Source organism: Rhinolophus ferrumequinum, chromosome 7 (genome assembly GCF_004115265.2).
Source record: "Rhinolophus ferrumequinum isolate MPI-CBG mRhiFer1 chromosome 7, mRhiFer1_v1.p, whole genome shotgun sequence".
Taxonomy (NCBI): Eukaryota; Metazoa; Chordata; class Mammalia; order Chiroptera; family Rhinolophidae; genus Rhinolophus; species Rhinolophus ferrumequinum.
Window position 1 is genome coordinate 25,540,409 of NC_046290.1, and position 144,179 is coordinate 25,684,587.

General features: G+C 41.2%; 1 protein-coding gene across 1 annotated transcript; it reads left to right on the top strand.

Moving 5' to 3' along the window:
- Window positions 1-18,073: 18,073 nt before the first annotated feature.
- Window positions 18,074-87,268, top strand: LOC117025133 (uncharacterized). The gene is made up of 6 exons (XM_033110906.1): window positions 18,074-18,136; window positions 19,855-20,008; window positions 22,506-22,604; window positions 76,127-76,233; window positions 86,543-86,661; window positions 86,860-87,268. The coding sequence occupies exons 1-6, from the start codon at window positions 18,074-18,076 to the stop codon at window positions 87,266-87,268; spliced, it is 951 nt and encodes a 316-aa protein (XP_032966797.1).
- Window positions 87,269-144,179: the final 56,911 nt, after the last annotated feature.

A 144,179-nucleotide genomic window follows, 5' to 3' on the forward strand; every position in this document is an offset into this window, starting at 1 on the left:
AAATACAAGCACAATTTATTATTTCCTATTTGCATTGAGGCAGCAGAGATACAAATGTGATGACGCACAGCCTGAGTTCGGGTACCTGGAGGCCCTGGGAAGGCATTTTCTGCACCTGCTGAGGCTGAGGGAAGCAGACCCTTTTCACTGGTTCCTATTTAACTCCCAGACCCTGGATGGGAGAAAGAAGCAGAGTAGCGCCTCTGACTTGGTTATCCAGTACATTCCCCCAAAGAAGGCCAATTGTTTTAAAGACATCAGGCTATATTTCCAGTTTTGCACAGAGGCAGTGCAGCATACAGGTTTATGCTAAGCATTGTGCTCAGTGCACAGACTGGAATCCTGGCCTCACCACTTGCTGTCTGTGTGATTCTGGGCAAATTATTTGACCTCTCTGTGCCTCAGTTTTCTCATCTGTAAGATGTGGATGATAATCATAGTACCTACTTTCTAGGACTCTTCTGAGGACTAAATGAGTTACAATACACGTGAAATTAAGAAGAGTGCCTGGCATGTAGCAAGTACTACCAGTGTATATTTGTAAAATCAGTTAATCAATATTAGTGGGGGCAGATCCAGGATGAGACAATAAATCATGACCAGAGAGTGAAAATTATCTGCCGTGCCAATACATATTGTTTAAAAATTGTAATTAAAGCTAGTACTTCTATTGCCTGATTCCATTCTCCCAACAACCTACAAAGTGGGTATTATTTCATGTTTTACAGAGGAAACAGGCCCAGAGGCTAACATTCTCAGTGCTGTATAGCTCCACACTAGGTGATGGAACCAGTTCTCAAATTCATGTCTGTCCCACTGCCAAGCCCAATCCTTTTTTATCAAGTGATACTTTCTCTTATAGGGGTGTTTCGGTTGGAGGCAACCTAGTACCTCCGTGACTTACTGGTCGGGACGTGGTTCATAAGCGTCTTAAATCACACAGTTCATGTCATCCCACCTACATGCGGTGTTTCCCTGAAAAGAAGACCTAGCCAGACAATCGATTATCTCTAATGTGTCTTTTGGAGCAAAAAATAATATAAGATCCGGTATTATATTGTATTGTATTATATTATATTATATTATATTATATTATATTATATTATATTATGTTACATTATGTTATATTACGTTACATTATGTTATATTACATTATATTATATTACATTATATTATACATTACATTACATTACATTATATTATATTATATATTATATATTACTTTTTGCTCCAAAAGACATATTAGAGCTGATTGTCTGGCTAGGTCTTATTTTCGGGGAAACACGGTATTTAGAACTAATTAGTACTTTTATTGGAAAAGTTACACTTGCACATGATACTTTTTTTCTTTCACACGCTACAATGAAAAGCAAGCCTCTTTCCTACTTTACCTTTTCCACCCTCACCATTTTCATTCCCCAAAGTCTTGGGCAACATTTCAAAAACAAATGCATAGATCATTTTATTAATAATTATTTTGTTGTTTATTGTGCATTAACTCTACCTTTATCTCTCGAGAGGAAGTCTCTTTCAGCAATGATCGATGTATTTATAAACATTTTTAAAAATATACAAATGAGATCATGCTTTCATAGTGATACAGACTTCATTGCTTATATCCCCAATGTACAGATGAGGAAAGAAAGGCACAGGTGTGACTCAGCCGCTCACCACAAAATTCTCCTGGATGGCTGCCTGGGCTTCTGTCAGATCCACTTGGTTAAATTTCTATTCAGTATCATTCCTGAGGTCTTACTGTAAAGAACATGTTCTTTGGGTTGCCCGCTTATCTCTAAGTTGAAGAAAATGTGTTTTTTCTGTTTGTTTTTTCAACCTTCAGCTTCCATGACCTTTAAAAAAAAAAAAAAAAAAAAAAAGTAAGCACAAGCTGAGCTCATCTAAAAGCAGCCTGTTTGTAACATGATATGGGACCTGGATGGCAACCAGCTAAACCTTGGTGTAAGGTTCTCCAAACACGTTTCAACAATTTTTCCAAGTAGCAATTGGTTTATTTCCATTGAAACACTTGAAGATGCTGAAGTAACAGCATATTCCCTGAACTATTGAATGAGCAGTGGGAAAATGGTAGTTACGTATGTCAGAAGGCGAAACAGACAGTTAATGGTTTTTTCTTCTTTTATTTTGAAGCTTAAGCTCCTTCTAACATTCCTTGTAGGTAGCCTAATGCCTTTTTCAGGGTAGAATCGGATAATACCACATTCTCGTAGTCCACAGTATTTTTTTTAAGATTGATCATTGATGGACCAGATAAACTTTAACATCTTTTTCTGCTTTAAAATTTATGATTCTCTATTAAAAGAAAGGCATTTGCTCCCTAAACCTGAAAACCCTGGTGAATTATGTAAACCAACTCTTTAAAGTGTTTCTGAATTGTTTTTGTTTGTTTCAAAGAATTTACTGCACATATGTAATATATATATATCGTATTAGGTTGGTGCAAAAGTAATTGCGGTTTAAAAGGTTAAAATTAATTGCAAAAACCTCAATTACTTTTGCACCAACCTGATATCATACATTGTTTTACCAAAGCCATAACTACCTTTGACATTGTAGACATAATCAGTGATCTTTCTGTATGAGAATATCATTAAAAAGCACAGATGAAATGATGGTCCCCTCCAAACCTAAATGGTAGAATTATGTGATTTAAATTGTGGAGTTAGGACTAATCTCTTAGGCTTTGGAAATTGCTCTCTCTCATCCTCTCTAGCCTCCCTTTTCTCTTTTATCTAAGGAGGGAGAGTGAGGTAGGTAAATATGACTGAATTTATGAGAGTCGAAGGAAATGCAGTATAACTTTTAAAGTCCTACTTTAATGCCTATGACTAATGAAACATTAATTATAGTGTTACATAAATCTTGAGGAGATTTCCAAGCAGTCTGTTTTTCTTTTTATTCTAGTAACTTACTATCCAGGAGTTCCACCCTATTAAGAATAGCTTCTTCTCATTCGCTGTCCTCAACAGTCCAATCCAAATGTGACATTTTCACCCTCCAAAAGGGGCTTTCAGGTTCCCTCCCCACCCTTCCACATGTCTCTGTTCTTCTCCCAGCCCCAACCAATACCTTTCCTCTTCTTGGAGCATCTGAAACTGCTTCCCACCACTTAGCTGCCTGGAATTGCTCTCTTGTTCCAGAGCTGTAGTGTGACCACAGAGGTCTCTCCCACCACCCCCAAGCTGGCCCGGAGTCACTGTCATTGTGACCACTTTTATGGTTTTTCTTGCTGCCTTGTCCAAAATCCCCATCTCCACCAATGTCTTCACCAGCACGGCCATACTTGCCTTCCTTTGCCAATCATTACAAAAGCCACGCCCTCCGAGTCACCACCAAATTCTCCGTAAGGGCTTCTGCTGCTATCTCTAGAATATGTCAACTGGGGTCATTTGGACCCCTGCTCTGGTTCATTTGGCCATGTCTGGAGACATTTTTTGTTGTCACAACTGGGGAGAGGAGCACTCTATTGGTATCTAGGGGGCAGAGGCCCAGGGTGCTGCGAAACATCCTGTGATGCACAGGACGGCGCCTCACAACAGAGACATCAGTGGAGCCCAGGTTGAAACACCCTGCTCTAGGAGACAGTGCAGGCCCTTTTTGTTTTCTTGTACCTTTGACAGACAGACAAAAACAAGACTAAACAAAATCTGTCCTCCAGGCACATCCCTGAAAGCTGCTGTTCTCTTCCTCACTTCTCAGCTCAGGATTGGAGACATCAAGCAGGGTCTGTGAGAACCAGCCTTTCCATCCTCCACATGGGTCCTTCTTCTCCCACCTGGGCAGGGGCGGGAACAGAGGGGCTCCCTCTGGGCAGGAGAACCCATTCTGATCAGTGGTTTTCAACCCTCTCTGTACATGTCATTTCAATTTTTTTTTAAATATTTAGAATACAGACACTCAGAATTCAAATTAAATTGGTCTGGGATGGGGTCAGGATGATGTTTGTTAAAATCTCCCCAGATAATACCAATGTGCAGCCAGCGTTAATAACCCCCTGGATTGGCAGCCTGCTCGATGGAGGGAGAGCTCCCCAAAGAGCTGTAGGAAAGTACTCTTCTGGGAGCCATTAGCATTATCAGGCATCCAAACTTCCAGGAGGAGGGAAGTCTTTTAATAGTCAGGTCAGCCTGGGTCGTCAGGGCAAATTCAGATTATTTGAGGGTCTTTGTTCAGAGTCTTTCTAAATCTCAAACTGGGGCTTACATTAATTTTAAATATTTATCAAAACCAGGAAATGAGGGCAAATCAAAGATTAAAAGCTATCTTCATAATTAAGCACTGTCTGCTAGCTATTTATTTGTCTTGGGGAAAAATGTTTCTTTCCTCTCATAGAAAGATAAAATAATCCTAAACTAAAGCTTTGCAATGAAGTATGGTTTGTGAAAAATAATGGGATAGTATCATAAATCACAAACATTGTCTCTGTGAAATATGACCACTCTAATTCTGTACATTTCCTTCCTATTTCAATACAATGGAGTCTTTACAAGACAAATTAATTTAGCATTAACCTTGGAATCATTACTCTGCTTTCACTGATGAAACTGATAAAATAAAAATACTTCTCAATGATCAGGAACCTCATTAAATAATCTGTAACATAAATGAATCATATCTAACTTTGGATTTTTTTCTTCTTCTTCTTCAGCCACACACTCAGCATTCTATAGAAGAATAAACATTGGACCCCAAGTTGGGAAGCCTGGAGTTGAGTTCACGCCGTGGTATCACTTTAGCAAGTCACTTAACTTCTCCAGATGGTTTCCTTGTCAGGAATGTGCTGGTGTCACCAGGTGACACATAAAATTCTTTTCAAGTTTGAATTAGCAAGAAGGCAGATTACCAGTTTGACAACCCTAAATAACAATGAAGTGCCTGGTTTATTGCCTTGGCATACAGTGTGGAAACATGGCCTATACCAATCAACAAAAGCGTACCGAGTACTCTCTCTACAAAAAAAAAATGTGGGGCATTGCCATGGAGAATTCAGAGAAATAGTAATTACATCTCATGGTTTTACTATCAATGCAGTTATAATTTAGTAGGAGACATGTAATTACATCAGATAAAAACATTGAGAAGTACCAATTGGTATTTCATTAAATCAGCAAACATTTATCGGAAACCTAATGCGTGAGTTACATCACAGATAACAATGCTAATATGTTTTAGGGAGAAGTTGTGACTTTCCTTCCTTCGTATAAACTACAGCAACACACTACATGAACACTTCAGTTGGTGGCATGGTGTTATCTACTGTCTTGAGTATCTTTCAAGCATCTAACTTAATGCTGTGGAAGTAACGTGTATTTATCTTATTCTTGGGTAATTGTATAAATTCTCTCCCAATCATCTGCTCCTCTGGCTGAGATGATCAACCTGAGGTGTTCCCTTGAATGTTTCTAAGTTGAGAGCTGGCGGGCATCAATAATTTGGTAGCTAATTTAATTAAATACACATTCATTGAGTATTTAAAAGGATGTGTGCATCTCCAGCATTGTGTAAAATGCCAGCGATACAGAAGGTAATTATTATTTATAACTTGCCTATATAGTCCATAGTCAAGCAGGGAAAAATACATGGAAATAATTGAATTGTGGTGCACAGCGATAAACGTACAAAGGGTCTGTTCACTGTTCAGAGGGAGCTCATGTATTCAGTCATTTAACAGATAAATATTTAGTAGTTAGTGCCTATTTCCTCCAGTCACTATCCAAGTCTTTTGTATACACTGGGGGGGGAAATACCAGACATGGTCTCTAACCTCCAATGGTGCCCACAGATTAACAGAAGAATAGACAATAAACAAGTGAACCCATGAATAGCAAAAACAGTATGTAATTTCCAGAAGTACTAAGTTCTATAGAAGAAACAAACAGGGCGCAGTGATAATGGAAGAGGTGGACCTACACCCTCAAAGTGGACTAGAAAGCTTTCTCAGACATCTCAGCTGAGGCCTGAAAAACAGAAGAGCCCATCACACAAAGAGCGGAGGCGAGAGTCCCCAAATCAGAGGCCACAGCGTGGGCTAAGGCTCAGAGACAGAAATGAACATGGTGTGTCAGAAGACCGAAACGGGCGCTGTGTTAAAGAGGAGATTGGTGGAGATGGGGCTGGAGGCAGACCACGCATGGCTGTGTGGACCACAGTGAAGAATTTTATTTAAAGCCCAATGAAAAGCCACCAGAAGATATTAAATTAGGGATGGCAATAAGCCATTTCGTTTTGAGAAAATGACTCTGGATGCTAAACAGAGACTATATTGGAGTAGAACATTTGTGGTTATGGGGAGACCATGTAAAAGGTTGAGGTACCTGGACTGGGCTGGTGGTAGTGGGCACACAAAACAAGTATGGTTGGATTTGAGGTTTATTTTGGAGGAAGAAACAATAGGATTGTGACAGATGTGGGGGTGTGAGGGAAAGAGAAGACCCCCGTGTAGGTGTCAAGGAGGCCACTGCACACACAAGCCTGAATCTTGGGGAAGAGTACAGGGCTGGGGACAGAAACGAACAAGCCTCTGACATCTGTATGCTGTCAAAGGAGAGCAACAGATTTCTAATCCCTCATGGAATTAGAAAGACAGGGACTCCTCCCTGTCTTGAGTAATTCCAACATTCCCAGGAGCTAAACAATGTGCTATGTTCAAGGTCCCTTCAAGGGTTTATACGCAGATGACCTGTGTATAAAAAGCAACATGGTATAAAGGAATTGGTCAGGATATAGCATCGATAGTTTTCTGATTTCATAAGCAGGAAGATGAGAAAGTTAAAAAGCTGCTTGATACACAGGGGAGGAACTATGGCAGATTTCGTGGGAAGCTAAGGAAACACAGGCGTCAGCTTCCTTCACTTGCACGGGCCCCTTTACAAGACCCTGGATATAATTTTTTATTCATAATTTAGTACTTTTTTTTCTAGAGGGCCTCCAAATTATATAAGCTCCGGCCTCACAAAGTCTGACTCTATCGCTGGTGGGGAAAATTAAGGAACAGAACAGACAATCAAAAACCACCAAGGATCTGACAATGGTTGCTGAGGGGGTCTTTTTATAATACTACCTTTTTATAATACTACCAATAATACAAGTTGTGGCAAATGGATTCTTTGAAGAAAAGCTTTCATGTTCAAAGCTACTTCCTGACCTATTCACATGCACCTTCAGCAGAAGCATGGTGACAGCACCGGCAGGAGAAGGATGAGGCCTAAGCCAGGGCTGGGACAGTGGAGTTGAGCCATGAGCACCACTCTGGCCACCGGAACACCTTGTGGGCTACCAACGGAGTGGACCAACCTGGGCAACCAAGAGAATGCTGAGTCCTTCAAACCCAGGTAGTTAGAAAAAGGGAAGCAAAAGTAAAAATGGATAGGCAGGTTGGCTACATAATCTGGAGAGCCCAGTGTAAAATGTAATATGGGTGGACCTCTTGTTCAAAACGTATTGCAAACTGCAAGATAATGACAGCAGAGCATAAAAGAAAGAGCCTGGGGCCCTTCTGAACAATGGGCCCTACTGGGCTCCACAGGTCCGACACCCATGAAGTCAGCCCTGGGGAGAGAAGAAAAGTTAGGGGCAGGGTTCTCACATTTATTGGGCAGGTACTATATTCTGGACACAGGGCAAGACATTCACAATCCATGTTATCTTCCCAACAACTCTGAGAGAAATATTACCATCATTTCAGAAATATATTACCAACATTTGAGAAAAAGTCTCAGAAAGGGTTATTTGCACAAACACATGCAGGTAGGATGTTTGTGTGAGCTGAAAGGGAGGGAAAGAAGAGACCAGAAGTCCTTGCCCAAGTATTTAGAACCAGAAACATTCGAGCTTCTATAATTAAGCTCATTTAACAAGCCAAGTAGTCAAAATGGCTTGATTATGATTGTTGCGACCCATGACTGAGGCAGTAAATAGGAAATTGAAAACACCATCATCCTTTACGATGTCCTTGAACCATTTGGCTTTGTATTACTGGGAAGAGTTTTCATTCCAACAAAAGCAGGCGCGTTTGCTTTTGTGAAAGCTTCCAGGCTTTCGGTTTTTAGCTACGCTGGTTGGCATAGGGTTAAATGACGACTGCTTTATTTGCAATTTATTTATATTAAAAGTGAAAGGTCAAATTCACACAGGGTGAAATAAAGGACTCTTTGTAAACATGCACACAAACGCAAGTGTTCCCTGCCAAAAATATCCAAACAAACCAAACCAGAGACAAGAAATACCTCCTCAGCTCAAAGGATACAGTTCTACCTAGCCGCTTCAATGGATGAAAGGAAATCCTGAAATTCAAGACCGAACTCAATCAAACACAACTTAATGTTGTTCCTTAGTAGATGCAAAGTTGTGGGAGAATTGCTACTTACCTGGTTAATTTGAGCACCGTGGGCACCCATATTACAGACGGAGGCCAAACACATCTATTAAGGAATTGAAATTGTCAGGTATTTCTCTGTCTTCAGAGTCACCTGAACACCGTCCTGTTGTCACTCATGCTTCTCTATTTACACACATCTAAAAGGCATAAGTAAGATTCCTTTCGTAGAAAGGAAAATTACTTTCTTACTTGAGTATAAACATACAGACACGTGCTTATACGTGGACCTCAAACATCGGTCGGTGTTCTTAGCCTTTATGATGTTTTAGCACGGAGAGTGACAGGAGGAGCTGAATACGCCTGAATCCCCGAGATGACAGATGTGTGATTTTTAAAGTACATGTGGAACTGACATAGTTATCACCAAGGAGTCATGGCTTCATATCAATGTGAGGAACTGGACCTGAGCCCATAATGCACCTGTGCCAACTCTGTGGCCCTAGAAACTGGTGAAACAGGTTTAGTACTTACTTTGATCTACACACATGAAACTCGGGGCTTTCACTGAAAGGAGAGTTTATAGGATTGTGGTTCTGGTACCTTTTCTGAGAAGGGAGGAGATGGAAATTGGCAACTTTTCTATCACCCATCTGAAATTGGCAACTTTTCTTTCACTCTATATGAAAGTAGCAGGCAAACCTACAAATTCAATTGTTCAATATAAGGAAACAGTCCTGCATAAAGTACAGGGAACAGGAGACAGGATATTATGCTAAGTGAAATAAATCAGACAGAGAAAGACAAATACTGTATGATATCACTTACTATATGTGGAATCCAAAAAAGCTGATCTCAAGTAAACAGAGACTAGAATGTTGGTTATCAGGGGCGCAGAGGTGGGGAAAATGGGACGATATTGGTCAAAAGCACAAATTTCCTGTTATGAGATGACTATGTTTTGGGAAACTAATATACAAGATGGTGACTATAGTTAACAATACTGTATTATATATTTGAAAGTTGGGAAGAGAGTAGATCATAAATGTTTTCACCACAAAAAAAGAAATGGTAGTTATGTGACATAAAGGAGGTATTAGTTAACTCTATGGTGGTAATCATTTTGCAATGCATAAATGTATCAAGTCAACTCATTGAGTTATCAAATAAAAACTTTAAACTTACACAATGTTGCATGTCGATGATATACCAATACAATAGAAAAATAACATACACTAAAAAAAATAAAAAGGAACCTGCCAGGCTTTCCCAGAGTGGTTGTACCATTTTGCATTCCCTGGGGCAATGTATGGAAGTTCCTGTTTCTCCACATCCTGATCACTATTTGATTTAGTCAGTCTTTTTCACTGCAGCCGTTCAAGTAGATGAGGTGTTGTGGTATCTCATCAAGTTTTAAATTTGCATTTCCCTAATGACTAATCAAATTGAGCATCTTTTCATGTGCTTATGTGCCACATATATATCTTCTTTGGTTTTTTTTTTTTTTGAATATTTGCTTTTTTTTATTGGGTCCATTATTTTCTTATTGTTGAGTCTTAAGAGTTCTTAATGTATTCTGGATACAAGTTACACATATGCTTCGTAAATATTTTCTCCCAATGTATGACTTACCTTTTCATTGTCTTAACTGTATTTTTTGAAGAGCAGAAGTTTTTAATTTTGATGAAGTCCAATGTATCAGTCTTTCCTTTTATTGGTCATGGTTTTGTTGTATTTAAAAAATCTGCATAACCTAAAGCTATGAAGAATTTCTCTTACGTTTTCTTTGAGAAATGTTATTGTGTTGAGTTTTTATTTAGGCCTCTGATTCACTGGCATGTGATATGAGGTATGGATTACAATAGTTCAATTGTTTTTTGTATATGAATATCCAATTGTTCCAGCACCTTTTGTTGAAAAGACTGTCCTTTCTCTAGTGAATTGTCTTTTTACCTTTGTTGAAAATCAGTTGCCCATTTTTGTGAGGATCTATTTTAGACTTCTGCTCTGTTCCACTGACCTGTTTGCCTGTCATTACACCAACACCACACTGTCTTGATTATTGAAGTCTTACCGCATAATAAGTCTTGAAATCAGTTGATAGTTCTTCAACTTTGTTCTTTTTCAAAGTTATTTTGGTTTTCGGTTTAATTTGCTCTTTTTCTAGTTTCTAAGGTGAAGCACATATCATTGGTTTGAGCTCTTCCTTCTTTTCTAATACAGGTGTTTTTGCGCTACAAAAATTCCCCTAAGTACTGCTTTAGAGGTATCCCATGCATTTTGATATGCTGTTTTAAATTTTTTTCCCTTCAAAATACTTTCTAATAGTTTTGATTTCTTCTTTGTCCCATGTGTTGTTTAGATGCATGTTATATAGTTTCCAAATATTTGGGGAATTTTCCAGAGGTGTTCTGTTACTGATATTTAATTTTAATTGAAAATTACTCCATTATGGTCACAGAGTATACAAGAATATACCAAGACTTGTTTGATGGCTCAGAATATAGTCTATCATGGGTAAATATTCTGTATGCATTTGAAAGAAACTTTGTGCTCTATTGTTAGTTGGAGTGTTCTATAAATATCAATTAGGTCAAGTTAGTTGATGGAATTATTTATGTCTTCTTGAAGTCTTCTGACTACTTGTTCTACTAACTATTGAGAGTGATACTAATTGAGGATTGCTCTATTTCTCCTTGCACTTGTATCAGTTTTTGCTTAGTGTATTTTGACACTCTCTTATTAGATGCATAAAAATTTAGGATTGGTGTCTTCTTGGTGAATTGCTCTCTTTATATTTATGAAATGACCCTCCTTGTCCCAGGTAATATTCTTTTCTTTAAGTCTACTTTGCCTGATATTAATATAGTCACCCACCCCAGCTTTATTTTGATTAGCATTAACATGGTATATCTTTTTCCATTCTTTTACTTTTAACCAATTTGTGTCTTTCTATTTAAAGTCGGTTTCTTGTAGGCAACAAATAGTTGAATCTTATTTTTTTTATGCAATCTGACAATCTCTGCCTTTTAATTGGGGGATTTAGACGATTTATATTTTATACAATGACTAACATGGTTAGGTTTTAAATAATTCATCTTATAATTTGTTTTCTATTTGTCCTACCTGTTCTTTGCTTTTTTCTCCATCTTATTCTTTTGTATTGTATATTTTTTATTATTCCATTTTATCCCATCTTATCGCTTTTGTTGGCTGATTAGCTAAAATTCTTGTTATTTTAATGGTTACTTTAGGGTTTATAGTATGCATCTTTAATTTATCACAGTTCAACTTAAAGATATAATATCATTTCATGAATAGTTCATTTCTCCCCTTGTATCTTTTGTTCTATTGTTGTCATGCATTTTACTTTTACATATGTTATAAACTCCACTAAATTGTTAGTTTCTTGTTTAAATAGTAAACCATTTTTTATATGATTTAAGTATTTTTAATATAATCTTAAAAATTTACTCATGAAGTTACAATTTCTAGTTTTCTTCATTCCTTTGTGCAGATGTATATTTCCATCTGGTATCATTTCTCTGTAGCCTAAAGAACTTCAGTTAACACTTCCTGTAGTGAAGTTCTGGTCTGCTAATGACATATTTTTTTCAACTTTTTTATGTCTGGAAAAGCCTTTATGTCACCTCTGTTTTAAAAGGATGATTTTGCTGTTGATAGCTTTTATTCTTCAGAACTTTAAGGTATTGTTCCACTGTCTTTTTGCTTACATTTTTTCTAACAAGAAATTTGCTGGCACCCATATCTTTGTTAGTGAATATATTTTTTAACTCACTGCTTTTAAGATATTCTCATTGAAATTTGTTTAGAATAATTTGATTTTGATGTGCCTTACGGTGACTTTCATAATTATTCTTGTGCTAGGAATTCATTGAGTTCCTTGAATCTGTGGTTTTATAGTTTTCATCAAATTTGAAAACATTTCGACCACTAACTCCACAAATATTATTTCTGTATTAGTTATTTATTGCTGTGTAACAAATTTCTCCAAAATTAAGCAGCTGAAAACAATACATACTTATTATATCACTCTTCTCTAGGTCAGGAATCTGGCACAGCCTCGCTGGGTGCCTCTGGCTCTCGTGAGGTTACAGTCAAGACATTGGCCAGCAGCTAATAGCAGATCTCAGATCCATTTCCAAACTGACTCACATGCTAGTTGGCATCTTTGATTCCTTGCCAGGTAGACCTCTCTCAGGATGGTCTCATGATATGGCATATGGTTTCCCCAGAGAAAAGAGATCCAAGAGTGAGAGAGAAAACACCCAAAATAGAAACAAGAATCTTTTTATACTCTAATATTGAAATTTACACACCATCACTTCTGCCATGTTTTGTTCATTAGAAGTGAGTTAATAAATTCAGTCCATATTCGAAAAGTGGAGAATATCAGGAGTCAAAGATCATGGGGAGGGGGGCATCTTAGAGGCTGCCTATCCACTCTTCCTTTAGAAGCTGCAGTTACATATACATTAGGTCACTTGAAGTTGTCACAGCTCGTTGATGCTCTGTATATTTTTATTCTTTTTAATTTCTTTCTATACTTCATTTTGGATAATTTCTCTTGCTATATCTTCAAGTTCATTGAAGTTCTACAAAGTCTAAGTAGCTATTAGTCTAATCCAGTGCATTTTTCATCTCAGACATTGTACTTTTCATCTCTAGAAGCTAAATTTGGGTCTTTATTATATCTCCCATGTCCATATTTAATTTTTAGAGTTATGATAATTGTTTTAATGTCCTTTGCTGTGATTCCAATACCTGTGTCAGTCCTGGGTCAGTTCCAACTCATTGCTTTTTCCCCTTATATTTTCCTGCTTCTTGGTACTTTTTTATTGGAGGTCAAATATTGTGAATTTAACCTTGTTGGATTCTGGATAGTTTTGTATTCTTATAGACATTTTTTGTTTGTTTTAGAGCAGAGTTAATTGAAAACAGTTTGATCATTTTGGATATGCCTTTAGGATTTCTTAGGTGGGAATGGAATAGTGTTCTGTTCCCCACTACTGAAGCAAGACTCATCTGTGTAACCCTACCCAATTCCCCATGAATCATAATAGTGTTAGTCTATAATGTGAGAATAAGCATTGTCTCTGGCCTATGTGACAGCTGCACATTGCCACTACTTATCCTTTTGGGTGGTTTGTTCTCTGGTCTCCAGTAGTTCCTCACATGCCTGAACTTATCAGCTAAATACTTATTCAAAGGAGTATTCTTTCTAGAGTTTTCTCTCTGTGGATCTCTCTCTCTCTCTCTCTCTCTCTCTCTCTCTCTCTCTCTCTCTCCCCCTCTCTCTCTCTCTCTCCCCCCCCCTCTCTCCTCTTGATTCTGTCCTGAGAACTCTAATGGCCTTGGCCATCTCCATCTCTCTATCTCCTCAACTCAGGGTTTTCTCTGGGTTTACTTTTCCTGCACAGTTCCTATAAATTATCTCCAATAGTGTGTTGAGACAATTGCAGGACTCACTTTGACTTTTTTCTATCTCACATAGATCACTGTCCTTTCTTGCCTGATAATCAGTGTCTTGAACACCATTGTTTCATTTTTGTTTTGTTTTGTTTTGTTTTTAGTTGTTTCAAGAGGGAGGGTAATTCTAGTCCTCCACTGTGGCTGGAAGCAGAAGTCTGGTCTCCAGGCAAAATGTTTTGGGTGGACATCAGCAACCTTGCTGAAGTGGCATGCCAAACATTTATTCTTTTCTTTCTTTGCAGTGGACAGGGATAAAGGAGAAACCTTGATGTGTATGGGAACAGGTGAGAGGAGAAGGAAACGATGGACTAGTTTTCCTGCAAGTTTAGAAGCTGCTTTTCAGAACCCCACCCATATATTGTTTCTCTAAAACTCGTCATGCATGCTGTCATTAGATTTCTGTCATTCGTGGTTGGAGGCCCACAGGTGTTTTGCTTAGAACCCAGAGCTATGTTAAGGCCAGACTCTGACTAGTGGTTTAGAAAATAATCTTTCTTGGTTCTTAATTTTACGAGGTTAAATTAAGAAGCTGATTCCTCTCTATTAGACATACCGAACCGTTATGGTGCTGTTCACCAATGGCCATTAATATGTCAGTGGCGTCACGGTATAAATCCTATCTTCTGTCTGCAAAAGGAACACTGATTAGTTTGACTACACCAGAATCCAATTAGCTTTTCCTCTTCTCATCTAATTTTTTAAATGTAATTTTGTTAATGTGGATTTTAATAGTGATTTATGACAATAGCATTCCTTTACCTTCTCATGTAACCAGGTAAGTTCTTTTTGAGGTTAAAGTGCAGCAAGAGCTGTCTTGCCCATAATTGTCATTCTTGTTCATTTCCTGTTGTAGTATTTTGGATATATTTTTAATCTTCTACTTTTAATCATACTTAACTGCACCCATTCTCAGGCTGACTTAGTGTACTCTTAACGTCAGATTTTACAAAGCACATGTTTCCTGGAAAGGCTGCTCTTCTCTTCATTAGCCAGGAAGGGCAGGAAATGTTCATGTCAGCATTATGAGAACCATCGTCTCCTACAGCCAGAAGAAGAGAGTTCATACCAAGTTATGTAACCCAGAGGGTTTATCAAATGGTTTAGTTGGGGTCAAGGGACAGTATCAGCTTAAAAGCAGCTTGGACATTTCTAAAGGAGGGAGGAAGCCTTGGAAAACCCATCAGATTAAATATGTTTTCTGCCCTGGAATTTGTTATGAACCCCGACATTTGTCTTAGTCAGACACCGACTTCCACAATCCTCGTAGATAAGCACCAAACAATTACCAGAAAACTGCTGCAGTGTGGGGAACGGCACGCTCCCGATCTGAAGGAGCCAGTGTGCATCCCCAAGCCTCTACTGGAGATTCACTAAAACAGGAGGGAGAACACATATGACAGCTTTGAGGAAGCTTCTTGGAATTCCAGGAACTTGGGGGCAATCAAACTTGCGGTGGTTAACAGCACAAGTTCACAGGCATGACTCCCTGGTTCATGTCTCAATTCTGCTACTTTCTAGCTGTATGAACTTGGGCAAATTACACAGCTTCTCTGTGCTCCCATTTTGCCTTCTGTAAGTTGGAGACATAATAGTATCTACATATAATTGTTGTCCTGTAATGTTTCAATTTAAATAAGTTAATATATGGACACACTTTGACCAGTGCCTGACATATATTCGTGCTAGCTTCTATTATTCTTTTCTTATTAAATGAGACATATTTGACATACAATATTGTGTAAATTTAAGGTGTACAATATGTTAATTTGATACATTTATGTATTGCAATATGATTGCCATTGTAGGGATAGTTAGCACCCCACTACGTAGCATAATTATCATTTCTTTTTTTGTGATGAGAATAATTAAAATGTACCTCTTAGCAAGTTTGACGATTACAATACAATATTGTTGCTTATGTTTCTATACTGTGCATTAGATGCTCAGGACTTCTTTCTCTACTAGCTGCAAGTTTGTACCCTTAAGCAACGTCACCCCATTCCCCCACACCCCAGCCCCTGGTAACCACCATCCTACTCTTGGATCAAGAATTTCTGATACAAATTTGGTGTTCAGATTTTGAGGATAAAATACAAGAAAAATAGACGGCAGAATAGCTCATTGATATTTTAAAAATACTGGTTGCATGTTGAAATGATAACATTTTGAACATATTGGGTTAACTAAAAGATATGAACATTATTTTTTCCTGTTTTTACTTTTTAAATATGGCTACTAGAACATTTTAAATAATACGTGTGTCTCACATCATATTAAACAGTGCTGGGCTAGATTATTAGGGAGCTTATTTGCTCTGCTAAAATGTTTGCACTTTATCCTAAGAGCATTGGAAGAAACAGGATCAAATTTACATGTTACATATTTACATATCAGGAAATTTACCCTGGCAGCTGTGTGGGAAAAGGGTTTGAGGGCTATAACACCAGAGTTATGGAGATCAATGAGTCGCAGAAATGTAGGCAAGAGAAAATCATGGTCTGAATTGTGGATGGCAGTGTGGCTGGAGGAAGTGGGTATAAGTGGAGTGGTGGACTCCTCAGTGAGACCCAATGAAGGACTCCAGGGTATGTGGCTTGAGGAATTGGATCGATTCTCTGATTCCCTGCGACAGAGTCTAGAGAACAAGAAGGAGAATATAGTTTAACTGCCAAACTAAGTCCCTTTAAGAAAACCACCTTAATTCCTTCAGCTTAGTGAATCACCTTGCAGAGGCTCCCACAGCCAAAATATTGCTTTTAGGAACTATTGACTCTCCTATTCTTTCCCAAATCTGCTCCTAAATTAAGAAGCATGAAATTAAGTCCCCAAACTGTCCCATTCTATCTCTCCTTTGAAAAACAACATACAACCAAGACACGTCTCAATATTGTGACTTCCATTTGGTAAACATAGTTAACAGTCTTCACTTTGTACTCAAAGAGCTTCCGGAATTCAAAGGGAATATTTTCAAAATGAGGATGAAAGAGAAGGACCTTTGGAGACATTCTTCCCTAAGGGAAGCAATGCAATTCCATGGGAAGAAAGAACACTGGCTTGGAATCCAGATACACCTGGCCCTAGATCTTAGTTCTGCCACTTTCTGGTTCTGAATCCTGGCACGTGAAAGACTCACAGTCAGTTTTCTGTTGACCAGATGAAGTTTACTTAACTCCTCTGAGCCTCAGTTTCCTTATCTGTATACATGAGACAATTATTTCCACTGTGAAGAGTTATTTTGCGGATGAATTCATCTCGTACATAAAGTGTCTGGCATCGAATTGATACTCATTAAATGATAGTATTTATGATTACATCTTGGAATAAAATTAAAGCAAAGGGTGAAGCTTTTCATGACACATTTCAAATACTGCACGTGGCCCACTTTGCTTTCAGACTACCATTTTATATATTTCTGGGGTAATAGGGACATGGCCGGCGTACATCTCCTAAATCTTGAGGTGATCCTGAACCCCGAACTTTTGTTCTGAGCATAACCTTCAGCCTTCTCTCCAGCAAGTCTCCGAGCAAGGCTGTGCGATCACTAACAACACTGCCTTTGTTAATTGTCTTCTTTTCCTTGTTCTTCTTTCCTATCCTCTATGCCTCCTGGGAGAGAAATCTTAGAAACTCAAATGAAAAAGAGGACAGAAGGGATCTGAGCCAGAGCAAAGGTCTGGGATCACACACTGATTAACTAAGGTTGGTTGTTCTTGAAATGGCAGCTGACTCTATTGTACATTAGCTGAAAAGATCACCAACTGACCTGCCCTCCTTTCCACACTGAGTGTGTAGTGGCAGTCTGCAAATTTGGCTTAAACAAATATTTATGTATAAAGTACAAAAAAGCAAGCCAGTTGCTCTTATCTGTCTTCTAAGAATAACACAATTCTTCTTCTAAAATATTTTGCAAGGAACTAACACTCTCTCACCAACTGGGCTGTGAAGAGGGTACTGCAGAGCAGTTAGGAAGAAGGAGGCAGGCTGTGTGGAGGTGCTGATGACATGGCCAAGATATGGAAAGCTACTCCAGATGAGGACACTTGGTGTGACAATATTCTCAGAGAGCCAAGGTCCTGAACTTTCTTTTTTTTCCCCCCTTTCTTCCACCTCCCCCTAACCCCCCGCTCCGGTTCACGCCATTGTTTCTCACTGAATCTAGTTGTGTAAGACACAGCTCCCTGGTCCATGCTGGTATTATGAGCCTTGTGCTCCCCATGGCTGAGACAGTCAGTCGCCAGTCAGCCGCTCATGGCAGCTCTCACTGGTTGCCGGACACTCATGCTGGCCACCAGCAACTCATCGCGGCACATGGTAGCACAGTGGCAGCGCACAGCAGCCCGTGGCAGCTCACGCCAACCTCCGGCTGCTTACAGCAACCCAGCTCCAGGGAGAGCTGTTGTTCAGAAGCTTAGCTGTAGAGGGCACAGCTCACTGGCCCCTGTGGGAATCGAACTGGCGACCTCGGTGTTAGGAGCACGGCGCTCCAACTGCCTGAGCCACCGGGCTGGCCCTTGAACTTTCAATCCATCAAACCAGTGTTTGCAGAGTGGCTCCACTGTATCGTGCTATATCTCATCCCACTGGAAGATATGATCCTGTGCTAAAGGACCATATCATTTGTCAGACCAACAAAACACAGACGTTAAATAAATAGAAATCAACTAAGCACTTAACTGGGTGATATTGACTGTAAGTGGAAGAAGAGTTTCCAGGAAAGGGAATCAATGTGGGAAGATGATGCAGAAAAGGTCTACATAAAGAAGATAAGAGGTTAACCAAGCTTGTGAAGGATGAATAAGATTTCCGTGCAGGAACGAAGGAAAGACATTGGAAAGTGATAATGCTGATGATTTCAGGGGGGTTTCAAAGGCAAGGAAGTGCTGATAAGTAAGGGACGTGATTCACTCAAAATCTTCCCCTCACTCCACATTTCACTCAGTCCTCTGCTCGGTTTTCCTTCTCCCTCAAGCTCCACCTCACAATTCTCTTCTGTTAACTTTACAATCCCTCTTTTCTTAGGTCTTGTCTTCACCGCCCTTACTGATACATGGACCTAGAATTGTTGTTGCTAATGTTTCACATATGACAGTCATAGCTTCCAAACCAGAGCAGAAGACCCTGTGAGTTCCCAGCTCAGGGCTGACTGCCTATTCAGGAACAAACCAGCAGCTGCCACTACATGTGTTTCCCTCCACGGCAAGCCTCTCAGAGGACCAAAGAGTTTCATCCTGGAATGTCTGAAGAAAAAAGGTGGGGGACCAAAATGTTGCTAACGACAATAAAAGAATCCTTGGGGGAGACTGAGCTCTGAAATCGTGGGGTCATTTGACGGCTAGCACTGAAGAGACCTATTTGTCTGTCTTCCTTTTTCTTTCCTTCTTATTGTGTTTTTTTTTTTTTCCAGAATTTTTCCACAGATGGGTTCATTTACAAAGAGAAAGCCAAGTTTTTGGCTACAACACCTTCACAAAATGAAGGCCTTTGAAAACGTTGGTCTGGATCGAGGCTTATGCTGCACCCCACCCCCACCCTTTCCCTAAATTACTCCCTATAATTTGTTCAGCTTGATTCTGCCCTGAGTGTCCAGGCGGTTGGGACGCACAGTCCCTTTGGAACATAAAGGGGAGGCATCTTTCCTCTCCCCTCCTCTCAGAGGATCTGAGGCGGCTGGCCTTCTGCCTGGCTATGCCAGAAAGTGGCATGACCACCGGGCGACTGTGGTCAACACAGGAAGAAAATCTCGGGTATTCACAGCTAAACTATGGTTTGAAAAATGCTGGCAACTAAGGGTTGGCTGGGTAAAGGAGCAAGAATAGCACAGAAATGCACTCTTTGACTCTGCTTCTCCCCAAAACAGGTCCTAAAAGAACCATAGAAAGGATCCCAATGTTTGTGGTTGGGCTAAGCATCTGTGCGGGCAGAGGCCGGGGCTGGCCCAGCCAGGAGTTTCCTTAGGGGTCTTCTTAGGGTAACAGAGGAATTCTCAGGACCCCTCCCGCTTCTAAGTAACATTTATTTTTGACCCTAAGAAAGACGCCCTGGAGCCCAGGACTTTCCAGTCTAGTTCAAAATTCCAGATGCCTCCTCCATTGGAAAGAATGTGGCAGCACTGTCCCCGTTATTTTCATGATCCTGTCACAACAGCTTGTGCTGGAGACCCTGGGATCTGCATCACCAAGCTGGGTAAGGAATCGACCCACATTAGTTAGATTTTTTCTTTCAATTGCTCCTGTCCACAGCGGAACAGGAGGAAGATGTGCGTCTGTTTTCCAGTACATGTGTGCGGCCTCTGGATAGCCAGCTTCCTCCATCCTAACTCACGGCTTTCTGTAGGCCCCAAAGATCTGAGATAGGTGTTTTCCCCTTTCTGTTCCATCTTTTGTTTAAAGCAAATAGGCCTGGACATGGGAAAATATATTCGTAGCAAAAGATTGCACACTGGCATTGGGGTCATGTGCTCTATGCTCCTTAGTTATTTTTATTCCCTTAAGAGAATCAGAAAAGCACAGGAGGCCCTCAGGACATGCAAATTAAAGGTGGCAGCTGAAATTGGTATTTTCAGGAGCAGTTCCAGCAGGCTGGTTCCCTCCAGGCAAAGCATTTAAAAGGCGCTGAGGCTGCTCTAACCAAACTGAAGAACACCGAGGGAGAGCCGTGTTACTGCTCTGTATATTGCTCTCCCGAGGGAATTGTTAAAAAGAAACAATTCCCAGTTTCTTAGGACCAAGCTTGCACACCATCTTCCAGCTAAAGAGAATTAGGAGGGTGACTCGCTCGGAAAGGGCATTCAATGTGTACTACAACCGGTTTTTCTGCCATAAAGACTGATGTTTAAAGAAAATCCTTTGGCAGGCTCATTGCAACCTTGTTTGTACCAGAGCAGAACTCTTGGTTATAAATATGGGAGGCATAATGAAAAGACGACGGCTCAGTGGCTGGGGTGCAAATTGGTCTGGGTTGTTTACTGCCAGGAATGCGTTCCCTCCACCCTTCTCTCCCAGTGCAATCCCACACACAGAGGAGAATCCACGAAGACAAACACCTTTCCACGTCCCATTTCTCTGTTCCCCAGAGCTTGCTCCACGGTGTACCTGGCCCCATGGAAGCGAGGAGCTACATCTGGACAGGAAGAGCAAGGTGGAAGGAGGGCAGTGAAGGAAAAGGGCTCCCTGATCCAGGACTGGCCAGCCTGGTGGGGGCCTCATCTCAGGCTGCACAATTTGGGGCTCGTAGAGAGTTGGTGTTGGACTAGACATGAATTTGGGTCTGCTTCAGCAATCTCAGAGAGGAGAGGCTGTAGTGTGAACCGGCCCCCTATCCACTCTGGACTGGTTCTGCATCTTAAGAGCCAGGCCAGTCTGTTCTACAAGAGGGCAATTAAATAGATGATTAAATCCCAGGGTTGGAATCCTGGCTCTGTCCTTTACGAGCCCTGGGTTCCTGGGCAAGTCACTCGGCCTGTTTCCCCACACCCATTTTCAGTGAAGTTGAAATGAATGGAGGACCATAAAGTATCATGTCTGGGACAAGACAGGTGCTAGGTCAGTGGAGGCTGTCACTAGCAGTTAGACACAAGAGGGGCAGACATAGGTAGGAAGGGCGATTCACTGCACTGCACTGTCGGTCTGTGGCTTTATTTAAGTTTATTTAAAATCTCTTTCCTGGCTGTTTTCTGCTGAAGCCGCTGGTTTCAATCTCCCATCCTCCTGGGCCTGCTGCTACCCGCTGCCATTCTGATGCCAAGTCTTAGTGTTACCAACCCCTCTTCGTGGGCAGTTTATTATCCTTAATCCTTCTCTCCTCCACTCTCCGGCCTTGTCACTTTCCTCAAGAAAAGAACGCTGTGTACCGAAGCACTGAAATGAGGCAAGAGTTTCCTCATGCGTTTTGGAGTTACGTTTTAAATCTTTGAATGCCTGATCTAGGGATTTCCCAGTCTAGATTAATGAGGCAATTTGCACATGGATGCTTCTCAGTTTCTGTAAGAGCCAGGTTCAGAATTTAGTCTCCTAACCATGAAAGAAAGAGAAAGAAAATAATTCTATCAGGACTCTGGCAGTAGACAGTGGCACACCTGAATTGATTAATACAAGGGTCTGATGAAAGGACTATTGATAAAGATTTAGGCAGGGTGTAGGGGACCCATAAGGGATAATTTAGGACCCCAGAGCAAGTAACAATTGGGGATACCGTGTTTCCCTGAAAATAAAACCTAGCTGGACCATCAGCTCTAATGTGTCTTTGGAGCAAAAATTAATATAAGACCCGGTCTTATTTTAATATAATATAGGACCAGGTCTTATATAACATAACATAACATCACACTGGGTCTTAATATTAATTTTTGCTCCAAAAGATGCATTAGAGCTGATGGTCCAGCTAGGTCTTATTTTCGGGGAAACAACGGTAGTAGCACCCCTAAGCCAAAGGAGGTCAGGTGAAGGGGCTATTACCAGAAGATGGATTCATAGGACTGGACAGAACGGGTTGTTTGACAGCATTGGTGACTTCAGTGAAGGGATGCATCCAGGCAACCTCACAAGAGGAGAGCAAGGAGAATAATGACCCCAGCCAGCTCACTCTCCTCCCTCCTTCCTATCTAGTGCTGCTGCTGAGCTCCCCAAGGTCTGAATCTGACCTGAAGCTGGAGGGTAAGAGACCCATCTTGTCATCTCTACAGGTCAGCTTTCCCTCCCAGGCAGAGAGCAGAGTGGAGCTGGCAAAGAAAAGAAGTTTGGGGCGAAAATCATGAATCCACAAAAGGATTTCACTGGTCTCGGTAAGGGTAAACTTTGGGTACCTGTATCAACATATCAGCGCGCCCTCTTCACCTACACCTCAATAACTATCACTAATTTCTCCCTCTGTCTAGCAAAACATCAAATTTCCATGTAACTATTTCTTCTTCTAAGGAAGCTACAACTTCTTTAGAAATATATTAATGAAACTTACAAATTATAAATAATTATACTAGAGTAGTCACAACAAATAAAACTCTGTATGGCAACAATATCAATACAGATTGCAAAGAGCCTTACTATAATATTTTCACATATCACTCATCTCCCTCAGGAAGGCTGAGCTATATAAAGTATACCTATCCCAACACCTTACTTTTTTTAATGTCCCATCTATGAAGGAAGTAGACACAATGTTCCCAGCACTTAATGCTTTCAGGGCATGCTCACTTTCTCTTTGCAGCCACTTGCAAATCAATCAGACTCACTGATGCCAGCATTTTCTTTCTCTGCTTTCATAAATTGTTATTTGTCCTGAATCACACGCCTTAGAGACCATGTTCTTCTAGGAAACTACTAATCTGTAAACAAGATTTTAGGTCCAATAGTGTCTTCTGCTATATCTTCTTTACTCAAACATTTTTCCTGTCTTCACAGAGCTTGTAACTTTTCGTTTTTCTGTCTATGTGGTTAACTATGAAAAGCATGGACTTCCCTCCGGCCTCAATTTTTTTCTGTGTTGATAGAAGTTTATTTTCATTTTTTTAAAATATTTTTTTAAGTTAAAGTTTATTGGCATGACAATTGTTAGTAAAATTACATAGGTTTCAAGTCCTACAATTCTGTAATACATCATCTATATATCATATTGTTTGTTTAACACCCTGAGTCAGTTCCCCTTCCATTGCCATATATTTGATCCCATTTACTGTCATCTACCACCCCCCTCCCTTACCCTCTGGTAACCACTAAACTGTTGTCTGTGTTTATGAGTTTTTGTTTCTTTATTTGTTTGTCTTGTTTCTTTGTTGCTTTCAGTTTTATATCCCACATTATCAGGGAAATCATATGGTTATCGATTTTTTCTGTCTGACTTGTTTCACTTAGCATTATAATCTCAAGATCCATCCATGTTGTCACAAATGGTACTATTTCATCTTTTCTTACCGCCGAATAGTATTCCATTGTGTATATATACCACAACTTCTTTATCCATTCATCTACCGAAAGATACTTTGGTTGTTTCCATGTCTTGGCCACCGTAAATAAAGCTGCAATGAACATCGGAGCATATATATATTTATGGATAAATGTTTTCAGATTTTTGGGGTAAATACCCAGGAGAGGGATTGCTGGGTCATATGGTAATTCTATTCTTAATTTTTTGAGGAACCTCCACACTGCCTTCCATAGCAGCTGCACCAGTCTGCATTCCCAACAACAGTATATGAGGGTTCCTTTTTCTCCACAGCCTCTCCAACATTTGTTATTATTTGTCTTGTTGATGATACCATTCTAACTGGGGTGAGGTGATATCTCATTGTGGTTTTTATTTGCATTTCTCTGATGATTAATAATGTTGAACATTTTTTCATATGTCTATTGGTCATCTGTATGTCCTCTTTGTAGAAATGTCTCTTCAGGTACTCTGCCCATGTTTTAATTGGATTGTTTGTTTTTTGTTGCTGAGTTGTATGAGTTCCTTATATATTTTGGATATTATTCTCTTATCAGAGGCATTATTTGCAAAAATCTTCTCCCATTCGGTTGGTTGGCTCTTTATTTTGATGCCGGTTTCTTTCACTGTGCAGAAGCTTTTTAGTTTGATATAGCCCCATTCATTTATTTTAGCTTTTACTTGACCTTTGACGTCAAATTCATAAAGTACTCTTTGAACCCAAGGTGCATAAGTTTAGTACCTATGTTTTCTTCTATGCAGCTTATTGTTTCAGGTCTTATGTTTAGGTCTTTGATCCATTTTGAGTTAATTTTGGTACATGGTGACAAATAGGGGTCTAGTTTCATTCTTTTGCATGTGGCTTTCCAATTCTCCCAGCACCATTTATTGAAGAGGCTGTCTTTTCTCCATTGTATGTTTTTTGCTTCTTCGTGAAAAATTATCTGTCCATATTTATGTGGTTTTATTTCTGGGTTCTCAATTCTATTCCATTGGTCTTTGTGTCTGTTTTTCTGCCAATACCATGCTGTTTTGATTATTGTAGCCCTGTAATACAAACTGAAGTCAGGGAGTGTGATACCTCCAGCATCGTTCTTTTTTCTTAAGATTGCTTTGGCTATTAGGAGTCTTTTATGGTTCCATACAAATCTGATGATTTTTTTGTTCAATTTCTTTAAAAATGCCATTGAGATTTTGATGGGGATTGCATTAAATCTGTATATGGCTTCAGGTCATATGGCCATTTTAACTATGTTGATTCTTCCAGTCCATGAACACGGAATGTCTTTCCATTTCTTGTGTCTTCAATTTCTTTGAAAAACGTCTTATAGTTTTCAGTGTATAGGTCCTTCACATCCTTTGTTAAGTTTATTCCCATGTATTTTATTCTTTTTGTTGCAATTGCAGTTGAAAATACCTGTGTGGAAGCTTCTCTTAAATTGGGTTGTCTGGAAACAAACTCTGAGACAGTGAGTTGCATGCAGACGGTATGGGGTTGTGTCTTGGGACATAAAGGACCCACTATAAGGACCTAAGGAAGGCATGACTGGGGAAAGGTAGAAGCTGATCCACAAGGCAGCTGAAAAAGAGGCCTCAGACATTCCTATGGAAAGGTCTGGCACTGGGATGGCCCTTCAGAGATGTCTTAATTGTGGCAAATGCACACCCTTTGCATTCTCATATCAGCCAATCATTGGCCACTGGCTGTCCCTTAGGTGAAGTGATTTCTTGCAGCCAAGACCAATCCCCAGTGAACCACATAGCAATGACCCATCAGCAGCTAATAGTCCCAGCAGCTGGGGCACGAGTACATTGTTCCTGAAGAGGGGACATCAGTAGAACACTACAGCACCCACTATAGGCCACTGAAATCCACTAACACCTAATGGTAATTTGCCCCACCTGGAAACAATTTCTCCATGGTTCTGGTTAGTCTTGTTTCTTATTGTTCATCTAATAGGTTGAACAATAGTCTTACTGCTGCATTTGATGTCACATTCATAATTGGTGTTCATTATCCTTATTATCCTCCACCACTCACCTAGGTTTCTGTCATCCTTAGCCAGCAAGTCTACTGGTCTAAGTGGCTAGCCTTTTGGGGAAACTAGACACTCTTTCCTGAGTTACCAAGTCCTCCTCAGGCTGTGGCTGTTGTGTCTGTGCATTCACCAGGCCTAAGAGTACCGAAGGACGTCCAGCCAAAGCCCTGCAGGCAGGAAAAGCAAACCCATCTCTGAAATATGTGTCAGTCCTATCAAGATAAATCGTTCCTTCTTCTGGGATTGAAAAGATTCAAAGGAATTGATTTGCTACCAACTGACTGATTGGTAGCTGACTCTCTTCAAGTGAAGGTGTCATATTGGAGACCCAGTGTTACTCTTTGTTGGGGGCAGATTGGAGGAACAATTAATAGCATTATTAGCTAAATCAGCCTTCGTGAGCATGCTGTTAGGTCCATGAAAAGCCCTCATTTCTGCCATCATGGCTGGTCTGTATGTGAATCATTGTATAAGCACTGGGTTGAAGAGGACAGAGGCTGGCTGCCATCTGCTACTGAGTCACTTGGTTATTTAATGCCTCTTCTGCAGTATGTTATCTAGTGATACCGACTCACATAGGCTCATCCAAGTGCCTCCTCCCCAGACATCCTTTCAGTTTTTCTCTTCTCAGACCCTGGCATACCAACCAGGCCATCTGTCACGTGCTCTGCATCCAAGGACCATTCCAGATACCAATTGCTTTAGCTTGAGTGCCCTGGAAACTACACTGTGAGGTAAAGAGGTGCATGTAGAAAATTTATTTTGGAGTGCATTCAGTAGATGCATCTTTAAGGAACTGAAGGGAGCAAGACTGGGGAGAGGGACAGCTCGAAGCAAGGGAGCTAGACATTTTCATCCCCACATCAGTTAGTCATTGGCCACACGCTGCCCCAGGCACGGGGCCATAATTTTGGATGACACATACCTTCAGCTGAGAGCAATTTCCATTGAGGGACAGAGCTATGTGTTGTCAAGAAACAACATTTTCAGCAGATGGGAGGTGGTTATGTCAGTCCTGAAGAAGCAACCTAGGCACTGCACCATAGTATCCATTATAGTGTTAGACCATCAGTTTGTTCTAATGCAGATTTGAGGTTTATTTATTGCTATATAAGCAATTACCCAAAACTTAGTAGTTTAAAACAACAATAAACATTTATTATCTCACAGTTTCTGTGGACCAGGAACATAGGAGCAACTTAACTGGTTGGTCCTGGCTCAAGGTCTCTCACAGGTTGTGGTGAAGATGTTGCTTGAGCCTGTGATCATCTGAAGGCTTGACTGGGTCTGGAGAGGGCCCACTCATGTTGTGAGCAAGTGTGTGGAAGCAAGAAGCCTCAACGCCTGGTCACATGAAAATTTCCTCAGTCCTCATAACAGAGCAGCAGATTAAGTGATCCAAAAAGCAGAAGCCACAATGTCTTTTATGACCCAACCTCAAAAGTTACACACTGTCATTTCTAAAAATCCTGTTGGTTATGCATGCCAGTCATGTTCATTGTAGGAAGAGACTACACAAGGGCATAAATACCACAAGGCAAAGACCACTGGGGTCAACTTGGAGACTAGCTACCACAAAGAGGTTTCACGGATCTAGAAATCTTGAACCAAAGGTCCTTCTATCAAATGCTCAGGTCATTTTAATATTTAACTCAGTGTGTTGGGTGGTGGCATGGGTGGTGGGGGAGGTTGGGGGGGGGTTAAGGAGCTATTAATATCCAGAATTTGAGAGTGGTTGAAATTCATCCTACTCGAGGACCATCACTTCTCCCCCTGCTACATTGTTTAATAAAGTACATATAACTATGTCTTCAGAAAGCAATCCATCACTGCAATAATCCATTACAGCAGGTTATGCCACAATTTCAATATATTATTAACTGTCCTAGAAATATTTTGGAAAATAATGTAATCACACTCTAAAATCCTGTGCCATTAAATTGCATTTTCTAGTTGAGGTCTTCTCCTATTTTCCAGGATTCCATAGAGAAGCTTATATGTCATCTTAGAGCTCTAAATACTAAATGGTGGTTTTATACTTATTTTCCAATTTTATTCAAGACAAGATATCTACGTTGATGATTAGTAATTATATTCACAAACAGCTATTAAGTTCTGTTACCTGGCAATCTGAAGTAGACAGCTACATGTGGCTTAAGGGACACTGCAAAAAAGAAAAATACGTGGCTCTTGCTCTTAAAGACATTCGTATCTTGTGAGGAAAAGAGCACAAACACACAATGAGCCCATAAGAACTACACAGATGTAGCAACCGAACATGAAATTTCCATGGGAACAAAAATCTTAGTAAAGTTGTCTCTGGCCTCCATCTCGCAGCAAATGCTTTTCTTACTTAGGGAAAGGGGAAAACATGATTTGAAAATAGGAGAGCAAATCCTCTGATAGCATCATGTCAGGGACGGACTGGAAGAGTGAAGAGGAGGGATCAGTCCTTACTGCCCATCACCTTAGTGGCTTGGAGGAGTCAACACCAACTATAAATAGAATGTTGCCTCCATGACGCCCTCTCTGCCCACCAGATCACACCACATCCCCTTGACTGAGGGATGTCCTTTGCCCAAGGCTGTAATTCATTTCCATGGCTACCAGGAAGGCCAGAACAAACACACTTCTCCCAACAGGAAGTACATTTATTTTGAAGGTAGAAAAATCAATATCTTTTCTTTTGTGAAGAATATGCAATTGGTCTAGAAGCACTGTCCTCAGGTCTGATAGGACAAGACTATGTGACCTGAACTTAAGTTTCTGTGCCAGACTTGAAGCCAAGAGAAATGATGTCTTTCATTTATTCAGGAGACAAATTTATTACTCATGCAGGTACTGTGGTAGGTAAGGAGATTTTGGAGCGTAAAAGAATAAATAAATAAATAAGAGTCCTCTTCTTAAGGAACTCAAACTTTAATGGGAAAAACAATATAAATTAATAAACTCTGTGACAGACACGTGCACTGAGCTTTGGGAGAAAAACCTTAGAATTTGTTAGGTAAAGATGGGGAAGGAAAGTGTGCTCTAAGCAAAGGAAACAACGTTTCCTAACACATGGAAACCAGAAGGAGCAGTATTTTATTTATTCAGTTAATTGCTAACTCCGGCTGGAGTTTAGAGAGTTCGCAGGAAGGGGTAAGAGATGAAGCTGACATGAGTGATCAGGAGAGGTTTGGTAAGACCTGCTGAGGAGTCAGGGTTTATTCTGAACATAATTGAGAGCTTCTCAGGTACCTTAAGGATTATATTTGCCTTAAAAAAAAATCACTCTGGGAGCAGCAAAGAAGGACAAGAATGGATCAGAATAGATCCCCAGGGAACTCCCACATTTATGAGGGAAGCAGAGCCAAGAGGAAGGCGGAGAAGGAGAAGCCAAAGAATTCAGAGGAAATCCAAGAACGAGTGGTTTTGTGGACTAGAAAGAGAGTGTTTCAAGAAATAGGGAGAGACAAGAGTGCCCAGTGCCACAGGGAGGTCAACAAAGGCAAGGATTAAAGCACATCCATTAGATTAGCGACCAGAAAGGAAGTAGAGCCCGTAGTGAGAGTCCTGTCTGTGGAGTGGGGGAGTTAGAAGGTGGGGGAAGGAGGAAATGGGGCGAGGAAGAGGAGGTGGTGAGGGCCACCTTTTCTAAAATCCTGGTTCTGAAGTAATTAAGGTCCCTCGCTAGAGGAACGTGCAGTTGAGGGGTTTTATTTTCTTTTTCTAAAGATGGGGAGATTTGAGCACATTCCTATGTGAGTGGAAGATGCAGGAAAGAGTGTGGGCGAGTAAAGGAGCAAATTCCTGAAGATGTGGGAAGAAATGGGATCTGGAGCACGTGTTGGAGGGCTTTGCTTGGCCCTGGAGGAAAGACACCTTGTGTAACGAGAGCCCAGGGGAAGATGGGTGGTGCTGGGTGGAGGAGTCCCCGGGGAGGCCTCCGCTATTATCGATGAAGTAGAAGATAAAGTCTCTGCTGGGAGTGGAGGGGAAGGAGTTGGTGGCCTTACAGATGTGGAGACGCGTAGGGAAATCTGGAATGGGCACTGTGGAGAATGGGAGACAGGTTGTCCAGGTGAGCTTGAAAGAATGCTTGTGTTAAAATGAGGGCTCCTCTCCTCTGATATGGGAAGGAAAGAAAAAGTCGGAAGCTGCTAGGCTCTGTGGCACTGGGCAATGCAGTTGACTTCCTAAGCTTCCTTCTTCCTTGTATGAATTGCCTCTGAGGTTTTGCTCTCAATTCTGTTTCTTTTCTTACTCCTTTAAAAAAGTAACTATACATCAACTAACTGGCAGTGTGTCATAACTGAAGGGAGATGGCACTTCCTCTCTATGTGCCTGAAAAAACAAAGTGATTCAACTTCTGATGTATGAATTAGAGTCCAGTTTACTTCCATGAAAATAGAGTCTATTGTACCGTCTTTATATATTTAAACCTTTGGTGACAACAACTCTTGGAATGTTTCCAGAGCAATGTGCTGGTGAGGCCCTCAAGGCAATGCTTATTTTGGGGATACATTAGATAGTTCCATTCAATCCAGCAAGTACTTCTGAAGCACCGTCTGAGCACCTACAATTGTCTTGTGCAATCTAGATAAAATACTCCAGTTTTGTTTGGGACACAAATAACAATTCTATGTCATTCTATAGCTCGTTTGTGAACAATTTATAAGCACAGTCATGGCATAATTCTTAAACTTTTACTTTTGACCATTTTCCCTCCCACAATTCTTCTATGATTTAAAACAAAACAAACAAACAAACAAACAAAAAAACCCCAAACCCTCTTCTAGCTAATACCACTCCCTCTGACTAACACTTCAAGGAATGAAATAGAGAGGGGGATGAAATCAATGCAGGTAAATGGAGAAGAAAATAATAAACTCAAATCCCAAATCTCAAATTCTCAGAAACAATATTTGGGTATCTCTCGCCTTGCTGTTATTTTGGGAAACATGGAATCCTGGGTAGTGATGGTCTTTCTTTTGACATGATGCATGAGCCACTCCCTCTGAGAGCTCAGGGAAGCACCACAGCTTTATTCTTGCTTTGGGGGAGCCCAACTCCCTGGCATGCTTGGTGCGACCAGCACTTACTCATTTTATTTATACTAAGGAAAGAAGCATGCATCTTGCAGTCCACGGGGCAGCCATGGTGCTGCCTGCAACCTAAGGATGGGATTGGAGAATGGGCTCTTCTGCTTTTCTCTTTCTGGTGACTGGGGTTTTGTTGTTCAAGGCTCACCTTCTTTCCAAATATTTTACGATATACCAGTGATCAGCCCTCATATCATTTACCTATTAATTTGTTGGGTTTACTATCTGTCTCCCTATGACACTGTAAGTACCAAGAAGATGGGATTAGCTGTCTTTTCTTCACTCCCGTTTCCCCAGCCCCTAGAACAGTGCCTGGCACATGTAAATGCTCAATAAGTATTTGCTGAATTAATTACATGAAAACTCGATTTAGAGATCTTATGTTGATTCCCTTTCCACAACCATAACTTCCCAGAGGTGGGAAGAATATGAGGATGGGTGAGCGTTTTGATTCCTGAGCATCTGAAAACTATGAAGATCCCAGCTTAGATGGTAGAATGCGGTTTTTCTCTCCCTTGAGACTCGTGGCTAAAAGCTATGTGCTTTGTTATAATCCCTGTTTGTTCCAAATGAGGCTGAAGGAGTGTGGGTGGATCCATGTCACTCTCAGAGGATGAAAACTGGTGTTTTGGATAATGCCAGGACGGTTGCAGAATCATATATTTGCAGGCTAAAAGATTATCTATCTAGGCCAATTTTCCCAATAACAGTGTTTTGAGTTACCTTTTAATAGAGGTAACCTATGGGATCCATATATAGTTCCAAAATCAAACCATGTTGGTTCTTATTAGGATAATCATAGACCTTATTTGTCAAATGGGATGCTTAGAGATTGAAAGGGACAAGCTCTTAATAATTATAAGGCATAAATTGGGACTATCCTAGAAAAACCATATGTGAACATATGATTACTCAATAAGTAGAATTGATTTACATAGTTTTTAGCAACACGAGGTCCATGGAAAGAACAACTTCCAACGGTGAGAAGGCGGCTTTTAGGAATCTTTCTTCCGCTATCAGGCATGGTTTTTCATAGGTTATCCCAAATTGCAAAGACGGGTCCTCAGTCACAGCTGGTCAACATCTAGCCACGAACATTCCTTTAAGAATTTGAAACACATCAGGGCCACTTACTAAGCCTCCAACGTGCTGGATTCTTCCACACAGCACCTACTTGTTCTTAAATAATCGTTTAGTAGCAAGCTACCACAAAGACCTCCAGCTATGTTATCTGAACATTAGCTATAAATGACTTTTCCAATTTTGCGATTGTGGAGCGCTCCTTTCACAGGTGTTTCGGTGTGAAGAAAGTAGTGAGCAGGCACTCGAATACCACAAACCACGCGGGAAATGTGGAAATCGCCTTGCGCTGGGACAATCAGTACCCAGGAGGCACACGTGGCAAGAACTGGCTGCTGAATGCGTCATTGTGCGGCTCTTGGTTCTTGCTTGGTGGACCCAGGCACACAGACTCCTAGACTGATACGGCCCAACGGGCCCCTCAATGTGGGCAGATGCAACCCCCTCACCATATGAATGACAGGACTAGACAGCAGCTTCTTCTCGTCAAGACAGATCTTTGAGGAGATGAAAAAATGCGTATCCAAACATCGTCTCTGGTTTTAGTAAAGTCTGTGCCTCTTTCATCTGATAGGATTCCTTCCCCAAAGCAAGAACCATTCCTACCTTCCAGATCTCTTTCAACACAGTAATTTGAGTAAGGCACTAAAGAAAAGTGCATTTAAGATCTCTTTAAACTGAAGTCTTCTGCTAAGCAGGCAGATGAAAACAGCACTCCACATTTTTATTCAAGTTTCAACAAGCAGCTAAACACTGAATCTTTCTCTGGAGTAGATGGGTTTCAGAAAAGTTTGAAGAGCGTTGAACTATCTTACAAGGTTAAGTGGAGGTTATTTAAATGATCCCTGTGGAAAGAATTCCTTACTCCATCCCCTTTATTTTCTTTCTTTGATGTTTTGTAAATTATATTTTCAGACATCAGAGTTATGCAAAGTGAAGAATATTTGTACTGTTTCTAAGCCTGGAGTTTACACTAAAAAATAACTGGCGATATGCCAAAGGATGTGGAGGGCTTTCTTTCTTCTACACAAGCTCTCCTTCTAAGGAGGTTTGTCTTCTTCCCTGCCTGCCACCCCCTCCCACACGCAATTCAAATCGAAGAGCGACTTTCTCAGATGGCAAGACTGATATTCCAAAATCAATGCAGGAATGATTATTTTCATTGTGAGCCTTCTCTCCAGTTCTCGGCTTCTGCGGGCAGATGTCTGAGAACCAGGCTTTGCTCAGTCACTCATGAACTGAAAGTACATTTCAGTCCTGTCGTAGACCAATAGCTTACTTCTGCCAGCAGGAATGACCCCAGATCTTGTCCAAAATAGAAACATAAAAATTCAAATCATGTGGCCTCCCTCTGTAGAGTTTTTAAATGCAGTCAAGAAGGAACAGGCTTCATACTTAAGAGGAATGTCACCTCCAGAAACACAATCTCTTCCTCAGAAATATCTGGTACTCATCTTGCAATAAACTAGCAATTGCAAGTGAGTCTAGCAAAGGACTCATTTTATCTTCTTAATACTATATTCTGACAGACCTGGTCCAGGAATTTTCCCCAGCTGGTGGGAACCAGAGCCACGGGGCCCCTGTCTTTGTTACTTCCCTTGCTCCTTTCCTTCTTTCTTGCTACCCCTCTGTACGCTTTTTTTGTGAAGAGAAAATTGTGCTGATAGGCAGTGACTAGGAAGGAACTACAGTCCCTGGAAAACCCGACTAGTGATGTGTCAATGTGAGAATTGCCCAAATGCTGTGGAGCCCAGACACTGCCAAAGTTATTGATTGGTTCCTTTTATTTTCTCTGGAATAAAAATACCTAAAAAGCAGAGAACAGACCCCTTCTTCATGAGATGCGGTAACAACTGGTTGTGGGAGGTTGATGAATGAAGTGTTGAAGTTTCACAGCATGCGTTGGTAGCTTCCCAACCTCCCCTATGGGAAGTAGACCTTCTCAATTTGAGTGCGGGGATCCACATCATCCCCAGGAGGTAGGCGCCCTAAAGAATTTGTGTGTTCAGGGGAGCATTAGGGATGAATATGCAACGTAAGCTAGTCTAGGCAGTGCTTCTTAGGACTTTGGTTGGGCAAGCTGGGACGAAGGTACCCTCTTCCTCTGTGTCAACAAGACGCACACAGTGTCCCAGGAGCTGTGAATAGCCATTGTGCAACCCAAAGACTCACAGGACACAGCCAGTTTCGTGGAAGGTAAAGCAGAGAGAAGGAAACCAGGTCTGTTTTGACATCCTTGAGTCACTGGATTGAACCTCACTTAAGACCAGAACAACAACTAGAGTTTTCAGTTCATGTTGCACCAATAAATTCCTTTTATTGTTTAAGCCGAGTTGAAGGTTTTGGTATACGCGACCCAAATGTTATTAATTTAGATAAACCTATCTAACCTATGGGAACCAATGATAGATGAGGTGGGATAAATGCATCCTCGTGCACACACGAGCACAGCTCTTGATTTCTGCACAGTGCATTGTAGCTCTCTTTGGAGGACACACAACGTGCAAGACACATCCGTAACTTGGTAGTCTGTGAAATAAAATCCACGCAGGTGTAACTGCTAGCAAATAATATGCAGATGGCATCCAATAGTACAGAATGTAGCTCTTTCAGAGGATCAATGAATGAGGATGAGAGGCTTCCTGGAGGAGGTGAGATTTAGGCAAGGACATGTAGGAGGCAGATGGATGAAGGAGAAATAAGCAAGAGGGGCAACGTGAGCCAAGAGGCCCTGGACTCTCAGGCAGCTTTACAGTACTGTGACCTTCAAATCAACCACCCCTGTCAGTTTGGCTTTATGTAGTATTCAGCCTAGTTTCTGGTGATGTAATAATAATGAGCTGAAACTGACCCTCTTTACTAAGAAAACCAATACGAGTTGTCTCTGGATGCATTCCATCACTTTCCCATATGCAAAAGTCTGGGTGAAATTCAGCTGTCTAGTCTCTTCCCTTTCAGTCCCATGCATAATTTCTGCCTCTGAGTTACAGGAAATTTCTTTCTGAAAAGCCATTTGGAGACAGATTGTAACATAATGCTCTTGAACATTCCACTCTAACAATCGATAAAGGCAGCACTCACTGCAGAAATAATCAAACACAGGATGAAATCTAATATGCACAAAGCTGGTATTTTAACTAGATCCAAGAAGCTCACTGATTCTGTGCTCAAAGCTGTGGCCTAGTTTGTTTTCCTGCCTTTGTCTTATATTTTTATATACTTTTAAGGTCAAGCTTTTTGAAGTAGCTTATAGTTATTTTATTCTATTTTAGTTGTTCAAGGTTGCAACCAAGGTCAAATCTACATAAAAATAAGCATGCTGGCAACCAGCAAAGAAAATGTTATTCTAGGAAGAAATTAAATGGCACTTGTGACCCTGAGTCCCCTGCCACGCCCTCCTGACACTCTCCTTTGACTTCTTAAGGAAGAAGGCTGAATGCTCACGCTCAGTATGTGCCAAGCAAATCAGAACTGCTTTCTTGGGGAAGATAAGCTTTTCTAAGTAAAAAGACATCCTGTCCCTACTGAGTCACCATAGGATGGGGGAGGGGAGATAGTGTGGGGACATCGTTTTCATTCTGTAATCTGGCTTAGGAACAAGACGAAAAACAGTGTCTCTCATTCTTTTTCTCACCATGATCATGTTCACCTTCCCCTTCTGGAACTGTTCTCTGTGGACATGTCTCACGATCATCAGATCACCATTCTGAGCTTGTGCTTAAAAACCATACTTGACGGATGCTTACTGCACCTTAAATAACAATGAGTCATAAACGACAACTGCATCCTCTGCATAATATTTAAAGAAAATAATTCTCACTATGATCACTCATTGTTTCAATCTTTAGAAAAGATAAAGGAATTTATATCATAGTAGCTAAAGAAATAGGATCCTTCAAATAGCCCACAGCTCAAGGCAGCATTCATCGGGTTGGGAGGTAAAGGGATTTGGGTGTTTTCTTAAAGTGAAATTTGGTGTCACTATGATTTATTAAATAAATGTTATTCTTCTCCTGACCCTGTCCAACCCAGCACCACCACCTACATACTCACATAATTATAGAATTGAAAGAGGAAAGTGACTGTAGATCCCTATCTGTCTGAACTGGTGTCAGCGAAGTTCAGGAATGTAATGACAGTTCAACAATTTATTCTTTTGGGAGTAGGTTTATGAAGCAAGTAGCATTTGCCCCAGGCTACTGAAAGGCCAATGTGTCATCAGAAGTACTGGAGCCATTAAAGATCCAAGAGTGATCCAGTTAAACCCTTACTGTAGTTAAACAGGAAAAGAATACAATGGATTATTACTCAACAATAAAATGGAATGAACGATTGATACTCAGTACATCACTGACGAATCACAAAATAATCACGCTCAATGAAAGACGCCAGACAAGAGTACATACTGCATGATTCCATTGATACAAATTTCTGGAAAATGCAAACTAATCTGTAGTGACAGAAAGCAGATCACTTGTTGTGTGGGGTAGGGAAGAGATGAGAGCAGGGTTGGGAGGGAGGGAGGAACTGCGTTACAGTAGGACACCAGGGAACTTTGGGTTGAATTGTATGATCATTATATTAATTGTGGTGATGGTTTCACTGATATAGTCATGCCTCAAGAGATATCAAATTATACACTTTAAATATGCGCGCTTTATTGTATGTTACCTCAATAAAGCTGTTTTTAAAACTCAGTGATAGAAAAAATAGATAACGGGATGGGGGAATTGACCAGAAGAGAAAAAAAGGCAACAGATGGACTATTTCACCTAGTGCAGTCCAGACACTTTTATTGGTGGACACTTTCCTCCAATTTTAACCGAGTGCTTCAAAACTGAGTTCGTGTCCCACTGCTTTAATTTGTATCTGTAGAAAGGAATTATACCTAAATGACAACAAGTGGTTTATATGATAACTTTTCTTACTAACCTATTTCAACGTCTAAGGAAATTCTTATTTTTTTGCATATATCATCATCACCTACACCTTGATAATACCTCCTTTCTGGATACTTAATGCTCTTGATTGGCTGTTGTAAGAGTTTTGATGAGAGAGGTTTTCCCTGTTCTCAGTCCTCAAATAATACATGTACTTGAGGGAAAACAAGGCACATCTAGACAGTTGACTTGGTGCCTCTAAAAAATTTGTGCCAGAGAAGATGAATATAAAGACAGATGGAAGATACATAATGCGATGAGAGGCCCTTGGTGGGATGCTTGTCAATCAAATCAATTGCAAATATCCTTCTTCAGGACAATGGGGAACTTGTAGCTATACGTGCATGGGAGAAGATATTAAGGAACTGTGTGAGTGAGAAGATGGCATGGCTACACATGAAAATATCTGCAATGCTTAGAGACGTACAGAAGTATGAGAGAAGATATGACTGAGGTCTGGGATTTGCTCTGAAATACTTTAGTAGAGAAATATGAGGGAGACATAGGGCAACTGTGGCGAAATTCTTGATAATAATTGAACCTGGGTGATGGTACTTAAGGTTCAGGATACTATTCTTTTCACTTTGTTACGTATTTGAATTTTTCATAATAAAAAATATTTAAAGACTTTTTAAAATTACTTACTACATTTTAAAAAGAGGGGTCATTAATCAGTGATGACAAAGAGGAAATGAAACTGACCTGCAAAATAGAAGATGGGGGGTGGGGAGGTGGGGAGGTGGGTGGAAAGTACGGAGCGGCCTCAGATCTATTTCCAGAATCGACCTAACCTGACTGAGTGACCCTGGAGAAAGTCCCTTATTCAGGCAAAGCTGGGGTGAGTGCTTGGCCTGCCAGGTGTGTGTGAGGATCGATGGCCTTCTCTGCAGCCCCAGTGAATGGATCGAAATACTCAAGGGCGTCAAATTCTCCTAAGTGTCTTTAGAAGCTAGGATGGTCCTACCCTATCAAAACTGCTCCTGGGTCAGATGACAGAGGGACAGCCCCCACATTCTGCTCCTGTCCCCAGTGAGGCTGCCTTTGCAGGAGCCACTTAATCTCAGAAAAGGGCAGTTTCCTCTGACTTGTTTTTTGAAGTTAGAAATCCATCTCTCTGTGTTGGGGATCATTGTTCCTTGTGGCCCCCCTCCCTGTAGTGCCGCAGACAAGAACCAGGCGACAAGAAAAAGTCAGATGACCCCAAACAAGCTCTCCCTCTACATTTACAGGGCAAACCATGACTTCTCTCAGGGCCCACAAATTATAGGGAGGCAAAGGGTGGAAAAATCCAGAAAAAAAGAAAGAAAGAAACCCAACCATACCATCCATAAAAATATGCCAGATGGGAAGGGACGATGCCTATAATTCTACTGGCTTTCAAATGTATTTATTTAGTTCAGTCATTTATGAAACAAAACCCAGAAATTCCAGGCATCTCTCCTAAACAAAAGAACCACTAATGTTTGCTTCTGGTCAGCATGTGAAACTTGGTTGAAATCCAAATGTTAGACATAGGTCCTAAGGAAGGTCCCTTACAGGAGGCCAGAGCTCAGATAGGGAAGGCCTGCCACATGCTTTCGTAGCTATCAAACTGAGTCCAGCCCAGAGTTACCAACGCCCGGGAAAATATTCAGGAGATGCTCTTCCTACCTATGGCAAGGGCAAACTTCCTCCAGAACAGTCACCAGAAAAGTTAAAGATAATTATTCAAACTACAGCACTGTTAAGATTTTCTAATTGACTTGAACCCCCAACCCTCACCCCCAAGAAATCTTGGTTGAGACTATCCACATTTCACAATGTTATCAGTCATCAACAGATTTCAACCTTCCTTGAAAGTGCTTCCAATTGTTTCAGTGGCTAAAGCGACCTAAATCAACACTGGATATAGCAAAGAAAACAAACCACTTATAAACGTTCCCATACCTGCCAAAACTGGAAAGCTATAAATAGGGGGTAGCAAACACTGTTCAAAAATATTTCTCGGGGAGAAAACAGGCGGAAAAGAGTGAATAATTTTCAAAGAACTAAGGATTTTTCTTTTTTCTTTTTTAAGTTAGTTCACTTTGCAACTTGGAATTTCTGGAACCATAAGGAAAGAGGAATATGTTAACGCATCCATGATAATATGTTTCCTACACCCATAAGAATGCTAAAATGCTGTCAGCTTGATTGAAGCAATTACATTGCATGCAATTTGATAGAGTGTTTCATTTTTTGGTCATTCTTCCTATTGCTTCTGAGAGAAGGCAGTATTTTTCCAATACCATTAGCCCTTTTGTACTTTAAGAAAATAGGCTTTTTTCTCCCCAAAGAAAGCTGGTTTGTCAAGGTCATTTAATAACTGAACCACAACTCAGGTTCAAATCTATAGTCATTTCTCATGTTGAATTCCCCAACTCTCTCTTTAATCATGCAATTTGTCATTATTTGTTTTTCAAACATTTAACTCTGTTGTTAAGGGCTCACTATTGCTTTTCTAAGGAACAGAAATCTTTGGACTTTAACAATTTTCAATTTGAATCTTGCTTCTGCCCTTACTAGCTGTGGAACCCAGAGCAAGCCCTTAAACTGTACCTGCCTTGGTTATTACAGAAGTGTCCTCTGTGGTGTGCTTCTTAGAACCTTATGATTAATTAAGGATCTGGTTACTGATTCAATGATTGAAAAATATACCTATTTAGAAAAAAATTCTGAAGGGATAAAGTTATGTCTTTAGTATACAGAATCCTATCATACTATATAATTTCTGCTTTCATAAATTGGAAATTAAATGAAATGTATGTGTATGTGAAGTGCCTAACAATGTGTGGCAATAGAAGTATTCAATAAATGCTATACTTATTTTTTAATAATAAATACTTTCAGATTTGAATTACAGATCAATCATTTCCTATATTTTAATGAACTTCATTTATATGTACATATATATGAATATAAAAATGACAACAAATGCCACATACCTATAAATGACACCATTGTTCCAATGCACACTTTAATACCAGAATGTTGGTGAAGCCATGAACTTCATCTTCATTTTCCACGGCACAGCCTTGGCAACCCCACTTCAAAATAGATGCTTTGTTCATTCTCTCATTAGTTTCCTCCTTTCTGTTTGGAATATGAAACTTTCCATTTTGGTTTCTGACACTTCGAAGGAGTAGAAGACCCACGAGACCAAGAGTATTCAGAGCCTGGGGTTAAATGCTGAGGTGGCCCTGGCCTTTATGTGCAACCACTTTGACCTTGCTGAGGTCGCTGAAGGACTTACCACTATCTAGATTGCTTGTCAAAATCAAGAAGAAATTCAGCAGGACTAAAGATTATATATGAACCCCAGCATGTTGAGCTGTTTTGTTCCTTTTGAAAAGCATTAAAAAAAACATGCCATTGCTTAATTTATATTGGTCTATGCACTATATATGTGTGGTTTTTTTTTTCTATCCTGTCTTATCTCAAGGACTATACATTCTAGAAAAATATGGTTAGAAGGTTTTGCTGTTATTGCTCTTTTATAGAAGATGGGTGAGAAGACATGTTAGTCTGGGTCCTCTGAGAAGCAGATGCTAAGATGGAATTGAACATCCAAGAATTTAATAAGGGAAGTGCTGTGGCTGGGAGTAGCAAAGCAAACCTGACCGTGAATAGAGGAAAGGGGGGAAGAATTTTGGGTGTGTACATCCCGGATTGCCATGCAGTCTACAGAGGTTCATCCAGATGGTCAGGGAGTCCTTGAGTGAAAGTCAGCTGTCATAGAGTCCTATGTCACCCAGGAGCAGGCCTGCCTTGGTATCCCTGCTGTATATAGTCGTTGGCTGGGACCAGTCTGAAGAAAGTATGACCTCAGTGAAAATAGGAGCTGGATCTCAGATCACAGCAGTGGTGTCAGTTTTGTTTCCTGTAGTTGGAGTTCTGCAAGGTGGATTCTCATGGTCACCCCAGGAAAGATGGTTGCTACTTAGTCAGAGACCTCAGGTAGCTGGAGAAGTGAGAGAAGCTGCTTATGGCAAATAGAGGCTGATTCCTCTTCAGGTCTCCTACCCATATGCGTACATACATGCATGCGGTCTGATAATTAAGCTTGCAAACTCATCCTAGAAAAAGTGCTCCATACCTCATTGCTGAATATCACTATGGTCACCTTCGAAGTACTCCCCTTGGGAAGCTATGCACTGATGCCAGGGCCTAGTCCACCCTTCAAAGCAATTTTGGAACTCTTTTTCTGGAATGGCCATCAGAGCTGTCATTGTATTACCCTTGATGTCCTGAATGTCATCAAAATGCCTTCCTTTCAATATTTCCTTTATATTCAGGTAAAGAAAGAAGTCATTGGGGGCTAGTTCAGGTGAGTAAGGAGGGTGTTCCAATACAGTTATTTGTTTACTGGCTAAAAACTCCCTCACAGACAGTGTCATGGGAGCTAGTGCATTGTTGTGACGCAAGAGCCATGAATTGTTGGCAAAAAGTTCAGGTCATTTAACTTTTTCATGCAGCCTTTTTAGCACTTCCAAGTAGTAAACTTGATTAAATGTTTGTCCAGTTGGTACAAATTAATAATGAATAATCCCTCTGATATCAAAAAAATTTAGCAACATCATTGCAACAAATTCGCGAACTTAATTGTCAATTGTACACACATGCACATGCAAACACATGCTATGGACACACACACACGCGCACATACACACGCACACACACACTATGGGAGATCCACGTATTCTGAAAAGCACAGATAGACACCTTTCTATAAAACAGTATGCAGCAAAGCCCCCCAGTTCTGTGGGCTTAATCTACTGGCATGGGGCCCACTCATCATGTTGACCTGTTATTCACAGACAGCTCCTAAGCAGGGGTTTTGGCTTGCATTTCTCCTGAACAGGAAGAATGGTCGAGGAGTTAGGGGAGTGGGATTGGTCGAGGAGTTAGGGGAGAGAGAGAAGAGAAGGAAAAGGAGAAAAAGGCAGAGACAGAGAGTGAGAGAAAGCCAGGAGTTTCTTATTTACATTACGGCCTCATTTCGGTGCTCTGCCTAAAGCAGAGAAAGATCCAGGAAAGCCCTCGTTACCTCCCTCAGGTTCCCCAAAATGGGGTGACATTGGCAGCTTGGGGGCAGGAAACTTCCTAAAGTAGTTAAAATAGTTAAGTCAATGAAATGGCCCTGGGGAGGTTGATGGGGTATTAGTGGAACAGTTTCAGTGGTGGGTCCTTTAGGTTCTGGAACCCACCCTGGTGGTTTCACCTCATGGGAGGCACAGATCAGAGTGGAAGGACGGGACTTCCACACAGGGGTAGAAGCTGGATAAACTGAGGAGACAGGCTGAGCTGGAGGGGAACGGCCCAGAATGGAAGTAACAGCACACGGGCCCTGCCCTGCTCTGGTGGATGTTTGAGGAGGACCTTGCAATTCATTCAACAAACAGTTACAGACAATCTGCTAATCTTTATGACAGGTACTGTGCACGCAATTCACTTGAGCAGAGGCAGAGGTCGCCCTTGCACATATGGGGCTACATTTTAATTGGGAGAGAGCTATCAATCAAATAACGTGCAAAAAAGCGTCAAATTGTTACCTGGGGTGCGTGTTCTGAAGAGAGATGTGCATTGGTGCCATGGGAAGATATAACCGAGAGCGCTGGCATTCCAGACGGGCAGAAAGGGGTCCCTAAGGAAGTGACTGCTAGCTGAGCTCTGAAGTGTCAGACAGCCTTAAGCCTGCACAGGAGACAGTGCAGAGTGCTGCAAGCAGAGAGAGCACATTTCTGCATGCCCTTTGGTGGGAGAAGAAGTGGTGCCCGGGAGGCTGGCATACAGAGGGGGGCTAATGGGAGTAGAGCCAGACAAGAGGCTGGAGACGAGGCAGGGGTAAAGTTAAGGTCCAGTGGGCCATTTTAGGGTCTTCATTTTTGTCCCAGAGCAAGAGGAGGTTATTGAAAGGCTTTAAAGTGGAGAAGTGAAATGATAATATTTGTATTCTGAAAAAAAAAAAATCATTCTAGCTGCAGTGGGGACCTAAATTGGAGACAGGGCAAGAGGGAATCCAGGCACAATAATTAGGGTAAAAGATGATGGTGACATTGAACAGAATGATAGTGAAGGGGATTCAAAATAATTAGGGGGGACTTCTGGTCAAGATGGCAGAGCAGGTAAATGCTGTGCTGGCCTCCCCTCAGGACCACATCAAAATTACAACTAAACTACAGAACAACCATCATTGACAATCTCCTGAAGTCTAGCTGAACCGAAGTCCTACAACTAAGGACATCAAGAAGTAGCCAACTTGAGATTGGTAGGAGGGGCAGAAATATGGAGTGGGCTGGTCCCACAGCCACGTGTGACCATTAAAAATGAGAAAGGATATCTTGGAAGTGGAGTCCTCACCCAGAGGAGCGAGGGATCCCAGCCTCACAGAAAGCTCCCCAGCCCAGGGCTCCAGTTACTGGAGAGGACTTTTCTGGCTGCGAAAACCAGCAGAGATTGTGGTTGAGTGAGATGGAGCGTAGCTGGAGTCCTCTGCTTCACCCTAGTGATTCCCTGAGACAGTGCCCCACCCAACTTTCAGACACACCCAAGCCACTTCCAGCCATTTTCCCATATAAACAATCTTTCCTGTACATCTTACTGAGCAGCCCCAAGCCCAGCACTATTGGCAGGCGGCCTCAGTTTGCAGCTCGGCCTTTCGAGGCACCTCCAAGCCTAATTTTAACCCTCACCCCGTCTGCATTTTGCTGCCAGGTGGCCCCAGGCAGAGCACAGGCTGACACTGAACTTGGCATGTGGTAGGGTCCCTCCCAGAAGGCCCCAGGGCTGGCACACTTGGTAGCCAGCTTCAGACCACACCAGGGAATCACCAGGCAGTCTCCAAGAATGACACACCCAGAGGCCGGCTAGGCAGGCACAACAGCCCTAACATGTCCTGCTCCATAGGGTCAGCCTGTGCAGAAGAGCTCCTCCACTGCAGATAGACCAGTCCTCAACCAATCAACCCAAGGGCCAGTCCCTCCCACTGACGTGCAAACAGTAACTAAGGCTCATCTACAACAGGAGGGCACACACAACCCATACAAGGGACTCACCTGGAGCACCCAGCTCAGGTGACCAGAGAGAATGTGCCATTGGACCCCACAGGACACCTATTACATAAGATCACTCTATTAAGACTGGCGGACATAGTAGCTCTACTTAATATATAGAAACAAACACACAGAGGAGCCACAGTAGGAAGACAAAGAAACATGTCCCAAATAAAAGAACAGAACAAAGCTCCAGAAATAGAACTAAACAAAATGGAAACAAGCAATCTACCAGAGACAGAGTTCCAAACACTGGTTATAGGGATGCTCACTGATCTCAGGGAGAACTTCAATAAAGAGATAAAAAACATAAAAATAGAGATGGAATACATTAAAAAGAACCAATCAGAAATAATGAAATGAAGAATATATTAGAGGGAATCAATAGTAGATTAGATGAAGCAGAGGATCAAATCACCAATTTAGAAGATAAGGTAGCAGAAAACACCCAATCAGAACGGCAAAAATGAGGATAGTTTAAGGGGCCTCTGGGACAACATCAAGCATATCAACATTCACATCACAGGGGTACCAGAAGGAGAAGAGAGAGAGCAAGGACTCATTTAAAGAAATAATGATGAAAAACTTGCCTAACCTGGTGAAGGAAATAGACATACAAACTCAGGAAGCACAGAGAGTCCCAAACAAGATAAACCCAAAGAGGCCCACACCTAGAAATATCATAATTAAAATTCCAAAGGTTAGACACAAAAAATGAATCTTAAAAGCAGCAAGAGAAAAGCAGTTAGTTACCTACAAGGGAATTTCCATAAGACTATTAGCTGATTTCTCAACAGAAATTTTGCAGGCCAGAAGGGATTGGCACAAAATATTCAAAGCGTTGAAAAGCAAGGACCTACAACTAATTTTACTCTACACCACAAAGCTATCTTTTAGAATTGAAGGACAGATAAAGAGCTTCCCACACAAGAAAAAGGTAAAGGAGTTCATCACCACCCAACCAGTATTACAAGGAATGTTAAAGGGACTTCTTTAAGCTGAAAAAAAAGAAAAAAAAAAGATAAAAAATACGAATAATAAAATGGCAAAAACTATGTATCTATCAACAATTACTTTAAATGTAAATGGATTAAATGCTCCAATCAAAACATAGCGTAGCTGAATGGAGAAAAAAACAAGACCATTCATATCCTGCCCACAACAGACTCACTTCAGATTGAAAGACACCCACAGATTGAAAGTAAAAGGATGGAAAAAGATATTTCATGAAAATGGAAATAAAAACAAACAAACAGAAAAGCGGAGGTTGCAATCCTTAATACCAGACAAAATAGACTTTAAAACAAAGACTATACCAAGAGACAAAGAAGGACCTAGTAATCCCACTTCAGGGTATTTACCCGAAGAAACCCCAAACGCTACTTCAAGGGGATGTGTGCATCCATATGTTCATTGCAGTATTACTTAAAATAGCCAAGATGTGGAGGCAGCCTGGGTGTTTTGTTGATGGATGAGTGGATGAAGAGGATGAGGTACATATATACAATGGAATATTGCTCGGCCATGGAAGGGAATGGGTTCTTGCCATCTGCAGTGGCATGGATGGACCTGGAGGGTATTGTCGTGTGGAGTATGTCAGACAGAGAAATACACATGCAATGTGATTTTGCTTATATGTGAAATATAAAAAATAAAATAAACAAACAAATCAAACAAACTCATAGATACAGAGAACATTTTGATAGTTTTCAGATGAGAAGGGGTTTGTGGGGGTGGGTAAAATGGAGGAAAGGATTAGGAAATACAAATTGGTTGTTTCACAGTAGTCATGTGGATGCAGGGCATAAGGAATATTGTCAATAATATTGCAATAATTCTGTGTGGTGTCATGGGCACTAGACTTATCAGGGTGACAGATGGTGGGGCTGGGAGGCAGGGTGAAAAAGGTGCAGGCATTACGTACAATCGGTAGTTGCAAAATAGTCGTGGGGATATAAAAGTAAAGCATATGGAATATAGTCAGTAATATGTTACTATGTATAGTCCCAGGTGGGTACTAGACTAGACCAGGAGATCACTTCTTAAATTATATAACTGTCTAACCACTCTGCTGAAATTAATGTAAAATAATATTGAATGTCAAGTGTAATTGAAAAATTAAAGGTCGGGGGAAAGGTGAAGGGGAATAAGAGGTTCAAATTTCCAGGCGTAAAACAAATACGTCATGGGATGTCATGTACAACATAGGGACTGTAGTCAATATTGTGACAGCGTGACGGTGTCAGATGGTTGCTGCATTTATCATGGTGATCACTTCTTTAGGTGTATAAATGTTGAATAACTATGGTGTACACTTGAAACTAATATAATACTGTATGTTCGCTATATTTTAATAAGCATCTTCAAAACACAAACAAACCAAGAGATAATTAAGGGACAAAATCAGAATGAGTTGGCAGTGACTTAGATATGGGCTGAGATAGCAGGAGGGACGCTGAGGTTTCTGGCTTGCACATCTGGCTGGGTGGGGATGCCTTCACAGAGAAGGAGAACACTGCAGAAGGACCGGCCTTGGGATGGAGGTGAGAAATTTTCCTTTGAGACATCCAGGAAGAAGTATCAAGTAGGCAGTTGCATACACGGGGCTAGTTTCTGACACTCTGTGCACTATGTATGTGAGAGAGTAGCCTGTAGTGCATTCTGTGGCTCTATTTTTAGGATGGGCCTGTGGGAGTGGGGGGGATACCCTGGAGAAGAGAGTCCGTGGGGCCTGGGCAGGAGGGTCTTTGTACCTCCTTGTTCCTCTCACCGAAGCAACTAGAGCAGCATTATAACCTGGGTACTTAGTTAGGCTGGTCAAGAATTTCTGACACTGAGTAAATAGAGCTTGAATGAACCCAGTTAGCAAAGGATCAGAGAGGACTGAGAGGGGGCTCCTGAGCCTTGAGAGAAGGAAGTTCTGGGCCTCCTATTTGTCCTTCAGACCCCAAAGGTGAACTACCCACAGTCTAACAACACTGTTGACCTTGACTGTGACTGGGTTTCCTGAGAATCTAAAAAAGCTCTGTGTTCCCAAGCACCGACCGTGTTATCTTTGGCTTGGCTGGAGGCTGCCTCAGCAGCCGAACAACCCATGATACTCCTGCCACCTGCAGGACAGAAGTGGAGACAGGTCCCAGAACTCCTGCTTCTCCCTCATAGTGCAGGTGTGTGGAGGTTCTGGTGGGGTGGAGGTGGAGGGGTGGGGGTGGGGTGGGGCCAAGGACCTGGTTTCCTGAAGAAGTTGTGCAAAGCAGTGTCAACAGGTCCAACCAACCCTCCTGGAAGGTGGGTATAGGCACAGCTACAGTCCCTGAGAGCCTGGGGGACCCCTGGACCCCCTTCTCTTATAGATTACCCCCAAGTGCTGCTACCAGAAAGGGAATAATGGGTGGATGAACTTCTTTAAATGTGGTTGGAGCTCTTCCCACCATGGGATGAGGATAGAGTTAACCCCTGAGTTTGGGGAAAGGAACTAAAGACGGTGCCTCAGTTCCACCTGTCCCCTTTTGGAGAATGTCTACTCGCACAAAGCATGCATCTTCATCTGCTCGCAAGTATAGCAGGAAAGTTCTGCCGCTGTGGGCAGCACCTGTAGTTTCCCTAACTTGCCTGTGACTGGGTGGGGAAGCTCTGTTCTACAGCAGTCTTAGGAAACCACTTTGGGTTCCTACTAAACTTCTGCCTTCTGACATCAGCTTTATCAACACTAAAGGTGACTTTATAAAAAAAAATCTTCATCTGCCCAATTCCTGTGTTGTCTATGTTGAGCAACAAAGGAGAGCATCACTAATTGGGCCTTTTAAAACTCCAGCATACACAGAAGGAGTGAGAATATCAACTCTTGGGGATCCTGCTGTGGCTTAGAAGTAAGAGGGAAAAAAAAAGGGAGAGAAAAAAAATCCTCCCAGTTGAGAGAATTCAGCTCCTTGAGAGCACGGAGCTTCACCTTCCAATTGCCACGTCTAATATGATCTGGTGCAAGTATATAATAGATGTTTTTTCCCCATCAATAAGTGTAAATAGTCATAGAGTCTTTGTAATGCAGGAAACACTGAGGAACAAAAATGTTTTGTACCTTTCCCTGTACTCATAGACTGGCCACGCAGAGTTATTTTCCACTTGCCCCTCCAAATCCATTTCCACTCTTCTTCACTCTGCCCTGCACCCCAGGAGGCTGGCTGCATGGACTGCATCAGGGGGCTTCTGCTGGGTGCAGGCAATGGGAAGCACTCGTAGGAGATCAGAGGGTGGGGGAGAGAGGTCAGCGCATTTTTGACACCCTCTCTGCTGGGTTGTGGTGGCCCCGCTCATCTACTGACTGTCCAACACCTATCAGATGGCTCTTCTCCCACATTGCAGCTCTTACTAGCTTCCGGCAACCCCACCTACACTCCTTGTCCCTTCAAGCCTAGGGGTGGTAATGGCCATTCGCTGTCATCAGCCCCTACGTGTCATCCCTCCTGACTCCACACCCCTGTCCAGACTACCTCTACAAACACTCCCCCTTTCAACACTCTTCCATTACCCGCTTGAATGCACTCCCTGTTCTCTGTTGAGACCTGAGTCCTACACTATCCTACCCCTAGTGGATGTGGGTTTCAGTCCAGCTTCTTGGCCATGTTTACATATGCCCTGTCATGTACAGCAGTCAGTTACCTAATAGAGAGGTGCCTCTTTGGGACGTCCTGCCCTTCACGTAGACACAGTTCACAGCTGTCTCAAGTCAGTCAGTAGACAGGGGGAGCGTTTCCACATGTGAGTGAATACCTGTGCATTAGCAATTCCTGCCACTCCTCGTGAGTCAGAACCTTTGACATTCTACAAGTCTTTAACTCCCACTAAATTCAGAGATACGAAAGTTATTCATGTGACTGTAAATTTCACAATGCCTTTTGCGTTCTGCTCACTACCAATTGAAAACACAAAATAACAGTATTATGATTAACTCATGTATATTTGAAAAACAGAGTTTTTTTTTAACCCCACCTTCCCTCCTAGAAGAGAAGAGATGGAAGTAAAATGGCGTGGTATTAAAACATAATAGTACACTGAACGGTTCTTTAGCAAGAAGAAAAAAAATGTAATGTTTTCATGCCCTTCTGAACTTTGCATTATATAGGCTATGGAACAAAACTTATGATTCCTTATTTGAATAGAAACTCTTTTACTCTTTGCTGTGTGCAAAACTAAATGAATTGTTGGGATCAGATATGGTATTTATTAGTCTTAGTCCATGGGACACCGATTTGCTTTAATAGTGTTTATTACGTTAGGCAGGAGTGAGAACTAAAGGATGATTGTCTTTAATGGACATTTTCCTGCTGGTCCCTAAAATGGAGAAACTTGGCCTTGCTGATTTGGATAGCACAGAATAATGCCCTTAAATACCATTTATTGAGCACATATTCTGAGATAGACGCTGTACTAAGCATTTTATATGGAGAATCTCCCAATGTTCACAGTAACGGTGCAAAAGGTTATTATCACTCCCATTTTACAAATGAAGAAACTGAAGTGATTTTCCTAAAGAGAAAGACCTGGTGAGTGTTGGTCGGGATTGGAACCCAGGTTAAAAACTTCTGAACGTCTAAAACACTTCATTTAGTCTGCCATTTTCATCCCTTGCTTCTGGGAAAAGACACGGTTGGAACTTCGCCGATAACTAGCTGTATGATATCAGACAATTCTCTTTATTTCTCTGGGATTCAGTTTCCTCAGCTGTAAAATGTAAAATGAACAGACAGAGCTAAATAGAAGTTACACTCTAAAATATCTTGATATTTATATTTATATAAACATATTCTCCAATAACGGGTTGTATCAGGATTTAGAAGTCATTCTAGTTATGTAAGCCGAAAGAAATCTAATACAGAGATTTAGGTGCTTACAAAGGTGGTTGGAAGGACTGGAGGAGCAGGTACTAGGCTAGTCTGCCAAGAACAATTCCTAAAACAACCCTGCTGATTAGTTGCCTGGGATGTGTGGGACCCCTAGGCCAGAGGCAAGTGTTACACCAAAATAATTATGAGCTCAAAGTCAAACAAAGTCAGCCCTTGGTAACAATCCAGCTTTTCCATGGATGAGTGGGACAATGTATATAACCTCTCCGAGCCTTAATTTCCTCAGCTATAAAATCAGAAAACAAATGTAAAAATATCCAGGACAGTGACTAGCACATAGTAGGTAGACAATTAAGTTTTGCCCTCTCCCCATTCCCTGGGGGTGGCAATATGCTTCTTGGAGAATAGAGGGGGGAAAAGTGCAAAACTAGAGCGATGGGAAATAATGATAAAGAGGGAAGATGGGCCCAGAGAACAGAGGTCTTCCTTAAACTAAAAGGGGGGAGCTAGGTAAACAAGCTTGAATTCTACAGGAAATAGGGATTAACGGCAATTTTCAGATAGGAAGTGATGTGAGAAATTCGGTGCTTTAGCAAAAATATGGCAGCCATGTGCAAGAAGCAAGTCATTCTCACAATGGTTAATAAGAGAATCACGGCTTAGCCAACCTCTATAAAAGAATGTTCCTTCCAATTTCATGGAAAATGCCCCTTGGGAAGCCACAGAAGTAGACTAAAGGCTTTATTTAGTGGGAAATATTTAATTGAAACAATGCCTTTCACTGTTAAGCTTAGAAGTAGAGTGTATTTTCCTAATAGGAGCAGTATGGTAGGTCTGGGACGTACTTCCCCCAAGTCATAGGGAGAAGGTCTGAGATGAGTGATCATAGTAGAATTGATCTAACTCCAATACGACTGTGTCCTCCAAAAGGTATGACTAAGTGATAATTGCATCGATGCGAAAACAGCAGAAGTCCGTTTTCCAATCTGCCTCGTTGTGAGTTTGGGGCTGAGAAATCATGTGACCTCTTAATAACACGGCATCTGTACAAGCACTCCAGACCTCAAATGATTACAAATTTCAAGTGACCTCAGATATACAAAAACATTTGTAATTCCTTGCAATGTCAAGTCATTTTAGAACTAAAATGTACCATACAGATGGCAAACAGACATATGAAAAAATGCTCAACCTCACTAACCATTAGAGAAATGCAAATAAAAACCACAATGAGATACCAACTCACCCCAGTCAAAATGGCTATCATCAGTAAATCAACAAACAACAAGTGCTGGTGAGGATGTGGAGAAAAGGGATCCTTTGTGCACTGTTGCTGGGATTCCAGATTGGTGCAGCCACTATGGAAAACAGTATGGACGTATCTCAAAAATCTGAAAATGGAACTACCTTATGATCCAGCAAATCCACTCCTAGGTACCTATCTATCTGGAGAAATCCAAAACTCTAATTCAAAACAAATGTATGCACCCCTATGTTTATTGCAGCACTATACACAATAGCCAAGACATGGAAACAACCGAAATGCCCATCAGTCGACGACTGGATTAAGAAACCATGGTACATTTATACAATGGAGTATTATGCAGCCATAGAGAAGAAAGAAATCTTACTGTTTGCAGCAACATGGATAGACCTAGAGAACATTATGTTAAGTGAAATAAGTCAGACAGAGAAAGACAGTACCATATGATCTCACTTGTATGTGGAATCTAAAAAAAAAGAATAAATGAATAAACTAATCAGAAACAGTCTCAGAGACATAGAGGAAAATCTGAGGGTTGCTAGATGGGGGGGGGGGTGGGAATAAGGGGGAAGGTGAGGGGATTAGAAACCACAATCGGTAACCACAAGATTGCTCTGGGGATACGAAAGTCAGTTTGGGAAATGTAATCAATAATGTCGTAAAGATTTTGTAGGGTATCTGATGGACACTTGTCTCGTTAGGGAGACCACCTCAGGGATGATGCAGATGCCTGTTCACTGCACTGTACACCTGAAGCTGAGGCTGAACAATAATGAATGTCAACTACAATTATATATATATATAATTGTATATATATATATGTGTGTGTGTGTGTGTGTGTGTATGTATATACACACACACATATATACACAGTTACAAGAAGCGGAGTACAGCATTAGGAATAGAGACAGTGGAAATGTAATGGCTGTGTGTGAATAAACCCATAAAACCTTAGCCAGCTTTGGCAATATTTTACAAACAAAACAAAACAAAACAAAACAAAAACCCCTAAAATGTACCGTGGAATATACCTACTAGTTGCTTAGATTATCCTTCCAATAGGTGCTGAAAGTAGATGCTCAATAAAACTTGAGTGAACAGATCATCTATCCAAACATCATCATATTTTAAATGAGGTAACTAAGCCCAGAGGGTTAAATAATTGGCCCAAAGTCACCAGCTAGATAGTAAAAGAGTCTGATTCTTACCAAGAATTCCTACGGGGACATTCTCTCAACTAAGAGAGGATTATTGTCAAAGACTAAGTCTCTCTGTTCTTCCTTGTAGGTAAAGAGTGACTCATGTAAGGCTGAGGGAGAAAGTCCAACATCTTTAAGAGCTAAGATCCCTACTAGAATTCAAATATTCTGACTTTCAATTGATTGTTTTATCCTTCACTCCATGTTGCCTTTGGCTCTTCTTTCTCCGGCAACTGGGTGTACACGCATCATGGTGTTTCATAAGAAATGTTTAGCCAATCTCTGTGTCTGGGATCAAACCCAAGCCATTATAGACATCTTCCTGGGCCTCTGTGAGGTTCTTTGACCAAGAAGTTTCCATGATGACAACCTAGACGGGAAGCATCACTCTTACAATGTACTCAAGAGAGTCATGCCAAGAACATGGCTCGTAGAGTCAAGCGGAAGGATGAGTTCTAGGGCAGGGACTGGCTTAGTAGGCAGGGATTTCTTCTGAACCTTTTATTGCTACCGAAATTATTAAACATTTCTTCTGGCTTCCTTTGGTGTCAAAACATTAACACCACAGGGGCTAAGAGGGGTCTTGAAATACTACTGACAAATCTAACACATAAACAAGGGATCAAGAAAATGAGGAAGGAAGGAGGGAAGGAAGGAAGGAAAGAGGGAAGAAGGGAGGGAAGGAGAAGGAAGGGAGGGAGAGGAGAGGAGATCCAAAAAAATAATGACTAGAGGAGACAGAGAGTAAATAGATGCATATGTCAATGAAGCCATTTTTTCCTGGGTTACACCCTCCATCAGAAATCTAAAATCTGGGCTCTAATTCAGGGGCTCTCAATCTGTTTTGAGTTTCATCTCATAATTTCGAGGCATCTGATTCTTACCAAGAATTCCTTTGGGGACATTGTTAGTCTCTCAACTAAGTGAGGATTATTGACAAAGACTAAGTCTCTCTGTTCTTCCTTGTAGGTAAAGAGTGACTCATGTAAGGCTGAGGGAGAAGGTCCAACATCTTTAAGAGCTAAGATCCCCCAGCCTAACAATTTGTCATAGTAGCCACTCCCGCCAGTGGCAGCATCTTGCCACAGTTCCCTTAGTGCAGCAGATGCTTCACAGAGGGTGGCGCTTAGGTTCTGGAGCATCCAGGAAAAATGACTCCTCTCACAGACAGTGAACCATGGAGACAACTGTCAACGCTTCCTCATGTCAGTCCCATTTTTATATCCCAGGGTCTCTCAGCTCTTCCAGTAGTTTCTGTGCTAGCTAGCAGGAGGAAGACTGCATACAACTCTCTCAGCCCCACTCTGGAGACCAACTCCCAGTGAGTTCCTGGTACCCTTTGACCAACAATTCCACATGTTCATATAGACCCTGAGGAGAAAAATCTCATGATGTTCACAAAGAGACCTGAGAAGGCTAGTCATTGAAGCATTGTCTGTAATGGAAAAAACTTGGAAACAACTTAAACATCTATCCATAGGAGATGAGATGACTATATGTTGCTGCGTTCACAGAAGGGAATAAATACAGTAGATAAAATAAATGATACAGGGATAAATGTAGCAACCTAGATATATTTCAAAAAATACAATAATGAAGAAGAAAAGCAATATACAGCAGGGTACCATTTATATAAAATTTGAAAGCATGCAAAATAATGCTTTTTATTATACATTGAAGAAGTGAGCAGAGACCTAGAGAAAGTGAGAAAAGAAGCCATGGGGATATTTGGGGAAAGAGGGCTCAAGTGGAGGAAAAAGCATGGGGTTAGGGCCTGAGGTGAAAACATGTTTGATAGGTTTTAGTAAGAATAAACAGGCCAGTGTGGCTGGAGTAGAGTATTTGGAGGAAGGGAGAGTATAGGAAATAAAGGCAGAGAGCTAGCCAGCTGTAGACCATGAATGGCCTTGTAGTTGTCACTGGAAAGTTTTGACCAGGAACCCTATAGTGTGAGAACTAAAGTTAAGGCCCAATATTATGACCTGAACTTACATCTGGGGAAAAGTAGGAAGGCCTCAAATGGCTTACCCACATGTTCCTCTCCTCCTTCTTCTCCTGCAGAAAAGATCCCCTGGCCAAACAACCCTCTTATCAAATGGACAATATGCAGTTCCTGATTATCCCTCAATTATTCAAACAAGCAATCACCTCTTCCTGTGGGACCCAGGGGGCGCCACACCCTCCTGATGCTACAAAGCCCGCCTCCCTCCACGTCTGGGTGTTCACTCTGTTCCTGAGTGCTCGTCCATCCCATGTGGTCACGCATGGTGTGCAGGGGACTCCTCCCCCAGACTGTCAGTATCCCGTGTTGGGTGTCATGCGTTTCACCATTAGCTGTGCCTATAAGCTTAGGTGGGACTCTCTCCCTCACCAATGGGAGACAATTATAACAGTCACTCGAGCAGATTTATGCTTTAAATGGATGCTGGCTAGTATTGAGAATGAACTACACAGGGGTTAAAACAAAAACAAGACCAGATAGGGGGATGTAGCATCATCCACATGTGCTCATCATCTTGCGTAGGTGAGAGTGGAAGTGGTGGTGGGAGATGTGGCTGGAGTTGAGATGTACTGTGAAGGCACAGCCAGTACGATTTCTCAGAAATCAAAAGTGGGTGTAACAGAAAGAGAGCAGTCAGTGCTTTTGTGGTGATAACTGGCTGCAATTTATTCCTGTAGAGAAAACAGGAAAAAGGGGCTGTTTTACTGTGAATATCCCCACCTTAAACAAGTTGTTACACAGATAAGGGAAAAAAGGAGAGTCTAACTCATTTTGTGGGACTTGTATGGTCTTAATACCAAATCCAGTTCAAGAACACAAAATTGTCGATAGACCAATTTCACTTATGAACATGAACATGAAAATCCTAATTAAGAGAGCAGCTATAAGAGTTCGATAATGAATTTAACACATAAAGCATGATCAAATAGGGCTAATTCAAGGAAAATGGTTTAACAGAAGAAAATATAAAACTATCAAAATAGTTTATTACATTAATGGACTAAAGAAGCAAAATTACATGATTATCTCAACAAATGCATGAAAAGCACTGGATAAAATTCTACATCTTTTTTTAAAAAATAAAAACTAGAAATAGAGGGGAATTTCTTTAATCTGATAAAGTCTCTCTATCAATGATCTACTGCGATCATCCAATTCAATTTTAAAAATTTAGATGCAATGTCCTTTAAAGTTAAGAAAAAGACACGAATGCCTTGATATCGCTGCCACTCTTTCACAGAGTCCAGGAAGTCCTGGTCAATGCATTAAGACCAGGAAGGAAGGAGACCAAACTGTTTTTTGCGGTTATAACACCATGATCCAATGCATGAGAACCCAAAGAAAATCAGTAAACTACCAAAATTAAAAGGGAGTTCAGCAAGTTTGCTAGGTTTAAAAACAATATATTAATAGTATTCCTATAAACAAGCAACAATCCAAAAGAAAATATAATAGAATATATATAAAATCATATTCATCATAACAACAAAAACTATAAAGTATATAGACATTGACCAAAGAAAATACAAGATCTTTACCGAGAACGAATTTAAAACTATTAAAGCACATGCCAGAAAATCTAAATGAATGGAACATTGAAAGCATATTAAGTAACAGCTTGATATAATATCTATATAAAGAGTTAATTTTTCCTCGATTAATCTCTAAATTCAATGCAATTACAATCAAACTCCCAGAAGGATTTTTTTAAAACATAAAATAGATTCTAAAATTTATATGAAAAAACAGGAATTCTCAAAGGTTAAGGAAAAACTGAAAAAAAAGACATATCAAATATTAAGACATATTATTAATGAAGCTAACAAAAGTGACAGACTCTGAGAAAATAATGTCAGGTAAAACCCACAAGTAATTAGGTTTTAAAAATAGATAAAGAAACTCTTCCAATTCAGTTAAGTCAATATTGAAAATGAACTTCAAAGCAGAGAATATGGGGAGAACAACCCACCCTATCAGATAATATAATAAATTAAATTAGAAAGCCATAATTATGAAAGTCAGCCAAGTTAGAAAACACAGTAAGAAAAAAATGAGCAAAGGTATAAATAGACAAATCACACAAAGAAAACCCAAATGGCTAATAATCATGTGAAGAATGCTGTGCTTTACTAGTAATCAGATGAATGTAAATGAGAACAAAAATAATATACCACTTAATACATAGAGACTGGCAAAAAATTAGAAAGCCAGAAAATAGCAAGTGCTGGTGAGGATGTGGGGAAACAGTAATTTTCATGTCCCACTGGAGGAAGTACAAAGCAATGCAGCCTTTCTAGAAAGCAGCCTAGCAATACTTATTGAAATTAAGAATGCATACGCATAGTGACCCTAAAATCCCATTCCTGAGTATATTATTCAAAGAAACTCTCATCTAAATAAGTACAAAGAGGACGCTCATGCCAGGTTGTTTGTGGATTGTTGGATTGTGGTTTGTTGGTTTGTGGCCAAGGATTTGTTGGCAATCTAAATATCCATTGATAAGGGAAAATGATAAGAAATTATATGATCTCATATGAAACAAAGTATAGAGTGAAAAAAGAATAAAAAAGGATGAGATTCAAAGCGTGATAGTATTTATGTAAATCAAAAACACTGATACAAAATAACATTTTTTAAGGATGTACATATCTAAATAAACATAGGGAAGACAGATTGCAAAAACAGATTAAGTACACTTAAGTGCACATAGAGGAAGGAAGTGATACAAGAGATGAAGAGGGAAAAGCATAAAACTGAGAAGGACCTTACACGGACTGATGTTGATAACGGATCATGGAGAGAAGAGTTTTAATAACTCAATTCTGCCCACCTGAGGTCTAAGAAAAACAAAGCGAAGAAAGGAAAGGAAAAAAGTGTTGGGAAGCCCTTCTGGTCAATCTCTGTCTCGGTGTTCGGAAACATTTGTCTTGTCCGTCTCTCTTCTTCAGAAAAGAATAAACCCATTAGCTAGGACCCAGTGAAAGTAAAGGTGTCTTTCCTGGGATAGTCACTTCACTCTTAAGCCTCAGTGTTGCTCCCTGTAAATAACAGTGCACATCTGCCAGATTTGCCTGGTGGATTAAAAGAGCTGAGCATTGCTGGTCCTTGCACTGTGGTGCAGGGTGAGAGCTCAGTACCCAGCAGTCACTAGTATTTGGAAACGCAGAATGTTAGAACATGACAAAACCTGAGTGGTGAACGAGTCAACTCTTGTACCGTTATTGTGAGACTGGACAACCAGAGGAATTATGTGACTCGTCCACAGTCTGGAGATAAAGAGTACAATGGAAATTAGATGCCAACTCACTCATTCATCACTACCAGTCATTGCCTCCTCAGGCTTCCACGAAAAGATATATACAAACTCACTGTTCTGGGATTAAGAGGAATTTTTATTCCTGACATGTTTAATTCCACATGGTGTCCATATTTCTGACCAATGGAGCACTGTGAAGGGAATAAAAAAAATACAAGAAATAGAAAAAGCTATTTGTCCATATCATCTCCCAATGCATCTCCAAATGCAACCTCCAAATCAAGCCAATGACAGTCCAGAATTAGGAGGAAAGATGCCTACAGAGTTAGGGAGAGGAAATGAGGAACCAGGTCATGATCACGGTGTACCAAGGCCAGGTCGCCAGGCTGTGGACATACCTTGAAGACCATCATGTCGAGACCCAGCAAAGTAGAAAAGGAAGAGAAATTTTAAAACCAGGGCTCTCCACCCTCTTTCGGAAGAATGTCTTTATTTCTTTGTTTTCAAAATCAAAGGTGGAGGCTAGATGCTTCTGCCAGCAATGAGAAGCCTGCCATTTTGCCAGAAAACTGCTGTCTCTGTGAAGACGTCAACCATGAACGATTTTAAACACATGAGAAGAGCCACCAAGGCCATATAAAATCTGGGGGCCCAGCCAGGATTAGAGCAGCAGCTTCAGCCACAATGTTAAATAACACGGTGAGAGTTTACACGGGAGTTAACATCAAAACAAGATGGTTTACAAGAAACCAACACTTGAAAGCCCAACGCCAGAATCTTGACAATGCCCTGATATAAGTGACATTATTTATACTAAACGGACTCCTGCCCTTCTTGCTTACTTTTCTCATCCCTCTCTCCTTCAGCTATTTTCTATTATTTTTTTTTAACATGCAAAAATGTAGAGCTTCTTAGTACTTGCTTTGTAATCCAGTGCATATGTTCCCATCCCTAGGGAAAAATAATTGCACTGTATTTTGTTTTTCCCCTACTTGTATGCTGAGAGACAATCAGCCGTACTCTGTTCTCTGTCCATTACACTGTCTTTCTATCAAATATCTTCCTCAGTCTTTTGCTGGTAACCCGTTTTCACCATTTTACCAACTCAGAGAGGTGTTCATTCTTTGCGGGGCAACAGAGAGCAGATCATTAACTCTGTGTACAATTAAATGCCAAGCAAGTTTTTCTCCAAAATTATTCCTTGGGGGAAAAAAAAAAGAATCATCTTATATTCATAGTCTCCTACTACTGGCTGTTCTCATCACTATTTTATTTCAAATAACACAGTGTTTTTCAGAGAAGACATATTATCCTGAAACACCCATAATCAATGCAAGATTCTGATGTTTATAAGTCGAATCGGTAAATTTTAATACATATTTAATTATTCTTTCACTTGGGTGAATGGCTTCACAGTTGCAAGAGTGGGTATTGATGTGAACAAACCTTTTAAATATCACTTTTTAAAGTATTACAGTAAGTGGATGTTGAGAATATGCAACTGCAGGGAGAAGGAAAGAATACAATTGTCATAATGCTGTGCTGTGGCTTGGGATAAAATTGAAACATGATAGTAGAAAAAATATGACTATAGTAATATTTTTATATAAAATAATATATATACTATAAAATAATATATAAAATATTGATATATCAATTTTATAAGTTTATAAAATGATTTAAATATATACGTAACTAAATAAATTAAGCATTAATAAGTAAATGATTGGTGAATTTTAGCTACATCTCTAAAATTTTTGGTGAAGGGAAAGGGAGGACTTACTGGAAAATGGAAGAGGGTTTCATATTTGCATCACCTTATACTAGGGCATATACGGTAGATATGTAGACAACTGCCCAAATCCTAACTGAAGTTTATGCGAGGAGAACAACCAACACTTTCACAGCAAGTTCTTTCTTTCCTCAGTGCTATTCAGAAAGTATGTTTACCTAACAAGTCTCTATCTTGATTCCAGATCCTCAGTAAATGAAGGTTCTTCTCTACACATGACCATGCTAGTTTGTGCAAAAAGCCCTGTGTTTCATATAAGAAAATGAGTGCTTGAAGTGCTACTTCAAAAGCAGCCACTTTAGGAGACTATACATTTATTCCAAGAATGCCAGTCACGGGCCAAAGCTGCTTGGGAACGCCTCTTTGAGGACAGCTTTCAAAGAGTCAGTTCACGGGCCAAATGACAGAGCCAGGCTCCGCACTTTATAGACAGCCTTTTTTCTTTTTCTCTTTAAAACCCAAATGGTTATACTCAACGCGATTTACCAGATTGGCCTCTGGATGACTTTTGGCTCTTTCCAAAAATCATTAAATCCACTCCCGTCCATAGTTCCCATCCCCCACCCCACCCCAAAGGATGAAAACTTGGCAACGAGCAGAACTCTCAGAAAAATGCTTTGCAGGCTCCCCAGACAATTCCACAAGAGGAGTTCCAAATGTTTAGAGGAAAAACAACACAATTAGAGTAAGTATATGACCTCCCAGTGAGAACGTGCTGAAAAGAGACAACATTCCTTTGGGTTCTAAGTTCTGGGAGATTTATTTTTAAGAATCATTTTATATTCCTACCCCATGTTTGAAATATATAAGCCTTGCACTTCATTCCAGGCAGTTAGGTTTAGCAAGTAATTTCATCTGCTTACTATTTAATCAAAATAGAAATCCTAAAGCTTTTCTTTTCTTTTCTCTTTTCTTTTCTTTTTCTTTTCTTTAGAAAAACCCTATAAACAGAAGCACAATTTACAAACCTGTTATGTACTTTAGCAAGAACTGATGAAGCAAAACGAATATTCAAACGTGGATTCTTTACTAAAACAGTGAAACCAACATCCCAAGGAACAACGCTAAACATGGAACTACACAGACGAGCACGCGATGCAATGTAGAAGTCATGAATCATATCTCCAGTCACTCATTTGCAGAGGGTCTGAAAGCTAACGTTATACGGCCCTGTCTCATGTGCAGGCCTGGTTAATACATCTTTCCTCTTACATTTTGGCTCCAGTATGTTACGTTCTCTCTATATATCATATTCTGGTTTTAGTCTTCTGGACAGTTATTTTGTTATGAATTCATCACTACTCATTTTTTGACACAGTATCCCAGAACATAAGCTATTCCCTGTTTGGAAATCAGGCTGTTTTAAAACCTTATGTTAACTCTTTCAAACCACGAGGGTATTTTTTCAGTAATGTCACCAAAGCAATAATTTCCCAAGTAAGCGTAGCTGACCCTTTAAACGTTGTCAAGGAGCCAACTTGCAAGTGGATAGGAAGAGCCAATAGATGCAGACATAACGCAACCCAAACCAGTTAAGAAATAAGTTACTTTGGGGATTTAAAAAGAGAAAATGAGTCCAAAGAAATTTGTTAATTCTTTTGGACAGAACTTTAAAATTAGGGAATGAAGGAAAACAAATTGCACTTTACATATTTGGATATCAGAAGAACATTTGATTTTAAGGTTAGATTAACTCAAGCTGAGTTGACTATTTGAAGACTAAAATGCATGAGTTCTAATACGATACTCGTTAAAGTCACATTTACCATTACCTCCAGAGAGTGCAGTGCCAAATGTAAACATTTAAGATAAAATTTTTAGGAAACTTTTTCCAGGAATTTGACCCAGAGGAAAATTCAACAGAAAAAAAGCGATTTACATTTGTCCACACTACAGCATTTCTCTGGGTCCTGCCAGACATTTTTTAGATATCTCAAATCAATTTCTCATTCCTACCTCTGGCATCTCACTACAACAATACCAGACATTGTATAGAGTGTTTGCAGCTGTCAAGTTCTTTCTTTGCACATGATTGGGTCAGATCTGCATAACCATTTTGTAGGTTTAGATACGCTTTTCCATCTGAATATAAGCTCCAAGAGGGAGGAATTTTGTCTGTTTGGTCTACTGTTTTATCCTCAGAACTTGGAAAACTGCTTGCTACTTGCAAGGTATCAGCAACTATTTGTTGACTTCTGTCAACATAGGAAAGGAAACTCAGCGACCGCCAAAGGAGTAATAATGACACATTTGTTAAGCTCCCTAAAGTCTTCAGATAGCTGTCCTATTTATTGTTTTTGTAGACTCCATATTTTATGAGAATATCACTCCCTTTTTTGGTCATAATTACACATTACATACACACACACACAGACACACACACACACACACACACAAACACTGCTCACACATTTCATTGTGTGACAGCGGCCAGCAGCAATCTAACTTTTAAGAATTGGTGGAAGCTCTTTAATTAGGAACATTTAAAACCTGAAGAGATTTGACATCAAAAGGAAATGGAGACAATTTTGAAATAATAACACTTTAAGCTTATTGGAGTCTTTTCACAGTTGTGAAAGGAAATCATGAGTATGTTCACACTTATTCTTTGACTTTTTAAAACCCTTCATTATGGTAATTTTCAAGCGTACACAAAATAGAGAGACTAGTATACTGAATCCTTATGAACCCAACATACAGTTTCAACATTTACTAAGTCAGAATCAATCCTGTTTCATCTATAACACTTACTCATTTCCATCCTACTTTTACTGGATTATTTTGAAGCAAATCCCAGATTATGTCACTTTATCCTTAAATATTTATATATGGGGTGCCAATAAACTGTATACAAGTGGACACTTTGGTCAGTGTTGCTCAAGCAGTAGTTCGCCATAATCAGAAGTGTCTGGACGCTGATGGTAACCACTTCGAGCACCTCTTGTAATTGCAGAAGTCAAACGTGACTTGTATTCATCTTTTGTTATTGGTATTTATTGAGTATTACAATTTTAATACAGTTTTCCTTTCTTAAAATGTGTATACATTTTTTGGCACCATATATATGTGCATATATACATACACATATATATGTATACATATATAATAAGTATTCTTTTAAAAAATTACACATAAAAGCATTTGAAATAATTCCTTAAGTCATAAAATATCCAATTTGTGTTCAAATTTTCCTTCATTGTTTTATCAAATTCTTTCTATAATAGCTTTATTGAAATAGGGATCCAAAAAGTTCTACCCATTTGGTTGATGTATCTCCAGTCTCATAGTTTATATAGCCCCCTCTCTCTTTTCTTTTGTGTTTGCAATTCATTTGTTGAGGACACCAGGTTACTTATCCTGCAGAGTTTTCTACTGCCTGGAATTTGCTAATTTATTTCCCTGCTGTTGTATACAATTTTCCTCTGTCCCCTTATTGCCTATAAACTGAAGGTTGGATCTAGAGGTGTCATGAGATTCTGGTGCCTTTTTTTTTTCAGTGGGTCGGTTTTTAGCTCAAGAAGTGACGTCGTCATGCAGGCTATTAATCCTTACCAGCTTCCATATTTTGTTGCAAATCCTTTACAGATGGTGCTGTGTACCGTCTTCAGGAGGCATATCATTAGTTCTCTTTTTGTAATGTTAGCAGCCATCATCTACTCTTAAAAACTCTTTACACCCAAAATTTGGGGGCATGATATTATATATATCTTTAAATATTCATTAAAATACCTGCAAGTTCTATTGTGGTTTTAGCCCACTTTCAATGCCATTAGTTATGTAACATTCTTCCTTTTAAGCATCAGCTTCCAAAATTCCCATCAATCATGCTAGTATGTCCTTTCTTCTGCAATGGGGTGTTAACTCTTGCTGCACTTCTTCCTTCCTCTGCCTCCTGCCCACCCCCACTTCACCTAGCAGGAGAATATGAATATCTTGATGCTATGTTTTGATTTATAACAATTCTTTTAGAATGTTGTCTTGTTTTTACAGCACTTTCCTCTGCCTGTTTCTCAACAGTGCCTTATTTTCTAGGCCATTAAACTTGCCTTCTAAGAGTCTGATCACCAATTCCAATGGGTGTTTTTTTTTTTCCTCCACACTACCAAGCCATTTTCTGACACCAGATGGGTATCCTACAATTCAACTCAATTCTGACACTATCTGCCTACAGAAAGCATCAGATCCCACAGGGTAAGGGCTGGGTCCCACAAGACTGCTCACCTTCCCCACTTCAGAGGCCAATTCTAGATTGTCACCTGTGCATCAATGGACTAACTATAAAGCAGAGGTTCCAAGACCCCCTCCTTGGGTTCTATTTATTTGCAAGAGTGGCTCACAGAACTCAAAGAAACCCATTTACTCATTAGATTACTAGTTATTACAAAGGATATGAAAGGATACAAATCAACAATCAGATGAAGAAATATATAAGGCAAAGTCCCAAACAAAGGCGTATCTGTTCCGGAGGAGTGTGGGCCCAGCACAGTGGTACATGGAAGCATTCTGGTTTACCAACTTGGAATCTCCCCAAACGCAGTCCTTTGGGGTTTTAATGGGGGCTTCCTTATACAGGCACAATTGATTAAACCACCGGCAATTGGTGTTTGATGCAACTTCCATCCCCTCTCCCGGCACCACATCCTCAGGTCTGGGGGTGGGATTAAAAATTCTAACCCTCAATCACATGGCTGATTTCCCTGGCAACCAGCCTTAGGTGCTTTCCAAAAGTCACCAGATTACATAAACCCAGGTGTGATTGAAAGGGGTTTGTTATGAATATGAAGACACCTTTATTGCTCTTAGGAAATTTCAAGAGTTTTAGGAACTCTGTGCCAGCAATTGGACAAAGACCCAAAGCACATCTCTTGTTACAAATCACAATATCGCACCTTCCTTTTCTTTATCATTTTTATTTTTGTCCTCCCACAGTATTCACAACATATGAATATGTTTCCTTTCTTTGCTGCTGAAATCTAAAGTCCCACACATTGGAGGGCTTGGCTAAGCCTTCTTTTTTGTCTGTCTCCAGCTTCTTGCCTAATCCAGGCGATGCTGACCACTCCCTCCTTATTAAAAAGTTCTTCCTTTTCTAGGCACAGCTCCACCCTGGTTAACTCCCTACCCCCCCCCCCCCCCCATAGTATTACTTCTTGGTCTCCTTCAAAGTTGCCTCTTCCTTTGCCCAGCCCTGAAATGTGCCTGTTGCCCAAGTGTTTGTCTTTGGCCCTCTTCTCCCTTCACATGACGCTGAGTGGACTGATTCACTCTCTTGGCTTCAACCACCAACAGAAGAGGATAACTCCCAATTCCAGACTTTCAATCAAGGCTTCTTGTCTTGGCTTTAGAATTGTGTGTCCCACTGTTTACTAGAAATCACTTGCAGAGAATTCCTCCTCCCTGGGTTCGGAGCAGCACCCATGACCTCTGACTTCCAACCTGCCATACCCCTCCTCCAAACCTGTCTTAGGTCAATTTCTAGTTCTGTGAATTATGCCACCATTAATCACTTCTATCAGATCAGAAACCTGGGCTCCTCCTATGTTCCTTCCTCTGCTGTCAGGTCTGATCAATCAGCATTCGTGCAGACTGCTCTTATTCATGCTTTCTCATACTTGTCCCCTTTGCTATTCCCATTTTCTCACAATTGCCTAACTTGTTTGCCTGCTTCCTAAATTGTGTAATAAAGGGAGATGTTGATATCACTCCCTCACCAGGGTACAAAATCCTTAATGAAGTTGGAAAGTGTTTATCGTATTCGTTTTTGTAGCATTGTCCCCTGCCTACACTCTCCTCCAGCCCTCAGCACCCAGCACAGTTCTTCACTATCAATATTTGCAGATTCAATTTGCATTTTTCTCAGTGCAAGCTGCTCTTTTCCTAGAGCTTGCAGGTCCTGGAACTCACTGTTCCCTCCATCTGGGAATGTCAAGTCCTAAAGTTGCTTCCTTTTCCCTTTCTTCCCACAGTGGATCCTTGGCCTTATCTCATCTTGAATCCCCAAATTCTTCTATTTCCTCTTGTCAGAACTTCCCTGTGCTGGGACAGAAACATTCTACCCTAATGCCTTTGGGAAATATTATTATTTTAGCATGCTCAAGACATTTTTGCATCTTATTTCCCTGTATGCCTCAGACCCGACATCTATTGCCTCTAACAGGCCAATCGTACCCTGTGTAACCTGCCCTCATGTTTTGAGCCATTAATCCCTCTCCATCTCTGCCTTCCACCCCCAACGGAACACCTTCTTCATCTCTTTGAGATCGTTAAATACTCTTTAAAGATTCTTAACCTCCATCTATTCTGAGGTTGTCTTCCCAACACAAGAATGGAAAACAGATTCCTCCTCTCTGATGAAAAAACCTTGCTCAGATAAAGCGCAGACTCTGGCGTTACAGTTTCCTTCACCAAAACTCAGGTCTCATTGCTGCCTTTAATCACGTTTACTTTATAGCATCCATAAAGCAATAAAATGTTTCAAGCCATGTACTTTTTTAAACATTTGGCTACAGTCAGCTGTAATTTATGAAGATAAAAACTGGTTCCCGAGATATTTGATGAGGTGGATTGTAGAGGACGTTTCTCCTGTGCTTTTCTTGTCCTCTCTTCTTCTTCTTCCTAAGGCGCCCTCTGTTGCTTCGACTTTTTGCAATTTTCTCTGCATCTTGCTTCCTCTACACTTGGATTCCAATTGGGCCTTCCTTTCCCTCTCCTTCTCTTCAAATTGCTTTTGCTTTGCATATCTCAGTCTGCAATGATGTGAATGGTCTCAGGTCTCTTCTCTGCATGTTCACTGTAGATTCTGGGTGGTCCATTTGCTGCCATATGTCTGCAGAAGGAGTATAGCATGGAGACCAAGGGTCCTGGCTGAGGCACCAGCGTAAAGGTGAATGCTTTGCTCAGGCCCTTTCTACTTGTGTAATCACGAGCAAGTTGTTTAACATCTCTGAGCCCCAAATTTCCTCATCTGTAAAGCAGGGATAACAGCCCATAATGACAGCGACATTAGCAGCTATTATCATCGACTCTTTGGCTCCAGCTAGATTATGAAACAGACTCTTTGTCCCAACACTTGCATAACTATACAGACTCTTATTTACTACCCCCATCACCACCATTTTTAAAACAGGTGTGTATGTGTTGGGTAGGGGATCTCTGGCAAAGAAAAAAATAGTAGACTGTACATTCATCTCTGTCTTGAACCATTTGACTCAAGGACTCAGAGATCTGTGAGGCTTTTGGGCCTATCCATAAGCTTTGAAGACACCCAAAGTACCTTTGGAATTTGTGCCTGGTTTGCTAAGATGCCCTAAGAATGTAGTAGGCCACCTTAGTGCCCACAAGCAGCAGGATTTGGGATGGGGTGGAAAGATCCAGAACTGTTCTCCCACTGAGGTGTTACCATTCCTCCAGGAATAAACAGATCTCTAACTTCCAGGGGAACCCCACAACCCATTAAAATCTTTCAGAGTTGGGTCCAAAATAAGCACAAAGCCAGGACAACAGGTATTTTCAGCCAATTTCCCAAGGACCGGCATGCTAGGTCTCCAATTTGGACAGGAAAAGGAACAATTCAGAAAGTTGGGGGACCTGGGCATATTGACTGTGCCAGTCATCACCCTCTCTGGACCTTGGTTTCCTGACCTGTGGAGGAGAGGGCTGGATCTATGAGGAGACTGAATTAATTAGCTGCTCATTAAGGTCTCTTCCATCATGAGGATTTTGTGATTCTACAAAGTAGTTCTTTCTTGGCCAGGCCAGTCATGTGCCCCTGGGAATAGGCATTCACGCCCATCCTGGATTTTCCAGTACAGCAAAGTCTTCAAATGTTTTCTCTAACTCTCAAAGTGTGAGCACAATTTTTTACTCAGAAAACACTGCCCATGCAAGAGGGGCTCTTGCTCAGCGTCGACAATAACATAGGCTGATTTGCTTGCACGTGTTCCGTTGCAGCCCTCCAGGCCAGCGCTTGACAGAATGCTGTGAGCCCACTCACACCCTCACCCCCAGCTGTTGGCCAAGTTCGGCTTGGGAGCAAAGCTTTTGATTTATTTAACCAGCACATATCCGGCTCTTACAGTATGCCAGGCATTGTTCTAAGACTATACAAAGATCAATTCATGTAATGTTCATAACTATAAGAATTGACAATTTTTATTATTGCCATTTTACAAGTGGGAAACTGAAGCACAGAGAGGTTGAGTAAGTGGTTCAAGTCACACAGCCAGTGAGTAGCCAAGCCAGCTTTCAACCATACACTAAGCTTTTGCTGTCAGCTCTAGGCACGTGGAGGGACCAGTGGGCATTGCCAGACACTCAGGTCTGACTCATGGTCCATGTTTATTCCCAACTTTACTGTCCTCAATTTCTAAGGGTCCATCACAATGAATCTCTTAACAGACTTTCAGGCTTCGACCTCTCAGTGGCTGTAGTCTAGTGTAAGATGCTCTGTGAGTCAAAACATATGGGTCACAACCCCACTCTACCTTTTACTGGTTCTGTGACTTCAGATACCCATCACTTGCCTCCAGAAGCTCATTTTAAAATGAGGTTTAGTATCTGCTGAACATTAGAGGAAAATCCCCTGATACTGCAGATAGTAAAGAGCATTGAAAATTATACAGTAAAATACAAATTAAGGGATAATTGTCAGCATCTGGCACCTTGCATGTTATAGTCGTTTATTATACATATTTGTTGAACTGATCATAGACAAAGGCAAAACAAAAATTTGGAGAGCATACTGATTCAGCGACATGTCTCATCGGCAGGGGCGACTCTCGGTAGGCTCACAGTAAAGGGAACTCAATGCATTACTTCCCGAAGCCTATGTACCTTTAAAGTGAACTGCTCTAAACAGGCACATTTTCTTCCAAGAAGCTCAGAAGCAGGCTGCCCTGGAACCCACGTGTGTATGCTGTGAAGCCAGGGGATGAGTGGGACCACAGGACAGGCCAGGGCTCCGGGGAAGGGCAGTGGGAGAAGTTGCTGGGCGTGGTCAGGAGGGAGGTCTGTGCCCACTGAGGGCAGCTAGTCTCTCAGGATGTCCCATGAGCTGGGTGACACAGACCCAAGCTGGCTTCAGCCAGAGCCAAGTTTTAGCTAAATCTAAATGAAAGACTTCAAATACCTATCTTCTTTATCCCTGAACATAGGCACTTGGAAGCAGTAACCGGTGACTGCACCCCGAGTCTGAGGGTAAGGCCGGCCCACGTGGGCCCTACCTGTTGCAATGGCAAGTGCTCCAGCCACGTGCAGGCACGCCAAGAGCCACGGGCTTTGCACAGGAGCTCGGTTCCAGCACTGCTCAATTCTACTGACTTGAAAACATGAGTGAGCCTCTGAATATGAGCAGTGTCCCCTTTTCAATAAAGAAAAAAATTTTAATGACAAAATAAACATGTCCTTTTTGCTTAGAGGAATTCCTGTGAGCTTCCAGGAACCAACATTCCCTAACTCTCGTTCATTTTCAGGAGGGAAGCCTCGCCTGTGTGCAATAGTGGTGACTTGTTTAGACACATCTGGTCTGCGTAAAGTTAGCAGAAGTGGGCCCAGTGGGGCAGCAAGGGCTACTGAGAAACTGTCTGTGACAGATGAAGGAAAAAAAACACCACCACACATATATTTAAGGAAGAGAAAGTGTAGGCTTGAGGTGAGAAATGTAGAGTCAGCATCACTGAATCCCCAAATATTTTTATAGGGGGGTTGAAAGCAAAAAAATTCACCAAAAACTCCCCACAAGCCCAAACAAAGCCACAGTGTGTTCCCATTTACCGCCAGCCTGATAATCACACCCTTCTCGTCTTTTACAGTTAGGCTGGAACTCACTGAGTGGAAGGCACTTCCTATAAACAAAGGCTAGCAGAGATCCTGTGGCCTTCCTCCTCCCCCCTCCCTCCCCCAGTCCTCCTCCCCCGACTCTGCAGAGCTAGGAGGTCAAACAACTGCTTAACCTTTTGTGTTAATTAACATTTTGGCTCCCTTTTGCAAAGTAGGAGCCAGAGATAAATGATAAATTGGCCACTGGGTCTCGTGAAGGAAAGCTTGTATGGCGGCTGTGGGCTGCTGTGTCACACCCACGCACCTCCAAAGCTGAATCTGTGTAAACTGAGGCTGGGGTTGGTCCCAGGTCCGAGACTGCAAGGCTTGGCTCTGGACAGAACAAAGCATCGCTCTGCCCACCCTGAAGCAGCCTGAAGCAAGGGGCTGCAGTCTTGGAAGAAACTGTTCATTGTGTAAGATGGTGGAAACTCAGAATTATAAGCCACAGCCGAACTGGGAGGAGAGCACTGCATACCCCTTCTGGAACCCTTGCTTCCCCTCCCAGCCTTTGCTCCCCAAGAGGCAGCCCTCTCATTCCGTTCTTTCCTGTTTATTTTATGTAACTTCCCCCTAACCTCCGAAGCGTTTAGCCCAGCTTCCTCTAGCCTTCCCCCACTTTCTCACCATCCCTGTGATCCCCTCATGTTCTCACTCACTTCACAGGTTGAGACTCTGAATGACGTGGCTCTTGTCTGAGCCTTTATAGATCACCTCTTGGCATCTCCAGTTGTCTCCTTTGTTAGTTACATCCTGCAGCGATTTGCTTCCTAACACTCCACCCTCTTCTCCCCCACACCCCAAGGCCCCCCAACAAGGAGTATGAAAGGTCTGTGAAGGCAGCTACTTAACAGAATGTCTTATTAACATATTTGCCACAGCCTATAAGGTATCAAAAACTTTCAAAACGTTGAATACCTCCTCAATCGAATGTTACCCATCCACATCCTCTCCCTTTCCCAAGGCCAAGCCTGAGTCCTGTTGCATCCCTGCGTTTTCCTCCCACCACCACCAGGCTCCCATCTTTCCCTTTGCTGCCATCTTATTCTTTGCCTCTTTGGTGCATCTTGTCTCATAAGCTCTCGAGGTGGAAGGATCCTCCCCGGGAGCTGGCCATCCAGCTGTTGCTTTGCTATTTGGCACTCCATAAGGTATGGGATTTGTTGTGATCATTGTTTTTTGTTTTCTGTGCGTGTATAAATTGTGTTTCCCGCATTCGATTGCAGTGGCTATCCATCTACAGCACGCATAAGAATCACTTGGGCACTGAGTTCAACATAGATTCTAGCCACCAGCCACAGAGATTTTAAAAGATCCTTGGGCTGAACTTGGGCCTGAGAACCTAGGCTGGAGGACGGCACTTGAGAAAGTCACTCTCATGCTACTCTGTGTAGAGCAGGTCTTAAACTGCTTCCGTGCCGTCCATGGCATCAGACAGAGCTGAGCTTGGGAAGGCAGCGGCTCCACACAACCACTGGCTGAGTGATTAAAATGAGGTGGGATTTCCATCCTCAGCTGGTCTTCTGAGCCAGCCCACCTTTCACTGCAGGGTTAAGAATTGTCACCTGAGCCCTTCCAAGTTAAATGACCTTCACAAAACACATCAGGAAAATCCCACAAATTCCAAACTAATTGACAGGGATTCCAGGGATAGTTAGTAAATACTTCTTCCTTCTCTATTGAGTATCAGCAAGAACAATAGTTGGCTCTCAGCCCACCCAGCAAATATCATTCCACCAGAGTTCTCTGAAACTTTTCAGTCTCTGACTACAATATCTATGAGAATAGAATTTCTCTAAAATAGAATTCCAAGGCTAAAAGAGAATATTTTATGATACCTGGAGGCAAACCATTCAGATGTTTTGAGTTAATTTGGCATGGCTGAAAGAACTCTCACATTTGCAAAAATATCAAAGTTCATTTTTGGCCTCCAAAGAGCTGAAATACAGCTCTGTTTTCAAACTCTAATGAATTTGGCATGAACACCACTCCACAAAATGTGATTTTTGGAAGACTGAGAAAAATGGAGTGTGAACTAATGTAATAACAGATTTCAGGATCACAGAACACTGGAACTTAAACAATGCTGGACATACCTAGTCCAGATCCAAGTATTAAAGTTGAGGAAACTAAGGCTTGTCTTATCCTCCTAAGTAACAAAACAACTGTAAAAACCACAATTCGTAGAGGATACTTTATCCCTGGTAGAGGGTTTTAGCAAAATATAAATGAAATACACATAGGACAATACAACTTAAAGTTCTTTTAGTGGGGCAAGATGGTCTATGAATTCAAGGTATTCATAGAGAGTGTGATAGAGCAGAAAAGGTGATAGATTTGGAGACAGAGACAGAGTTCAATGTCCCATCTTGGCCATGTAGAAACCTGGGCAAGACTCTGGGCAAGTCATGACTGCGCTTTAGTGTTTTCATCTATGAAATCAAGGGGATAACGTGGGTTCTTTTAAGGATGAAATGAAGCAACGTATGTGAAAGCACATGATAAACTCTCACAGTCTATTATCTCATTGAGAAACAACAGTCGCAAAGTGGCATCCAGGTGGCCTGTTCAGAGTAAGTCTTCGTGTTCTCTTGCGTTAGTCCCTTCTGCCTACCCACCAAAGTCTGAATCCATTTTTTGGATCCTGGTTCTTTATGTTCCTTTGTCTTCTCTGATCCCACTCAGCTCAAAGAAGAGCAGCCCTTGGCCTCAGCAATGCCCATTTCCAGTCTGGATCCAGAAAATCAGAAATGCAAGTTGATTCTTTCCATTTCTGCCTCCCAGCATCTACCCAGAGCCCTGACCCTCAGCAGTTCCCTAGTGTTGATCAAGTTGTTCTGAAGGGAATAGAATAGAATGGGCAGGAACGAAATTGAATTCCTTAAATGCGAATGCCACGCCTTCCGTCCCCAAACTCTGGTCTACCTTAAAGAGAAGACCTAACTAGAGGGTCTTACCTGATAAGACAGAGATTTCAAAAAGGGGACTTCTACCTATTGTCAGAAAGTGGGAGAAATTTTTTTTTTTTTTTAACTGGGCTCTTCCCAGGTCTACTTTCTACTTTTCTCAACAGAAAATGATCCTCTTTCTTCCAGAAGGAAGTATGTATAGGTCTACATGGGGGGATGGTGTTGAGTTCACACAGAATGTATTTGCAAATTCTCATTATGGGTAAAATTATCATTATTTCTCTTTGGTAGTTCTGAGGTTTTTCTAAGAACCACGATGAAGTGACTGCTAGAAAAGGAAGACAGTCACTCAAAGTAATCGTTTTGCTCTGGTTTGCTTTTATTGTCCAGTCTAGAAACTGTGGCTCTTGCCACATTCCTAACTGTGGGTCTGGGTTGACTCTCCCCAAAAGGTGGTTCTCACTTAAACTGCAGAGATGGCTTTCAGATCCAGTGGACCCCCATACTCCCCACCCCCACCGTGTGTCAGGCAGGGGCTAGATATTTTCTCTACACTTTCTCACAGAATGCCCCCAATTCAGACTTTCTGGGTTCAAGTCCCAGCTCCAACACTTGTTAGGATTTTTAGGCAAGTTATATCATCAGTTTGTCCTTGGTCTCCTTACATGTAAAACGAGGGTAAAGATATTCGCCCCACTTTTAGTGTTACTGTGAGTTTTCAATAAGCTAATCCACAAAAACACATAGCCCTGTGCTAAGTAAGAACTCACTGCATATTACTTACTATTACCATAATGTCCCCTCATTTTACATGAAGGAAGAATGCTGATGGAGATTAAATGGGAATGTTACTGAGATTGGAACCTAAATTTGACTTCAACGACTTTACTTTTTGCTGCCTTCAGGTACCTTTTTACTTCCATACTCTCTGTTCTTTCTCCCCTTGGACCTTTCCCCCTTGGCAGGCAGCCCATTGCTCTTCAGGTGTCTCTGATCCTAAACTGCCCGCGTCAGAATTATGTAAGACTCGCCCCATATGGACCGAATCAGAATTCTAGAGCCAAGGGCCAGGAATCTGCATTTTCACAAGCAGCCCAGTTGACGTTTTTGCACCTGATCCCACCAGAGGTCAAGAGCCACTGAGCCAGGCTGACCACTGCAGCAGCTGCTACTGCTCCGTCCTCCCCATTCCACCCTCCCCCAGGAGGTGCCCCAAATCTATCTTGCTGCATATCCTCCCTCCCCTGCACGCCCCTATCTGCTTTTTCACTATTAGCAATACAAGGCTGATGCCAGCTCACTGTGTGCACTCTTTATTCCAATCCACTTGGAATAATGGCTTATTGAAGTACTGGCTCATTTTGCCTGAGAATCAGGTAGGCTCATCAGAGAAGGTGGTCGGTAGAAAGGGGGAAGGAGGAGAAGAGGGTTAGGCTATATCCCTTCCATGCACAGGGCCCACCGTGCACAAAGATGCAACAACTAGAAAATTTCAAACTGTACTGGCACCAAGCCTACAAAAATGAGAATGCAGCAGAGCAAGCAAGTATAAAAGAGGAGAAACGAAATCAGTATTATTTGTATTAGAGCTTTATCTTATCTCAGAAGCACAGCAGATCCCTTCCAGAGTGGAGGCCAGGTGTCATTTCCATTTGCTTTTCAATTAATCCAGCTTTGCAAATATTAGTCAACCACTCCTACCCGCAACCCGTGAGTGCACCAAAACACTTTTACCAGATGCCTCTCTGAAGCTGCTAAGACTGAATTTGAGAATGTTACCCCAAGGCACACAACATTTCTGGTTTTCTTATCATGACAATTTTTTTCTTTGCCCAATTTTCTTCTTAAAAAGTGGATTTAAATCTCTGGTTATGTAAACATCTAAAGATACTCTAATTCCTGAGAGGGCATCAAAGGTCTGTACTTGAGTAGGAGTTGTGGAGTGGGGAAGAATGGAAGGAAAACAGTATTAATTATTAAACACAAGATTTTAGAAATCACATACCATTTGGCACTTTTCATCTCCAAGTGCCTCTATCCCCATTAATGGTGAGGAAAGCCAGGCCTCTCACCATGGCAGATCTGCTTGATTATGTTTTTTTTTTTCTTTTTTTTCTTCTAAAGTAGAAAGGATTTCCCATGGCCTGGTTTTAAAAACACACTTCCAATGGGAGTGTTTGCTCCCAATGGGAATGCAGTGGCCCTATCTGCTTTGATTGATTGGCTGCAATTTCTTATTTTCCAAACCAGTCTTGGAACCACTTAACAGAAGACAATATGCAAACACATGTGAGTAATCTGCAAATCAGCTATACCACCCAGAATCCTAGGAATGTTTTCATAACAGGACAGAAACCCTGCTCTTAGCTTTATTCTGCCTGCTGGAACTCAGGGGAGGGGACCAGTTTAGGGTCCGAGTGTCAACAGAGCGGTTCCTGATGTGTCTCACTGTTCACAGGAGGGTGGGTCTGGATTTATGCGCCATATTTTCCATGTTATTGAATTTCTGGAAAAGATATACGCTACTATTATAACTTATGTCACTCAATGATTCGGATGCGTGTTTTGATTGAGACTTGGAAATCTAGTCATTGCAATCATAGGTGCTGTCCTCCCGGCACTCAGCGCCCAGTAGGGGACAACCAGGTGAGTCAAGCCCCACAGCTCCTCTTAGACCCCAGAGAGTCAGTCACCCAATGTCAGAGGCCAAATTATCCTCAGATGCCATCTAGTCCAGCTCTTTCATTTTAAAGATGGGCAAACTGAGGCTTAACGGTTGGTGTCACTACGATACAGTGAGTTGGTGGCTACCCAGAGGTAAGAATTTGGACCCCATAAATCTTGATCCAGGAACTGCCATGTTGCTCTTTAAGAGTTCACAAAGAGTAGGGATGATATGAACTCATTTTCTAAAGTTGTCATCCTCTTAAAAAGGAGAGGAGCCAAAGGGGACACAGGTGAAAAAGGCAGCCATGTCTCATAGTGGGGTGGGCAGCAGCGTAGTCTAAGGGCAGGCTCTGAGCTAAGGCACAAGATGGATCAGACACTCAGTTACTGTGTGGACTTGGAAGTTTACCTAACCTTGCTAAGCCTCAGCCCTCATCTTTAAAACAGAGGTAATAGTGCCTACCTTGTGGGGTTGTATAAAGATTAAAGGAGATAATGCACAGGTCCTGGCACGTACAAAATGCTTAATAAATGCCAGCTCTGTTATAACCCCAGTGCAGACATCCAAGGAGCTGAATAAACTGCCAAGGCATCAGTCCTGGGGGGCCTGTCCTTAAGGCAACTTCCTCTCTGCCAGCTCCTCTCCTCCAGCTTTGGACCCTGGTTGCCCCAACCCCCCCTTCCCCTTTGCCAAACAAAAGACAATCATGGCAATTTTAGTACTTGACTCCACAGATTTTTCCAGAGGGGTAACAAGGCACAGAACAGAAATGTAGTCACAAAAGGACATGGGATAAAGGGTACTGGGAAGGAAATGAAAATGGGAAAGGAAGTACAGCTATGAATAGGATTCCTTCAATCTGTTATCACAACGCTGGATTATGTAATTAAGCCATTCTAAATATAGGAAATGTGAAATACAATCACCAGCGGGCCAGTCCTCCATACAAGTTACCGTGATAGCAAAACGAACGCCCATCACTTTTCTCTCACCTTGCGTAAGTCATTAGACACCCTGGGTCAGTGTGAAAGTTTGTTTTTCTACCCTCCACCCCAGGACCATTCAAACCATGTTCCATAAAAGCTGGTTTAAGTGACATTCCAATCACTGACTCTGCTCGGTTACTATACACTGATAATGCTTATAAAGACCCTGATTCAAAAAAGACACACCAAGTAATAGTCCATATAATTTGCATGAGAAATACATCTGATCTGAGTCTCTGAAAATCGGCCATACGTACGTCTTTTGTGCATATCAATCAGAACACCCTATTTTCTGTCTGTATCAGAAAAATACAATTCACTGTCTGGTAACTGCAGATCTGCAGTTTTCCTTTTGAGTCCCCATTTATCTTCTTGCAAAATATGTGCCCAAAAGGAACAACCGGATAAAATTTTCTCAAGACAATATTTGTTTTGCAGAGTGTATCCCTGCTACTGGACACCACCCAGTCCTGGGGACCCTGGAGGCCGACAGTCTGAGGTTCGGACGTTGTAATTCAAACCCCCAAAGCCCAGTGGATCTTCATGTTGGTTTCAGAGAAGTCATTATCTTCATTTTTCTTCTTTTCTGGACACTGTAGCTAACTACCCTCCCTATCCCCCTCAGCCCCAGAGATAAGAACAAACAGAATGTGTTCTGCCTTCCCTAAGACTGCTGCATCGGCATATATTTTCCACTTAAAGCTTTTAAGTATTTTGACTTACACATTTATGAACACCCCCAGTGGACTGTTAGGGTTTGGTTTAATCCCCAAGAAAACTGGCATTAAAATAGACCTTTTCCCAGCAATAATAATCTCATTTACGATAAATTATTCTATTCTCAGTACCTTTGAGACACATGAGAGCTTTTATGTAATAAAGAAGCCATTTATTTCTGAATATTTTAATGCATGTTTCCATATTTTCCTCATTTTTAATGCAAGGGCCATTGACAGTATTGTAAGAGAATGTCTTTTAAAAGCAAATTTATGGCAAATGTTCCAGTGAAATGGACGGCACCATGCCTCATTGCAGAGCTGTACTGCTGAAAGGAGCAGGGCAGAGATGTTCTAATTCTCATTTATGTGCATAAAAGAGTAACCTCTACAGAGAAAGACAATGTTATCGGGTAAATTGATAAGATATGGGAGACCTCGATTCAATTTGGGCTCCATCCTTTAGTTTGCTGCATGTACTTAGCTATACTATGTATGTCTCATACGCCAGATCTGAAATATATGGAGGAAGGAACCGATGATGGAGAAGACCCTGACGACGATGAGGAAAAGAAAGTTAAGTCAGAGCTTTTCTGTGTTAACTGAAAAAAGAGGCTGTTTTGAAAAGGCAGAGAATCAAGGAGTAGATAGAATGGCTTTTGCCAGAAGTTTGACTATTTGGATTTTCTCAAGGTTCATTTCAGAACTGATCATTTGGATACTATCTATCGGAAAAGCCACCTGATGATGGGTCTCGATTAGGAAGATGCTAGCAGGATCTGGAAGAGGCCAGGGGGGACAGTGTCAGAATTAAATGATACGTATCCCTGATTCTGTGACTTTGATTTATGCTAGACTCTTGGGGCAGAAAAACATTTTTGAGAAATCTCCTCAGATGTGTAATGCTGATATGCTGCCTGATTGAAAACCACTGCAGTAGTATAAGTATGGGATTTAACCACAATTATATATACTGACAAGAGACAAGAAAATGTGTCCTTGACATGAGCAATATAGCACTTCTGGGATCAGAAGCCAACTCCAATGGATAGCTTATAGATGTTCTTTTGATAAAATGGCTATACATTTTCTGGACATTAACACTGTTCATCAGTGTTTTCCATTGCCTGTGGGGCTACCTAGTCCAAAGTCAAGCTCTGGACTAAGGAACTACAAACTCCAAAAGGGCTGGCTGAAGAGTCTGCTGAGCAGATATCTAGTTTTAGTTCTGGACAAATGAGCTTTTTTTGGCCTTAGGGATGTCATCTAACACCCTTCCAAGCACCTGAAAAAGGGAGAACAAATATAACAAGATAAGAAGAAAAGGATAAGTCAATATGAGGAATAAAAGTAAAACCTAGAAGGAAAGAGTAATGCATGCATTGCCTTCTTTCTATGTGCCAGCTACTGTGTTATGGGCTCACACGGTTAGAATAGAGACCTTCAATAGGAAATGTCTAAGGATGCTGAGATCACGGGGACCAATGGCTTACGTCTACTCTGTCTAATATGATAGCCAGTAGCCACATGTAGCTACTGAGCACCTGAAATGTGGCCAGGGCGAATTAAGACGTGCTGTAAGTGTAAACTACATACCAGATTTTGAAGGGTTGGTCCATATAAAAAGAATAGATTATCTCAGTAATAACTTTATGTTAAATATACATTTGTTGATCTGATATTTTGGATAATAGGCTAAATAAAATATTAAAATGATTTCACCTCTTTCTTTTTACCTTGTTAAAATGCATTGCCGCTAGAAAACTTAACGTTACATATGTGAGGCTTGCTTTTGTGGCTCTCATTATACCTCTCTTGGGTAGCTCCGCTCAGACGGTTGATAAAACTTTGCTGGGTCATCTAGAAGGTGAAACGAAGACTTCTGATAACCAAATTCCCAACCAAATTCTCTGGAGTCATTTGCAGGACAGTGCTAGGAGCTGGGATCACAAAGAAAGTAGGTTAAAGCAGGTCGCTGGGAGTTGAGAGTCCACATTTGGGTGATTGTACAGGAGATCCTGATACAACGTATCGACTGAGTGTGTGAGCTGTGGAGACCAACTGCCTGGGTTTGAATCTTGCCTCAGTCACAGACTAACTATATTCAAAGACACAGTTTCCTCAGTTATAACATTGGTTATATCTGGTAGCTGCCTCAGAGAGTTATGGGAATTAAAGGAGATGCATGGAAAGTGCTTAGTAAGGATACATGTGCTTCCTGCAATCAAAGTTGGCTGTTGTTACAGAAGAGGAATTGTAGGATAAAGCTCTGAAGTCTGGCTCCCCATCACCCTCATGGAAGCCTGCCCTTCACAAGTATGGTGATCATCACGTTTGAGTCTAGGAAATGTAGAAGTACTCAAGAGCAAGCCAGCTTTGCCCTGAAACAGAGAGAAGAGATGTGAAAGAGACTGCCGCAACTTTGGGCCTTTTTTCTTAGGAGATGAGAGGGTGTTGAGACACTTGAGGACGTCTCCTGGGTGCTTCTTAGTGCAAGAGGTTGGGATCAGTTTGACCTCCCTTTGCCCATCGTAAAGAAAGAGACCATTTCCCTGAGTGGGTGAACATCATTCTAGAGAAGAGGTCTCCCCAGGTCCCCAGGGCCGGGCAGAGCATGGTAGGCAAGCAGTGTACCCAGGAGCCGTCTGTATCAGATACCAGGTGTGCTGGGCCCCCACAAAGGGTAGAAGCAGGATTAGAGAGTTTCTGCTCGTAGCGGTCACGGAGTGGCATGGTCACAGAGGCCTCAGAGGGGGAGAAACATGGGGAGCTTCTGGAGGCTTCTTGAGTAGAAACTCTTTATAATTCACTCAACTCCACTTCCCTGTCGTAGGGGGATGTTTAGAAACTAGCAAGACTTAAGTGTGATTTCCCTAGACTTGGTGCATCTCCTAGGTGTTCCTCTGAAGCTCAGGCCAAGTTGACCACAGGGAGGAAACTTTGTTGTAGCCAGTGGAAGCCAGAAGCACTTTAGAGTGATAGCACTGGCTGGTTTGTTACATTATGGAGGAGTCAGGTGGGGGTTCACCTGGGGTTGGAACTAAGGACAAACGGAGTTTGGGGCCAGACCTTGAAAAGTGGTCTCTCCTTCCTATTGCTTCATCAAAATTACATGTTACAGGCAGCCTAGACTCTGAGCAGGAAAAAAACAGCCAGTCCCCTGGATTTTACTGGTAAGAATTATAACACCCCATTGAAGAAGAAATTCCCTATCACAACAGGGAGTCTCAAATTAATCAAAGTCTTGGAATGGCTTCCTGATAAATGAAATGTAATCAATTATGGTAACTTCTTTTGGGAATGTTACATGTCTTGTTCCTTTCTCTTTGTTTACTTTGGATAGCCACTGAGGTCAAGTGCGAAGTTGTTGATCTCACTCCAATAGCTCAGAATACATGAACACATCTGCAGCCTAGGACACGGCACGCAGATGACCAGATGTAAAATGTGGTGCTAAGTGAACCAAACCATTGAGACACAATCTGGCAGTAATCTTTAGTCATTAGAATGTGATATATATTTTTTAAAGTCACATTTTTAAAAGAGATGACAACACAGAATCTTGAAGCAACTGCAATTCTCAGATATTGCTGGTGGAGATGTAAATAAATACGACTACTTTAGAAAACTGTTTGGCAATATCACCTGAGGTTGAACATGTAACTGCATTATGCTCCGTATTCACTCCTATGAAGGTGCCTAACAGAAATATGTACACATGTGCCGTGGCACACGTACAAGAGTGCTCACAGCCACACTAGTCAAAAAAGCCAAATAAGGACACCTCTTTTGCACAACTTCAAAATCCTCTTGGTCTCACCTTTGCTGTCACAACTAATGTCCTGCAGGCTTTGACTTCTTGCAGGTCAATCAGTCTTGCCTGGGGTCTGTCCCACCTACATTTGACTTTTGCAATGTAGCTTCTCTGTGTTGGGATTTCCCTGGAAAACTTATGCATGCGTGACTTAGGAGAACAGGAGAATCTGTGCTGGTGGGACCACCCTTGGCCAGTGGGAGGCAGGACCCACGGACAATGGAAAAATGTTTCCACCTTCTGTTCTCCCTGGTGAACAATTCTAAAATGCATTTCAGCTGGCCCTTTAGAAGACTGAACGCCCGCTAACTGCAGTAGTGGTTAACTTCATAACACATCCATATATTGGCCTCCCTTCTCCTATTCATATTCTCTGGCCTGCACACCTGCTCCCAGGGCAAACACTTCCAAATGAAGTGTTGGCAGGCAAACCTCTGTCTTGGGATCTCCCTTTGGGGGAACCCAGGCTAAGATAGCTCAATTTGGAAACCACCCAATAGTAGAATAAATAAATAAGTTGTGGTATATTTATAGAAAGAATTGTTGAATTCATCCATTCCAAAACATAGATGGATCTCACAAATATAATGTTGAATCAAGGAAGCTAGATATAAAAGAATATATGCTTTGGATTCCATTCATATGCATTTCAAAACCAGGCAAAACTAAATCACAGTGTTAGAAGTCCGAAGAGTGGTTTCCTTTGGGAAGGAGGAAGGGGGCTGTAATTGGGAGAGGTTATGAGGGGGCTTCTGGTTATACTGTCAATATTCTCTTTCCTGAACTGGATACTGTTAAGTGGTGCTCACTTTATGAGAACTTCTTAAGCTGGGCTTTTAGGTTCTGTACATTTGTGCTATACTTGAAAAAAAAAATGTTTTAAAAGAGTTTGAAACCAAAAGATTGTGATGACGGACCGCTTCCCTTCTTCAACAACAATATGCAAATTTGCTTTAGAAAGCACACATTTATATCCAGTCTGTTGATAAGCGATGCAAATTCCATTTCCTTCCCTTAGCCAGGGGGTAACATTAATGAGTGAAGATGACCCAGCAGGACTGTGGTTTTCTAAACAGGCTGAGTTCTCTAGTTCTAGCCAATGATGTGGTGGTAAACTGGCACTCAAAAAAGAAAAAAAAAAAAAGAGAGAGAGAGAGTACACAAGCAAAAGAGGGAGGGAGGGAGAGATGGAGGGAGAGAGTGGAGAGGAAGGAAAGAGGAGAGGGAGAGAATGGGAGGGTAGGGCAGGGCAGAGAAGGGAAGGGAAGGAGAAATAAAAGCCCTAATTGGTAGTTTAGCCAATACCCATGGTGTAAATAATCCCACTATAGCTGATTTTAGGCTACCAACTATTTAACAATTGGTCCACATTTCTGGACACTTTATAATTGGCTCCTGTGAGCCAGTCTGAGCTGGCTCCAACACACCACCAGCTCTAGCCAATAGCTGCCATGTGTGAAAATATTTCCAGTGGGTCCCGATCTTGGAATTTTTCAAAAGAAGCCAGAAATCTGGATTTGTATGTAAAAACTCTTGACTCTTAAATGATATCAACTAGTTCAAATTTTTGAAAAACACTACAAATTAAGGGGAAAAAAACACAAACAGAAAACAACCACATCTGCAAATTAGATTTAGCCCACAAAAGGCCAGTTTTTGACCTCTGCTCTACAGACTACATCTTTTAAGGGCAGTCTATCAGCTTCGCTGATGAAGCGTATCCTTTGGATACGTAGAATGGAGGACTTACTGAGTGGCTGTATGATGCAGTGAATGGAGTTCCACCTGGGGACCGGAAAAACTGGGTTCCAGTCCCAGCTTTACTACTGAAATTGCTTTAGTTACCTGGGTCTCAGTTTCCCCATCCGTCTTAGAAGGCCTTCTGAAGAATCTCTTCCCACATCAGAACTTCTAGGTTTATGTAATGATCATAAAAGCATGTGAGGCTATCCTTTGGGGCTGGACCGACTTGACAACATGGCAGGGATAACGCAGTGGGGCCGGGTCACTGGACAGACATTGCAGGTTTGAAGGTCACTGCTTTGTCTTTCCACTGCTCCCATCACTCATCAAAGAGAAAGTAAGGTTTTCCCCGGGCCATCGGTCTCACGATGTCCATTGGCCTGCTGGGAAAATCCAGTCCTGATGCCCTCAGACTTCTTGTAAGAAGAAGCATCAGCTGTTTAAAGTGTCTAACACAGTCTGTGGCACTTTGAGTCAAATCAATGCTAATCACCATTATCATCATCATGATTTATCAAGGCGTCTGTTTAGAGGTGCCAGACAGCCAACAGCCCAGATAGTCATTAAAATTTAATCTTATGTCTCTTTGTGTTTTAGTTGGTCTCCATTACATTGTTATTCTAGATATTCAGCCAGAGCTAATATTTCTGCAAGATCCAGACAGGTCTGGATGTGGCTATTCTGATCTAATCCAAATTTGTGAGCTCAGGAATGCTCGTAGAGAGATTCTGCTGTGTGTTCTGTTGGAGAAAATTCACAAACCAGGTGGAAAAAGATTCAAACTTTGAATATCTGAGGAGGCAGCTGGGTAGCTTAATCTGTGCTATTAATTTATTTCAAAATAATGCGTATATAAATTCCCTAAAGACAGGATCAGTAACTATGTCAGAGCTTGAGATAAAGAGAAAAATCAGTCAAGCGGATCCTGTTTTCATTTAAAATTTTGATATTTCATTCTTCAAAGATTTTTTTCATTAATTTTGATTTTTAAAATCATTGCGTTCAAGTATTATCTTGACCACTGCACTTTTCGACACCCTTTTAAATGTTGTCCTTCTTTTCCCAGTCCCAGCCCTGTTCACAGCCGTGTCAATAACCAAAGCCAGCAGCCACTTAGCAGATTTTTAAAAATGTTTTTGAGAATTTCTAGTTAAATTCAGTCAAGAATGTGACTCAAGTTTCCTCACTTAATAAGGCAAGTTTTTGTGGAGAAAGCACTGAAGTAGGAGTCAAAATAACTGGTTCTAGTTTTAAACTGGGTGTACTAATTCACTCGAGTACATTTCTAGACGTCTCTGAGACTCTGCTCCTTTGTCTTTAAAATCAGGGTAAACACATGCACACTTTTTCTTTGCAAGGTTGGAATACCTAAATGCTTATTAAAATATTCATTTTGACTACTGAGTTTTTTGGCATCCCCTTTATGAGCAAGGAGTATGAGTAAGAGTTCCTGGTTGCAAACAGCAGAATTCACTGCAGCTAACTCAATTGTATTCACTGGACTATATTGGCTATTACGAAGAATATCTGGTGGTGGGGGGGGGGCTAGAGGATTAGGCTTGGAGGTACTCAGCTAGGACCAACCCTCTAATCATTGTTCCAGAAGAAACTCTGCTGTTACAGCATTGCAGGAACGGCCGCTGGGACCCCTGGCACCACCTCAACCTCCACCTCTGCAGACCGAATGTCTGTCAGCTTTGTCAGAAGTCTTCCACTCAACACCCCTGACTCTGAAAACTCTTCTCCTAATCAAAGTCTTACATGGGTGCATCTGAGGAGGCCAGTCCCATGCCTCTCTCCCGTTGCAAAAAAAAAAAAAAAAAAGAAAGAAAAAAAGGGAAAATGAACTGCTGGCTCCTTCCTGGGGAAATGGGATCATAAATCTGAACATTTTCAAACTGAAGAAGGGTCCTGGAAAATGCTGGGCAGCCAATGGCATGACACAGCCAAGATGGATGTCCACAGCAAAGAGGTGGTTTTTGCAGGCACAGGCAGCATTCACATGAAAACAGAGGCAAGGGACTAACTGTGCACTGGAAAATCACCTCCATCTTCCCTGTCACCGCAGGCACACTTGAAGCCATCCTTTTTCCCTGCCCCTCCTGGAAGTCAAAGTGTTTATGAAAACTCAGACTGAGATGCTCTCTCCCGATGTCCCATCATTCACTTACACCCTTAGATTTCCCCACTTCCTTGCCGTAATCTGGTAATAATGTGATTGCCCTGCCCCCCGGGATGCTCTGTGGGTTCATTAAGTCTGCAAATGCTTGGGAAATGCATCTGCTAAGGCCTTCCTCCGACTGTCATCACGGTCAGCTTACAGACACTCTCTCAAGCAGCAAAATATTTTCAAGTTCTAAATCCTGGTCCTAGCCCATCCCTTTATTTCCACTTACCTAGCCTGGCTGGATTCTCTGCATAGGATTCACAAAATCAAAATGAATGTCCTGTCTCCTTTTTATAGATTCCTAGGGGCCCTCGGCCCCAGCCACAAGGAGGTGTGCTGTGAAACGAAACAGTGTGTTCCCCGGAGTGTTTCCTCCTCTGAGCAAGTCTGACTTAAGCTCTCTGAAGCTTTTTGTCTTCTCAGCTTCTGAGAGCACAGTGGTGGATAGAGAGGCGAGGGCTTTCCATTGGCAAAGCCATTTATCTTAATTAAGATGGACTTCTTGTGCCCTGCTCTAGTTTGAAATTTGTGGCGGCTTCATTTGTGTGTGTGTGTCTGTGTGTGTGTGTGTGTGTGTGTGTGTGTGTGTGTGTGTGTGTGTAGTTGCATTGCTCCTTCTTTTATATTGTGAATTGATTGACGTTGGGGACGAAAACTCACTCTGCCTTCCCCTCCAACAATGAATCAAAAAAAAAAAAAAAAGGAAAAGGAGTTAATGAATGTGTTTTTTAAATAATTTCCATTTTTTTATGCAATAATCTTTCTTTGCTCCTTCCTTCCTTTTATAATAAATTAGTTAGTTTTTCCACAGAAACAGTGTAATAAGTGGTGATTATATCTTAAGGGTAACACCACGAATGCCTATTTAATTAGTAATATTGGTGAAAACTGTTTATTGCAAAGGAAAGAACGAAGAAAACCTTCTTTTTTAATACTAATACTTAAACAAAACATAATATAAAAACAATAATCCCTAGACAAAGAGGAAGAACTTACTTTGGAACCATTCTATAACTTGAATGAGGCCAGAAATCAGAGAACAGCAGATTACTTTGGAGAGGGGGAGGAGGCAATGGAAACATCTTACGGGGTGCTTCAAGGACCCTGCAGACATGAAGTTCTAGCAAACCAGAAGATGCCAACGTTGGTTCTTGGCTTAATCTCATTTCATTCCAAACACCAGGGTAGTTAAATCAGTATACCTATTCTTAAGTTTATTAGACTTCACAGAGCTTGTCTTTTGGCTCACAAACGAAACCAAGAAAGGAGAAGGAAAAACACAGTTCCGTGTAATAGACAAGAGTTGGAAGAAAGTGGGAAAAAGATTAAAGTGCATGTCTCACCATGTGTGAGAAAGAAACTTGCTGGCATGGGACTAACAGAAGTAGGCGATTTATTCCTCCTGAATGTATGGGCTCCTCCTAGTTAGCAGGGGGCCTGCTCCCTTAAGGCCTTAGAGAACGCGGGAAGAGTGATGTGCTGCGGCTTACATCCTGCAAAGGATCCCTCCGGCTGCCGTCTTTTTCAGGGGTCAAGAGTGGAAAGTGAGCAATGGACTGGAGAGTAACAGAGGAAGTGGTGAAAGGCGGTCATATTCTGGATGTATCTGGAAGGTAGAACCATCAAATTAGCTGATGGTTGGTGGTGCCTTTAGCCGTGTGGATTGGTTAACTATGGAAGAATAGGAAGTAAAGTAAGGAGAGAGCTCTTTTGGCTGGGGTGTATGGAAAATGTGGATGTTGGGAGTTCTTAATTCAGGCCTATTGTCCAGCTGTAGCAGGTGGATGGACTCATCCACTGGCACAATGGGAGAGAATACTCATCACTCTATGTTTTCATTCAACAAATATATATTGCATGCCTGTTGTGTACCAGGCGCAACGCTGAGTCCTGGGAATAGAGACAGCCGGTGAACAAGGTTCCTGAGCTCATGGAGATTACAGCCTAACTACCAGATTGCTGTAAGCGTCTGAGTATAAAATTTTCCTATGTATCTTGTACTTTCTCACTTCTGTGCAATGTTTCTCATGCCTTTTCCTCTTGTTGAAATGATATCCTCTCTCTGAAGTCTATTTTCACCTACCAAAGCCCTCGCAAGATCAGCTCCTAGGCTGCTTTCTTCCTGAAACCTTCTTGATTTCCTACCTTCCATTTCAAAGCCCTTTTTGGTACCTGTCCTATAAGGCTCATTATTCTAGCATGTTCATTTTATATACCCAACTTACCTCTCTTACTAACCTAAATTCCTTGAGCATGAGGCTTGCCACTCATCTTAACACTGGCCGCAGCACTGAGCACACACTTGACAGTCAGGAAGTGACAAAAGAAAGAACAAATACATTTTTTTCTAAGGGAGAGAGCACCGAGATAGAAGTGCAAAGGGCCGAGGGCTTACGCAGTTTGATGGTGGGTAGAAGAAAAGCGACGGCAGAGGGAAAGCCAGAGAAGAAACAGCTGTGGAAAGAACAGAGGCAGAAGGAAACAGTGTGAAGGAAGGGAAGAGAGGCAACAAACCAACAAAGCGCTCACTAAGGTGAGTCTCCGCAGGATGGGGCTGCTGGATATCAATGCCAGGACCCTGGGTGAGGAACAGAGCCAACTTGTGGGAGGCTCACAAATAGGTGAAGTGAATGTGACCGTGACCAGGTCAGCCGTAACGTTCTCTGTATTACTATGAATATTTATCTGTGGGGATTGTTAATGGCCATTCACTACATCTCTATTCCTCAAGGTTCAGCGCAGGACACAGAAGCTACTCTAGGTACTTTGGACTGGAAATGCTGCAGGAGCAGAAGTCAGGGAGCTGCCAACGGACTTTTGGTTTCGAGATCAATCCACTGGTCGCATCCAGAGAACAGGCTGCTGCGTCTGCGGCTGCTGCTGCTGCTGCGACGGCCACAGCTGCTGCCCCCACCACCTCACCCTGTGAAGCTGGGACCTGGCGGCCAGCTGTTGCCACACTCAGGTCTGTTGGACGGGACTCGTCGGCCATCACCATAGAGGACAGACTCTGCTTCACGTCTGCCGTCCACATCTCAGGCAAGGGCAGCTCCTGGGAAGACTCTCCTTCTCACGTAGACGTTCTAGCTGCAAGGAAGCCTTGGAAGAGTCGTTTTCAACCTTCCAACCCCTCCATATAAAAAGAGAGCAAAATGGGGGTGGAGAGTGCTCCCTCACACAGGTACCACAGAATCCTAAGCTCAGAGGTGAGAGCGCTGCCAGGTGACCGGCCCCTTGAGTTGGAAGGTAGACGTGCCGGGGCTGCCAACACAAATGTTCTCCAGGAAGCCTTTCCCATCTCCCACTGCCAGCTGCAGAATTCATGTCTCCCTCCGGTGCGGGTCCCCAGCTCTTTTCTTTCCTTACGGAGTCCATTGTCCTGCATTGTATTGTGAAATAGGGACATGTTGTTCCTCCAGATCACACATTTCCCAAAACATGTAAAGGTGTGTGTCTTAGTCCATTCATGTGGTAAAAATACCTCCAACTGGGTGGCTTGTAAACAACAGAAACTTATTTCTCACAGTTCTGGAGCCCGGGGGGGCCAAGGTCCTGGCGCTGGCAGATCTGCTGTCTGACAGAGCCGCTTGCCGACTGACAGCTGTCTTCTCGCTGGGTCCTCACATGGAGGAAGGGACAAGGGCACTCTCTGGGGTTGCTCAGATAAGGGCACTAATTTCATGAATGAGGGTTCTGCCCTCATGACCTAATCATCTGCCAAGAGCCCCACCTCCTAATACTATTACTTTGGGGTTAAGTTTTAACATGTGACTTGTGGGGGGACACGCTCACTTAGACCAGAGCAGCTTGGAATAGAGTTTACTCATACAAAGTGTTCTGTCATCAGTCATAGTATCGCCTCAATCTATCTCATTCCTAGCAGGCTGGTGCAGAGGTAATTGCGGTTTAAAAGGTTAACAATAATTGCAAAAACCGCAACGCCTTTTGCACCAACCTAATAACTCCTAGCTGTTCTGTGGGTGCTTGGTCCTGGCTTGAAACGACTGCGTGGATTTCCAATGCTCTGTCTTCATGAACAGTAACTCCTACTCTCAGCTCCCTTCCCCCACCCTCCAGTACACGCACGCACATTGTCTCGCTCTCTCTTTCTCTCTCTCTCTCTCTCAAGACCTCCCTCACATCATTCCGCCTACCCCCACGTGCGTGTTTTTTGGGAAGATAACAGGGAGCACAACTTTACAAAAAAAGTGGGGACATCTGTTTTAATGAAATAGATGCTCAATTTTCCCTGAGTGACCAAAAAGTTATCAGACCACACTGACCCCAGGGAATGACTGATTCTGACTCTAAGTTGCCAGGGGTTGACTGTTTGTTGAGAAGGATTTGCAACCACACAGCTGTTCCTTACTCTGCATTTTGGGGACATATTGCTAAAGATTAATGAAGCGTTATTGAGATCAACATCCACTCCCTTATCCCACCACAGAAGACCGTGATTTGGCTGCCAATGTTTCTCAAATTAGTTTATGACTGAGTTGCTACAACACATTTATATAAAGCTGAATAGTGTTTACTGAAAACTATGTGAAAACTTTATACTCTGAATCTCAGTTATAGTCAACAGACATTCTTTTCTTTAGCTTCCTGTGTGGCAGCCTTAGGCAGTCTTCCATATGGTGAGGAAAGCGGAGAGAAGCCTGCGGAAATCAGAAGCCAGGTCTCCCCTTGGGTAATTGGGTATTGGTACCAGGACCTTTGCACAGCTGCTCTTACAAGAGAAGCAGCGTGGTGTCTTGTGCATTTCAAGTGCTTCAAAGGTATTTTCTTAGTGTTATGGGATACAATGACAATATCGTGACAGCTGGATTTGTAGGTAAAGTCCAGACACTTTGATTATTATCTCTCTGACTGAGGTGTCTGCTTTGCCAGCTGCAAGTGGCATCTGCTGCATTTCAGGACTCTTGACGTCACTCCTTCAAATGAGAGAATCTAAATCAAAGGTGAGTCTCTGAAAAGGACTGCTTATACAGCAGGCATTGTCCTTCGAGAAGAGACTGTCTCCTATGAGTGGGGAAGGACGCCCACGGCCATCACAGGACAGGCAGGAGTGAGGTCCAGCAGGTCCATGGGATTCTCCCTCATTTTTCCCTTGGCAGCACCCCCTCATTTGTCCTCATGGGTCAATGCAAATGCCTGAGAGGAAGTCAGCTGGCCTCTTCTTGCCTGCTTGTCTCTGCCTGAGTTTTAATGTTCTTCCAGGGCCTTTTAGTAGCAGACATTCATCCCCTTGGCTGAAAAGGAGCATGGCTCCAGGGGAGCCGTGTGGGATCAGTGCCAAGGACACTAAGGAGTGTACAGCATGGAGAGAGAACTCAGTCCCATGGCAACCCACCAAGATGTCCCTGCTCTGGTCTGGCCTGTCTCACAGAACTCACTTCTTTACCATGGCCTTGAATTATTCATCAGCTCTTGCAGAGAAACAAAAGGCAGAGTCATTGCATCTTCTCCAGAACCGACCGTTCTAATCTTTGACCTCAGAGAATTTTAAAATTCACCATGGCCATCCTGAACGCTCCCAGGCACTCTGGGAAGGGACAGCAAAGTGCCCCTTCCCCTTCCAGACTGGCCAGTCCTGCTGTGTGGGTGTCTCTGCCTACGTGGTCCTTCAGGCTGCTCTTTGTTCCTCTTCTCACTGATCATTAGAAGGACAGGCAGGTTCCCAGGCCTCCACTTGGATGACTTTAACATCTTGATAGGCACCAGGTTTGGGACAACTGCCTTGACCCTCAGGCCACACAAGACTTCCCTTCAGAGAAGCTCCACAATCCTGGTCCTGGACCACCCTGCTTCCCGAAGCACAGAAGTGGGAGAAACAAAAGGGACTTTGCACCCATCACCACTGAACTTACCCCGGTACTAACCCCACCCCCTTTATTTCAATCCAAATCTTTGATTCCTACTTTACCAAAGAAATCGAGTCTACCAGGCAGAAGCTGCTTTCCTCCTTCTGCCTTTTGACGTACCCGAAGAGGCACACACCATCTTCGCCCCATCACCTCTTCCTTTTCTGACGTGAAGGAATCTTCCCTCTTAAAATACTACCGCCTCAGCTATGCCTTTTGCCTCAAAGCCCTGCCCTTCACTAACACCCTGTTCACTTGTGATCAGTCTGCTCTTACAGACAGGCAGTGTGGTGTGCTAATTAGGGAGCCGGAGGACAGGGGCTCAGCACTGGCTGCCACCTCCCTGCTGTGTGACCATAGGCGATTGCACTGCCCTCAGCAACTGTGTGGGTTTCTGACACACATAGGATCCCCTGGCGATCAGAGGGTACAGCAGTCCCTTTCAAGCGCACCAACAGGTGCGTGTTACCATGGCAACAAGTCTTGGCTCAAATTCCGCTAAAGGCGCAAACATCTACTGGCAAGCAGACACAAAACTGTTAGCCCAAATCTGTTTTTGTAAGCTTGGTTTGGCCCTGCTCTATCCTCAAACACTCCAACAAGGTCCTTGCACGAAAGACTCACTTCAAGGTAAACAGAACAATACTCTGGCAGCAGAACCAGACAGAAAGCTTGGGAAGAGAGTTTCGGGGGAGAGGACCACCTCTAGAGTGATTAGCAGACTTCAACTGCTAACTAGCTACTCAGGGGGACCAAAGTTAAATATCTTAAAGTAAATCATCACACAAACAGTATAACAGTAAATGACGTCTCTCTGTGCCTCAGTTTCCTCATTCTGGCAAATGGCAAGAATAATGATATCTACCTTATTAGGAGTATTGGGAATATTAAATGAGTTAATACATATAAAACATTTAAAATGGAGCTAGGCACATAGTAAGTACTCAATAAATTTGTTATTATTACATTTTCTGAACTCACTCATTCCCATTAACCTACAGAATACTTAGACCTTGCCTTTCCATCAGCTTATACCCTTTTCACTGCTAAACTTCTTCAAAAACTAACCTTCACTGTATGTCCCTACTCAATCAACTCTAAATCAATTTCCCACTAGATTCTACCTTTTCATCATAGTTGCTTATTTAATTCCTTCAACATTTGTTACACTCCTAATAAATGTATGGGGCTTCCTGTGCTAGGTTCAGGGGTGGGGGGATTTCAAGACACATATTTGACAATATGTAACTATTTAAGTAGCTCATGATAGACTTATAGGAAAGAATGAATAACTGCAAATCCCCTGAAGGCCAGGGCCTCCTGTTCTGACAATGTGATTTTAAAGGAGGGGTAAGGCTAGTCCTTTGTCACATATGGAAATAACTTACTACCCTCAGTAGAACACACATCAACATCTTAATATTCCTAAGAGTTGTCAGGTTCTAAAAGTAGAGGGGATCGAACAGTGCAGGATTCTCTCAATTTGAGAGTGTTTTATGTTTGACATAAAATACTTTTCCATATCTTAAGATCCAACGAAAAGCAAAATTCTATCCAATGACCAGAATGGAAGTCACAATTTTCCCTGAGCAGCAGTAGAATTAATGATTGTCTAACTTGAATGTAAAAGCCGTGCATAGGGACACGACTTGAGTGTTTTTGACATCAAGGCAACAGGTGAGAGTCTAGTCAGTGTCTGGCCCAAATTTCTGCTGGCTGTGCCACCTCTAGCAAGCTGAGAAAGCACCCCTAAAAATCTATGAGAAGGTAATTCCCGGAATATGATTGGATGATCTAAATCATTCCCTAATTTGTCTGATTTCAGAAAGAGTTAAAACGGCATAGATATGTTTAAGAGTATCAAAACAATAGCACCAATATTTTGCCTTACAAATCTGTGCACATTCGGTATTTTAGATACGTGAACATTTAGGATAATTTGGCCTATTTAAGTTATAAATAGGTCAGTGTTGGAATTTCAAGTTAAAATTTAATTAACGAATCTAGGCTTTTGATTTTAAGTGGAAGTCTCACTAAGTTTTATATAGTATTGAAATATCTAAGAAAAATTAAGCTTCGCCATACTTATAAGATTGTGACTTATTCATTCTTTAAGAGGTTATTTGTATACTCAGGATGTTTTAAGTCAGGCAACTGAGTTACTTAAAAAGGGAATTAAGTGTATTAAATTTGTACATGCAGCTTAAAATGTTTAAAGTAGTTTAACTGGATTTATAAGTGACAGAACATATTAATCTAAGATCTTCAAAAATGATTTTTCAAATTTGCTAGATTAATAAATCTTAATCTATTTTTAAGTAGAATTTGAATTTAAGAACTTGAGTTTTAAATGTGTAGCTTGATAACTTAAACCCTAAAGAAAAAATAACAAACACAAAAACTAACCCCCTTGAATGAATTATTTTTGCACAAAAACTGCCCTTAAGTGATTAAAGCACTTAAACAATTACTTTATACTCACCTAGCCTTTGCCCTGTAAAGCCTCATAATATTATTTTGGCTATAAGTCTCATCTCTCTAACAAGCTCGCTCGTGGCATAGACTGGGTCACTTATTTCTGATGTATCCCCCAGGAGACCAGGCACATGGTAAATACTCAGTAAATTCTTTTCTCACCTGGCTGTGTGACTTTAAACAAGTTACTGCACCTCTCTGAGCCTCTGGTATCTAAAAAGGAGGGGTTGGACCACCCCGCTAGAAGGTGGTCTCCATGAGAGTGGGGCCTGTGTCTGTCTTGTCACTGTTTGCCCAAAGCCCAGACCTGCATGAGATTCAACAAACACTGTTGAATACATGGGCAAATGGACTAGATAATTCTAAAGCTCCTCTTATGGGTGCCCCAACTGTTATGTCCCATGATGTACCTGAAAGGGCCATGGGAACAGTCCATTAATACAAAGAAGGTAACCTTGGTCACAGCAAAATAAGGGTTGCAATTGGAATCCAAAACAGACCTTGACTGTTCCCATCCGGTCACCTTTCAGTCCAAACTGAGTCTGCTGCAGACAAGTCTGCCTTGCTCTGCTGCTTCAATCTCATTTGCTCCTGTCCCAAACTGACCTGCTTCTGGCTCCATCCAGAAAAACCTAACATCCTTCAGGGAGGAGCACAAACCAACCCTACGTTGCCAATCTGGCTAATATTCCCGGCCTCCTGGAGCGTTGTTTTGCTGCATTCTCTTACTGAAAGACCCCCTCCTCCCCATGTGTGGTAGAGAGGGAGGCCTGAGTGAGGTAAAGGGGGCAGGTAAGCTGCTGCCCCAAATACTGGAGGGAAGAAAGCAATTGTATGTTTCAGTGCTGTGGCCAGCGGTTAATCACAAAGTGACCTAGGCAGTGCCATATGTACAGTTTTCTTCCCAATTCTGCCTCACGCTCTGTGTGATCTTTAGCAATCGATCCCCTCTCTTTGGGACCTCTTTCCCAATCTACAAAACAGGTGCTGAAATATAAGTGCCAAGGCAGCAATTCTCACACATTTGTGTCTCAGGACTCTTTAGCACTCTTAAAAATTACTGAAAGCCCCAATGAGCTTTTGCTATATCTATCAGTTATATTTATGGATGTTTACTGTAATAAAAATTAAAACTGGGAAATCTTAAAACTTGAGAATTCAAAAGCACACATTCTGTTTGCCATCAGAGCAAAGATGTCATCATGTGTCACAAGGCTTCTGGAAAATTCCACAATGTACTTGAAGGAAACCAGAATATGCCACCTCAAAATATGCCTCTTTGACTTAAAAATTATTTTGAGCTGAAGGCAATTAAGAAGCAGTAAATAGAAAAAAAGCTCCTCCGCCCCCCCACCCCCGGGAAGGATATAAATCTCCTTTTACTGCAGATGGATTCATCAGCCCAGAGACAGAGTTCTGGAAACAAACGTTAAACTCACCCTTTTCTTTTTAGATACTTCTTCACCAGTCCCACTCCTAGCCCAAACTTCTTTGTCCTATCAATTCTTTGCAAATTCATTGTTCCTTTGTTTGAAAGGTATAAAAGCTTCCAGCTCTTGTCACTTCTTCCTGCTTTATTCTCCTGTCAGGGCTTCCGTGTAGTTGTAAAAAATTCAGTATAAATATGTAGGCTGTTCACCTGTTAATTTGTCTTTGTCAGTTTAATTTTCAGACCCAACCAGGAACCCTAAGAGGGCTGAGGAAAACTTTTTCTTCTCCTACACACTCATGAGAAAATAAACATTAAAAGAAAAAAAAAGTCTAAAGATCATTAGGGAAATCGTTTTGACCTCACGGACCTCATACCTGACCTTGAAGACCACAGTGATACGCTCCCATCATAAAGGCAACGTTAGGTTTAATTAAGGAAAAGCGAACTGAGAAGGTTATTATTTTAACTTTAAACTGGAGGTGCCACTTCACACTGTCAGGCTTTCTCTTCGGCCTTCAGCGCTGTGAGGACCACAGGCTGGGCTGCCTCAGAACTCCCTTCCTTTCCACTTGCCAACAGGGCGTCTCAGCAGGCCTCACATAGTCCCTCCCACCTGCACTGTTCCCGCCAGGCCAGCCCCAGAGTCAACACTCCAGGACACAGCCTGTCCTTGTGGGAACTGGGCACACCATACAGAACAACTTCTGGAGCCGCGGGGAAACTGGCTTCTAAAGGGATTAGCTTTTCCTTAAACCCAGAGAACCCAGTGTACCTTCTGCTCAAACAGCCTTTGCTGGCAAACAGCTTAAGCAAGTGATGACTCTCTGAAGAGCTACAGGAGAGGAGGGTGAAATGGATGGAGCAGTTAGCACGAGCAGAGGGTAGACGAGGTCAAGGAGAGCGGCGAGCCATGGCCACTAACAGGGGGATGGAGAACCCCATCTCTGCCTGGGAGCTGAGCATGAGCACGCCTAAATCCTATACTCTGAGTCTTCCAAGGCTCTAGGAGATAATCTACACGGTCCATCGTGCCTTTTTAAGTACCACATCTTCTCCCTTAAATGGCAGCTTCATCAGATGTTAGCATTACAGGAAGTCTGATTAACTCCTCCACTGCCATGTCCCACTTCACCATCTGTTTCTCTTGCACAGTTGAGACTATCACAGAATGAACTTCAGGGCACGCTACAGTCAGAATACACCAGTATAGTCCATCATAACTCCAGTTCACATCTGAGCAAACACTCTGGAGAGTGAAGTGTTCCAACTCAGGGTCCCCCTGCTTTATATTCTCTTGGAAAGCCAGTCAAGACATCCTTACAACAAGGCAGAGACAGCCCAGAAAAGCCTAGGGACCCAACCCCACCTCTGGGCAAATCTCCAGTGGGCTGACACCTCTTCCCCCACCCCCTTCCCTTTCTGCATTCATTTCCCACTTCATAGGGCAGAGATCTACGAAATCCTTCGTTCTGGGATCTCCTAACATCTTTGGAAAAACTATGTATCCTCTTCACACATTTTTAAGTTAACATAAAACTTTTCTTGCAAGCTTAACTAATTGGGAAATATATAATTTCTGACACACTGACTTTTAAATTACTAAATCATTTGATTAAATGTATTAAATACCCTCGTTCATCTATTCAAAAAGCACATGAATAGGCGCTTTAACAGCCAGACATTTTCCATCATTTATTATTCCTCCTTGCACTCATAGTTCCATGTACATGACATTGTGATTTATTGTGATTACTATTAATTCAAAATTGAAAAAGTTAAAATTTTTTGTCACCGTAAGACTCTACATGTTAATCAATATTCTAGGTTGATTTACCATTACAATTTATATCAGTACATAATTGGGTGAAATAAAATAATTACAACATAAAATTTTATAGTCATCATTACACAAAGAAAAGGAAACTATCTTTTTTTAAAAAAAGATTATCTATCATGAATGAATATTGCTTATTGCTAGAACAAGACAGTATTTTGTTGAAATTCCCAGCACTAAATGTGCGGAAAAGTTGAAGCAAGCAGAAGACTTCCCCCCACATTTAAGAAATGAATATGGGCTTATAACACACAACAATCTTTTGTCAAAAGCTAGAAGGAATTGTTCCCCTATGAGTTTGAGTAAATGTTTAAGAAAATACTCCACATAATATAATCTGAAACTATAATCTTAATCTTTCACCTCCCCCTACTTGAAATCAATGCAAAATATATACTTGCGATGCAGACATCAATATTTCAAGCTGACCCTTTCTTTGGCACCTGGAGGATTTTCCTCAGGGAGGCCGAGCCTCATAGTGAGGCAGCCTGCACGTCAGGTGGACCTTCCTGCCATGGGGGCCCCTGCAAAAGGGAAGATGGGTAATGAGAACTAGCCCAGGAAGTGCCTCAGTGGGATCAGTCTTAGGAAAGAGCACCACATACGGAACCTAGACTCTGGAAACTGATTCTATGAAAATGACCCACGCCCGTGTACCCCTTGATGGAACTTTGTGTGCCTCTAACCCTCGGCCCGTCATCCACCCCTTGACTGCTCCTGCCCCGATATCCATTTCCTTCATGCCAAAGACCTGAAGCCCCCATTTGCACAGGCCAGTGAGAGCTGTCTTCCTTCAAGTTCTACTCAATTTCTTCTTCCTGTCTCCCAAGCCTCAGTCTTCCAGGCACAGTTCTCATTCCCAGGGACCTTTGGTCTTGGTTTCGGACTGTCACCAAGTAAAGTATGCATGAGATCTGATGAACTGAGATAATCCTGGTATATTATTTGCAATCCAAAGGCAGACAATTTTTAAAGGCCTTGCTTGTGGTTGGTGAAGTAGGTTGAGGACACGCCTACCTTCTTTCCTTCTACATTCTTTGTTCATTCTTTCCTTCCACCTGGAGCCTCTTCAGTATATCAGGGGTTCTATACACAACAAGCTACAATGCCTAAGGTGCCAACCAGAAACACCCCTCGAATATAACCTCAGTTTGCTGGGCAGAGTTAGCCCTGGGCCCCTCGCTCAGAAGGCTCTCCAAAGCCCAATTTCTGAGTGGGGCGACATAGGATGAGGGATGGGGTTTCTCAACTATGGTCATGATATAAGCATAGAATTGAGGGCACTGGATCCCTCAGCAGGTGAGCAGCTCAGGTACCAGAAGCGAGTAACCCGGCTGGGGTTCACCTCACTGCCCTCCTCTCCTCGCCCTCTCGTTCCTGCCAGAGTAGAGCAGCAGAATGAGAGTTGCAAAGAGGAAAGGAAGAGGGTGGTGGCTTCTCAATGTTGAGTTCTACTTTCCACGGCAAAGGGGGAAGGAAAGAGACTGGCCTTAAGCCATATCTCTAAGTAAAATAAGATTTCCTTGGCATCCTCTCACTTTCTTTGCCAAAATCTTCCCACTGCGCGTCCCATACTGCTTCTTCCCTTCCCTGCCCCAGCTCCCTGTGAAGATATTTTTAGGCTGAGGGGCGTCCCGCCTGGCAACCAGAGAAGAGGAACGCCCAAGCACCTGGATCCCCTGCGGTTTCTTTGACTCAGAAATCCTGGGGTTCCTCCTTCTTCAAGCCTCAGCCTGACAACTCAAGAAGTGTCAAGAACTTTCTGGAACTGGAGCCATTGGATCTGAACGAGTGATCTGTTGAATACTTTTGTAGCCATAAAAGAACTAATTCATTTATAATTGTGTCAAGTTGTCGTTTACAGCCTGCCTAATCAAACCATTAGCCATGTTACAGCATACTATATTTAAAAAAACTACTTAATGATGTCTGTGGAGTGACAAGACGTTACTATGTATTGAATGTGATGCCAGCATTATTATCTGGATTTTACACCTGAGAAATAAGTAGTTTGCCCTAATTCAGACAGTCGCTATCTAACAGAGAGGGAATGTGAACCAGGCTGTTTCTTTTAGCCAATTCCAAGACCACACTTGTTTATGGCTCCACACTGCCTCTTAACTTCCCAGCCTAGGTCCTCAACAATCTGGCCCTCTCCCACCTTTCATGCCTTCTTTTCCTTCTATGCCTTCTTATGGGGTAAGAGCCAAAATGCATAACAGTCAACATGGCTGCCCCCAACAGACCTACTGCAAAGGCCCAAATGCCCATGCATTTGCCATCCTATGTGGGTCCATACTGTCCTCACTCCCCGGGCACTTTATTACCTTCTCCTTTATGTACCTTTTGCTTCCCACTATGGCCAGACAGGGTTCTCAATGACCAAACCCTCTCTCTTAGAGCTGTTTGCTATCAAGGTAGGATATAAAAGTAGATAATGTAGCTGATGCTTGGTAAAGGTAAGCAAAAAGACAGAATCTCTATTAGCATGATAACACACTGGAGTAATGCTATTTGTCCACAATAGCAAGAGCAAGTTGGAGATTTTGTTTTGTATTTGGTCAGATGATTGTTGAAGGACGAAGTGATGCATTCTGAAGCTCAACCAGGAAAGACAAGCAGCAATCATAGTAGAAGGGCACAAGGTGAGGGTAAAAGACAGAGAAGAACCTGGGGAAGGAGACCAGAGGGACCTGAGCAAGCCAGAGGTGGCTCATCATGGACTGAAAGTTCTCTCCAGGGCAAAGTCCAGGGCTGCTTTGAGCTGCTGTTAGGTTGCCTGTTTGTGCTTGGTCAACCCATGCACATTTTTCTTTCTACTAATGGAGTTTTTTCTACCTCAACAGTTAAAAGGCAAACTAAAATGTTACATACGAACATGCCGGTGTGTGTTTCTTGCCTACAAGGCTGAAAGCTAAGGCTAAGGGCAGATTCCTAGTCTGAGCCATCTGGAATCTCCCACAGTATCTGGCATTGTGCCTTGTAGGTAGCAGGCACTTGATACATATTACACATTTGTAAATAAATGGACAGTTATCCCCCTTTTGTGAAACAGATTATTGCATCTTGATTATCAGGCACCATCCTCCAATTTGTCATACACTTAATGTATCCCTGATATATAGTTTCAAGCCACATGTAACAATTTTCAGGAATACACTCTTTGATAACTCTGAATTACCTATAAAGCAGGTCTGTGGCAATCAAAACACAATATGAAAACATCCTATTACTAAGCCCCAAATGTTCTTCTCCTAGTGTTACAATGTTTGTTTACCAACTGGAAGAACATGAAAGCTGATTGTGTAAAGAAACACTTGATACCTTCCTGAGCAAATTGGACACTCTGGATTACCAAAAACAGGATATTTGGGAGTAGGCAGGGATCCTTAAATTGAGATAAGACAATATGGAAGACCAGATAGGTAGGCGGTGCTGGCCACTGATAAAATAAATGTAAGGTCCTATGCTTGCTTTCCATAAACTTGTAATTTCTCTGGGTTGATTACACATATAGAAATGATAACTTAAAAGACCCATCTTGGTGTCTCAGTTCAAATGAGTCATAAATGCTTGGGCTGTTAAGGGAAGGCTGCAGAAGGAGTTGAGATCTCAGTGGGGCCTCGAAAATGTTGAGAACTAGGGGAGCAGATGGAAGGCCTATGAGCGAGGACTAAGTGTTAAGCATCAGAAAGAGCCCAGGATCAGAGAACACCTGACTTCACAGAGCGGTATTTTCCCACCACCACATACCCATCTCTTTGTGCAGCGAGGCTTGGTGCTCTTCTCACTTGTACTTTCTCTGCTGAACTGCACCATCTTTTCCTCCCGGTGCTGGCACTTTCTCAGCCCTAATGGAAGATGGAGGTTTGCTGTATGTGGCAGAGACAGCTCGTCAACCTGATACCTGTCCTTCCTTTTTTCTGTAAATAAAACTTTGTGCTGACCAATGGGATATAAACAGAAGTGGTGCACACTTTCTGGAAAATGTCCTTAAAAAGAAGTGGCTTGTTCTGCCCCCCACCCTCCATGTCCTTCCTGCCAACTGGAATGCAGATCCTACAGTAGAAGTCATTGCTGAAGATGATAGAGCAAAAAGATTTACAGAGCTTGGGTCCCTGACAACTTGGAGAGCCCAGGTAGCACTGGACTGTCTCAGACTTCTTTTATGTGAGAAAGAAAATAAGCCACGGTTAAATTTATTGTTTGCATTTTTTTGTTTGTTTAATGTTAATTTGACACTCTACAACTGGAACAGATCTCACACAAGAAAATTTAATTTGGGTTAATTAACAAAAGGAAACATAATTGCCCTACTTAGAAGTAAAAGAAATGAAAATGAAAACCAAGAGATGCCATTTGTCAGCTCAATTCTAGAAAAGAAAGAAAAATGATAAAACTCAATGATGATAAATCTTCAGGGAAACAGGTCAGGTGATGACAGTGTTATATATTGGTACAACTCTTCTAGACAATATTTAGCTCACTTGTGTTAAACATGGTTCTGTACTATTATTCTGTGATCCAACTCTTGAAAGATTGAAAACGATATCATAATCAATGAACTCTAAAGTAAAAATGTAGGAAGATGATGACAGCACTTATTTTAACAGCAAAAGCCAAAACTGCTTAAATAAGGTACTATAGAGGAGTGGTAAATTAGAACATATGAATTTGATGAAGAACCATCCAACCATTTAAAATAATATATGATAAACACCACGAAATAATCTACAAACATACTTATAAAATAATTTATGTGAAAAAGAAAGTTCAGGAAACCGAGTATATGATGGGATGGCAGCTGTCAAATTCTGGATGTTGTCCCAGTTCTGTACCTTTAATAGGATTCAATCCATGCCCCACATCTTCAGGCAGAACTGAGTGTCCCAGATCTGGCCAATGCAAATGGCTGGTCTCTCCCTTCGTTTCCACCTTTGTAGAAAGAAACCCCTTCCTTCCTGGTTATTTTTTTGTTTTGTTTTTGTTTTAATTTTTTTACCATTACTGGTGCTTGAATTTGGGTTTTGGGTTTTACGAGGTGGTGCCCAGTGGAACATCTCAGGTAGACCAAAGGGTGTCTGAGAATCTTCAGGGTACGCCCAAAGTAGAGAGAGGCCAGTCACACAAAAAATTACAAATGTGGTTTTGGAGCACGTAGTGGACTTAAGTGAAAATAATAGAACACCTACACATTTGAAAGAGAGTTGTTCTGAAAATAAAACAATGTAGTAACATCTAGAAAAGGCAACACTATGGAGACAGTAAAAGATCAGTGGTCACCAGGGGTTGGGGTAGGGCAGGAAGAAGAGGTGAATAGACCGAGCACAGAGGATTTTCAGGGGAGTGGAACTACTCTGTACTTGTACGCTAGATACCATAATGATGGATCCAAAGTATTAAACATTTGCCCAAATTCATAGAATCCACAATGCCAATAACGAACCCCAAAATACACTGTGAACTTTGGGTGATTCTGATGTGTCAGTATAGGGTCATCAGTTGTACATGTACCCCTCTGGTGGGGGGTACTGAGGATGGGGGAGGCCGTGCACAGGCGAAGGCAGGAAATATGTGGCAAACCCCTGACCCTTTCCCTCAATGTTGCTGTGAACATAAAACTGCTGTTAAAAATTAAGTGTTAATTAAAAGAAAATGAACACGTGAAAAACATGGGCAGCTTAGAGTAAAAGGATCTGAGATTTCACAAATTGCAAAATGGTCTTTGGGCCCCCAACATTTTAAGTAAGAAACTGGCTGGCAAAGCTCCTCAGGGGCCAACACAAGCGATTTCTTATGGAAAAGGAAGGCTGTCTTAGAAGGCAAAGCCAAGAGCCAGGAAGGAGGGGCCCAGAGCACTGGAGAACAATGGATGGGGGTCCTGCTGAATTGCATCCAAGGGGACTTGGCAACACGCGCCTGGCAAGATTCCAGAATCCTCATGAATCCATGCCTGCTATGTGGATTCCTTTAGTTCCCTTTCTGAATGGAAGTATTTACTGCAATTATCCTGTCCCTGTCTCCCATTGTTTGTTGAATGTGTGCAGAGCATATCACTTGTGTCATTTAAAGTTTTCTAGATCCAGAGGAGCCACAGCCTGGGAACGGCCTCGTCCCCATTTGGACTTGACAGAAATCCCAGGACTGGGGATCTCAGCGGAATGCTGTAGTTGAATGAGGCTCTGGAGGTCCTCGGAAGGAAGGAGTACATTCTGCACATGCAAAGGGCATGAAGAACCTGATGGGGGAAGGCTGTGGTCTACATTTGTGGTAATGGCATGCCTTCAGGTAGCCACTTCCCACAGTGACTTTCGACTTGGCCATGTGACTTATTTTGGCCCGTGGGACATGTCATGGAAATATAATGCAAACAGAGGCTTGAAGAAATACTTGCTCGTTGGGGCTTGCTCTTTCTTGCTGTTTCCACGGAGCCTTTCCACCACCCTATGAAGAAGCCCCGTCTGATCAATTGATGGATGAGAGATCAGATGGAGAGAGGCCCCAAGCTCTTTCAGCCATCCCCTCTGAGGTCTCAAAGATTTGAGTGAGTCCCCCTTTGGGCCAGCTGGTCCAAATTAGAAGAAACATTCAGTTATGCCATAGAATCATGTTTGTTGTATTAAGCCACTAAGTTTTAATGTGGCTTTTAAACAACTAATACAGGGAGGCTCAAACAGGGATAAATCTAGCATATGGAAGATGGGACTGGTGACACTGAGGTAGAAAAAAATACCTGGGAAGAGTGGACCCAGGTGTGTGGGCAGCTTCCCACGGAAACTAAAGCAGATTCACAGAGGGAGACCATACTGTGGTCAACGAGGGGTCAGGGAGAAGAAAATGCCAGAAGTCAAGACCAATGGGAAAGTTGAAGATGCAAACTGGAGCATGAGCAATAAATTTGGAAGTTTGCAGGACTAAGACGAGGAAAAATGGTGGGAGGAATAAATGGGTCAGGACAAGAGATTCAAAAATCTTTGAACAACAGAAAGACGTAGGTCTTTCTATGAAGTGGCTAACAGGTAATTGGCGTGATATGCAGTAGAAATACTGATTCGGAATCTATGAGAGGGTGACCCTGAAATCTACATGCTTCTAAGCTCCCCAAGAACTTTTACTGTAAAATTTCTTCTCATTGACCCGCCCTACATAGCAAGGGGTGCTGGAAGGGGTAAACTTTGTTAAGTTTCCCAAGTGGCTGTCACAGCCTTTCCCCAGGACAATGGATGCTTGATCACTTCAAACACAATCAAGGAAGATCAGTGACTCTCAAACCTCGGTGCACGTTAGAACCATTTGGGAAACCTAAAGAAGTAACATGAACGCCTAGAGCCTACTGCATTGGAGTACGATCTGAATCTCTGGACGCGACATTTAGGCATCAATATTTTAAAAAACTTTCCAGGTGACTGGATTATGGGTTGCGGAAACCATGAGCCCATCAGGTTTCTGAGAAATGAGTAATAAATTCAAAATCTTTCTGAACCTCCTCATTTTCATATATAATCTCAACTGCTTACTAAACTCTAAAAGCAGTGTTAGGAATTTGGTGACTAATGGCTATTTCTGACTCAAAAATGAAACAGCATTTCTTTTCATGATGTAATAAAAGTCAAGTGAACATTAATTCAGACCCTATGAATCAGTGAATGTGATTATCTGAACAGACTCTGAAGTCAAGTTATCTAGGAAAAGATATTTTCCTTCATTTGTTAAACAAGATTTCAAGATTTTGGTAAAAATGTTTAAACTACTACAAAAAAAAAAAAAAAAGAAAAGAAAAAATCTGGTAATAGAAATGAGTAAAGCCAGCCTGATATCCGAGACAATAAGAAGTGGTAGGAAGCTGTGACAAATCAAATATGCAGGGCGGGATTAGGGGAAATTTTGCACCAGCTAAAAGTGAAAAGGATTGAAAGTCAATTTAGCCTACAGGCTGCCTGTATATGAACATCTAAGTCACAGTAGAAACCATTTTAATATAGAAGTAAACATAAGTAGGATTTACAATAGTTAAGAGGTCAGGAAAGGTTTTCAGGAAGGGGTGACCATGGCAACATTTTAAAGGTTGAGGATTTTATTTTCACATTTAAAAATTTAATTTTAAAATATTTTAAACTCTATACTGAAATGATTTCACTTGCAAATATGTTACAAATAAAGTACAAAGACTTTCTGTGTACTCTTCACCCATATTCTCCAAAGGTTAACATCTAATATAAACTCTGTAAAACGATCAAAATCAGAACATTTTCTGATACAAGACTGTCCTCTAATCTATAGACCTGATTCAAATATCACCAAGTTTCTCACTGATGTTCTTTTTTGGGTTCAAGACCTAATCCAGGATCGCACTTTGCATCTGGTTATGTCTCCTTAGTTTCCTTTAACCTGGAATCATTTGTCTTTGTCGTTCATAATCTTGACACTTTTGCAGAGTGTTGGTCAGTTGGTCAATTGAATGGCCCTCAATTTGGATTTCCCTGATGTTTGTTCATGATTTATCATAGGGCGATCTCTATTATGGAACAGATACCACAGAGTGACACAGGGTCCATCTGAGTGCCTCACAACCAGAGACGCACACGTGTGAAGATGCCTTGGACGATTTCAGTGATGAAAACTGTGACCACTAACTTGAGGTGGTGCCGGCCATGGTTCTTATTATAATGTTGTTATTTCCCGCTTTGTTATATAAAAGAAACTTTTGGGGAGAGACTTTGAGATTGTGTAAATATCTTGTTTCTCATCATACGTGGGTCCACAAATTTTAGCATTTATGATGCATCTTATTACTGTGGTGTTTGCCAAATGGTCAAAATGCTCCACCAGTTCTGTCTTTACATCTTCATTCTCTGATTTTGAGTGGAAGAGCAGAAAAAAATAACTTTGATGCCAAGATTGCAAGCCAGAGTCCCAAGGTTTACCCTGATTGGACTGTTTAGGTTACATCACTACCCAAAACCAATGGGAAACTGAATATGTTTGAATAAGCCAACCAGTGCCCACCCCATGGGTGGTGTGAGGCAACAGGAGACATCTAATTGAAAACAACACACCATTGGAAAGGGGAAAGTGGATTCGGCGTAGGCCACAAAAAATAATCCATTACCAGGCCTTTTAAAATGAACTTGTTACCTGCCTTTTAAAAATAACGTCATGTAACCTTTTTTTTTTCAATAGCAGTAACCTGTATCTGAAATTATCTCATGCATATGTTTCTCTTTGAAGAATCTAAGCCTCCATGAGAACAGGGACCTGATTTGTCTTGTTCATTTCACTTGTAATACAATGCCTGGTATTCAGTAAATGTTTGCTTAATGGATGAATGAACGCATTGTGTTTCTCTTACATCTCAGACCTTGCAGCACACTGTCCCAAACCTCTAGGGCATACGGACTTCATCTGAGATGCTTGGGCTTAAACCTTCACAGCTGGTAGGTGAATGGCCAAAACCTGAACTCAGACTGGCCGACTCCACATACCGTGCATTTCCGACTATTCCAAGCTGCTCTAATGTGTGAAATTAAGCCCTCGGAGTTTTAGCCCAGCTGTGTTCAGAATACATGTAGGAAATACATAAAATGTGCTCACAGTTAGTGTTCAAATAATAATTTGGAAGATTAACAGGAGTCTAAGACATGAATTCATATTTGCCTTTCTGATCCAGAGCTATTAACATACTCCAAGTTAAAGATCGTATCCTGCCTAATAGTATAGGGAAGAATGGGATTGGTCTGTTGCTAGTCTAATTTCTCATTTTGCTATGGCAACAATATAAGGCACATTATAATTTTGCATATTGCGTGCAGACTTTATTGCACATAAACCTTTTATTCGATAGTGTTAGTAGAGAGTTCTGGTTGATGAAATAGAGAACTAACATTAACTGATTGTCTACCATTGAGGGAGGCACTTCATTCATTCATTCACTTACATCTTTTCATTTGTATCCATTCACTGGATACTTATTGAGTACCTTCCATGTGGCTGGCATCATGCGAGGGGCTAGAGAAACAGCATTTAGCACAGGCTAGGGAGACACTGTAGTGCACTGAATAAGGTAATGAACTCTGGAATCAGAAAGATCTTAATGCAAACGCTGGCTTCCCTGTAGCCTGTGAGATTCTGGGCATACACGGTTAACTTATCCGTGTCTTATTTACTTCACTGTATGACATTGTTCTTTATTGCACATATAGCTGTTTTGTGAGGTTTAAGTGAGACAATATAAATGTTACAATTGCTGTGTCTAGTATAGTGTCTGACACATAGTAGTTGCTCAATTAAATGTTATTTTTGTTACCAGACGGTCCCTATCCTTAAGTTGCTTGTAATGAGCAGAGAAAACAGACATACGTCTTTACACTTAATTTTCCCCCAAATGCTCTGAGATAAGTGTTATTTCTCCCATTTTACAAGCAAGGAAATTGAGAATTTCAATACTCTGTTCAAGTCCTCAATTAGTAAGTAAATGGAGCAGAATTCAAAATTCAAGCATATCTGAGTCTGAAACCCATGGTCTCTCCAATTACCTGGGTGAGAAATTGAGAGACAGTAGTTCTAGTCCCTATTTTAGACCAGGGGTTCTCAACCCTCAAAAGCTTTTTATAAAGTACCAAATGCCAGGACCCTGTTCTAATTCAATTAACTCAGAATATCAGGATCAAGTCTGCCTAGACATTGAGTATTTTTTAAATCTCCCCAGGAGAGTCTAACAGGCAGCCAGAGTTGAGAGCCACTGCTTGAGACTCTTCTAGGCTTAACAGTCTGATCCTTCCAGGAGCAGCAGCACTGTCAGAATGAGATCAGTGCTGGGAGAAGCAGGGATATTCCAGGACTTTCCTCCACTCGGGCTCCATGGTCATCACTGCATATTTCGGGGAAAGGCCAACGCAGGTCGTGTTCCCTTTGCCTCCAGCCACTGCCATAGGGTTATAAGACACAGGGGAGCATCTATGAGAGCCACTCAAGGAGGGTAGTGAGCATCCAGGCTCCCTCTTGCAAACTGAGCTGACACATCAACAGCATCCTTCACACATGGAGGAAGGAGCAGCCTCGGAAATGTCCCAAACAAATGCAGCTGTTCTTTGTTTCTGGAGAGGATGCCAATAACATTTTGTTCCTTGGGGTTCTCAGGAATGAAAATGTGTGCATAGCTATAAAAACAAACAAACCCATAGGGATAATTATCATACTAACCAATATGTCAGACTAACTTAAGTGAATTAAGTCACAATATATACTTAAGTCTCTATTCTATTATAGACTTTACATTGAGATATTCAACAAAGGGAAGAAGCATAGTTCATTAGCCGCTGGATGCCCTCTGCCGTGGTTCAGTCACGCAGAGTCAAAGCTTCTGCAGCTCCCTGAACTGGGTTACTTTAGGAACTCATCTCAGAGTCTGGTCCAGAAATCTAACCTTCTCACTTTCTTCTTTGCTCCTCTTAATAATAATTGTATGAAATGCACAATCAAGTAACCCTATCCCCCTTTTACAGAGTTAGAAACTGAAGCTTAGAAAGGTTAAGTTCAAAGACTAGAAAAGGTGCAGCCTATTTTCAGGCATACATCTCATACAGTGCACACGCTCAGTAGCCACACGAGGCTAGGGGCTACAGTATGGACAGTGCAGGTCTAGCAAATCTCAACACAATGATTAGACTGATGTGCTGACTATGTACAACTAGTGTGGTGATGCTTTATCATTATTTGGAGTTTAATTTACAGCAAGCTGGATTCTGATTTAACATGAAAGGTAGGGTTTCGGTTGGTAAGACAGTCGAGTTTTGATTGAGCACTATTATTGACAGATGCTGTGTGGCTCTGGGAGCATAGGGGTGAGCAAACAGAGAATCCTGTCAATGGAGAGATTTAAGAAAAGGATAATGATCCATCCATCTGAAATTCTGGGAATACAGTTCTAATTAGGAACTCATGGCGATGCAGCAAGAGATATTGAATAATGGAGATCATCTAGCATTAAAAATCAACAAGCCTTTGAGCTCCTCCTGTGAGTTCTGCAATGCCTATGGGCTGTGGGTGATATGAAAAATATAGAAGAGAATTTAAAGCATCTAGAAGATTTACATACAAAAGAACTGTCTTAGTGTCGGTCGCCCCAATGCTTTCCACTAACACCAGGATTTGAGGTTAAGTCATTTATTTTGGAGGTGATCTTAGGAAACATGAAAAGGGAGTGTGGGAAGTGAGATAGAGAAGGGAAGCAAGCCAACACGGGATGCGTAAATGAACAGTTACTGCCATGGACAACCGAGGCTCTGTCCCACGGGGGACCCTCTGAGAGACTGCGTGGAACACGCTGCAGAATCTGCTCACCGAGGGGCCTGGGAGCTGGGCTGTTTACCCTCCTCTTCCCAGCCCCCACTGATCGTGGGTCTCTTCTGGGAGAGACCCTTAACTCCCGGCACTTCCGACCTGCTGTGCATTTGAGCTGAGCTCACGCCTGCTGCCAGGAACACCCTCAGGAAGAGAAGGAAGGGACGGGAAGCTACGGGTGTGCACGAGAGCTATCGCAGGGAATTCTGGAGTAGGCCGAGGAGATACGGTTTGAGCTCACTCTAACAGTGTCTGAAAAACATGATTAATATTCCGAAGTGCTTACCACGGTACCAGACACTATTCTAAGCATTTTACACATATTAACTCACTTAATCCTCACAATTCTGTGAGGTAGGTGCCTATTACCACCCCCATTTTTAAAACAGAGAAAATTGAGATTACATAATTTTTTCAAGGTCATACAATTAGGAAGAGACAGAGCCAGGCTCTGAGTTTGATGCTTTAATCACTGCGCAATTAGTTATCAAATACTAGGGATTCTATTAAAATCAAACCTGCCTTTCAGAGAAAGGCTTCCCAGTCATGCTTTACAAATACTATATCTTATATTTCAATAGAAAACTTGCCTTTCGAGATCTCTGTTTTACATTCTGGACCATCTACACAGCTTTTAAAGTCTCTGCAGAGTAAGTGGAAAGGAAAAGCTCTTCAAATCCAGAAGTAGACTAGATCAGGTTATCAAAGATAGAGGTCTGCAAAGGTATGTGTTATAGGAATGAAGACGTATTTTTATATGTCAAGAACCAAGACTGCATGTGTCCAAAACTGTTCCTGAAACCACAGTATTCAAAGACACGTCACTCTGCCATCCTCCCTGTGGCAACTGAATTATCAAAAGGCTGGACTCTCACGGAACAAATTCGTTTTTCCCACCCACTGACCTCTAACCTTCTTTGCTGGATCTTCCTTCCTCACACCTTGATGGTATCTCAGGCAGGTCCCTTATCTTTTCCAGTCAAGATCAAGGATGTCTACTTTTCAGGTACTAAAAAGTCCAGTTCATGTAACCCATAACTTTTATTTCTCATGTATTTCAAAGCTCCTCTCCTCCCCTAGTACAGACTTGACCTGGGCTCAAATATTTGCTTTAAGGAAGGGAGGCAGGGATTGATCAGTTCCTGCTTCATCCTGTAATACCTTCCCCCCAACTTACTCTGCTGCCTCTAAATCCTCCAGAACCAGGGCAAAGGAAGAGAGGAGAAATAAAGGGGCAAAAAGTACTTGACCAGCACTGCCTAAGGTGGTACTGCGCTCTACATAGCAAATCTTTGCTTTTTCTTTCATCTGTCCTTTAGTGGGTTCTTTGGCGACATCCTTGCTGAGGGCATCTGCCTGAGGAAAACGGTGTTTCCTGGGTGACCACTCAAGATGCTCCTCATGTCAGGTGACCCGTCAGTCTCTTTCTGCTGGGTTATCTAGTTCCTGCGAGCAGGCTCCTTGGGCAGGGTCCTTTGAAAGCAACCAGAGTCTGGCTTTCGTCTGACATGTCCCCGTTGACGCACGGCTGACAGGGTGATATCCATCCTTGCCGCTACTGAAGAAAGTATTATTTGCTGTTACTTCAGCCCTTTCTCTTTACCATTGGGAACAATTCCACGAGGAGAGGAACTATTCTGGGTTCAGAGATATCCTCTCTCACTACCCTATTCTTTCAGTATTGCTGTTGACCTTTGTAGGTGTAGGTGAAGGTGGGTGATGTGCTGTGAGCAGCACTACTGGTCCCCACCTCTTACGGAGCTAGTCCTGCCGATGGTCTGGCACCCACGGCCGCAGCTTTGGAGCTGAGACAAGAGGCCCATGGTTCCCACCTCTTAGGGAGCTAGTCCTGCCGATGGTCTGGCACCCACGGCCGCAGCTTTGGAGCTGAGACAAGAGGCCCATGGTTCCCACCTCTTACGGAGCTAGTCCTGCCGATGGTCTGGCCCCCACGGCCGCAGCTTTGGAGCTGAGACAAGAGGCCCATGGTTCCCACCTCTTAGGGAGCTAGTCCTGCCGATGGTCTGGCACCCACGGCCGCAGCTTTGGAGCTGAGACAAGAGGCCCATGGTTCCCACCTCTTACGGAGCTAGTCCTGCCGATGGTCTGGCCCCCACGGCCGCAGCTTTGGAGCTGAGACAAGAGGCCCATGGTTCCCACCTCTTACGGAGCTAGTCCTGCCGATGGTCTGGCACCCACGGCCGCAGCTTTGGAGCTGAGACAAGAGGCCCACGGTTCCCACCTCTTACGGAGCTAGTCCTGCCGATGGTCTGGCCCCCACGGCCGCAGCTTTGGAGCTGAGACAAGAGGCCCATGGTTCCCACCTCTTACGGAGCTAGTCCTGCCGATGGTCTGGCCCCCACGGCCGCAGCTTTGGAGCTGAGACAAGAGGCCCATGGTTCCCACCTCTTACGGAGCTAGTCCTGCCGATGGTCTGGCCCCCACGGCCGCAGCTTTGGAGCTGAGACAAGAGGCCCATGGTTCCCACCTCTTACGGAGCTAGTCCTGCCGATGGTCTGGCCCCCACGGCCGCAGCTTTGGAGCTGAGACAAGAGGCCCATGGTTCCCACCTCTTACGGAGCTAGTCCTGCCGATGGTCTGGCACCCACGGCCGCAGCTTTGGAGCTGAGACAAGAGGCCCATCGTCTCTCTGGCCACCTCTCTGGGCCGGCTTAAATGCAGTCACACTGAGAGTAATCAAATTATGTTAAGATGTCTTCCAACGTTCAGTGTTAATATTCATCAACAGAAGCTTTGTTTGTTGTTTTTTCTAACCATAGGGCAATTCCTACAATTGCTTGAAACGTGGGGAAAATGCTTTTCTTTCTTTTAGGCATATGGAAAAATAAGCCATGTATAATGGAGGAAAACAATTCAAAGAACCTTAGTTCTACCAACACACCAAACATTTAACAATAAGGATGTCTTAACAAAAGTGTGATCAGAATATAAGCTTTTGAAAGCAGTCCTCCCCTTTCCCACTAGTGCTTAGCCACAGAAGATACTTGAATTAAGTTGACTTCTAGGACTAAATAATTTTCATCTCCATTCCTGGAGAGAGAGAGGGAGGGGAGTACCAAGAGAATATATATTTGAATGCTTAGTGAAACTTTAAATTCAAAGAAATATAAATCTCTTTCTCTCTGATTTTATATATAAAATCTCCTCTCTTTGAACAGGCTGATCTATAAGCCATTCTTCCTGTGTCATTTTATTCCTTCTTAAGAGAATCTGTGTGAATAATTATAGCCATAAAACTATATGACTGAACACTGATAATTATAAGACTTTTAACTGGAAGAGAACAATGGCTTTAGTTCCCTGTTGGAGTCACTCTACTCAGCCATAGATTTTTCTGTCAATTGCCGCCAAGAGTTGTGCTTTGGTAGTCAGAGGGTCTGACTGTCTGTCTTCGTGGAAGATTCAGGCACAGCAAGCAACAAGACTCAGAGGGGCAGCCCGCTGCAATTTCCCAGAATCCCTGTTCAAACGGGGCTGCAGCCTGGCCCAGGGAGCAGCCCTTTCCCAGAGCTGGCAGTGCCCTGGTCTCTCGCACCCCCACAGGCTCTTGGCCCTCCCAGAGTCAAATCCATTTGCCTGAGCCTGAATGATGGCAGGATGCCCAGGCATGAAGAGACAAACCTTTTCCCCTTCTGCTCTCACATGACATCAGTCGGCAAAGAAGTGCCAAAGTACAGGAGATTGGTTTAATTACAGTGATTTAGCCTTTTCCCTCAAAATAAAAATAATGTGCCTTCAAATGACATGTTCCCTAATATTATCGAACAGAATATTTTGGAACAGCAGTTCTAGTGGTGGCACCCAGCTCAGTACCTTCCTTTCAAGTGCTCTTCGCATGTGTTGGCTTATTGGGGCCCGGCACTGATGGGGGCAATTACACTACTATTTGGACTCCTCTTTAAGGCCACGGAAATGGATCATTCCACTGGATGGGACTTGCCGCAAGTCACAAAGCTAATAACTTTCAGGGTCAGCACTGCAAGCCTGGTTTGCTCTCCCTCAGAGCCCTTAGCTGAGGGGAGGAATGCTACATAGCGTTTTCTAAAAAGCGGTTTATTATTTTCTGATTACAGAAGTAATGTGTACTTACCAAAAAAAAAAAAAGTCAGAAAAATGTGGAAAGCACTAGGAAGAAAAGAAAAATCACCCATGTCCCCAGGCACACTTGATGACTGCTATTAACATCTGGATGTATAATCTCATATGTACGATTGTTTTAAAAAATGGTTTCACACTACGCATACTATTTTTAATGAAGCTTCTTTCACTTTCTTCACAATTAGAAAAATAATAACATGCCTATTATAGAAAAAACAGAAAACCTGAACAATCTCAAAGAACATCAAAACCATCCCATAATCCCACCCACAAAGAAGGAACCTTTAAAAAGCCATGTCATTAAACCTGACATTTACAAAGCCCATAAAGTTGTAACATGCCGTGAAGGCAAGGGTGAGATGTTTTAGGAAAAATGAAGGCAATATTCTGCCATTATTCCCTTAGAATCAAGGCTGATATGTCTAGAATAAATGTCTCTTTACTTCAGCTTCCCTGTTCCTCAATACAGGCAACAGTTTCCAATTCACTTCACAAGAATATTGTTGGGATCAATAATATGACATTCATTGAGAATTTTGAATGTTCTGAAAGAAATATATAATCTCCAGGCCGTGAATCACATTCATTCAGTTCTGAGTTTCTTCTCGCCAGGCCAGACCACATGGAATTCGGGCCCCATGAAAATAGTAGAAGGTGGTTTGGCCAGAGCTTCTCACTCCAGCTTTATCTAAGCCAGAGAATGAAAGGGGTTGATGATGCAGCAGAGAATGTGGCAGCTCACTGCTCCGCCACAGGGTCAGACCCACCGAGCCACACCCATGTGCAGGTGCGACAGGTTTGGGGAGGCAGACAGCTCTCTTTCTGGGGCATTTGTATTGGCTCTTCGTTGAAATCTGTTTCTGGTTTTTTTTGTTTTCTTTTTTTTTTTAATTTGGGGAAGGGGAACAGGACTTTATTGGGGAACAGTGTGTACTTCTAGGACTTTTTCCAAGTAAAGTTGTTGTCCTTTCAATCTTAGTTGTGGAGGGCACAGCTCAGCTCCAGGTCCAGTTGCCGTTGTTAGTTGCAGGGGGCGCAGCCCACCATCCCTTATGAGGGTCGAACCAGCAACCTGTGGTTGAGAGAACATGCTCCAACCAACTGAGCCATCTGGCACTGGCCCATGTGGGAATCAAACCGGCAACCTTCGGGGTTAGGAGCACGGAGCTCCAACCCCCTGAGCCACTGGGCCGACCTGTTTTTTTTCTTTTGTTTTGTTTTTTGATATACCTCTAAAGTGCCTTGAAAATGGTAGTTGGCATGGGAAACGGTCTACCATCTGACTTAGTAACTCTCTTGATGATATGGCTATACCCACGTAAACTGAGCAGACACAACACCTTACCAGTCAAATGGTGGCAGCGCCAAGTTTGGAGGATGAAAGGATTCTGATGCTACAGAACATGAAGTCTCAATTGTAATTTACAAGATAGGCGGATTTTTGATCATGGCTGCAAACAAACCCCTAAAAATAGGTCTGTGCTACGTAGCTAAAACAAAACAAACCAGTCAAACCAATGAAAACATTAAGTGCACTCACGATGGGTACCAACCCAGTTATTTCCTGTTATCCTCACTCCTCTCCCCGTGCTTTCCTAGGGCTTCTCCTCTTTCTGCATGTCCTATGGCAAATGGCCCCACTATCTACTCAGTTGTCCTGAAGCCAAATTCCTAAGCATCATTCTTGACTCCTCTCTCTTTCTCTCATCCCACATCTAATGAATTCCCAAGCCCTGTTGATTCTACTTTCTAAGTAGGTCTCAAATCCACTACTGTGTTCCATCCCCACTTTTACCAGCATAGTCCAAGCTGCAATCATCTCTCACCCGGTCCACTCACTGCGTTCCCTTTCCACTGTCCGCCTGCCAGAGTGATCCTTTGGAAGCACAGATCTCAGTGTTATTCTTCCACTGAAAACCCTCCAGTGGTTTCCCACAGTTCTTTTAATTAAAGAGTCATTTCCATGCACAAAAAATCAGTCTTTTGAATGTATGATTTTGACAAACTCACCCAACCATGTAACCACCACAGCATTCAAAATATAGACCAGTTCTTTTAGGTGATTAATAAGACTAAAGCTGTTATGAAAAGTCACATAGAGTTTTTTGTGTGGAAGTCAGTTTTCATTTCAGTCCTGGGTAAATACCTAGGAGTGGTATTTCTGGGTTCTATGCTAAGTGTATATTTAGCTTCATAAGTCACTGCCAAGCTGTTTTCCAAAGTGGCTGTACCATTTTGCATCCCTATGTTATGGGATAAAGTCCAAGCTCCATATTAGGTCTTCAGAGCCCTCTATATCTGCCTCTGCCTGTCTCTCCAGCCACAGCTCTCTCCACAACCCCACACTTTATCACTCAATCACACTCAACTTCTTTCACTGTTGTGACAAGCTCTTACTGATCTCTAGGACTTTCCACATGTTGTCGTCTGCCCCAAATACTTGTGCATTCTCCCTCTTTACCTGAACAACTTGTTTATCTGACCAACTAATTGACTTAGATATCACCTCTGCCAGGAAGATTTCTCTGACCCAAATTAGGTCTCTCTCTGTTTTTCCCTCATTCATTCAATCAACAAACATTTCCTGAATAACAACCAGCATCTAGGCTCTGTTCCAAGTACTGGGGAGATAGCAGTGAATGAAGAAGACAGAAGTCCAGGGTCCCATGACGCTGACAGACAATGAACAATAACAGCAACAAAACGAATATGTACTAGAACGTCAAGTGTTATTAAAAAATAATAATAATAAAGCAAAGCCCTGGGTGATAGAAGAGGACGTGGGGCTGTTCATTTAGATAGGACAGTTGGAAGACACTTCTCCTCAGAAGAAAAAAAAGATAATTTCAGGGGAAAGACAATTTCAGGAACACTGAATGAACAGCAAGGATAAAGATGTTAAGACAGGAAAGAGGTTGGCAGGAAGAAGCTTGGAGATTTGTGGTGGGAACATGGTAAGCCAAAGAAGAGGTGAGGAAGGTGAAGCCAGAACACATGGCGGCTTCCATAGCACTCTCCACCCCATCACAATGTTGGTCACACTGTTTCCTAAGTTGTTTACCTTTCCCTCTCAACTGCATGCTCTTGGAGGCCCAGGCCTGTGTTGATTCTGTTCGTTCCCGAATGCAAGCCCTTAGCACGGTGTCTGCGGCCTGGTACGTTCTTCATAAATATTTGAATGGTTGAGTGAGTGGCTGGAGCACCTCAACAACATGAACTCTCTCGACTGCACGACAAATCCCTGAGAAGATGGCAGGAGCCCATATCACCGGGGGAGTGAAGGAGGCTCAGATTCCTTTAACGACTTGGCTAGAGGGAGAGGTGTGTAGCGTGGCTGGAACTGAGCTGCCTCGTGATCTCAGCTCCCTCTCATAATATCTGCACTGTCTTTCCTGAATCAATGAGCAACCGACTCTAATACCCAAACACCTTCCTGCCCATCTTCACTCTCTATCCATCTGCTACCCTTGAATTTGAAAGAATATCTCTGGCCAATCACTTAGAATAGCAGATGGAGAAAAAAGAAAAAAAAAAAAAGCAGCTCAGAAGCCCACACATGTCTTTATTTGACCTACAGAATGATTTCAAATCACTGGGAAATACCATCTTTAAAAATTGAAATTTCTGGCTTATCTTGAAAAATCTGAAGGTGTTTCAATGTTGGGTGTGTCATCTCCCCAGAAAAACCCACTGAGCGGAGTAGTGACTGTCCCTTTTTGCAGGATGCGCCCTCGCGAGTTTGCGACAGCTCTCAATACTCTGTGGCGCCTTCTACCTGGTCCAGTTCACCAGCTTAGGTTATCTGCCTGGACGGTGATGAAGCGTGGTTTCACGGCCCAGAGCAAATGCAGTCAGGGCCCAGGCCTTAGAGGCTGGAGACGGGGCCGGTCCTCTGGCGTACGCCATTTCTCTTCCCAGTACATTTAGGTGGTTGAATTCAGAATGGAATGACTATCCGGAGTAGACCAAAAGTCAGGAAACAAAAGTGATGCCCCAAAGAGCTTCATGCAACAGAGGAGGTTACAAGAGGAATGTAGAGAGACTGGTAAAGGCTGCACTTAGCCACCCAGCTCAGCACAGGCGCTTAGAGTCACAATCGAGGGTCTTACCCTGTGTACTGTGTTTCCCCGAAAATCAGACCTAACAGGAAAATAAGCCCTAGCATGATTTTTCAGGAGGACATCCCCTGAACATAAGCCTTAATGCGTCTTATGGAGTGAAATTTAACCTAAGACCCGGTCTTATTTTTGGGAAGACACCGTATAAGCCTGCATGGTTTGCAGTGGCAGCTGGCAGAGCCCTTGCTTCTCCCTCAATTATTTAATTCAGTACTCCAGCCACCACACACAGTCTACATTACTGTTTCATGGAAGATACCAATGCATATCAGCCAGTTAGTAGATTCAAGTGAGAGCCTGGCTTGAGAGAACTCTAGAAGAAAGCTTGAAGAAATTTTCCATGACAGGTTATGTATGTAACCAGGGTCTACCACAAATCAGTACACAGTCACTGAACAAATACTTGTTGAAGATGGATGAATGTTGTACAAGTTACGTCTCCTCCGACTTCGTCTATTAAGTGAGGGGTTTTCATTTAACTAATCCTTACGACCTTCTAGAGCTCTGAAATTCTGTAGTTCTATAGGTTTCTAAGTCGTTATGTGCAAAGTAGGGTCAGCAATAAAAACCCAGGGTCTCATCCATTCCCTGGGTATAGTAAAACAGATTTTAATGATGGCAGGAAAAGAGTAAGGAAGGCTCGGATTTTCCACTGCTGAGCTGAAATAATGCCATTAGTCATTGTGTTTCTCAGTGTTTAGTCATTGTGTTTCTCAGTGTTTCTCAGCATTGGTGGTAGAGTGCATATATCAAGAGTTTACATTTCGCATATGAGTGGAGTTTATTTTCTAAGAATGAATTCATCACAAATTTGCCCCCAGGACTCAAGAAATGTGGCTGTAATGGGTGTGACATACAGGTGAGGCCAGCCTGCACAGACCAGCCAGGAGACTGGGGCTGCCTGGCTAGTGTAATTTAAAGAGCACCCACAGGACCTTTGCCTGATAATTTTCTTCTATTAGCCTGCTCTGCCGAAAATCTCTGCTATTAGTCACACCTTTGAGTTAAGGCCTTGAAAGATGGTCTCCAGATGCTCCAATATGCAGAAAGGGATTTTGAATCAAAACATTTGCATTCGTTACCATGTTCAGGGAATAATTTTCTCAAACAATAATGATGATACTTGCAATCTATTATTGAGAACTATCCCTGTGCCAAGCACTTGATACAGCGCTGAGCACTTCTTCATTACTTCCACACAACCCCCTGTGTGGCAGCTCCTATAGTGATTCCTGTTTACAGGAATAAATGTTATGTTGGCATGAGCAGATGTCATACAACCCTAAGCAGATGCAAACCCACATCTGCTGATTAGATTCATTCTCATTCTCTCTCGCTCGCTCTCTGTTAAACTATAGCTTACACACAGTGAAGTGCACAATCTTAAAAGTACAGCTCAATGAGTGTTTACATATGCAAACCCTCATACAACCACCACTCAGACAAAGATAGAGAATATTTCTAGCACTCCAGGAAGCTTCTCGTGTCCTCTCCCAGTCAATTTCCCAGCATCCCTCCTCTGCAAAGGGAACAGAACACGAATGCTTAACTGTTTGGCTAGGTGAAAAAAGGTGGTAGCTCAGGTAAACTCAGGGAGAAAGGAAGTGGTCCAAGACAAAAAATATTGGGGGTGGGGGAGCAGGGTAGGGAGACAACATGAGGGAACTACCGCTGGGAAAAGACAAGGGCTTGTCCTCAGGTGCCACCAGACCCTGCAAGACACATATCTACTGCCCATGTGGCTGGGACAACCAGCAGCAACTCCAAAGGATAAAGGTGCAACTGTGCAGAGATCCAGGCGCACAGGTCCTGCATTTTAAGCAGTGCTAGTCTCTCCCACTGCCGGGAATCCCAGTCTCTAACAAGAAAATGAACACTGACAAATGAAAAGGAGATGTGTTTGCTGGCACAGAGTCCACAGAGTGAGAAAACAGGCCAACTCAGGGCTCCCACAGGAAGTTTCAAACCCATTTACTAATTTTTAGTTTAGCTATCATCAATTCTACCCAGATCCAATGTTATGTTTTTATTTTGCTACATTTAAATTAAGCTTCTCTTATTGTCTTTCCATCTGCCCTACAGTTCAGGATGATAGTTTGAAATTTTCTTACCTCCTCTGGCTTCTGTACAGCATTATTGCCATTCTTTTTCAGAGAGCTCTTCTGCAAGCTGTCAAGTGTTGACTGGCAGCTTGTCTTGATTGTTCTTATCAGCTCTTCTTTAAATATGCATCACTCTATCTCCAGATCTGACGTCCTAAATAGTTGGCAAGGTTATGAGACACACCTAAGGGAAACCCTGTGCCTTACATTGCAGGGCAACTGCAAAGATTACAAGATACGTATGTAGGTTTCTGCTGATGGGGAAAAAAGAAGTAAGATTTTGCAAAGGTCGGGGGGAGTTGAAGAAAGAGAGAAGAAGGGGAAAAGGAGAATGAAGCATGGAAAGAAATGGGAACAATGGAAAGGGAAAAGAAGAATGAAATAGAAAAAAGAGCATGATAGGGAGAAAGAGAGGGAAATAGTGAGAGAAGCAGAGAAGGAAGCAGAATATAGAGAATAAGTCAAGGAAGGAGTGAGCAGATGTAGTTCAGACTTGCAGAGGACAACATCGTAGTCTATAAGACAAGCAAAATAGACTTTTGAAAGCTTAATTATCTATGTTAACTGTCAACAATTACTAATTAGCTAAATACTGCCAAACATCCACCTCAGTGCTTACAGAAAACTAGACACCAAACATCGCAAATATTAAATACTGTGTGTATGTGCATGGTGAAGGGGTTGCCTAAGATGGTGGCATAGGAAGACCCTGAACTCACATCCTCCCATAAATACACCAAATATACACCTAGATTTAGAGCAATTCCTCCTGAAAAACACCTGAAGGCTGATTGAACAGTTTCTGCAAAACAAATAAGAGAGAAAGAGAGAGGTCACATAATAATGTTGGGGAAATGCAGGAAGTCTCGGGGTCTGTGGGCACTCTCCAGGATCAGAGTGCCATTAAGCACCATTGTTTATGTTCGCCCTCCACCTGCACAGCTCAGGGCAGAGCTCTGTCCAAGTGCTCTGGCTGACCTGCAAGGCTGCCTCAGTAAGCCATTGGACACCCCACCCAAGCCCACTCCAGCTCCAGACAGACATTTAGGGCATCACCACACCCACATACCCTGGGCCGCCCACGCTGAGCCGGCTCCAACCCAGCCAGCCAGTTCCCCAGAGTGCCCCAGGTACCACATGCAATGGCTCTGGCTCCAGCTAGCCTGCCAAAAACACCCAACATACACAGTCTACACAGAGATTGCTCATACTCAAGCCACTCCTTTAAGATCAGGAGAGATAGCTGTTTTGTCTAATTCATAGAAACAAACACGGAAAGTCAAAACAAAATGAGAAAACAGAAGAATCTGTCCCAAATGAAGGAACAAGAAAAAAAAAAGCAAATAAAAAACTTAATGAAATGGACATAAGTAATTTGCCTGATAAAGAATTCAAAATAGTGATCATAAGGATATTCACCAAATTTGAATAAAATAGGGGAACTCGGTGAGAACTTCAACAAAAAATTAGAAATTAAGATAAAGGACCAATAAAAACTGAACAATATAATAACTAAAATGAAAAATACAGTACAGTGAATCAGCAACAGATTAGATAATATAGAAGAACAGATTAGTGACATGGAAGACAGGATAGTGGAAGTCACCCATTCAGAACAGAAAAAAAAAAAAAGAATAAATAAAACAAGGACAATTTAAGGGACCTCTGGGACAACATCAAACACACTAATATTTGCAGTATAGGAATCCAGAAGAGACGAGAAAGTAGCAGAAAGCTTATTTGAAGAAATAATGGCTAAAAACTTTCCTAACCTGGAAGGAAACAGACATCCACATCCAGAAAGCACAGAGAGTTCCAAGCAAGATAAACCCAAAGAGACCTACACCAAGATATATTATAATTAAAATGCAAAATTTAAAGATAAAGAGACCATCTTGAAGGCAGCGAGAGACCATCTTGAAGACTAACTAGTCACATAAAAGGGAACCCCCCACAAGGCTATCAGCTAATTTCTCAGCAGAAAGTATAGAGGCCAGAAGGGAGTGGCACAATACATTTAAATTGCAGAAAGAAAGGAACCTACAACCCAGAATACTCTACTTGGCAAAGTTATCATTCAAAATTGAAGGGAGATAGTTTCCCAGACAAGCAGAAACTAAAGGAGTTCATCACCACTAACCCAGCATTACAAAAAAATGTTAAATGGTTTTCTTTAAGCAGAAAAGAAAAGGCCATACCATAAATTAAAAAATATACATGAAAGAAAAAATCTCATTAGCAGAGCAAGTATGTAAGAAACACAGTAAAGCAGTCACTTTAAAATCTGTTACGGAGGTTAAATGACAAAAGTAACAAAATCAACTATAACTACAATAAATAGGGGATACACAAGACAAAAAGATCCAAAATATGATGTCAAAAACATAAAGTATAAAGGGAGATAATAAAAATGCAGTACTTTCAGAATGCATTCGAACTTAAACACCTCTCAGCTTAAAAGAGACTGCTATGGATATAGATCAATATATATGAAACTCATGATAACCACAAACCAAAACCCTACATATGACACACAAAAAATAAAAAGAAAGAAACCAAAGCAAAACACTAAAGAAAACCAGCAAACCACAAAGGAAGAAATTGAGAGAAAATGAAAGCAACAGAAAAGAACTACAAAAACAACCAAAAAGCAATTCACTAAATGGCAGTAAGTACACACTATCAATAATTTCTTTAAATGTAAATGAACTAAATGCTTCTATGTTTTTATAGGGTGGCTGAATGCGTAAAACAAACAAACAAACAAACAAAAACAAACCAGCAAAAAAAACAAAAAATAAGAGCCATCTAAATACTGTCTACAAGAGACTCATTTCAGATCAAAATACATTTGCAGCCATCTAAATGGTGCCTACAAGAGACTCATTTCAAATCGAAATACATACACAGGATGGAAAAGATATTCTATGCAAATAGAAACAGAAAGAAAGGTGGGGTAGCAATAATGATATCAGATAAAGTAGACTATAAAACAGAGACTGTAAAAAAAGACAAAGAAAGGCATTATATAATGATAAAGGAGTCAATCCAAAAATAGAATGTAACATTTGTAAATATCTACACAACCAACATAGGAGCATAGGAGCACATAATATATAGAGCAAATTTTGAAAAACATAAAGGGAGAAATTGAAAGTAATACAGTAATAGCAGGGGACTTTAATATCCCACTCACATCAATGGGTAGGTCATCCAGACAAAAAATAGCAGTAAGGAAATAATGACCTTAATCATCACGTTAAACCAGATGGTTTAATACATATTTACAGAACATTGCATCCAAAAAACTGCAGAATACACATTCTTTCCAAGAGCACATGGAACATACTCCAGGATATATTGCATGTTAGGCCACAAAACAAGGCTCAACAAATTTTTAAAAGATTAAAATCATATCAGGTATTTTTTCCAACGGTATGAAACTATTTTTCCAATGGTATGAAACTATAAAGCAATTACAGGAAGAAAACTGGGAAAAAAACACAACCATGGGGAGACTAAACAACATTCTACTAGACTACCAATGGATCAAAGAATAAATCAGAAACTACTCTGAGAAAAATAAAAATGAAAACACAACATTCCAAAATCTATGAGATATACCAAAGGCAGCTCTAAAAGGAAGGTCATAATGATACATGTGTACCTCAAGTAACCAGAAAAATTCCAAATAAACAATCTAACTTTATGCCTAAATGAACTAGAAAACGAAGAACAAATAAAACCCAAATAAATAGAAGGAAGGAGATAATAAAGATCAAAGCAGAAATAAACAAAATAGAGACTAAAAAAAAATAGAAAAGACCAATGAAACTAAGAGCTAGGTCTTTGAAAAGATAAACAAAATTGACAAATCTTTAGCCAGATTCATCATGAAAAAAAGAGAGAGCTCAGATAAACAAAATCAGAAATGAAAGCGGAGACATCACAGAAATAAAACGATCATAAAACTATAGTACAAACAATTATATGCCAAGAAATTAGACAACCTAGAAGAAATAGATAAATTTCTATAAACATACAACCTTCCAAGACTGAACCAGAAAGAAACAGAAAATTTGAACAGACCAATTACTAGCAATGAAATTGAAGCAATAATAACAATTTAAAAAGTCCCAGCAAATAAAAGTCCAAGACCAGAGAGCTTCACTAGTGAAGGAGAATTAATACCAAACATTTAAAGGAGAATTAATACGTATGTATCTCAAAATATTCCAAAATTCAAGAGGAAAGAATGCTTCTAAACTCCTTCTACAAGACCACATTAACCTGATACCAAAACTAGACAAAGACACTAAAAAAAAAAAAAAAAAAGGAAATTACAGGGCAATATCCCTGAAGAATATAGATGCAAAAATTCTCAACAAAATATTAGCAAACTGAATTCAACAATACATTAAAAGGATTACACAAGGTCAGACAATCAAGTTCGTGAACTGATCCCAGAAAAAGTGTTACATACCTAGTTGCTGAATATCACTATGGTCACCTTCGAAGTACTCCCCTTGGGAAGCTATGCACCGATGCCAGTGCTAGTCCACCTTTCAAAGCAATTTGGGAATTCTTTTTCTGGAATGGCTATCAGAGCTGTCATCGTATTATCTTTGATGCCCTGAATGTCATCAAACTGTCTTCCTTTCAATATTTCCTTTCTCTTCAGATAAAGAAAGAAGTCATTGGGGGCCAGATCAGGTGAGTAGGAAGGGTGTTCCAATAGAGTTATTTGTTTACTGGCTAAAAACTCCCTCACAGACAGTGCCGTGTGAGCTCGTGTATTGCCGTGATCACTAAAAAAAAACTATCAGAAGGAGAAATTAAGAAAACAATCCCATTTACAATTGCATCAAAAATAATAAAATACCTAGGAATAAATTTAAACCAAGGGAAAAGAAAAAACACACAACAACAACAACAACAAAATCCTTGTACTCTGAAAACTATAAGACATTGAAGAAAAAAATTGAAGAGGATACAAATAAATTGCAAGATATATTATACTCATAGATTTGAAGGATTATTACTGAAGTGTCCATACTACCCAAAGTGACCTATGGATTCATTGTAATCCTTATCAAAATATCAATGGCATTCTTCTCAGAACTAGAACAAATAATTCTAAAATGTATATGAAAACACAAAAGACCCTCAATAGCCAAAACAATTATGAGAAAGAAGAATAAAGTTGGAGATATCACACTTCCTGATTTCAAACTATACTATGAAGCTATAATAATCAAACAAGTATGATACTGGCACTAAAACAAACACATAGATCAATGAAACAGAATAGGAATCCCAGATATAAATCCTCACTTATGTGGTCAACTAATCTATGACACAGGAAGCAAGAATCATAATAAGGAAATGACAGTCTCTTCAATAAGTGGTGTTGGGAAAACTGGACAGATACATGCAAAAGACTGAAACTGGACCACTTTCTTATAACATAATTAAAAATAAACTAAAAATGGGTTAAAGACTTAAATGTAAGACATGAAACCATAAAACTCCTAGAAAAAAACATAGATAGTAAAATATTTGACATCGGTCTTAGCAATGTCTTTTTAAATTATGTCTCCTCAGGCAAAGGCAACAAAAGCAAAAATAAACAAATGGGACTACATCAAACTAAAAAGCTTCTTCACAGTGAAGGAAACCATTGACAAAATGAAAAGATAATCCATTGATTGGGAGAAGATATTTGCAAAGTTCATGTTCAATTAAAGCTTAATATTCAAAATATATAAGGACTCATACACCTCGACAACAAAATAAACAAACAATCTGATTTAAAAATGGGCAGAAGACCTGAATAGACATTTCTTCAAAAAAGACATATAGATGGCCAACAATATAGATGTCCAACAGACATATGAAAAGATGCTTAACATCACTAATCACCAGGAAAATGGAAATTAAAAAAACACAATGAGATGTCATCTCACACCTGTAGAATGGCTATTATCAAAAAGTCAACAAATAACAAGTGTTGGCAAGGAGGCGGAGAAATGAACCCTCATGTACTGCTAGTGGGAATGTAAATTAGTGCAACCACTATAGAAAACAGTATGGAGGTTCCTCAAAAAATTAAAAATAGAACTACCATACGACTCATTAATTCCACTTATGGATATCTATCTGAAGGAGGAAAATAACTCACTGATTTAAAAATGTCTATGCGGGCCGGCCCTGTGGCTCAGGCGGTTAGTGCTCCACGCTCCTAACTCTGAAGGCTGCGGTTCGATTCCCACAAGGGCCAGTAGGCTCTCAACCACAAGGTTGCCAGTTCAATTCCTCGAGTCCCACAAGGGATGGTGGGCAGCGCTCCCTGCAACTAAGATTGAACACGGCACCTTGAGCTGAGCTGCCGCTGAGCTCCCGGATGGCTCAGTTGGTTGGAGCGCGGACTCTCAACCACAAGGTTGCCAGTTCACCTCCTGCAAGGGATGGTGGGCTGTGCCCCCTGCAACTAGCAACGGCAACTGGACCTGGAGCTGAGCTGCGCCCTCCACAACTAAGACTGAAACGACAATGACTTGAAGCTGAACGGCACCCTCCACAACTAAGATTGAAAAGACAACAACTTGACTTGGAAAAAAGTCCTGGAAGTACACACTGTTCCCCAATAAAGTCCTGTTCCCCTTCCCCAATAAAATCTTTAAAAATAATAATAATAAAATAAAATAAAATAAAAATGTCTATGCATTCCTATGTTCATTGAAATATTTACAATAACCAAGAAATGGAAGCAACCTAGATGCCCATCAATAGATGAATGAATAAAGAAGATGTGATACACACACACACAGGAATGTTACTCAGCAATAAAAAAGCATGAAATCTTGCCATTTGTGACAACATGAATGGACCTAGAGGGCACTATGCTAAGTGAAATAAGTCCGACAGAGAAAGACAAATACCATATGATTTCACTTATATATGGAATCGAAAACAAAACAAATGAACAAACAAAACAGATTTATAGAGGCAGAGAACAAATTGGTTGCCAGAAGGGAGGGGATAGGAGGATGGATGAAAAAGTAAAGGGTAATAATATTGCAATATTGTAATATTGTAATATTGTTATTACAATAATATTGTAATAACTTTGCATGGTAATAGATGGTTATCAGATTTATTGTGGTGATTACATTGTAAGGTACATAAATGTTGAATTGCTATGCTGTACATCTGAAACTAATGTAATATTATATGCCAACTATAATTTAATAAAAAATTTTTATAAAATATTTTGCTTTGTCATGTTTATAAATATACTTATACTTAACAGACAATCGGATAACTATATATATCGGATAACACATATATATAGAGATACATATATATAAATATATATAGATATATATTTGACCCTTGTCAGGCATGTCCAACTTACACATCTGAGAAACTATTACAGATGAAATAAGAGCAAACAGAAACAGTTCAGGGCTGCCCACTCTCTTCTTTACAACTTCAATTGGAGAGATTTCTTTAGCTGTACTCAATTATGCTAAAAAACTGGACACTGCATTTTCAGAATATTCCATCTAAGAAGTCAGGAAAGCATGTAATGCATCTCTTTTTTTCTTTTTATAATCATCAGGCACACGTAATGCATCTTGAAAAACGTTCTATCTAAACTGCTTAAAAATTCTATCTAATATTTACAGGGATAAACCTTCAGCTAAAACGCAGCTCCCTAGAATGGTGCATCCCCATCTATTCTCCCCCAGGAGTTCTGGAGAACTCAAGTTTTCCTGTATGTATTAGTCACTACAGTTAGAGAAGGCCTCAGATATCTGCTAAGTGGTAGGTCCGTTTAGTTAGGTTTTGGCGGCAACAGAACTTAGCACTTTTTAGCATTTACTTACCATTTAATAACGTCCTTTGCTAGTCAAAAGATTTCTACAGTTCAAAATATTAAACCTCTACAAATAAAGAAACTAATTTTGAAGCACATGAAAATAGTGGTTCAAATGTATAATGATATTCTATGTGCATTTTTCCTAAACTTATAGATGTGCTTATAATCATCATATAAAAGTTAGAATTCTGAATCTAGTAATCTAAGTTCAAATCCTAGAAAACCTGCTTTTCTAGTTCATTTCAGTGAATTAGAAAAACTTTACATTAGATGACTTTAGTTTTAGTACTTTCTCATCTACTAAATGGGTGTTATTCTTTGGGTAAGTATACATGTATTTATTCATCAATTCCAGAAATACTTTATTGAGCACTTAGTATGCGCCAGACTCTACTAATCCCTCAGGATATAGAGAGGAAAAGCTAATTCCTAACCGTCCTATACTTCCTCACAGAATGTACCCAAATTGTACCCTTATTTTCAAACCTCTATGTAATATCTGTCTCCCCACATTAGACTATAAACTCCACGCGAGGAGGGACTATGCTACTGTTCACCTTTCTGCATCAGCTGGTCCAATACATGGCACCTGGTATTTATCAGCAAATATTCACCAAATGAATGAGTTTACTGTAAGTTAATATTTGCATAGTATTTGCATTCCATTGTCTCATTTAGTCTTCACAACAACCCGATGAGGGGAAGTGAAGAGACTTGCCATAGGTCACTCAGCATAACTGGAATTCAAATCCAGGCAGGCTGGGGTCAGAATCCATGTTCTTATCCGCTATGCTATACTGCCTACGAATGTATCAATAAATAAATGAGTTAACGAATGAGTGAATGAATGAGTGAATTTCAGGAGCTCACAGGCTCTGAGGTTTAGGATTATTAATTGCAGTATGTTGGACAGTGCTCCAAAACTTTTCCCCCAGAGTTTAGTACAAGTTCTCTTACCCAATCACCTCACCAGATTATTACCAAATGCTCTCCATTCATTGTTTAAAATGTCCTACCTGATATACAGGAATGGCTGGGGCCAGTGGCCCACGTCCTCTAGTATGCCCTTGCATTTCTGTTCCTGCCAGTTGAGTTATATCATTTCCAAACCTGTTTGTGACTTTTGTATTTATTATAATCACAGAATTCAATTCAATATTATTGAAGTGCACAGAATCTGATTACAAAAACTAGAGCTGTTTTTTCTATGAGGACTATACAGATCGGGGGTAGATATACAAGGATGGATTCTTGGTATGTTTGAAATCTTTAAAAATATATAGTGAATGCTGGAAAGGTAAGTTAAAAGCTTTGGAAATAATTAAGGAATGCAAGTCAGTTGCATTTGAAAACTGCTTCCAAATAATGTGTGAAAGAGACAATAGTAAAAGAATTGTAAAACATCATGAAGGACATTTCACTCAGATGGCTTTTCTGGTGGCTTTCGATTCTCACATAGACCAAGCACTTAGGGATATTACACAATAATAAACTCCAATCAATGAACTCACTCTCATAGAAATCCCCTAAGACTGACATCAAAAGGTAAGGGAACTAATATACATTTATATACTGTTTATATTATGCATATATTTATATATATTATATTGACAATAAAACATTTCAGACAAGTTTGCATTATTTTCTAGGATTCTCCTGTTTAATCAACATTTAAGTGGGTATATACAGATTCCAAGAAACTTCTTCTAAGTCTTTTGTTTCATCCTAAAGTTTATACGAACTTTGCACCCCATTCTGTGGTAGACATTAACACTATTGACCAAATATTTCTAGTTCTTTCGGCACACAGTAGGGTTGCACTTCCCTGGCCCTTTTTGAAGATAGGTGGGTCTATATGATGTGCTTTGGCCAATGAAGTGTATGTGGAAACGACATACGCCACTTCTAGGTGAATGTATTAAAATCTAGTCCATGGTTTACACTAGTTGACTTTTCAGCCACAAGGACAATATGCAAAGTTGTACAGTCTGCTCTATCACTCTGGATCCTGGAATGAGGACAGCAGGGAGCACAGGCCCCTGCTGACCCTCATGGACATGTCACATGAATGAAAACTATGCTTTGTGGTTTTAAAATCACTGAGATTGGAACATTTTATCACAGCATAATTGAATCTCTTGTGACTAGTACATATTCTATGGTCTATCTGTACATGTTTAAATATGAAAATGCATCCCCCTCCAAATGTGAGGATACACTTAGCACTCCAGAGAGACATCCCACATTTATCTAGTGACTTTGTATACTGCCTACACTGTTTTCCCACATGAGAAGCACAGAACCAGATGTCTCTAGGATCCCTTCAAATGCTAATATTATGTCATGCTTTGTATGAGAGGAGAACAGGCACCCATGAAGTTGTGCCTATGTCACTTAACTAAACCAAATAAAATTAATTTGATTGGAGAGCTGTTATATCTGATTGTGGAGCAACTGATTAGATTTCCATAGAGTGAATCTGATTTGGTTGCTATTGTTTCAGTTGTCTTAATGAGGGAATTGGATTGCACCGTGATCCAATTGATTGTTTTGGCAGTTAGCCTGCCAACTGTTGGCCATTTAGCCAGCACCACAGCTTGACCCTAGGACAGGATGTGACATTCATTCACTTGGATGCTGAATTCAAGCATTTTTTTCCTACAAGCTGCTATGTATCAAGTACTGTCGTATAATGAAAAGTATTTACCAGCTGTAAATATTTAAAATGTACAATCTCCCCTGTATACATGCCACACCAAGAGGTCTAAATATTTTATGATGCTATAAACTTTTATTGGGTCAAGCTTCAATTTTAAACTCTGTGCAGACCTCTACTTCCCTGTAGGGCTTCATTCCAACATTCCTTAGGATCAAAAATTGATTGTTCCTTGCTCTTAAAAACAACTGATTCTGATTTCATTTATTCAAAATGAAACTACTAATGCAATGGTAGAAGAAAGAAAGAACTCTGGCCCCAGGAGACCAGTAATTTGTTTATTCTAGTCATTATTGTGTGCACTCAAACAATGCCTGGGTTTGTTGTAACTTCCTAAAGGTATTGGATAAATAAATGAATGAGCAGTTAACTAATGGTTAAGAAGCCCTGCTATTTCCTTATTTCAGCTACTTTCCAGAAGAGAAGGAACCGTTTTTCTGAACATATGAAGGAATATAACTTCACGGTTAAGTGAAGTTTGCTTTTCGTTTGCAATTAGTTGAGTCTGAATTTGATTTCTAATCTTGCCATTGTGGTGATTGCATTTTCCAAAGACAGTCACAGTGATAGTGCTCATCCCAAACACTCTTTTGCGATATGCACTTGCCACTTCCCCATCATGGAGGAGTCAATTTCTCCACTGCATTGAATCTGGGTAAACTCTGTGATTGGTTTGAGCAACAGAATTTATCAGAAGTGATGATGCACCAGTTACAGACATAGTCCTTAACAGATCTGGCAGTTTCTCCTTTCTGTCTCTTGGAAGCCAGTCACCAGGTAAAAAGAATAATCTTCTGAAACATCAAGGTTCTGATTGGATTACTGCATAGATAATGAAAAGACACAGAAAGGATACATATTGAGAGAAAAGAGGATAGATTCATCTTTGGATATGTTGAATCTGCTTTGCCTTTTGGACACACAATTTTAGTAGGGAGATGGCTATACAGATTTGAAACTCTAAAGAGAAATATGTATTGGATATATAGACTTGGAAGTCAACAGCAAATAGATGGTAACTGGAAAATATGAACACAAGTGAGATTATCTTTAAAAACGAAAAGAAAAAAAGCATATAGGATAAGAAATGAAGTGGGCCAGACGCATAATAAATATGAGGAACACCTCATTTAAGAAAAGGGCAGAGGAAGAACAACCGTGAGAGAGACTGAGAAGAGAGTCCAGAAATGTAGGTAGAAACCCTACTTGATACAGGTGAACTCTGTGTCACTGACGCTAAGGGAAAGGGCTTCAAGAAAGAAGATGTGGTCAATTGTGTCACATGCTGCTGAGATGCGGAGAGAGTTGAGGGCAGATCTATTTGGAAAGATTGAAAAACTAAAGTCTCCTTTCCAGAATTTCTTGCAGTAAGGGTTTCACAGATCCGAATGAGGTTGCACTAGTTAGATGCATTTGCTTGAGATTTGGAAAGTGAAACTGAGGAATCTTTCTGGAGCTTTTGGCTGTTTCCAGGCCTGTTAGTGATACATTTATGACAGCTGTACCTCAGTTCTGCTTCTAAAGAACACACTAGCCAATAATGTACTGATTATCAAGGACATCAAATCCAAATCAAATTGTCTAATATGCTTTTTAAAAGACAGTATGGAGTTACAGGAACAACAAGTGCTACCAAATGGATGTTCACAGAGTGACTCTCCATTAGACTTTCATATCTGGACATGACACGTGAAGAAGCGCCAGAGTATCATCTGCATTCAATTCAAATAACACTACCCAATTAAGTCATGAAACATGTCAGTTGGCCTTAAACCCCTCTTGCTGCAAGGGGAGCTGACTATGGAGAAGCAAGATAGGCAGAAGGAATGTTTGAAAGGGAGGCATGCAGAAACCAAGTAACGCAACAGGCTTCGGACCATAGAGACAATAAAGCAAAAGGAAGACTTGTAAGAGAACATGACTAGACTTGGGTTGGCTTCTGCTGTGCATCCAAGAAGTCACACAGACAGCTGAGAAGGTGCCAAGTTCAGGAGACAGTGGCTGCTCCCTGGAGCTAAAGGATTATGCTTGTTTTTATGGTGTATAAGTTCCTTACTTCTGACTATGTCAGGCTTGTCAGCGGCTCTAATTGGTGACAATTTCAGAAAGAAATCTAGGATTTACAAAGTATTTTCCACTTAGTAGCTCCCACAACTTTCTTCTGAAGGAGAAAGGGAAAGGAATTAATAATCTCATTTCTCCTTGGGTTAAACTGTGACAAGGTTGAAGAATTTAAAGGTCATAGGCAGGAGCAATCTTAAGACTTACACGAATTGCTAGATAATTCTGGAGACCTCTCAAGTACATAGCTGTTTACATTTTTTAAAGGACTCTATCTCCTTTCATTCGTTCACAACCCTGTAAGTAAAACAAGGCAAGTGTTTGCACTCATTTCCGTTTTACAGATAAGGACATTGCTATCCCAGGGAGCTTGACATGAGCAGTTCATTTCACTAAAAGTAGCAGAGCAAAAATGCAACCTTGGTTTTCTCTCTCCTGGTCTTTTGGTGAAATTGTGTAGGTCGAGATTAAGGAGAATGCAGCTTGACCTTCAAAAGTTGGGGCTTGTGCTGTTATTGAGCTTATAAAATTCATGGAAAATAACCAAGAAACACATTTTGGATAGCCTGGACTTCAAGGACAAGAGAAATATCATCAGTGGTTTGATCAAGCTGTGAAAGTAACAGCTAATTTGATATGTTCAGAAAATGGTAATGTGCAAATATAGTACTACAGTTAATGGTTCAGCACCAATTAATTCCAAATGTTAATTAAAACTACCTCAATTTCTTCTTTGTAACCCAAATGTTCCCAGCCTGGTGTGAGGACGGCTTGGAGGATCAATAAGTGTTCATAAGAAAATGGTCAATGCTAGCATGTCGTTCCCCTCTGTGGGTTCACTTTCACCTCCTCCCCTTGCAGCTGGAATACACTGCAGCACAACTATGAAATATGTGCAATCATTTTTCACTCCTTTTCTTTTGCCTCTACCAGAGACCAGAGTTTTGGCATCTTAATTGTGTCATTAATTTTAGTTATGTTCTAAACATGGAGTAAAGAGGTCTTCAAGGGTGCGGGTGACTGACAGTGTTTAGACAAGTCCAATTAAGTTTCTTATGTTTGGAGAATCTTAGGAAGATAAATAAATCACTGAAGCTTTCATTATGAAAACCGCCATTTGGCGATTGTGATGGTTCTCCTGGGAAAGCAATGAAGATTTATGTCAGGAGGAAGGGTACAGCCAGTTGAGCATTCTGTGCTACAGTAGCATTCCTGTCATGGAATGAACTAAGTGAAATGTCCAGTTCAACTCTGCCGGTCACCTTCTCCCTTTCCCCAGATGCCTTTTCCAACTTTTCTCTTGGTAAAACTGAAGACACTTCCTTTAGTGTGTTGTGTTCTTTGAACAGGCTTGTGGGGAGGAGGCAGCGCCCAAAGGTGATCAGTAATGCTTTGGCCCACATATGCAGTTCCTGCTCTTTGATTCCAGTGGTTCCCACTGCTGCTGCTCTCCCCTTAACGTGCCTGAGCTGTCCCAGGACCCCTTTCTCCCCCAGGTATAGCCCTAATACAAGCGAAAATTAAAGGGGTTTTCTAGTTCTTTGGGAATTCTCACCTGGTGCAGCAAATCATCCTCTCATGTCCCTTGTTCCTGTTTCCTCCCTCCAGCCCTCGGTCATCTGTCACTGACGCTTCTGAAGATCTCAGAAGTCATTAGGAAGATCAAGGAAATTTGTATACAAAATAATTATGAAATGGCATTAAAGGATTACTGTTAATTTTGTTGTTTGTTCATGCCACGGTGGTTATGTAAATTTTTCAATGCATATAAATTAGAGATCTATCCGGAGGCACTTACAGATGAAATGGCATAATGCTTGAATTTGCTCTTAAAATACTTCAGAAAAAAAAAAAAAAGAAAAAAGGAGGGGTATATTAGTCAGGATCCAGGCAGGAGACAAAAGCCACACAATGTATTGTAATGGAGAATTTAATAAAGAATTATTAACCAGGACACTGAAAGGCAGAGAGAACCTATGATATCACAGAAGTAGCAACTGCAGGAAGCAGTGACATACCTAGGGTTGGGGCACAAAGGAAAGGGGCTGCAATTATCAAAACTTAGAGTCTTAGCCTTGAGGCCCCATCCAGCTGAAGCACAGACCTCTGAGAAGAGTGCTAATGTCGGAGCTGGAGGAGAGGTTCGGAAGACCTCTGAAGGCGTAGGATAACTGCAGAGAGTGCTCTGGCTGACAGGGGCTGGTGTCTTTGAGGAGGGCGATGAGGCTGGTTGTGTGTTAGAAAAAATGTAAACTGGATACTACTGCCATGTTTCCCCGAAAACAAGACCTGGCCGGACCATCAGCTCTAACGTGTCTTTTGGAGCAAAAATTAATATAAGACCTGGTATTATATTATATAATATTACACCCAGTATATATTATATTGTATTATACCAAGTATTATATTATATTATATATTATATTTATTATATTATACCAGGTCTTATATTACAGTAAAATAAGACCAGGTCTTATATTAATTTTTGCTCCAAAAGATGCATTAGAGCTGATTATCTAACTAGGTCTTATTTTCGGGGAAACATGGTGTTACTCTGGAAAGGGACTGCCACTGCCAGGGGAAAGCAGCATTGCAGGAGTGGTGTTAACAGGAAGCCAGCAGGAAGAGGCAAGTTCCTCCTCCAGTCTCAGTCTCCCTCTAGCACCCACCATTGGCAGAGTCCAACGGGGAGTCAGCTGGCAAAACAGAAATGAGGTATGAAGAGCCCCTAGCATCTCAAAGAGATCATAGAAGGGTAGATTTGGAGCTGACATAATAGCTTAACACCTGGCATGAGGGGGATACACAAAACAAGGTTGGCAAATGGGGCTTAATTGTTACAACTAGGTGAAGCATACGTGAGGGTTGATATAAAATTCTCTCTACTTTTGTATATGTTTGGAAACTTTCTATAATATGAAGTTAAGATTAAAAACAGAGGTGATGGTCATTTTTTAAAAAATCTTTTAAACTGTTGATGTTATTATTATTAATACATTGAAAATATTAAAGTGATTTTAATGGAAATCAAAAATTTTTAAAAGATATATCTACAATTCTGCCATTCAAGAAAAAAATTTCTTTCTTTTTTCATTTTTTTTAAACAGCATTTTGAAGATTTGCTTAATTAAGAATCTCAAACCTCAGAGTAACTGGCCCACTCAGTACATTGAGAATTTGGTTTTAACCCTGTCTACCTTTCTCTATAATCACTTTTCTACTTTAAGACAAAGTGAGTTCTCAGCCTCCATCTCCATTTAAGGTCATGACCTCCTAGCTCATTGTCAGACTGCCAAAATTATATATATAGATAGATAGAGATAGTTTAACTTTCAACTCCAACTTTTCTCCATATATCTTTTTTTTTCCATCCCACTCCTAATTCCTACTCTTTTTGAACCCCCTCCAGTTAGTCCATGGACACAGCATAATTCACAGGGGTTCCATGGAATCATGAAAAAATGTTGCTGGAAATGACCAGTTAGCCCCAATGGTGCTGTCTGTGTCTCCCAGTCCAAGGAGGAGCATTCCGTACTTTCCAGGCTACAGGCCGCCTCTCAGACCCAGCATGGAAATGGTCATAAAATGGGTTGGGTGGCAACTGGAAGAATATAAACAATTCCATGCAAACTCCTACCCTGTCATATTTGCACAGCTTAATGTTTTAGAAAGATTGCCCTTGCTGGAATGTGGACAGTGGATTAAAGAGGAGCAAGACTGGGGCCAAGGAGAAAAGTCAGGATTCTGAAACAATGATCCAGGCAAAAGTGGATGCCAACCAGCCACAAGATAATGGCAGTGGATTGAAAGAATTGAAGGTGTCTGAGAAATATTAAGGAGATGGAACCAACAGTACTTGACCATGGATCACAAGTGGAGCTGTACACAGAAAGAAAAGTCAGAACTGACTTCCACGTTCCTTGCCTGTGCGATCGGGTAAGTGGCTGATGCTCACCTTCACCAAGAGAGGAAATACAAGAAAAAAACTGGAGAGAGGGGATGTTGCGTCTTGGGGGTGGGAGACGGTGAGGATTCTGAGCGATACTCATGTAGAGATGTACAGTAAACAGCTGGGTATATGGTCCTAGAGCTCAGGTTTAGAAGGAGCTGGGATGAAGATATAGAGCAACAGTTACCTTTTGGTTCTCATGATTGTATTTGTTTTTAATTCCACAACATAAATATATTTCAGTTGTAACAAATTGAAAGAGCACACATAAATCAAAGTATCTCTGGAATGCCCTCCCCCATCTTAGTTTCTCCCTAAAAGGTAACTGCTATTGTCGCTTTCGCTGATACTCTTCCAGAACTTTTTCTCTGTCTTAACATAAACATATGGACTTACAGAACTATGTGTTGTTTGTTTGTTTACCTGAAAGGTATACGGCTGTCTTAGGTCAGGTTCTCCAGCAATAGACTCTGAGATGGAGATTTGTATGCAGGAGATTTAAGGGGGATGGTGGGGGAATGAATTGCTGGAACAACACCTGTGAGGGAGAGAGGAAGCAGGGCTGGGCAGAAAAACAAGTTGAACTGTGATGCAAGTACAGCTAACGTCTCAGCCACATTGATGGGGTACTCTAGAACTAGGATAGGCCTTCAGGTTAACACAAACTGAGACAAAGGGCCATTGGATGCTCAAACTGTACTCTTACTTGAACCAGTCATTGAAGGAGAGCTGCCTCTGAAGAAGGAATGTACTTTATTAAACATGGCTCCCTTTAACTGAGGGCAATTCCTAAAGAGGGACTCCACTGTGATCCGTCAGTAGCCAACGCTCCTGCTGCTGAAGAAATGAGTGCAGTGATCCTGAAGGGAGGACCTGGGAGGCACACCACAGCATCCACTATAAAGACAACAAATACACTTCTGAAACATGCTTTTAAACCTCCGATTATGTTCTAGACATCAATCCATTTTGGTAGTTAGACTAATCTTATTCTTTTATTCTTTTAGTAGTTAGACCAATTCTTATTCTATGACGTAAGTTCCCCATTTCTGCAGCTTTCAGTCTGGGATTAAGGTGGTTCATTTAGCATTTGGTACCTAGTGGTAAGGGCACTGATGGAAAAATCCATCAGCATTCTGGTTAGCAGAATCAGAAATGTAAAGCTGGAAAACTGTTACTGAAGTGAGTGGTGGAATTTTGGAAGAGAAGAGAAAGGAGACAGAGGAAGGATCCCTAAATTCTGTCTACCCAAGTCTCAGGCTGATCTATGAACCAGGCATGCATGGAATAGAATAAAGCAGCTCTGCTAAAGCAAAAGATTTGAATCAAGATGAGAGCTGCCGCCCAAAGAAAGAGAGTTTGCAGTTCAAACCTTGCTAAGAAAATTGCCTGCTATAGCACAGGAAACAATACACGCTACAAAAAAATAACAAAAACCAGAATCTTCATAACTTCACTTTCATAATATACATGATACATTCCAAAATGACATGTGAAGAATCAAGAAAATGGGGCACATTTTCAAGAGAAAAGAAACTGAATCACATCTGACACTGAAATGAACCAGATGTTGAAACTAAAAGGTAAGAATGTTAGGGCAGCTATTTTAACTATCCTTAATAAAGTAAAGCAAAATATGCACGTGATGAATGAAAACATAGGCAAACTCAGCAGAGATATTTAAACAACAAAAACACAAGTGGAAATTTTAAAACTGAGAAATACAATAACCAAAATTTTTAAATTACTGGATGAACTTTATAACCAAATGGAGATGTGAAAAAAAAAAGTATGCGAACTTGAATATAAATAAATAAATCTATCTACATAGATGCACAAGAAAAAAACATTTTAAAAATGAACAAGGTACCTCTCAGATAATACCAAATGGTTCAGCACACAGGCAGTCTTAGAAGAAGAGAGAAAGAATAGAGAAGGAAAAAATATTTGAACTAATAATGGCCAAAAGTTTCCCAAATTTGTTGAAAAACAGAAATGTATATACTCAAGATGTTTTGTCAATGCCTTGAAGACTCTAGCATTGATATACATCAAACTGTTGAGCCAAAGATAAAGAAAAAACCTTGGAAGTAGCAAAAGAAAAGTGACACATTACATACAGGGGAACAGAATTGAATTAAGAAATGAATCCTCATCAGAAACCATCAGAAGCCAGAAGAGAGTGGAAAATGTCTTTAAAGTGCAGAAAGTAAAAAATTAAAAAAAAAAAAAACTATCAACCCAAGATATCTTATCCAGCAAAAATATCCTTTAAAGATGAAAGCAAAATAGAAACAATTTCAGATAAAAGAACTAAGAGACTTTGTTTCCAGCAGATCTATACTATAAGAAATGCTAAGGGAAGTTTTCTTAGGCTGAGGGGAAAAGATTCTAGATGGAAATTTGGATCCTCAGAAAAGAATGAAGGGAATCAGAAATGGTGAAAATAAATAGCTGAGGAAATGCAAATTTTTTTCCTCTTAACTTTTGAAATAAATCTGTTTTAAAAGAGTATGACATTGTTTTGTAGGATTTATAACATAGGTATACGTAATTCATATAACAACTATAACACAAAAAAAACAACAGGGGCAGATATATCTCTAAATATTTGCAGGGTTTCCATATTTTACACAAAGTGTTACCATGTTAACTGTAAACGTGGAGGATATATATTGGAATCACTACTCAACCACTAAGAAAAAAAATCCCAAGAAGCATAGCTAAAAAATAAATAAGAAAATTTAAGTGGAACTTTAAATATTCAAATATTTTTAAAGGCAATAAATGAAAAACACAGGCTAAAATTTAGAGAAGAAGGTGAACAAAAAAGTAGATCTACCTGAACATATCAATAATTACATTAAATATTAATGGATTAAACAATTCAATCAACAGAGATTGTCAGAATGGATTTTAAAAACTACTGTCTACAAGAGACACATTTTAAATCTGAAGACACAAATGGGCTCAAAGTAAATGGATGGAAAAATATATGCACTATTCCAAGTGGCTATATGAATACCAGACAAAATAAATTTCAAGATGTGTGTTGAATTGTATTTCTCCAAAAGTTATGTTGAAGTCCTAACCTCTGGTACCTGTGAATGTGACTTTATTTGGAGATAAGTTCTCTGCTGATGTAATCAAGGTCTTCAAGGATTAGAATGAACTCTAATCCAATGACAAGTGTCCTTATAAGAAGAGGGAAATTTGGACACTGAGACAGAGACACACACGGAGAAGAAGGCAATGTGATGATACAGGCAGAGATTGGACTGATAGATCTACAAGCCAAGAACAACCAACTATTTATTGTAGGCAACCAACAGAAGCTGGAACAGGCCAGGAAGAATTCTTGCCTAGAGCTTTCAGAAGGAGAATGACCCTGCTCATACCTTGATTTTGGACTTTTAGCCTCAAGAATTGAGAGAAAATAAATTTCTGTTGTTTAAACCACCAAGTTTGTGGTACTTTTTAAAATAGCAACCCTAGTAAACTAATACACAAAAGAAAAAATATTACCAGAGATAAAGAGGAATGTTTTATTATAATAAAAGGGTCAATTCATGAGGAAAATATAATCATAACTATATATGCAACTAATAAAACAGTTTCAAAATACATGAGGTAAAAACAGAATTAAAGAGAGAAATTGACAATTCCATAATCTTAGATATTGTATCAGTCTTCTCTCAGTGATTATAGAATAAAGATAGACAAAAAAAATCAGCAAAGACACAGAAAATCTGGAGAAAAAAAACACACAAAAAACTCTACCAACCACATATAAAGGAAACCACATATAAAGGAAAGAAGAGCTGTTGTTAGCCTTGGAACATTCTTTTCTGCTTTCTGCAATTTTCCTGATGTCCTCAATTATAGTCTTGGTCTTTCTTCTGATATGTAACATATTTACCCTATTTCTCCTTCAAATTTGTGGTTGCAAATGTTTTGAATTTGCTTTTAAAAATTATCTTTTATCTTACATCATTTATGCAGCATTTGTTTTTCACTTTGTTTTTTTCTTGGTCAGCCATTTTAAAGTTTCGTTTTCTTATCAAGTATCACTTTCCCACATTGCTTTTTGTTTTGTTCTAAATTCATATTTCTTCTTGAACATTTTTGGTTTGCTTAAAATAATAAAATAATAGCAAACACTTCCAAATGCTCTAAATATATTCAGTCTTTTAATCATTTGCCACAACCCTATGGAGAAATACTAGTATGATTCCCATTTTATTGATCAGGACATTAAGGCACTGGAAAGTTAAGTAACTTATCCCAGACCACAAAGCTAGTGCCTGGTGGAACCCACGTCTAACCAGCCAGGTGAGTCCCAGCATCTCTTAACTGCTGGGCTGCGAAGTCAGTCTCCCCTAGACGGCCAAATTAAATATTTTGGTCACTTTTTAATAATAACTTCTCTTCTATTTCCTCTTTATCAACTTCCTCATTTTCAAAGGTTTTGCTTCATTCTATCAGTTACATTATTGTTGATCAAATTAGTTCATCTTGTTAACTTCTTTATCATCATGGAAAAAAAATTTCTTTTTAAGCCTTCTGTGGTAGACTGAAAAATGAGCAAAAAAAAAAAAAACAAAAGAAGAAAAAGAAGAAAGAAAGAAAGAAAAGTTCCATGTCCTAATCTGTGGAACCTGAGAGTGTTATTTTATGTGGCAAAGTCTTGGCAGATGTGATTAAGTTAAGGATCTTCAGATAGGAAGGTTAATTTAGATTATCTGGGTGGGCCCTAACTGGAATCTCATGTATCCTTAAGAGAGGAGCAGAGGCAGATTTGACACACACACAGAGGAGAAAGCCATGTGAAGACACAGAAAAGAGGGACTGGAGATGCCAGACTAGAAGACTGGAGTGATGGAGCCACAAGCCGAGGAATGTCAGCAGTGGTGAGAAACTGGGAAAAGCAAGAAACAGGTTCTTCCCTAGTGCTTCCAAAGGAAGCACAGCCCTGCTGACACCTTGATTTCTACCTAGTGATACTGATTTTGGACTTCCAGCCTCCACAACTATGAGAGAATAAATTTCTGTTGTTTTAAGCCACCTAGTTTGTGGTAATTTGTTACAGCGGCCACAGGAAACTAATACGCACCTTCTCTCAGCTACAATGTTAAAAACATTTTTCTTGTTGCCCTCTTTCATGGAGAGAGATAATTTTATTCATTCCTTTAGAAAATGTTAGATATAAGCCCACTGTGTGTTAGGCTCTAGGGATAAACATGTCAAATGGACAGTGTCTTTATTCTGGAAGAGCTTGGCTCAATGGTGGGCAGTGCTTGGCAGGGTAATTTCGAACAAAATACATCGAAGTATCTATTATGAGACTGAGAAAGAGGGCTATGAGATCACACAGGAGGGGTATGAATTTGAGAGGACCAAGCCTGGCCTCTTCAAGCAGGCTTGAAGAATCTGAGTCTTGCATGGGAAGTAAGGGTGAACCAGGCAAGGAGTAGTATTCCAGGCAGGAGCAGCACGTGCAAAGGCAGCAATTAGTTCACCTCTCAGGTCCTTAGCATCTTAAAACACACTTATTTTCCTTCAACTAACTGATGAGATGCACAAAATGTCTTTTCTTCTGTACCATGTGCTTAGCAGTGCTCTGTACATATTTACTAGTAATTCAAAGGGTAAAGCATAATTTTAGCATAACCAGTTTCTTTGCTTTCTCTTCTGACAACATTCTTTAGTAGAAGAATCAGCAGCTGAGGATTGGAGATGGGAACTCTAGTCCCCGTTTCCATTTCTCGCATGCCCTTTTTTATAAAGTAGTTTCTCCACAGTTCATGAGTGTCTTGATAGAACACACAGGACAGAACCAACAGGAACATGTTTCCAGAAGCAGAAGGTGTGGCCAAAATGGATACCGCTCTTACCCTCACTCGACCCCTAAACATGACCTTCAGAAAGTGGCTTTTACTTTTCCATGTTCCCAAAGACTCGGAAAAGCCACTCTATGATTTTTATGCCTCCGTTGCAAAGGTATTAGCTGTCTCTAACATGGGCAAGACCTCCGTATCCTGCAAGATCATTAACTCGCTGTGGGCAGGGATTGACCCTCCACCTCATGAACAGCTCTTAGCTCAGGCGGGCCCTTTAGCAATGCCTTCTAGGACATTTGAAGGTATTTCTCCACATTAATGAGGTGACACATTGAAAAAGCAAGGAGAAAAAAATGGATACTGTGCCTGGTGTGAGCTTTGAACTCGCCAAACAACTTTGAAGGTCAGAGGAAGCAGTTTGATCATAATGAGATCAAGAATTAGAACATATTTTTAAACCTTTCAGAACTGGAGGCAGTAGGGAAGGGATGCAGAAGTTTCGGGAACGGATGACTGGGTAGAGAAAATGGTGTCATTTTAGAGTACAGCTGAATATATAGAGCTCACCCCCTTTTCCTCCTCAAACGTTTAACAAACATTTGGTTGGCTGAGTTATACAACTTCCAGCCCTGCTCCAGAAGGTCTCTGTTTATCTTTACAAGGACAATTAAGTGACAGGAATGTGTAATATAGTGAAGCGCTGCCAAAACAAACAGCTCTCTTTAAACATTATGTAAAAGTGGCTATTGTTGCTGGTGTTTCTGCAAGAGTCAGAAACCACTTGCTAATAGTTTAATTCCATTTCTCTGCAGACTGGCCTCTCCTGTGGCAGAAGGGGGACCACGTGGTCTGCTGGTTAGAGAGAAGCCTGAATGGCCCCACATTTTACAACATAGCTGAGCGACTGACTCACTCTGTAACTTAGGGATACATCGCTTAACCTCATGGGGCTTGTTGGAAAATTTGATAAGATGTGAAGCTGGACTGAACATCAGCCGGCTTTGTGGTGCAGCTGATTTGCTTGACTACAGGGTACAGTTTGAGACTGCCGGGGCTGACTGAGTAACTGACGGCCCTGTGGGCTGCGAATGGTAAAGGGAAGCCTCACAAGATGCCAGGGAAGTTCAGTCCTGTGAGAATATCCTACAGAGGAGAGGGGAGCCTCTCTGCAGAATCAGTAGACAAGTACTGCTAGTCGCTGTGCTCAGCTGGCCTCAGCCAATAATCATACCTCCCTGTCCAATGGATCTTACATGGATCTCAGCTGTATCTTGCTCCCCAGCTCATTGGCACGTGCTGACTGTGCTTGGCAGGGCAAGTACTCTGTGGTGCCCACAGGCTCTTTGCTCCAGGGATCTGCAGACCCTGAGAGGCCAGGGATGAAATGGAATGAAATGAGGAGAAAGCCCTTCCCTGACTCTCCAAAGGAGAGAGAGTTTACATAAAATATATGCACTGGAATGGAAAGATGATTGACTGAAAATTGGTGAGCTAAGTTATAAGGGAAAACAGTTTGAGGAAGGAATGCTCCTCTTACTGATATTTGGTATTGCCACTGGATTTCTGAAAGACATTAAGACATCCCAGGGATGGTGACTTCAGATCCGGGAGCTGGAATTGGCATTTTGGTCACACAGGATGGGCCTTTGAAGGTGAGACTTCTGATAAAACCTACAAAAGTCTCAATTGGTAACATACAGTTTCCAAACTTCCTGAGAAACGTCCTGGGTAAATTGTGCTTGAATCGTAGATTTTACTCCCAACACTATTAATAGTTGGTTTGTGTTCCAAACACCTTTCAGCTAGCCCTAAACAGGTCAACGGAGAATTGTTTGGGATGAATAAACCATTAGGAGGGAGCAGAAGTAACAAGACAGACGAGGCTGTTTGCTACACTAACTGTGCACAAACCCACCCACAGCATCGGAGGTGAGCATGTTTTTCTTTTCGTCCTGTCACAGGTGAAAAGGCTCCTCTCTGTAATAGGGGCTGAAAGACTGTCTGAGTGCCCACGTGAAGTCTGTCCTCTGCCTGCTGGTTCTGGACGTGACTTTCAGGGCCTGTCTGCTCAGTGTTCGAAGCCCTCGATGTCTTTCATACTTGGGGTACTTGGTCCTACCATTCTTGGTCCCAAAGAACCAAAAGGAAAACATCTCTATCAACTCAGAGTGAGGAGATTCATGAGAATAAGAATTAAGAATTAGACTAAGAAGATAAATGCAGAGGAAGCCAAAAGAATAAATGCTTAATAGTAAGATTTTGAACCTAACTTACCTCCGCAGAGAGATTGGGATGACAGAGGACATTCCAAGAACCTTCCACTCACAGGACTGATAACTACCTGTCATTCACTCATTCATTTTGCAAACATTCACTGATGGCCATCTACTTGCATAGCATTGCCATAGGATTCCAAGGTGACAGGTAACATGACGACCTAAAACATGTAATATGTGATCACCTACCCAAAGTACATATGATGCACCCTAATACGCATATATATGTGCCAAATTAGTAATGCACAGTGATATGGGTGTTTTGATTTCACAGAGAGAGAGAGATCACTTATTTAAATGAGACTGAATTGGGAAAGATAGAGAGAAAATAGGTGTATTCGTGACAAAAAGAATAGCATAAATAAGAGACCAGACGTTCTGATGATGCAAGCTGTGCTCTGTAGACACTGGCTTCTATATACAGGAGAGTCCATTTAGGGGAATGTAGGAGATAAAATTAGTAAGAAGCCTTGAATAATGGACCTCATCCTATAGGCGATGGGAATGGTGAGTGTTTGAGTTGTTCATTTATTCATTCATTCAACAATATGTACCTTGTATGCACTTTTCTAGGCTTTGGAAATGCAAGAAGAACAAGAATTTGCCACTGCCTTCAAAGCACTTACATTCTAGTAGGGAAACATCCTGCAAACAAATAATGGGCAAAAAGTGATACAGTAGAGTGGTAAATATGGCCAACTTTGATATCAGACAGGGCCGGGTTTCAATTTCCTATGTGCCACATAGCAGCTATTGGTCCTGGACAAAGTACTTACATTTCTCATCAGCAAAATGGGGTTAAGAATGGTATCTGTTCCATAAGGCTGCCATGAGGCGTAAGGGAATAAATTAGTACGAAGCACTCAACACAATCCTGGGCACACTGAAGCACTTAATAAATGTTTACTATCATCCAAATGCTCATTTTCAGGACTGTAACTAGTATCTACAGAAAAGGAGAAATCAGCATTACTGGAGGAAATAGAGATGTGTCTGTCAGGAAAGCTTCCCAGAAAAGATGTTATGTCAGGTTTGGGGGTG

Bases quoted from the DNA above. Each gene is read 5' to 3' on its own strand.
- LOC117025133 (XM_033110906.1), top strand. From the start codon at position 18,074: ATGGCAGCTCTCACTGGTTGCCGGACACTCATGCTGGCCACCAGCAAC. The intron at 76,234-86,542 runs GTTGGTTTCAGA...GATGGTGGGTAG, and splicing joins AAAGCCCAGTGGATCTTCAT to AAGAAAAGCGACGGCAGAGG. The intron at 86,662-86,859 runs GTGAGTCTCCGC...CTATTCCTCAAG, and splicing joins CCAACAAAGCGCTCACTAAG to GTTCAGCGCAGGACACAGAA.